Source organism: Syzygium oleosum, unplaced genomic scaffold (genome assembly GCF_021117445.2).
Source record: "Syzygium oleosum isolate NSW1041296 unplaced genomic scaffold, Sole_v2.1 Sole_v2.05, whole genome shotgun sequence".
Lineage (NCBI taxonomy): Eukaryota > Viridiplantae > Streptophyta > Magnoliopsida > Myrtales > Myrtaceae > Syzygium > Syzygium oleosum.
The window spans coordinates 6,264,398-6,373,765 of NW_026607489.1; the positions used below are offsets into that span (position 1 = coordinate 6,264,398).

A 109,368-nucleotide genomic window follows, 5' to 3' on the forward strand; every position below is an offset into this window, starting at 1 on the left:
GGCTCAAGTCAATGAGCCCACATCATATCTTAGCTTTTTCCTGTTTTTGTGACCTAGACCAGAAGGTCTTCTTCGACCATATTTCGGACTAGGTCCCGGGATCCGGCCCGGGTCCTGGATTTTAGTTCCAAAAGAAAAATATCATTTTGGTTTCAATATGAAAAAATATATATTTTTTCAAAAAAATTATTAAAAAATTAATTAATTTTTAAAAAATTTTAAAAAAAACATTTTGAAGATCTCTTTTTAAATTAGGAAAAACCTGTCAAAATTTTGTCCGAAAAATTGAATAAGCCTTTAGGGCTTTTGATTGCCTTTTCTTTCCTAGAAATGATGCTAGTTTGTTGTTTGCACATCTCAATTTTGATTATTACTCGATTGCGCACTTTCTATGTATCGATTGTTCCTTCTCTTAGCTTGGTTAGAAATAGAACCTTAGGGCTCACTAATGGTAAGACTACTGCATGAACACGTTAGGTGGTGATTGAATAAGGTTAGGTACCGAAAGGGTACTAGTTGGTTAATTAGTGTAATCAAGTCTCCGTCTCCATTGAATCTCTGGTTCGTAGAAGAAAAGCAACTCTCACACGCTTTACCTGGGTGTCTAATCTACTCACCAAAAACTGATTAGTGACGACTCCTAAATGAAATTGATTTGCATGTTAACAACTTAAACTTAAGTCGCGAATTGATATGAGCTTGGGAAAGCTCGAGCTAAGTTTAACTTAGTAATCCATTAGCCAAACCCCTTAGGCGGCGAAGCCAGTTCGGGAAGGTCGCGACAATCATGACCTAAATGAAATGCGACTGCAAACTATGTAAATGATTTTTTTGTTTAGAATCAATCCTTAATTTTTATACAATTAATGATTACATGGTAAAACCAAAATTTATGTGTCAACACCAGCGACCTACACCGGCCCCTTCGGGATAGGTGGCAGCGCCCCGTAGGTAAGGTCCACCATTCTTTTTTTTCCAATGTTGTTTTTTAAAGTAAAATTTGATCTTTTTTTAGTTTTTTAATTTAATTTAAATAAGATTTGAAGAAGAAAATAAAAAAAAAATGCCACGTAGGAGAGAGAAATTAATTTTAACATGCAAAACGTCAGCATTTTCTATTAAACAAATTGACAATGTTAACGGAAATGACTTAATTGCACTAATTTGACAAATTTTGGTACTTGACTGCATTTTTTAAAATTTTAAACTTAATTGCACTATCTTTAAGGTCATTTTCTTCAGTCGTTTTCTTAAGTTTCAAAATTTTGAATCGAAATCTTTCGACAACTTATGTGGAGGGTTAGGCGTGTCAATATAAGGGAGCATCATCAAAATAAAGAATAAGAATCTTTACACGAGAACGGAATGTTTTGTCATACTTGAGTTACATGAATTGAGCTAATTGAAATCATTGGAGTGTCCCACGTGAACTCGTGCCACGAAACATACGGAGACAATTATAAAAATCCTCTATAAGGAGTCTCGAAATCTCGGTTGGTAACATACGAGGTGGAACTTACACCATTCAGGGTACGGACATGTCTACATCATCATTTTTTTCTTAAAAGCATGTCAAAAAATTCGGCAATTCTATAATAAAATCGTAAAATGATGCTCCGTGATTTTACATCAGTTGTATTATATATAAATAAGAAATGCTTACATGTTATAGTAGGACTATTTAAAGTACAAGATTCTATTCAAATATAATAATAGTTGAACTTTATCGCTCATTGATGTTATCTGACGACAAATCACAAGAATATTACATTCATTTTTGTAAGGGTGACATCGAATTATCATAGTTTGGGGCATATGAATGAATCTTGACATGTTACATCGTTAATTGACAAAAGAAAAGGCATAAAATGAGTTTAAATCCAAAGTTTTTTCACCTAAGTATAATACAACATGTGTTTTATACATGTATAATCCGGTTCACTCCCAAAAAAACGAGTGATTTTCCATAAGTTCACCAAATGTGCGTGGGATGGAAGTTTCAATGAAAATCACCAATGTACGTGTATTTTATATGAAAGTACGAGTGCTTTACTAACAGAAGAAGGAACAAATATGGTGTTCCATTGGCTGCTCTTATGTTTGAGCTTTGCTAAATTTACCTGGTTAACGTGAACATAACAGTGGATAAGTAAATGAAACACACAAAAATGATTGGATGAATGTGGAATTATATCTAGCGCATTTTTGCACATGAACTAAACTGATGTAGTACCTATCATCCTTGTAAGAGAAATAATATAGAGAACTTGCTACACGTGCTGCAACTAAAAGAAAATGTCAATAAGGGAAGCATCCGGGATCAACTAGCTCTTCCAATTTTATGTCCTCCAATGTGCCTATCATGATCGAACTACGTACCGACATTGCTTGAGACACTTGATGCATGCTTGGACGATGCTCTGGTTTTGCACTTAAGCACGAAAGTGCCATCTTTACAATGAAAGCCACTCGCCCTAGCACGTCACCTTCTGGGTGTGGAATTCTTTGATCTAATACTTGTTTTAGAAGCCAACGTGAAGCTGTTGAATTGCTTGATGATGATGAAGATGTGGATGTGAGAGACGATATCAGATCGCCCGGATGTCTTCCCATGATTATTTCCATTGTCACCACTCCAAAGCTATAAACATCACACTTCTCCTTCACCTCCATCGTGTATGCGAGCTCTACATAGGCAAAACAATGATTAATTTTTCTATTTCGTATTAGTGCTATCTTTTTTGGCCAAATTCTTAGTAATGCTATTTAATTGGTTGATCTTGTTGAAGAAACTAACTTACCTGGAGCTGCATATCCGAAGGTACCTGCAAAGGAAGTCCAATTGGATGAATAAGGTTTTAGAATCTTAGCCGTGCCAAAATCAGAGACGTGAGCTTCGTATTCCTCATCCAGTAATATGTTCTTGCTCGATACATCTCGATGGATTATATGAGGAGAGCATTCATGGTGCATGTAGGACAAAGCATAAGCCACGCCTTTAATAACATTCACTCTCTTATTCCAATCAAATGTTGTTATCCTCTCTTCATTGTTCAGTACATCCTTCAAGCTGCCAAGTTCAAAGAACTCGTACAATAAAAATGAATGATGAGAACTTGAGCAAAAGCCATAGAGCTTGATGATATTCCGATGCCGAATTCCGGTCAAAGCATGAATCTCCCTTTCAAATGCTTTTCGACTATCCATTTCAACGTCCACTGCTTCCTTAAGTTTCTTTACAGCAACAATCTCACCTGTATACAACTGGGCCTTGTAAACACTCCCATGACCTCCCACACCGATGCAATATTTGGCATCAAACTCCTCCGTGGCTTCAATAATGCTCTCATAAACCATTCTTCCATCGAAGCTCAAGACTGCCCAGAGGTTTTCATTACTTCCATCATTCGAACTGGCCTCTATTTTGTTAACTCTTCGGCATACAATACTTGAAGCTCCCACAACAAGAAGCAAAGAAAGTAGGCAACCAAAAGTAGGAATCAAAATAAGCAGCAACTTTTTGTTTTTGTTCTTGCCTTCAGACATTTTTTCTATACAAGGGTTGAGACCCGCAATAATTCCACATAATCCTTTGTTCCCTCTCACAACTTCAATTGTAGCATTACGAAAGGCTGGAATTTTTGGTAAAGGACCCTCTAACTCATTATAAGATATGTCGATGGATGTCAAGCTCACCATATCATCAAAGGTCGACACAATAGAACCCGAGAGTTGATTGTGTGAGAGATTGAGTATTTGCAGTCTTTGCAATAGCCCAAGTTGTTCAGGTATTTCTCCCATAAGCAAATTTTGACCCAGATCGAGAACTTCAAGAGATGGCAGATTGCCGATCTCTACAGGAATACTCTTTTCAAGATTATTCCTGCTGAAATTTAAGAATCGAAGGTTGGAGCACTCCTCAAGTTGTGTAGGAATTGAACCACTCAAGTTGTTGCCTGCAACGTTGAGTTCTTGCAGACAGGACAATGCTCCAAGTTCTTGAGGGATGTTGCCTTCAAGATGATTGCGGTCTAACGAAAGCTCTAGCAGCAACTTCAATTTTCCTAGGTCTTTAGGAATTTCCCCAACAATATCATTTGAAGAGAGGTCGAGTATGTGCAGCTGATTTATATTTCCAAGCTGAGGTGGTATGGTGCCAGAGATTTTATTGTTGGAGATTTTCAAGCCCGTCAAATTTCTACATTCACCCAATGTCGATGGTAGCTCACCGTAAAGTTCATTGTTGCTCAACTCAAGGTAATCCAAGTTGGGGTACACGCCAAGAGCATCGGTTATATTTCCCTTGAGCGAGTTGTTTTGGAGCCTAACTCTATACAAACTTGAACAACTTCTCAAGCTTCTTGGGATGGGTCCAGTGAAGTGATTGTTTGATGCACTGAAATTCACAAGAGCTTGGCCACTACATATTTCTTGTGGCAACTTGCCAACAAAGCCGTTATCAGATAACTTTAGTACTGTGAGGGACATGAGATTATTTATCTCGATGGGAACAAAGCCCCCCAGATTGTTCACATTTAGACAAAGTCGAGTAAGCTTGCTTAAGTTTCCAATCTCTTTCGGAATAAAGCCTGATAACTCATTTTGGTCGAGGTGAAGAACATTCAAATTGCTCAAGTTCCCTATTGATGATGGGATAGGACCGAAAAGTTTATTGTTGGAAAGGGTAAGAACATTTAGATTGCTCAAGTTACCTATAGAGGACGGAATAAGACCCGACAACTCATTGTTGAAAAGGGCAAGAATATTCAAATTGCTCAAGTTCCCTATGAATGATGGAATAGGACCTGTTAAATCATTGATTTGCAATTGGGAACATGCGAGGGATCTCATTCCTCCAATTTCCGAAGGTATGGGGCCAGAAAGTTGGTTGTTGTGGAGATAAAGAAATGCCAAATTACTTAGATTTCCTAAAGTTGTAGGGATGGATCCATTGAGATAATTGTTTGATAAATTAAGTTGACTTAGTGACCCCAACATTCCTATTTCCTTCGGAATGGGCCCAACAAGTTGATTACCGCTAAGTATTACCTTCCACAAGCTGGTCATGTTTCCAATGGAAGAAGGAATTGGACCGGTAAAACTATTACCCCAAAGATCAAGAACTCGTAAAGATCGCAACGACCAGAGTCGAGTTGGAATGTTTCCCGAAAGGTTATTTAAAGAACAGTTAATAAGAGTGAGCTTGGAAAGATCACCAATGCTCGGAGGGATGTTCCCGAAGAGCCGGTTGTTGGCAAGCTTAAGGGTGACCAAGTTGGGCAAATGGGGGAAATTGAGATAGTGAAGTGTACCGTGTATGGCAGAATTCGAAAGGTTCAAGCTGGAGACACTCCCGAAAGGATCACAACCGACTCCGTGCCACGAACAAGGGTTGCTTCCATTCCACGAAGGTAAAGTATAGCGACTCTGGTTGTCTAGCTTAGACTTCCATGTTAGGAGTGCCTCCACTTCCCCATTTCTCGTGGGGTTACTAGCACCAGGAAGGGCCACTAGAGAAGAGCATCGAGATGAAGCAAGACAAGGCATTTCTTGCATGAGCATGAGAAGGACACAAGCGAGGAACAGCATTGAGAACTGCTTTTGAGATGAGGCCATAACAGGTTGTGTAGGTTGTTTGGGCAGGCTTTTCTTTGTTTCAAGGCGCACATGTGTTGAAATGGACCGAGCACGACGGAGACGTACTTATAGAAGAAAATGGGGACCATCAACTCAACAACCAAGCCTATATAATCATACGGTGACATCCCCTCCTTATTGCGAAAGTCTTCAGTTCCTCTGAAAAGACTTGTTACATAACGCCAAATGTCTAATACGAATTGAAAGAAACCATGTTAGGTAATGTACGAGATTGTTACGGAAGCTAAGCAATCGAACAATAAATTTGACACAACAAGAAAATACAAGAAAATAAATCGGACACTAAATTTACGTGTTTCAGTCGTAGTGACCTACGTCCACGGGAAAAGCAGCACGGAATTCCACTATAAATCAAACGATACAACGAAGATTATAACCACACTCGAGTCACTCAAATATTCACAGTGTTTCTCAAGCCTCAATTACACTCACTCAAACACTCACAGTATTTCTCAAGTCCCAATTACACTTAATAATCCACGCAGTGTTTAGCCCTAATAATTCCTCACGAAATAATTTCTCAATCTCATGAAGGAATTATACACAAATCTTATCACAAGATTTAATCGCTACAAACCCCTTAACTCTTGAATGCAATTTGCCGAAGAATGACTTCACTGTACGAAGACCCGCACTGCCACAGCCACGGAACATCAAGCACTCACATTAGCGGTGCTTCAGAGAATCTTCTTGTGGCAACCATAACACACCCTCTGTTCCAACGAAAGAAAGGAAGAACGGCCCATATTTATTCGTGGGTCTACACGGTCAACCTTTTCCTCTTGGAACAGAAGTCCAACACGGAAAGGAAACTTTTGGAAAAATACACTTTCCATTCTTGACCTTGACATATATATATATAAAATCCAAGTTGGAAACTTTGGTGAGGAAGAATATTTTCTTTCTTTCTGCTTTTATATTCCAACGCCAAACGAGAATTCTATATTTCCGTGTTAAAACGTCCACATATAATCAATTTTGGACTTTCCTTTAATAAATCTTGGGTCGGTTTTCGTTCAACGAACTCAAATTCGAGATATATTTTAATAGAGATAATGCTTACACCTATAAATGGTCACCGTCTTGTCTAATCACTCGAAATACTCCCACGTGGATGGAGCCAAGCCCCACTTGCTTGGCTGGTCATTGAGAGAAAATTTCAAATTTATATATTATCAAGGTTGCAGGACTTGCATTTGGACAATTAGACTTTAATGTGGGAATTGAAAGGTGAAGTGTGAAATCAGGGAAGAAGAAATTGGAGTCTTCTTGTTGGTTTTTGCGTGGAGGATAATCTAGTCGACCTCAAAATAAGTCAAGTCTTTCTTCCGTGTCGTTCTGATCACGTAATTGGACTTATCAAATCAACAATCAACAACAAAGGGGAATATACTTTACTAGTCCAGAGAAGTCACATCGCAACTTGTTTTGTCAATTTGTAAAGACTTATTGGTCATTTCGGGGCAAAGAACTGGGCACTTAGTGATGGTCAACAAGCCGGCCCAAACTAAACTAATCCAACTGCTTCGCCTCTAAAAAAAGCACTATTTTGCAGGAAATAGTCAAGAAGGTTTAGCTCTGTGGACTCAAATCTTGTAATTTAGAGGCCATTCTCTCCGGTAGATGAAGCACGGCACATAAAAGACTTGGACGGATTGTCATGCATTTGCAACTTGACGTTAATGGAGGAACGGTCTGGTATTGGGATAGTGCATGAACTTCGAAGGGAAAAGTTGGAAGATTGCTTTTTCTATCAAATCTCTAAAAGAGAGGGAAATCTCTCCAACCAAATTGCTTTTGATTGATCCCACTTTCCAATTGAGTACTCTGCAATAAGTTGAATTTATTATCTTCTCGATGTCTTACATAGAATGCCAAGCTCGTTTGGATCGTTGATTACGTCTGCTCCCCAATGGGTATGACTGAAAAAAGATGATACATAGGGTGACCTTCACTGAAAGGCTATCCCACTGGTTTTTTTTTAATTATTTTGGTCGAAAGAAAATTATATTTATTCGAAGCATAGCAAAGCTTATAATACTACAAAACAAAGCCAAATCCAGAAAATAAGGAGGAACAACAGAGCACCGACAGAGTTAAATACACAATCGTTAAGCAAAATAATCGACAGCTAATCATTGGATCTCGTATTATCATCAGTGATGAGCACACGCCGAAAAAAAAATTTCCAATTACTACGGTGTTGCCAGTTGGCGGTGCACACCTAGGTTGGGCTTCCTCTACATCATTGTCATACGGAGAAAATCAAAACAAATTGAATAAACACGGATTTAACTTTTGGAAGAGCAAATTTTCGTAATTCAACAAGATGCCAGAGCTTTTGTGATCACCATTAAAACTAGAGGTAGAAAACCTACACATGGACAAAGCATGGAGTATCAAATCCCCAAAAATATTATTAAACTCCCAAATCTGAATCGAAAGAGAATAACTCCTAGATCTAGAAATAGATTAGGAGAAAATAGCTCCTAGATTTAGATAAGAAGATAAGAAAAAATTAGAAAGAACAAGAAAATCAACAAGAGAGAGAGAGAGAGAGAGGGGGGGGGGGAGGGTGAGACTAGCTCAAACCCTCCCCCATGACTGAAGGTTGAAGAAATAAAATGATTTCACTGAAAAGCATAAGCTGTTGATTCATGGTAAGAATGCAAATTGATAATTTTAAGAGCATGAGCTGTTGATTCAATAAAATGATTTCAATTGACTCGACATGGAAATTAATTGACTGGATGAGCAGTGCGTCGTAGAGTGGATATCATACAAAAATAAGAGTATTTGTATCCATTCATCGAAAAAAATGTGCCCATGGTAAAGTCTTAAATTTATTGACCGTCATATGATATAAACAATTTTTTTATGTGATTTACCAACTTTTCTTTAATTAGCAACTAATTTGGATTACCAACTCTCGTATGACTTGCTTACTCACCTTTATTTGATTTTTATCTAAAAACTAATTTTTCTACGTTTAAGTTACCAACTAATTTTAGATTGGTAACTTTTATTTGAGCTAATTATCAACATTTGTTTTTTTTTTTACTTAAATTATTAGCTTCTCCTATCTTTGACAAAAATACACAAAACTTGTATTTAATATAACTTTCTTTACCAACACTTTAAGCTTAGCCACTATTATATGAATTACAAACATTAATTCGATGACTTATCAACTTTATTTCCAATTGATGACCCAATTGAAAAGTTAGTAAATTCGAAAAAAAAAAAGCCCAAACAAATGTTGGTATCTAACTCAAAAGGAGTTGGTAAAGGAGAACTAGTTGATAATCTAATAGAAGAAAAGTTAATAAATAACTTAAATTTAAATTAGTCATTTGATATATTACCTGTTAGTTTGGTAAAAGATAAGAAAATTGGTGATTAAAAGAACAATATATTTGGTAATTAATTCAAATGAGAATTGATAACCCCAAAGTAAATGGTAACTTAATCAAATAAAAGTTGGTACGCCATTCTTATTAAAATTAATAATTTCATTTTAAAAAAACTGCTAAATTTAAGGCATTGTGAACAAGTATGTAAAGGATAAAAAATTTGACATATTTAAGAAAAATCAAATAAATGCCAATGTAACTGAAGTGAAATTGCTAACTGAATACTACATTGAAGTTTAATGGCCAAAAAGTTGGCGAGTCACACTAATATGGGTTGATAGTCTCTAAAAAGAATTGATCAAAGTAAATGATTGTTAACTGAGGTAAACAAAATTGGTAGCATAATAATAAAGTTGATAGATTAAAAAAAAATTGATAAGTAACTCAATGAGAGTTGCAGCCGATAAGTAGTTGGTAATTTAACATGAAAAAAGTTGATAAATCACTCTAATACGAACCGGTAATTTCATATAAAAGTTGGTAGATTTGAATCAATTGTGAGTAATGCAAATAAAAGTTAATAAACTAGTAAAATGTTTATTAACTTGCAGCTATAAAAAGAATAGTAATTCCCTAAAATGGTCGGTAAGTTGCCAATAAATTATCGAAAAAAAACGTGTCATTTTTTTAACGAACAATTTTTTGACACTTACAAAAACTTACAGAAAATTATTAGCCCCGAAAAAATCCTGAATTTGGACATGGATGAATAGAATTCTCCCTTACTACTACTAAGTAGTACAGTCGTGTACACTGTACATCATTATTGCATAATATTAGAACTAACATCATATCTCATACCAAGTACCAACTGAAATTACACTGCACTCTTCAAATACAAATAGGACTTTTGAGTTAAGACAGACAAATGCGATTTGGGTAAAGATTGCAGACCTCCATGCTCCAACACTCCCTTCACGCCATAGAGGAACAAGAAAGCAACTATATTCATCCCTGCTCAAATTCACACCTCATCATGGCTTCGCTTCAAGTAGAACAGATGAGTACGGAGCGATATTGTATGTGCTTCCTATGCCCGGTACACCTTTCGAGACAAAGTCATCGGGCGCTTCGAGGTTCGTGTCTACCTGCACGATTTAGATGCGAGAGTGTCTAATTACGCTGCTAAACATACCGGTTCATCATTTTGAATTCTTCCAGACAACAAGCATCAAACGACACTGATAGTAGTACTAACATTGATGGTAATATAGTGATAGAACTGAACGGACTGCCCTTTTCATTTTACAAATTTTCATAGAAAGGGCAGCAAGAGGAAACCGCCCTTGTATACAATCATTTCCAAGTAAAGTGTATCAAATATATTAAATAAAGCGTATTGAGACACGGAGTGAACTGAAAGATCAGCACCTGCCCCCAAGCAATTCTCACTGAATCGATACTGCAATCTTTATTTTTAAAGACCTAACATTTCCCTCCAAAAAATTTTGTACTTATTGTGACTTCTGTAAATTCTCTCTGTTTTTTTTTTCCTGGAAGAAAGTTTACACTAGGCAGAGCATCAATGAGTCACAAAGGATGTGAAAATAAAGTTGATAGTATGGAGGCAGAGAAAATGAAAACTCACCACACGAAACCAGCACCTATTCTTTGGTGGAGGCGGTATTGCAACTTTGACGAAAAAGTCATGAGCATTAAAGGCTATATAGATGTCTCCTCCATTTTTATCGTGAAGCCTATAGGTAAATTGTCAGAAAGTGCAACTATAATTTAAAGTAAGACAAAAATGGAAATAAAAATTTCTTGTTGATATGCTTAAAACTGAATCCAAATATACGACATGGTCTGATACACGCATCTCCCCTGTTAACAAATGCCATCTAATTGTCTCCAAATACGTACATCACACTTCTTTAGGGAGAAAGATTAAAGTACCTGATTTCCCAATCTTTATCAGTCATTTTAATGCTAAATATGATAAGAAAAATAATGATGCATACGTGTGAATTTGAGTGTGTGTGTGTGTGTGTGTGTGAGAGAGAGAGAGAGAGAGAGAGAATTCTCAGGACATGATCTAACAAGCAACAGCAGTATTGATGCCCAAATGAAAAAAAAAATGAACATTGCCACAAAGTTTGTACCAAACATTGGTACGAAGCTACTTCCAAATTGAATTATTTCTTACGTGAATGCAAGAAACTTGCTTTCCTGATTGTCCCAATTGTCCTCATGCCAGGTCACATCAGTCTGCCAGCATTTAAGATCTCATGAACCTCGAGAAGGCAATAAAGTCCAAATAAATGGCAAAAATTTGCAAAAGAGAATAATTTACCGAACCTTACTTTGCTAAGAAAATCTTCATGACGAAACAGAGGATGTGTTTGCCGGAATTTTATCACCTCCGAGAAGAATCTGAATCGACTTTTCCTTCTCTCATCCAACTGCAAAGAACAAACTTAGTCCACCCTTTAATACCTTTGCCATAATCATGGAAAGTAAAAGTGCGAGTAAAAACTCACCTGTGTCCACAGAAAGTGGTTAAGAGCAGTATCATGTCCATAGCTGTTGTTATTTCCATAGCGTGAATGCCCATATTCATCTCCCATTAGCATCATTGGTGCTCCCTGAATTCATTTACCAGAACGAACATGAGAGGAGTTAATCCTACCCATACATAGTTCAAGACTGATGAAGAAAAACAGAATGATCGACAGCACTTGGCACAGGCATTATCCAAGATAAGACCTGTTCTTTTCCCTTTAGATTCACTCTTTTTCTTTTTCTTTTTTTCTCTGACATGAAAATTTATTGTCGAAAGATACAACCAAATGTATGCTCAGTGTTTATACCTGAGAAACCATAAGTGCCAAATGGAAGTTTTTCATTTGTCTGGAGCGCAAGGCCTTGACATTCACATCATCAGTTTCTCCTATTAAAAGAAGAGCAGAAAATAGACCCTACTTTATGAGAACTTTCTTACAGGATTTTCTGCTTGTATTTAACATTCTAACAAAGTTATTAGCAGAACACACAGCCAAGGCATCTACATAGCAATCAACAACATCATCACGAAAAAAGGAAACTCATAATCTTGAAGAATAACACGATCTGATTACAAAAGACACCATCACAAACTTCCCAACTTTTGATATCTCAAAAGCTTCACAGTATGACTAGCATGACAGTTTTGGAAAGCATATTATGGAAAGAGCAAGCGAAAAGTTTAACTTTCGCGCCTCACCTTCGAAACCACAGTTCCAACTGAAATTATCATTGCTTCCATCATTTCCACCTTCCCCATTAGCATCATTGTGCTGTAAAACCACCACTTAATGGGAAACTGTTGCTTCGTGTGTTATTTAAATATAAGCTCACGGCTGTTTACCTTAAAGTTATATGATACAAGATCATACAGTGTGAATCCATCATGTGCAATGACAAAATTGACACCATGATAGGGCTTGCGCTTATTGACCTGCAGAAGATAGGAAAAGTCACGTGAGGATCCATATTTACTTTCAGCCCAAATCAAGCATTAATAAGTACCTTGTAACATAAGTTCTTTTATGCCATTCTCAGCTCTTTGTTATGGTCTTCTTGTCCCGTTTCCTACTTTCAGTTACTAAGCCATTACATTTTCTCCTTACCTTTCTGCACTTATACATTTTTTATGTAGTAGATAGTTTTTTTCAATCAGATGTTTATTCATCTTAAGTACTTTTACCTTCTTGCTACATCAATAATTAGAGGAACAAATACACACAAATAACTCTCCGTTTCTTGTTCTCTGGAGCCATGCATTGAAATCAATTTTTTAGAAGGAATGCCTTTATTAGATTTTCATTGTAAACCAAGCTGAAAATGAAAATCAAGCCCTGTGTGTTCAAGATAGTTGAGCATTAGAGTAGCGGGTAAATTACAAAACCCGTTATCAGTGAATTAGGTGTCTTGTTATCAACAAAGGAGAAACTGAAATATGAAGCATCCAGCATAATAGATAGGACATGCCAAATATGATCGAGATTAGGATAATACTCTATATAAGTCAGCAGATCCAGCAAGTCGAGTGGCAAAACTCCCCTTCATACCAGGGTCACCCTATATCAAACAAGTTTGGAACAGAAACAGAAATCTCAACATCCCTATTAAGAAAAATCTTTAAGACAACCAACAAGATATGCACTATTCAGAAACAAAGTCTGCTTATGCATAATCACCAACCAAGGTATTATATGTGGAAGAAACAGCAATGCATAAGAGAAAGTTCTAACCTCTGAAATTATTTCAAAATTGGACCTTGGACATATAACAGTTCAAAGAACAGACACCCAAACCCACACCCACCAGTCTCTCCATGCATGCGCACACATAGAGGAAACTAAAAATATATCCAACTATCTAGAGTTACATCCACCAAATGTTCATTCTGTTCAGAACCCTTCCATGCAAAAAATCAATGTTAAAACACAAGTAGTATGCACAAAGAAAGCTAAGCACAATCTGTAATCTTCCTTAGGTGCTCGTCTGACTTATGGTTGTCTAAACTAGGAATAATATCGCGAACAAGCCCATGTGAAGCTAAGACAAACCATATTAACAACAGCTCATTATGAAAGTCAAGCATGAAATTAACTGCGGCACTCTATTAATATTTGATGACAGGAATGAGTTAGTTGTTCGACATAAATCCGCTGCACTTTCTACATTTTGGCAGTTTCTCCATTTTCCTTTTCCTTTTTCATCCCTGATGTACTCGAATATCAGAACAGGACTAGTAGAGTTTCTTCTGCTTTCTCACCTTGATAAATCGTCTTATATCATCACGATACTTTCCATTCCATTCAGCCCATCTGCATCAAAAATATCTCATGCATAAATGAAGCAAGATCTCTAGCTAATTGATACCCCTTCTTTTTTCCCTCCCTGACTGAGCTATTGCAGAATAGATGCTAGCATATAAATGTGCTCTATCCAAAAAAAACTACCATTGAATAAAATGCTGACTAAATTTTAGTAGATGCAAATCTTTTGAGGAATAGCTACCACTTTATCAGCGAGATAAGAAATAATCAATACCTGTCCCAGTTCGGGAACTTCCCAACAAGATAAAGGCCTCCACAATCCCATGGTTCAGCAATAATCTTACACCTTGATAATATAGCATCTTTTGCAATCGCCTAGATATTCAACAGTGATAAAATGAGAAACTTCAACACATTTTCAATCCACACTCTAGTAAATTAATGATTAAGCAACATATCTCCTGCATTTTTACCTTCCTTTCTGTACAAACAGATAAACTATAACAACATACAAAATAAACTCCAAAAAAAAAAAAGGAATTAAAAACGTTAAAGTTGAGTACACAACCATTTGTTTTTAAAAGAATAATTTCTTTTATGAATATGTGGTCTCTATATATATAGGGAAAGTACCAAAAACATACCTTACTTTTCATACCAATACCAGAAACATACCTCTATTTTACAAACTACAAATTTGCACCTTGTGACTTAACTGCAGTTTTAATCTAACCGAATGGGGTTATCAAACGGCCATTCCGCCCTTATATCTTAAACTCATCTTTCTTTTATTATTTCACCTCTCTCAGACCTACGATTCTTTTTTTCACATAAACTCTCCATCGGTGACGTGCTTGTTTCCGTGCCTTTCTCCTCTCGTACTCTTGGTCTCGCAAATCACCTCTCGCGGTCGCCTTCCCACTTTCTGATTTTAATGTCCATGGATTAAATTGAAGGCAAATAGAGGAGGAAAACAATCACCCTTTGGTAAGTTTTCATCCCCAATCTTGCAGCCGTAGGGCTCGCATAACAGCTTGTGTGTGAATTTGTTGTTTGAATTGAGTGAATAGATGTCTGAATAACTTGGATTAGGACACAGTGAATTTGATAACTTGGAAAGTGAGAAGATTATGCAAGTTAAAACATTCATTTTCCTTATACGTGAAGTGGAAAAATCTTGCGCAATTAAGTGACAAATGAAGGTACCCGGCTGCATATTGGAATATAATGCACAAAAGAAAAGGGCTATGTAAAAAGAACACAAATATTAGATGGCCAACATCTTTTTCAGAAGTCAAAAGGGAGAAATTCTAACTTAAGGATGAAGCAGTATGTTTGGAACCAAAATGGCAATTTGGTAAGTACCATGACTACATTAACCAGAGTTAACCACTATTAATTAACAGCAAGGTGAAAAGTGGGACCAAACAACAAAACACAAGGAGCAAACTTGTAGTTTTGAAAGTAGTGGTATGTTTTTGGTATTTTCCCTATATTTAAATACTCTAACATCTACGCTCCATGTTTTGACTCAGATAAGTTGCAAATTACCTATATAAACATCAGTTCTCAAGTATATATAATCTACTTGAACATAGATTACCCCTCCCAAACACAAAGAAAATGAGCAGAAATGGGCATCCAAGTGCAAATAGAAAAAATCAAGACAATAACCTTATCTGACCAAGTACTGTCATAGGTACTTACCCTAATTAGCGGAGGTGCATTAAGGAAAGAACCATCTGTTCCTCGACAAAGGACACTAGCGAGATCAAATCGGAATCCATCTACATGATACTCGGTAACCCTGGATTTTGATGTAAGACCACAAACAAAATCATTACAGGATTCCATGACACGAAGTCAAGTGGCAAGATTTGCTGCATGTGAAATTTAAAAGAGTATATGAAATTAAATCAGCCATACTCATGAGGATTGCTGGTGGATTACTTTAGGACTTTACACCCAACCAAAGGTCAAACTTCACAGATGGTAACAAATTTTAGGTCTGTAGATATTTCGAAAAATTTGTATGATAAATTTAACTCTGCATAGGGAGGGACTACAGTAAGTAAATATCATTGTTTAAACACAGTAACATTGATCCTTAAGCTTCTCAAGCTCTCGATATATATGTAGTTCATCATTGAGATGCATCACTGTCATTTCATATCAGCAAAAATATTTTAAAAAATCATACAGCAAAGGATAATATTTGAACTAGAGCATACATTAGCTCCTATACAAAGCCTAATCGTATATGTTCTCAGTTTCGGGAAATTAAACTCACCAATGCCTTAGGCTATCAAGAATTAGTTCCATGACCACAGGATGGTTGCAGTTTAACGTGTTTCCTGTAAATGAACAAAACTAATGCTACTGAGAACGTTAAAATGACGTTATGATAGGTACCAAAAGTCATAAAAGACAAGTTTGAATAGCCATTAAAACAAAATTACAGTGCTCCATGCAGATCAGAGAGAAATGAGAGACAAATACAATGTTGATGTCTTATTCTGACAGCCATAGACTTTGTATCTCCAGGTAAGATTCAAACTTCTAATCCACAAAGATGTACCATAAAATATCACCAAAAAAATATAGTAGCAGTTTGGCACCACATACAGTAGGGAACAATGCTTTCCCAGCACAAAGAAAAGCTGTTGAAAAAGAATATTCCCCAAATTCACATTTCTTTCATCTATTTCCATTTTTTATTGATAATTTCGTCTTCGACCGTCATTTATTCCAATTAACCAATTTAAAAAAATGTACTTAAGATACCTTACCAAAAAAAAAATGTACTGAAGACTCACCTGCAAAGTTATAGCTGAAAAGAGAGTTAGGACATCTAAACAAAAAGCTAGAATCAACCACACTGACAAGCATCAATTTGCTCCAAAAAAGTAACAACATCAACGAACTGCTGGGATTTCTTTGCAACAAATTTTGTGCAAAGCTACTCAAAATGTATGATCACGAACTAATAAGAAGCCCATCTTTTAGAGAGTATAAAGACACAGACCAAGTCAACCATTGAGCACTCCCCAGGAGGAGCCACGACCAGCAGAGATAATAAAATGCAGCAAGGAGCTTTTAGTTATAAATCCGGAAAAATTAAGCTGACACTACCCTCTGCATTGTAGGTAATGTCTAGTGGCCTGGACTAGCAAAGTGCACTTCTTGGCTCTTAAAGATTCACATCTTGTTTGGGATGGCATTTTGAATGTTACCCTGGACAATAACAGGTTGAGTACTCTTGTAAAAAGCTACGTCAGATCATCCCGAAAAAAGGTGGTAGAAGAAAAGAAACAACCACACTAAAGAATGTGATGGTCTGGAAGTTCCGTCATCAAATCAAAATAATTTCAAAAGGCACAGCGCACAAACAGCCTCTGCTCATGTGGAACTTCTACTTATACAACTGTTCAATCTGAAAAAGGTATCATGTAGAGTCTTTTTCTCCCTCTTTCTTACTCATCAACAAAACTCTTTGAACCATCTTAAATTTTGGATCTATTAGCAACTATGGCGAAATCGAGAAAGACAAGCTGCAGCACTGAAAAGTCAAATTTGCATCCGCAAATGAACAGTTCCAGCGAGAAATGCCATACACACAGACATAGAATTTAAGCTCGAAAGCAAGAGGGACATATAGCAAACATTTGTCCCCCTAGCAACTGGACTGAAGCAACGCAATTAAAAGGAAAAAAAAAACGAATCAATAAGGCTTATAAATTACCACAGCCAGAGAAGTTCAGCAAATGGCCGTTTGAATCCAGCATGTAATAAACCTGTCCACAAATAATGACAATTCTAAGGAACTGGTAAACATATGTTAGAAAACATTGTCTATGATGCTTAAAATTATACAGAAAAAAGTAATGACAAAAGGAAAAACCAATTGAACAACACAAATGTCAGGTCATCCTTAGGACTATGAGTATGGGCATTGATGTGATCACCACTTCCGGAGAACGCCCATCATCTCGTTCTTTCCTTGGCAATCAGTTGCAAAGAGCCTTGACGATATTCAGAGACATTTCTTTGAGAGAAATGTGAAAGATCGTTATTGTCATTGCTAAATCTATAGTTGATCCTGCTAAAGAGCCTCTTCCCAGTGGCTTCAAACATTTTTGGAAAGAATCATACGTAGAATTTTATGGTTTGCTTGAGTTATTTGCAAGCAAATTAGCACAGATCCACATGATGATATGTTAATTAATTGGCCCAAGTTCAATGGGAGCTTCACCAGTAAGGTATAACTGCAGAATTTTTTTTTTTCCTTATCAAACCCATCATCGCCTTAATCAAAAAAATGTCCTCCTACAACACTATGGCGTGATCTTTTTCCTCCTCTAGCTCGGAAAACTTCCCCCATCCCTTACAACACCAACATTCTCCGGGTATGGATGGATAAAAACTATGCCCACTTCTGAAGTCTCAAAAATTGACTGGCATAAATAAATTATTTTCAAGATTTTTTTTTGGTCAAATTTCTAGATTCAGTTGTTTGTAAATCGTCGAACTGCTGACAAATCATAATAACAAATGGCTGAGTATCAACCGTACCTGCAGCTGAAAAATTACAATTATTGCACAGCCATGTAAAAGCTTCAAGAGAATACGCATAATAATCACCTTATTATCAATCCCACGAAAAGAAGTTGTATAAGGATTTTTATCATCAGCCTCATTAGTGTGATTGTACACAACATCCAGAATGACCTGCAAAGATGATAGCGCAGATAGAAAGTCACTTAGATCTCCAAAAACCAAACAAAAAGAACAAATCAACAACCACCGAGAACATGCAATTCCGTACTTAGGCAAAAGGAGCATCATTTACCTCAATGCGAGCACCATGCAAAGCTTTGACCATTTCCTTGAACTCCCGAGAAGCATTAACAGGTCCTCCACCAGCACTAGCATAGCGACTCATGGGAGAGAAGAAATTTATGGTAGAGTATCCCCATGTATTAATCTTGGAAATTCATGCGTCATGAAACAGATCATTTCGTAAGTGACACAATTGTAAAGTAAGAACACAACGTTTCACAGACACTGAAGCATAATAGAACAGAAACTTTTGAAAGCAAAGGGAAACAATACATGGCAGCAAATGCAAACAGATGAAATCCCACCCAGGTTACATGGCAGCAAAGGAAGTTTGCTTCTCTGTGCTAAAACAAGCCTTGCTAGCTAACATCTGAAAAAAGACTTGGTCCAACGTTGGGGAAGTAGTATTTCAAAATTTTCCGGATGAAAAGATCATTTTTCTCCTCAGGGCAAGGAGGCAGAAAATAATAATCCCAGTTACCAAGGCAATTATCATGTCGCTATACTTACAAAAAATTTTACCAATCACAGCAATATCGCGGAAGAAACTAACACAAAGCTTACATGGCCCTAGCAGATATATGATGTGGCACTTTATCTACTGCCACAAATAACATACCTTTACCTGTAAAACCACATTACGCAAATACATTCTCTACAAATATGTGGATAGCATTAGTAGTAAAGTGACAACATCTTAAGAATAAGCTATCTTATACTTGAGATGCTGATGATGTAGTTTACTCATTATATACAAGAAAGTTATATTGCATGGATCAATTGGTTATTATATTACCATGTGATCTCTTGGATTTCTTCGCCTTTGAAACTCAAACTCATCGAACTCGAAAACGGCCAACAACTCCACCGTATTTACTCCAAGCTCCAAAAGATGGGGTATCTGTAGACACCACAAAAATATATAGTCAGAAAGACCATAGAAATGTCACGATGATACTTAACAAGTTCACCATTTAAAGTTCATACAAAGATATTGCTCGGGATATTTATAGGAGAGTGGTGAGATGAGAAGGAAACCTCAAACTACCCATTAAAAGTTACCTTTTAGAGGGAAAAAGAAGGCAGAAAGCCCCAAGTATTATCTGTGTCTTACTACACCAAATTGATAGCATACAAAAGCATAAAAACCATAGAAGCATTTAAAATTCCTTTTTTATAGTTTCAAGTACATGGCAATTCCTTAATAATTAATAGCAGAAATGAGTACAGTTGACAGCTCCAGCACGAATGTCATATTTCCAGCTCCATGTATTTGCTTATTTTGCTAACAACAAAAACAACAACCACCAACGTAGCCACAATAACTAATATCTGCAACGTTTTCAGGCTGTCATAACTGAAAAGCACATTACTGAAATTGGATCACAATTTTCATCCCAACACTTACCACTTCAAATTTGAACTACAAAACAGCAGTTTGCTTCAGTCTTTACCTTTTCAATAACTCCAAGATAGCTTCCACGTATATCAGAATCTAGCCCACTAGACTCGTCAGCTGTAAATGCACGAACATTCATTTCATATATAACAAGATCTTTCTGCAAGAAACAAGTATCAGAATAGGGATTGAGATGTAAAGTGATGGAGTAAACAACTGCTATAATTTTTAACATCTCCATCATCGATTATGATTAAATCTCCTACAGCAGCATAGAGACATGAGATGTTTTGAATCAGTTTATGCTCATTAACCGCAGGTTGTAAAGCATGATAGATGTAAGACAGAAGAAAGAAGATACAGTGTGAAAATAAACTTAAGGTGTCGGATGATTTATACTCACAACACCGTAGAAACAACCAATGTACCTCAGGTATATTAGGAAGCCGGTAGTCCTCTCCCCAATCGAAAGGCAAACTATCAAAGTCATAAGTTCCAAGAAATTTTGACAGCTTATGGCCGGTATCTCCGAAAAACCGACGACCTTCTATGAGTTTTGCATAAGGATCTATAAGCACAATATTGCGGCCAAATCGATGTCCTTTATTAAAACCTCGTGGACCATCCATGCGATAGCCATAAAGGACATTGCTCCGAGGCACACCCTGTACGAGTAATGTCAGCAGTTTGAAATTGTTTGGTACAGATAAAATGGAAAAAGCATCCAGTAACTAAGCACGATATCAGGTTCTTTTTTATGCAGCACAACCTAAAAACTTATGCCCGTAAATTATATGATATATGAACACAGCATTTTTCACCCAAGAAAAAAAAATATGGGAAAGTTCATAATTGTGCAGATACCCCCTCCGTTCATCTTCAGTTAGAAACCTTAACAGAAGATGATGTGAAATAAAATAAGATAGCCACATGATAATTCCGTTACAAAATCTTGACGTCTGCAAATGAATTGGATACACATACAAATGACACAGGAACTGAATTTCCAAAAGGGATGTTATATAAGTATGTCATTACCAAGATTGAAAATGCTTAAATTTTAGTACAAAAAGTCCAATTACATAGCCCCTAAGAACCCCATAATGGCAGAAGACAGAGACCAGAAGCTATGTACTCAAGTCAATGTACTGTAAAGAGAGAAACTTGAAAAGGTAGCATTGCAAGGACTACCTCAATGCATATATGCCAAATATCTCCGGTTTTGTTGTCATGAGGATCCAAATCTAGCTCAACAAGTTCCTGATCCACTCTGCCAGCCTCCCCACTGACAAGACCAACCAGAAGACTAAGTATGGCAAACCAATTATGACAGAATGAGAAACGATCACTCCTTAGGACATATTTAGACAAATGGCAATATCTAGTTCAGTCAGAAATTACAAAATTTGGGATTAGAGTTTCTTTCTTTCTTCCCTTTTGATAGAGAAGGAGAAGCAACACAATTGACCTCGCATCAAAACAAGACTAACTCTCTGAAGTTAAATAGAAAAAAAATTGTCTACTAGATAATAAATCAGCCTATAAAGAGATGAATCTGAAAGTTAAGGAGATTATATGCAACTATCAGGTCTAGCTATTGACAAAGAATATGCTAAGGAATTATGAGGCCTTACCCAAAGAGAAAAGCAAAATCGAAGGAAAAAGTTACCGAAAGTTGTTGACAGATCATGAAATGGAATTATCTTTCCAGTGATATATCTAAGAAAGCATATAGTCATAGAAAATGTTCAATTGCATGGGGAAGACGTAAATGCCTTCTCACTCACCTCTGGGGAAGTGATAGGCAAAGTGTTACTGCAGTTGAATTCTGTGAAAATATAGCAAAGTTGATTCCATTATCGACTTCCGATACCCCTAATGGAAATGCCTGGCCTGGAAAAACTCTGAATGGCGTTTGGGTTTCTGATACTTCTGGGGCATCTTCCTAAAAATCCAAGACCATGAATGTAGCAAATTACAATAAGCCACAAGAGAATGCATATAGCCATAGCAACCTAAATCGGAAAAAATTATAAACTCCAGATGTCAAAAGCTGATGCAGCCAACAAAATCATGGAAGATGATATTTGTTCCAACTTTGACGTTTCTACAACGCATCAATTCACAAATCATATAAGAGCCCTAAAGGATTAGGATTCTTCTCATAGGTAAATCCGTAATAATATATCTTTTAGGATTTGATTCTTATTAGGATTTTATCAAGTTTCTTATTTCTATTATGTTACTTGCTTAGAAGTTTTTTATTCCAACTGGGAGTAGAACTTTTAGAGAGTCTATCTCTCTTTTCAATAGAGTCAATGATTATTAAATTTTGCAAGTGCTTGCTTTGGGAGCGTGTGATGAAATTTTTTGCTTGATGTGATGCTTAAGAAACTCTAGGTGTGATGAGAGCTTTGGGTGTGAAGCCTAAAGATTTGCTCTTTGTCGTGGGACTGCATCAATTTTTGGTATCAGAGCCAAAGTTCATACCACAATGGTGAAAAACGCTAAGTTGAATTCCAAGGTTGGCGAATTGAAATCCTAGTTGGATGCTTTGCATGAAGATCATGAGAATGCAATCACCAGAATTGATGAGCGTTTCAAGCAACAAAATAACAAACTTGGGGAGTTATTAGAGCAAATGAAGAAGTTGTTTATCCTCCTAGCAGTCCAAACAATCTAAACAATTGTTGATCAAGATCATCTTGAGTCACAAGAATTCATGATTGAGGAGAAGAGCTCGAATACATGAGTTGGTTGATTGCATAGAGAAGATTGAGAATGTTGGTTTACTAAGCATAGAAGTCGACTCAAATCATGTGTGCTTCTGGAACGGAGAACAAGGCCATGTTGCTTATCATTGTACAACTACGGAGCATGTCAGGCAAAACAATTTCGAGGTGGCTGTGAAGATCATGCAAGCATAATTGAGGATATGGATTTCATGATACCATCCGAGTTTAATTATCACAAGGAGTTTGATCAGGAGTTTTTCTCAAAGCATGCTGTTATTGAACTTCTTCGAGCACGAGGGAAAAACTCTGTGGATGAAGCTGATGAATTAAATAGTTCAACACTTCTAAACTCGAGGATGAGTTTTCTGCAACCAGGGGAGAATGATGCAGCCAACAAAATCACGCAAGATGATATTTATTCCACTGTTGACGTTTCTACCAAGTTGTGGCAAAGATCATCCATTGCATCAATTTACAAATAAAATAAGAGTCCTAGGACAAGGATTCTTTCCATAGATAAATTAGTAGTATTTAATTTTTATTTCCATTTTATCAATTTTCTTATTTCTATTAAGTTTCTTGGTTAGAAGCTTCCTATTGCAACTGAGAGTAGAACTCGTAGAGAGTCTATTTATGTGGTTGTAATTCTTTCTTTTCACTGGAGTTGCTGATTATGTGCGACACAATTCTTCTCTTAGGTGTGATGCTTAAGAAACACTACGTCCGATGCTTAGGAAGCTTTCAGTGTGAAGCCTAAAGATTTATTCTTTGTTGCGGGACCCGTAGTCCTACATCAAAAGCTCTCTTAAATGAAAATTAGTTCTACACCTTCTATTTTTGGTAAACTGAAGTTATTTCATCGAAAAAGAATGAGTTCCAGATTAAAAACTCAAATGATATTCAGCCAAAAGCATGGGAAATACACCACCCACAAGTCAGATTGCCTACGTGGTCAGTAACATGTCTATCTATCAGATCGTTACGGCAAAATAAGGTAGAGGACATGTGGAGGGATAATTCATCGTAAAGCAACAACTAATTGCATGAGCATATACATCAGAAATTGGTAAAGTGCAGCACAAGAATGAATTGCTATCCATAAAAAAGTAAAACTAACTTGATCAATAGGAAGAAAGCTAAAGTAAGTACTTCAAGTTCCACAAGCTCTGCAATGTGGGAAGAAGTCCAGCAAATATTGTTTCTTGAAGCTATTCATAAGTATTATATGTTTCACTCAAGTTTTCAATTATACTGCGCAGAATAGAAATATCATCCCATAACAGAGCAATTCTTTGAAACTGGCAGGCTAAGTTTTAGTCTAGCCAAGAATAAAAAATGATGGCGCCTCCCACAACTTTCATTTACAACATGCAGCTAACAGAGTAAAAGAACTTCAAGCAAGTTCTTACAAAATTCATGGTATAAATATTTTTTTCCAGTAGCAGAACTCACATCAAATCCCAAGTAAGCTGAAAAATTCACAAAGCCTCCCAACTTTTATAATTATGTACATGTATTAACTTCAACAATAGCAACCTGGAAATGCAGGTAAAAGCTGCAGATTTGCGTAAGTCTAATGGATAATCACCTCAAGCACGCGTTCTTGAGCCTGACGCCCATAAACTTTAGTCTTTCCTCGACGTGCACCTTCCCTTGTCTGACCTATGCAAAATGTGCCATTACATACTTCCGAATGAGACACAGAACGGTAAATGTTAAACCAGAAAATGCATCTTAATAAAAAGACAAGAAATTTTGATGTATGCCTTTCTGGAGTGACTTCCCCCGCAGCCCCCGGATGAGCTTTTACTCAGTTTCAATCTGGTAAGACATCAAAAAAAATTAACGACAGATCGAGCACTAGAATTCAGGGTAGCACTGCTCACATTTTAGAAAACCCACACGCCTTCAGGCATATACTATGTGAATATGTATGTATAGACCATCACAGGACAATGTGAACATAGTGAAATTATTGCAAATACGATTTCTAACAACTGAGGAACTGTTGTTCACTTCAATTAATCCCATCAAAATGGACTACTTAAACAATGGAAAACTACCCTCCGATTACCGGAAGAAAGAAAACTCACAAGCATAAGGGGACTCATAACGCCAGAGTACCCATCAAGAACACGTCCAAATGATCAAGGACAAGCAAGTAAACATGAAAAGAAAGAGAAAGGGAGAGATGAATCACCCCATTTCAAGCCCGCGCGAAGCTCCAATGCCCGAACAAGAAGAGGAAGCCAAAGGAGCGAACTTGGTAGCGAAAGCAGAATCAGAATCGCAGAGACGTGGGCTATGCATTTTCAGCAGCTGCTGCGAATACAGAAAAGTTCCCATGAACGGAAAAGACGAGCGGAGGACCCACGACGGCGAGCAGAACCGAATCTGAAGGGTGGGGTATCGAGAAAAAGGAAGAAACCAGAGAAGTGGAACGAAAAGGCGATCTTTTTATGAGGCCAGCGAGGAGCAGGGAGGACTGTGAAAGTTGGGAAGGAGTCTTTTTGAAGTCTTTTTCTCTGGTTGAATTGGGGGATTCGAGAGACACTTCGAAGTGCGAAGCGGAGGGAGACAGGGGATGCTTCGGCTCGTCTGCCACGTGAACGATGAGCACGTTAGCTTCTCGGATATCCCATGAAGGAAACCACTGATACTATCATGGCATGCATCATCGTTCCGTCTTTCTTCTCTGCGGGACGAGAAAATATCCTGCGAAAGTCTTGTCCTTTTTTCCTTAAATCTTCTCCGCTTTTCCATCTGCTGTCGACTGCTGACGCGACCTTCCTTCCGCCAATCCAGCGCGTGCGTGCTGGGCACCGAGCAGCGCCACGTTGGGGGTTGGACGCGTGGGCAACCTGTAAGAACGTATAGTTCGACAATGCTGGCGAGGGGGGAGGCATCACTGGGACCTATGGCCGCCCCCCATGCGGAGAATTCGTGAACCGATTAAATTTTATCCACCGCATGATTCGTCAAATGAATATGTTCACATGATCTATGAGAAGTGTCGGAGCAACGGCCTCGAAGTTTTTCGATTCTCATCGATGTTTCCTCTCATTGTAGGTGTGGCTTGCTGATCAACTGGATGGTGGACCCACGCTAGATATCTCTCTCTTCTTTAAGATAAGATGGGAGCGGCGATGACCGTCAACAAGATCGTCTGTGGCTAATGATAGCTCGATCGCCATTCTTTCTCTCAATATGATTGGGGCTTCTTTTTCTTTTTTGTTTTTCATGTTGTGTGAGTCGATCGGTACAATCAACGCTCCGATGAAATAGTCCAAGGTTGCGCATGGCAACCATTCTGTGCCCAGAATCTGATTCTGGACAGAAATGATTCTTTTTTATTCTGTGTCCGGAAATAATTTCTAAGCATTTGAAAGGGTTTGGTAACTGCCTAAAATTTTTGTTCTTAAAATAGAAAAAGAACAGAAATGCGTTTGGTAACTATATAAAATTTCTTTTTATTAATAATATTTTAATAATATTTTGAATTTTTTAATATTTATTTCTTTTATTTCTCTTTTTTTTCTTTTTTTTTCTTTCTTTCCCCTTCCTTTCTTGGCCAGGGCCAGCGAGGGCATTGCGGCCCTCGCCGCCGCCCTTGCCGTCGCCACCCAGGTCCGTCGCCAACCCTAGCGAGGGCGAGGTCGGCCTCGCCTTGGCTGGGCGAGGCCGCGAGCCGCCTCGCCGGCGACCGATGAGGGCCGAGACGCCCTCGCCGGCCAACGGCGAGGGCCGCGACGACCTCGCCGGCCCTAGCCTATGGCCGGTCACCGGCGGCTGGTGGCCGGCGGGTGGCGAGGCCGAAGAACAACAACAACCAAAAAAAGAAAAAAACCAAGAAGAATCAGTTCTGAAAAAATTGTTCCAGAATCAAGAAGCTACTTTTTTTTTAATTCTTGATTCTGTTCCAAAACTGATTCTAGACATAATTTTTTGCAAAATTGTGCCCGGGCACAAAAAATTTAGCAAACGGATTTCTGTTCCCAAACTGATTCTGAGAACAAAAGAACAGAATCAATCACTATTTAGCAAGTTGCCAAATAGGTCCTAAGTTAACAACTTTATTCATCTTTAATGGAAAAAACCATAATTTGATGTGCAGTTTAATCAATTTAGGGGTAGATTGATCATGGCTATGTGGTTCCTTGGTTTTTGTGCATCTTTCGTTTTCCTCCTCTCTGGGACTTTTGTGCTAATTGAGAAATGATTGGCTGCGTACTGGCATCAGCATTTGGCAGGGTCAGACATGAGGAGAACTATACCACTGGAGTGGCAATATGGAGGCAGAGTGAGTATTCCATGACCAAAGTTGGTATGCTTTGAACCTTTCAAAATACACCAAATTGACTTAATATTAAATCACTGTATTTTTCAAATAATCAATTCGTTTCTATTTCAACTCTTTGAAAAGAAAGCAAAAGGTGCTCCTTTCCATACTTAATAAATGAACTTTTTCTGGTGAAGTCATTAGTATATGGTTACATCTGATAAGTTATGTGTGTTGATGGTGCCAATCGATTGGGCCCATTAATTCCATTCACAGCCAAAACATTCCTTCTTGCAGATGCCTTCAATGCTGTTGAACAGTGAGTACCATATCCCATTCGTTTGTGTTTTATTTGCTTCTACATATTAATGTGGAGAGAAAATACAGCTGGGTTTAAAGTACAAAGCAAACCAAACCAATCCTTTGAGAGAGAGAGAGATTTTGCTAGCTACATCTCAAATTTCAGAGTCAACCGCATTGGCAAAGCCAAAACCCACGTCGAAATTTCGTATGTCCGGTACCTTCGCCAAGGCCAAAAAGAAGAGACATTTGAATTGACAGATTCCAAACCAGAAGACATAAAAGCCACACTTGAAACATGATTGTTCTTTTTTAATCCCCAAATGTCAATCGTGTATATCTTACGGCACGTTTTTCCTTTGGGATTCTTTCTTCCTCATTCAGGTGATTGTCCAGATTTTGGTGCTACATGCAATCTGAGGCTCGTAATTCACGTAAGTTATGAAATTTTTGTATGTCTCACAATAGAAAAATGCAAATTGAATCTTCCTTCCAGCTCGCAAAATATCACCAGAAGGACACCAGCGCCACCAGATATACACATGCTTAGAACCAAACCATCACTGCGACCTGCATGAACAGCCCCAAGATACTATCAGAGCTAAAGCTGAATAGGTAGCCAAAAATGCTTAAGGAGGAAAAATATGTTCAACTGTTGGCAGCGGCTTAGACACAAGCAATTCACCAACAGACACTTGAGATATCCTGATTGATGAGATTTAAAGGGGAGGACAAATTAAGATGGGAAAATGGAGATCCCATTCCAGTCCACACTAAGCAGGAGGTCACTAAGAACTTCTCTGGGTTGCTCGAAGAAAACATTCATTGATTTGAAAAGCATTTAATGAGCCCCGAAAGTCCTTCCCAAGCACAAAGCAAGTTTCATTCCAGATCTTTTTTCAATCAGAAAAGTAGACTGCAAACTAAGATCCTCATCCTCGACAGTGAATAGTCTGCAACTTCTATTATTCACTAGGTAAATTGAAAGGAGTTCTCGAATATCGAAGCAAGGACTACGAACAGGATAGATAAAACAATCCATCTCATCCCTGACCATTTTTTCTAAAGCAAAGGTGCAAACCCAGTCAAAAGTAAGAGACTTCAGATTATGGAAACAGGAAGGGGAATCACCTAAATCAATGAAAAAGCTGCATTATTCCTTATGTATCATGTAAAGTACATAGATAGTGACTTAGCAAATGAGATCGACTAGTAGAAGCTAAATGCATTAAACGAACTAGAATATAAACAATAAAGTAAATCTCTATCTTTACCTTGCACTCTGTCGAGCTTAAAAGTAGACGGCCAGCCTTAAAAACAGCCAGAGTAACCGTGGTATGAGGGACATCAAAATCATATCTTCTTAGAATTTGGCACAATACTCTTCATCAAATGTCATCCGAGCTAGAACACAGGAGAAAGCTATTTAATTGCAAAAGCTGCAGAGGCAGCTGAGGCCTCTGCTATCAGTGATATTGGTTGGCGAGCTTGCAAGCAAGCACCGATATCAAAGGGGTGCAACTCAGAACCATCGAAAAGGAGATTTACACCAGGAAGTATTACTTCTCTGCCATCAGCTTCATCCAGTTCAGCCTTCATTGCAGTTGTTGAAGCCGCTTCTTCATCAGGCCTTATGGCTGCTTCACAAACGGGGGCTAGAGCATATGATCTGCAGATTTATCCAAAAAATTGACATTAGACATTGTCGTATCTATTAAAGCAAAGCATGGTCACTCTCGCTTCTATGATTGCAAAAGCACACTAGCACGTGAATGGAGCACATACAAATGTGCAAATGATTCCTTCACAAAAAAACCCATGCACTAACTTCTCCATACTTCGTTTATAACACCTCACGTTCTACATGTAAGCACATAAGCGGCATCCTATAGAACATGTCTCTAGGTCCATGCAATAGGTATGCCATCCGCAAAGATAAATATGGTAATAGAAAAAGATATGGATCTGATTTACAGGGATTTTCCTGTTTCATCAAGAGAAAATAATTTCAATATTTAATCATGTAAGGCAATCGCATTCAGCTTTAAACTTGTATCCAAGCAATAAAATACAAGTGCAGAAAGCACAGGCACTGCCTAAACAGTACCTCCCCTATCAAATTCCACCATTACCAAATCGTCCAGCATCCAACTCAGGCAAACGAACACCTGGATGTTCTACATGAAAAGGAAAATTTCTATCCACAAAGCTCTAAAAACTCATGGTCCATTCCAAACACTAGGAACAACTTTTAATGCAGCACAAGCCACGTTCCCATCTGGCATCTAGCTTAAGCAAACTTTCGAGGATTGTAGAATCCTTTATATTTTACTTACAGCATCATATCTAAGCAAACAGCTCCATGTTTACATTGCCAAAAGCAATCAGCCAATGCAATAAGCAACAGCATTCTAGTGGTTAAAGATTCATCCAGTATCATCATCGATATCCTCTCACCCTCAAGTTATTTCAAAACAGGTAGGATCAGGTACACATATTTCTCTTACCTTGTAAATTTTAATTAGCAACAAAAGCATGCTCAGCATCAAATGCACACACCTTTAACGGAACCATATGGAATTTGTAGAAAATATTGTACAGAAATATAATCAAATGACATAAGATAATATACCGCCAACCACACTTCATGAAGAAGGATTTGATAATATCCTTGTTATCGTTACTTATCTATTGAAAAGAGTATGTTTTTGTCGATAGCATCTTAGCCTCACCGAAAGCTCTCTCAATTAACTCCATAGTGAACAGAACATGCAAATCAGAATGAGAAAAAAATGCAGAGAAGAATTTGAAGCACACTTTGTACAAGTTGAATCAATTAATCCTAAGCAAGAGTATCTGCAAGAATAACCCATGTAACTTCCTCAAATTCAAAATATTTATCATTTGAAGAGGAGACTCCCGAAAAGATATTTGCAATCCTTTATAAAATAGTATTTTCCTCCAATGGGAGGATAAAGTTTACATGTGTAGGCACTTTTTCTTCATCAATAATACCTGTGAAGCTACTGAATTCATATTAGTAATCACTACTAGCACAGATACGATCATGGCCTGATCAATGTACATTAATAATAAAGTTTATCAAATTGATTGCTACAAAATATACACAAAAGTCCTCCCACGCATGAAAGCGGGAATTTAAGCAACTCAAGGCTAGTAAGGAAGTCTAGAATACTAGAAGGCTTGATGGTTCAGCAGGCCAAACTGAGGATTCTCGAATATTTTGTCCACACCTTCTCAAAACGGAAACTATCCGTTCTATTGGGTGTAAAGAGCTATTGAGATATCACACAGATAGCATTCCAACCCCGCATGGAAATTTATGCAGTCATAAATCATTTGGAAAAAAAGGAATTGATGCTGGAGACTGACACAACGTATCAAAGCATGTCTCACATGTAAAGACAGTAAAGTAAGATTTACAAAGACAGACCTAAGAATGCTGCCATCAAAGCTCAGGACTTCAGTGCGGCAACGCTGTCTGTTAGCAAGTTTCAATCTCTGACGCTCACTTGAGGCACCAGAAATCGGTGAAGAAGGATCCACTAGTGGATTCCACCTTCCACTAGCATAGGTTATTAGTTGTCGAGATTTCTCCTTAGATTGCTCTTTCTGATACAGAAGTTTAGCAGCTGGACCTGTTGCTTGGTACTCTGCACAGACATCACGCAGCTTTTTCCTTAACCCTTGCATTGCATCATGATGCTCTGTAAGTGAATCTGTTTGAAGAACTTGAGATGAGACCACTCTTTTACATATAAGGTTGCATAGTTTTGGACTGAAAAGTGGAATGCCAAATTCCACACTCAAAGGGACCCATTCATACTTCTCGTCATCAGGAGAAAAGCAGTCCGAGTCTCTTTCTTTAAAAAGTCTTAACAGACGGATATAACCAATCATTCCCAACTCTATCTTGTTTGCAAGAACATTCAACAAAGAGTTCAATTTTGAACTCTCTCCTGCAGATAGCCCCAATTCTTCACCAATAAAAGCAACTGAACCATCAAAGTTTCTCAACGGCAAAGGGACATCCATAGTGATGATTCTACCGGATTTATCAAGGTCACACCTACTTAATGATTGGACCAATACAGCCGAATACTTGAGAAGTGAATTCAAGCAGTGTAAAAGTACACTTCCTTTAACTAGATTTCCCTCAAACTTGCCTCCAAGACCTCCTACAGTAGAGCCATCCCAGGACCATATGAGTGCTTTCTCACAACCAGCCAGTGGTGCAGGAAGCAAGCGTAGACACTGCCCTTTCATCAGAACAACAGATAAAGGGCCACTAGCCACAGTTGAGTACAGCACCAATTTCATCCAAGGTGTCAATGATGAATAAGAGGGAGGACCAAAATGAATCGGACCTGATGGTCCAGGAAGAACTGAAGAAAATGGAAGAGGAACCATGGATACAACAACATCATAGTCACGAAGAAACAGTCGATCCAAAGTGGCTGGTGCAAGAGAAGCCAAGCTTTCACAGCGCAGAATATCCACACGATACTTCTTTAACCTCTTTGAAGTGTTTCTTCCTGTGTCTAATGCTTCATCTGGTGTCAACTTGTCATCATTTTGGATAGTTGTCTCCAAAATAGCAACCTCATTCACATAGTTACCGTCTTCTGATATATTGATGGACGACATCTCTTCTGATATACTATTGGGCTCTGCAATAGGAGAATGGTCCTGGGGGATTTCAGATTTCATGGAATCATCCAAATTTAGCCCATTCTCAATTGTGTATGCTTGCCCTGGATTGTCATTCAAAGAGATCTCAACCACAAGAGAACTAGCCACTTCCTTGCTTGGACCAATATTGCCCATCTTACTGCAGACTTCATCCAGACTTGGACTGGTAGCAACACCCCCTGATTGCAGACATTCAAGAACACAGCGGAGGCTGAAGGCATGATTTGCAAATTCCTGCAGTTCTCCTTCAAATTTAGTTCCTTCCAAAGTACTTAGATCCTTGCAGAGATCAGCAATGCTAGCATGACCCAACTTTCCCGCTTCATATAATGTCACGGCATGAGATTTCAAACCTGATCATACAATTCAAGCAAGGACGCAACTATGAGAGAATGACAAACGCAAGGACATCGAAAGAATAATCAACACGAGTAAAAGAATTCCAAGAATTGGCAAACGGAATTCATAATGGACTAAAAGGAAAAAAGTTGACTAAAATAAGTCTTGAGGGTGGGGCCATTTCCACCCCATATGTGACTAAAGCACTCCATTTTCACTAAAGAGACAGATTTGCCCTTAATCATTCATTTTGAAAATAAAGTGACGGAACCTAAATTAATTCACTTTCCTTTGTTTTTATTTTTTGAAATTTTATTACAATGGGATCTAGTTGGCATAATTAAGAATAGCACGTGTTTTCTTTCTTTCTAATTTCTAAGTGGGTAAAACCATGCATACGTTGAACAACGCAATTTCCAAGAAGCTTAGTTGTTTCCATGTTGTCAAGCAAATTTATAAATTAATTGTCAACAAAAATACAGAAAAATTTAAAAACAAGCAACTTTTTAACACAATTATATTAACTTTTATTTTTGTTTTACATATCACTCACAAAATTCTTTCTTATCGATTGTTTTTTACAGACACATAATGGGATCACCTGATGAAACAACAAAAAAAGCCCTCTTAAAAGATTTGCCAAATTGAAACCACAATTACATATCCCAATGCGAAAATTTAAGAGATGAAAAATTTAATCAAAGTTGTCCATAATCTAAGAAAAGATTGTAACTAATACTTAAATTCCATTCAGTTTGGATTGATCATTAATGGAATATTTACAACAAAAGAAATCAAGGTGCCTCAACGTGCATTACTCTTGAAAATCATTGCTTTCAATGTATTTCTAGATGTTCATATAACTTCTAACATGCTCTATGTAAAAGTTTGTCACAGACGGTAGAATATAAATCACCAATTCTTTGATATAGTAAATTAAAACACTTAATTTTTTTATGATTAATTAAATAACAAATTCACCATAAAAGAGAGACGAGAATGGACACATTGCGATAAGAGCAATGATGAAGAAGATACTACTTTTTTTATGTTCTAAACAGCAATAAGTTAAAATTTGAAAGAAACCCATAATAGGAAATAACTAGATTGTAGGACACTGCAAATAGGTGGATTTAATCATGTTGGGGGTGGAAATAGCACCCCTCTTTGTTTGTCAAATTGCCATTCTCTTATCTGTGCTCCTAGAAATAAGACATTGGACTAAAAATCTAACAATATTATATCTATGCACCTAAAAGGTACAACAATTAATAGCTAGAGTAGATTAAACCGCTTGGCCAATGAAATTCATCATGTAGACCTCATGGATATAGTACACTATGAACCGCAAGAGTTCCTGTTTTTCACTAGTGGACGTCATGTTTAATTCAATTCCAGTAAAGTTGCATATTGCTACTTTCCCAAGTGCAAGTCTACTTCCCAGCAATGTAGAAAAATTCTTTAATGAACGTCAGTTCAGGTAAATGCCAGCACTTTGTAAGCAGTAACAGTTTTTCTAAATAAATCAGTGACAGTCAAGTACTAAGAGAATATGTGTTTGCAGTACCAGCTTCTGGTTCATAAAAAGGTTGCACGGCTTTATTTTTTTCTTAAGCCAGATATTTGGGTTAACAAAACAAACTCAATTTAGCTCAACCAGACAAAACTTACTGTATAAAATTTAACTGAGCTCCTGCTTAGTGAATGATAGATTTGGTTTTGGTTATATGATGAGTCTTGATGTGAATGCTATCCTCAACCTACTGGACTCCTAATCTTGTAATGATTTAATGGGTCAGTACCCCCTGGGGCCTCTTACGAATTATATTTTACTGACAAGAAAAGTGTTTTGCTCCTTTCGATATGCATTCGATGCAGGGAGAACAAGTAGACAGATAGGAGGAGGAGAAATTGTGCATTCAGCTGGACACTTTAAACTTCTCTTGAAACATGACCTGTGCTTTTGCATAAGCTCATGAAGCTTTGATTGGTAAGTGACTTCTGTTTGGCCTCATAATGATATAGCATTTGAAAGCAGTATTTCGAAATTGGTGCCGTCAGAATTTAAGTAAAAGAGGAATCTTATATAGGAAGAAACATATGCCGTGTATCTCATGGGCTTAAGAGAGTGTCTGGGCAATAGCTACCATAATATTTACATTTGAAGCACAAAAGAGGGTGTTTGGGCAATTGCTACCATATTATTTTGGGAAAATGACACAAACAGTCCCTAAACTTTGGCTTACTGTGCAATTTGGTCCCTGAACTTTTAATTTGTTCAATATAGTCCCTGAACTTTAACCTAATGTTCAATGTGGTCCCTGAACTTTTAATTTGTTCAATATGGTCCTTCGACTTTTGGTACATGTTCAATTTAGTCCCTGAACTATATAAAATGTTCAATGTAGTCCCTGAACTTGAATTAATTGAAGGACTACATTGAACATTTTCATATAATTCAGGGACTAAATTGAACATGTACCAAAAATCTAGGGACCACATTGAACATTAGACCAAAGTTCAGGGACTACATTGAACAAATTAAAAGTGCAAGGACCAAATTGCACATTAGACCAAAGTTCAGGAACTGTGTGTCATTATCTCTATTACTTTTCACATTAAAGCACAAGTCCAGCACCATACAAACCTAACTTCTAGCCTTTTAGCTGTTTCTACGTTTTTTTTCTAGCTGTTAGGCCATAGTTAGCACTCTGTTGAGTAAGAAAACATAAGCCAAATGAAGGCTGGAGTCTTTTGCTCCTACTCAAGTAGCAACACAGGGGAAGCTAGTGTTTCAATTTGCTTCCACCACCAAAATTACTCTAAGATGCCATTTCAACCTCTTTCACTGACAACTCCTTCAACATCAATTTTGGAGCTAAACGCGAATCAAGAGTACAAAGCAAAGAAATTTTACATTCCTAGAAGATAAAAAGTTTTAAGAATTAGAAGTTCAAAGATACCTGGTGAAACAGATCCCATCATAAGGTAAGAGGTGATGTTAGCATCAACCACAAAAGCCACACAAACGTGGCCACTAGCTGGCCTATTGTATTCTGACCCTGAGACATCACCTTGTTGAGCAGCATCACTGTCTCCAAACATGTTTTCTGCGCCAATACTAGCATGCAAAGCATCTTCTTCACTCAATATGTTTCTTGGAGTTCCTGGAATGCTTGCCTCCTGAAGAACAGAGGCCGGATCAATCACTTTTATTGCCCATCCCAGACGACAAGCAAAAGAAGCAGCAGCCTGAAGCTGGAAAAGGTCAGCTTGTAACGTTGTGGCCAGTTCAGCAACCGTGGCATTCTCACTTGAGACCACAAAAACAGCGTAAAGCAACCTAGCAGACATCAAGATGAGATCTCATTAAAACTATTAAAGCAATAATTCAAGAAAGAACAAAGCCAAGAACCGCTGGCTTACTCCTCAATAGGGTCCTCGTACGACTGTTCCCTGTTGGAAACAAAACCTTCAAGCCTAGAAACTGGCATGCTCAAATGTTAACAACTGGAGGCACAGACATGATAATCAAACAGGCAAATTTAAAAGCAACAAAGAGCAATAAAGCCTAAAATGTAGTCACATTATAAGAGGTTATAAAAAATCACTATTGAAGAATTATCCTACATCGATTGACAATGAGTCCTAAATGCTCTTTATATTCATGCGGTCTCACTTCACCTAATAGCTTAAGCTTTTGGGTTGAACTTTCTAACATGGTATCAAAGCCAATGCTATCCCTTTCGCGAATGTGCATGGTAAAAATTCCATGTGAATGTGCGATGTCAAAATTTCACGTGCTGCTAGTAATCTGGCTTGCACATGAGTAGGGTTGTTGAAGAATTATCCCACATCGATTGACAACGGGTCATAAATGCTCTTTATATTCATGTGGTCTCCCTCTACCTAATAGCTTAAGTTTTTGGGTTGGACTTTCTAACAATCACTTTCTCGAGAGTTATAGCTTCAGGAAAATGTCTAAAGTCTATGCATGCCTTCAAACACAGGAATCATTAGATAATTGAGGTTCAAAGACACTATAAGATCCTTCACCCCAAAAAAAAAAAAAAGACACTATAAGATCCCGTATGGGAACAAATCATGGAATCAACTCTCTCAATATATGATGGATAGACAAGCACTGAAGTCCGAAAGGAGAATAAAACGCAAAATTACCTTTGAAACGATCATCAGGGTAAACTGGGGCATCAAAGTAAACTAGTCCCCGCCTATATAAACCCTTTATAATGTCCGGATCAAACAAAATATACGCATTTGCTTCTTCCTTGCAGATTTTATCGATCGTTGCCGTTTCTTCTTCTGAGAGTTTCTGAAGGGAAGTGCGTTCACAACTCATCAGCTCAAGAGCAAGATACGGATTAGTAGTAAATACAGGAACCACATCTTGCACCATTAAGGCTAAGTAAATAGATTGAGCGTCCAATCCAAAGCAAAAACTGTCTTTAACCACTCTCATGCTGAACAAACACAAAAAAAAAAAATGGAAGGATTACTAGATTTCATACCTTAAATTCCTCAAGGGTGAAGTTTACTAAACAAACTCCCCACCATGGTTCAATGGTAAAATCCACAGGTTGTGTAGGCAACATTTCTTTTGCAATGGACTTGTTCAGCTTCCACATAATTTTCTGGAAAGTTCAAAACAGACAAATAATAACTAGAATGGCTACTTTAGTTAATCGTCAGAATATGTTTGTGCAGCTTAGCAATAGCCAAAGAGAGACGACTTTTGAGAAAATCAATGACTCTAAGGCCCCTTCAAAACAGAATATAAGAATCCATCAGCAGCTAGAAACATAAGTTTTCCAGTGATACTACTTATGCAATAGTCCTTAGACAAACGAATGGCCTAGATATTGAATAAGTATCACAAACATGTCCCATACACAACCGGTTCCTAAATAGAGCAGATGGTCAAGATTGAATTTCACTGTACCACAGACAGTTAATGCAAAAACAAAGTAAGACTTGTGTAAAGTGACATCCGGCAATGCATAACATCTGCCCATAAAGAAGAGAACACGTGAACTAATACTGAGACAAAAAGAGGCAAACTACGAAGAAAACACACAATGTCATTACTTTCAAATAGTGAGCAAAAATCTATATTCCAGATTTAGGAAAATTACATGTGAGTATTCTTATCTAATTCAAAGTTTCAGGTCATTCACTCCGATACTGTAAAAGGGCAGATTCCCAATACTCCAAAAGGTTGGAATCCCGATAAGTTTGACTACCTTACGTGTTTCAAGCTGAAGTAGTAAAATCATACAGACATCATGGCCACACTTTTAATTCTTATAACATGGTGAGGCAGAGCACGAGGAAGAATATGGTGGCAAATGGTCTCCTAATATTTTCATATAGTTTATTCCAACCAAGTACTCTAAAGAAAGTGCACATGCTATCCGGTACCTTGGATCTGCACTTGTTCATAATATCGATAAATTCATTTCTCCCTATTCCTGTTAGTCGCAAGGCATCCGCAGCACTAAAATTTGGAATGCTGTCATAAGGTTGCTCTACAATCAAAATGAAACAATAAAACATGTGTCTGTCAGCTTCTCAACATCTTGCAGTTAAGCATGTTTAGATAATCATATGCAGAATCTTTTGGGAAAACCAGATCATAAGATCATATCCATTACACTATCTGGTGGAGCAACAGCAACCCCTATCAGACAAATACTCAGTCAATTACTGTTTTTGTGATTTTTTTTTCACCAACCACAGAATTAGAAATGACAACTGGCAGTTGTAAGTTCAAGGTCATCCAATAGACATCATAGGCCTCAACTTATTAGCTATATTAGCACAGAAAAAGTTTCAACGCCACATTTTTTGCTTCTCACTTCAGAATCTCAAAAAGGAAATACAAAATTACCATTCTTCATGACCTCAAATATCATGTCGCAGTAATATCTGAAAGGTGATATCCTCATGACACGGCAAACATACTCTGCTAGGTGGTAGGGAAACAGCTGCACAGCATAAATCAACCGGTGAATGGTGTTAGTGCTGACCGTACGTAAAGTAAGTGTATCGCAGGTGTATCGATACTGTTCAAAAATTTCCAATGTCAAATGCAAAGAAACCTGGCCAATTACAAAAGATTGTCATAATCAACGTCACTAGAACTGACATGTTATTGCCAGGGTGAAAGGAGACAATAATTATACACGCTAAGATAATTATAGTCATGTAACCTCCAAATCTATATTGAACGACAGTTCTTTTAAAAATTTATGAAGCAAGAACATCTGATACCAGCCCAGCTCACAGTTCCTTTTAAGACCATAAAACATGACCATGATATCTAAATCAAAGAGATCCATAAAAATCCATAATGACACTCACTGCCAAGTTCCTTCGCAGGTACCGCATCATGTCTTCATAATACTCGCTTTCTTTGCAAACTTTACGAGCAAAGCAGGTATTCCACTGCAGCCTTTTCTTTATGCAATGTTCGATAATCCTACAAGAGTAAGAACATGGGAAGACGCGTCAATATGCAGGAAGGTTCATGTAAGTAACACACAAACTTCAAATCATCGAAAAGGGATCAGACAATTGGAAGGGAGGCGTCATTATCAAGGAACCAAACAATGATCAAATTGTTGCCCTTCTTTTAAAACCCTTTACAGTCATCTGGTTCAATCTGCTTCATTCGCAAAACCAATTTTTTTCAGCAGCTTCATGTGCCCTTAGCCGCCATTATGATCAGATCCCTCCAATAAGGATCAGAACGAGCCGAGAACTACGGGGGGGAAAAGACCGTTACTTTACCGACACTGACCTTCGGTGCCATTCTTCTTTAGAAGAGAGAGTGGCTTGGAGTCGTTTAGGGAGGCTCTCCCAGGGGCACTCCTCCTTGATCGCTTTCAAGATCAGCTGCTCCTCGACCGTGGCGGGCACCCGCTGCATTGTCCCCCGCTTCCTGGAAAAACCAACAACCGCCGCATCACCTTTCACAGAACCATTCAACAAGGCCAACACGTAGCCACATCCCACGCCACCGACCCAGCAAAATCGGGAACAAACCCAGACAAAAGAAACGCGGGCTGCATCAAGATAGCGCCGCTTCTCAGGAGAAGGTTTAGAAATGCGAGCTCGCGCTACACTAATGCAGCCGGACGTGCATCATCATCGTCGCAAGTCACAACCAGAGGGGCTCGAATGCGGGAAAAGAAGCCGGAAACTGCGAAAGAACTGGGACACACGTACCTGGGAGCTGCTGCGTTCGGTCAGATCGAGGAAAGGTTCGGACTTTGGAATTGCCTGAGCAACTTCTGGGAGATCGGAGATCTGGTCCGGAGGATGATGAGGAGACGAGCTCGATGAATTGTAAAATTCAGTGCATGATGATCCTGCTCGTCGTGACAAAGGCTTGACTCATTCCCGTAACTGTAAGATTTTCAGATTAATTTGGTTCCAGCAAAGCCCGTTAATCAGACCCGACCCGACCCGAGGTCCACTCCCGTTCGGGGCCCTTCATAAAATTCGGGTGAAGACCAGACACCATTTGGGCCCGTCTCGTCTAAGGTGCCTTCGTTTCGCAAAAAATGAGTGATTTGAAAAATAAAATTTCGAAAAATGATTGCTTTTGTCATTCAGAAAAATTAGTCGACGAACTATGTTTTCATTATAACTAATTATTCCTAGACGATGAAACAGTTTTCCATTTTTCTATTTTTATAAACAATACAAACGATTATTTTTTAAATTACTCATTTTTCATGAATTCACGATGAAATTGAAACAAGAATAAGGCCCAAGGATTACTTCGGTTTTGCAATTTGACCTTTGGCATGACCTTTAGAATTTTTCCTTTTTCTCCTTTAATAATGGAGTGTTGAGACCTATTGAGATAAACCCGAATGTGATACTGCAAAGTTTTTACATAACTTTAATTTCTGGTCCCAAGGCAAGCATCAATTTTTATAATAAGAACACTATGAGTATCATAATTTTCATATAATGCTCATTATGACTTTTTTTTCGCTCATTTGAGTGTTATATCGATGTAAAATCGTTCACTTGAGTGTTTATTCCGTCAATTCGTCTAACGTGGCTTTTTTCAAATTATATTTTGAATCCGACATGGCTTTTATAAGAAATTGAAGTCTGACGTGGAAAATTCTTCATCTAACGGGGCAAGAGCTACAAAACAACCACGTTTTTGGGGAAGACTTGACTCTCTCTCTCTCTCTATATCTCACTCCTTCCTTCATGAAATCGTAGAGAGAGTGTGAGAGAATCTATTTTAGAGTTAGGGTTCTTCATCAACGGATGGCACGAACCCTCTTCCCCTCCCTCGTTTGCTCTGAGAAACCCAATCGGTTTTGATAAATTTTGCCCCCGATTTCAGCATGAGGGTTCTTCACCGACTTTTTCAACTCCGGAGAAGTTTGCCCCGATTCATTATATTAGATTAGAGTTCTTCAAATAGATCTCCAAACAACGTCATTGACAAAATGCCGATGGCACTCGAGTAAATGATTATTAGAAGATGTGGCACTTAAACGAGCCGAAAAAAAAATTATAACACTCAAATGGGCACCATGCGAAAGTTATGATACTTATGGCGTTCTTATTCATTTGCGTTGCTTCACCTAGTTAACCACTTTAGGTCTTTATTCTGAACTTGAAAAATCTAATCTAAAGATAGCACAACCACCGGTGCATCTGAAATTGTTGAAAGCCAATTCGTTTCGGACAAAGTTTATCTTTCTTGTGGTTGCATTTTGTCCGTGCTCTCGAACACTTTATAGTAATAATTTTACGCACATGAATCATAGGATGCCTTAGGGGAGAAAACAGAAAACTATGGCAAAGAAGATGGCCACTGAGATATTATTATTGTTGGAAGATCTCTAGAATTTTGCATGAATAAGAAAATAGATTATGGAGCAAGAACATGAGTTTCGAACCATCCTTCACGATTTTTTTTTTTTTTATGACCGAGGATCCGCCCGTACGGCCCCACTGGCTGACAGCCGGATAGAACCAACAGCGACTATACCTCGGGGGAGCTAGCCCAAGACCCCACCACCAGGGCCCCCCACTTAAGACGCTAGCGATCGGAGATTTGAACCCCTCACCTCTGCGATGAGGAAGAGGAGCCAAACCAACGCAGCCACCCACCGGTGGGTAAATCCTTCACAATTTGATCTATATAGAACTAGAAAAAAGATATTTCCATACTTTCATAGATCATTTCTCTAGATGATTTATGTGTATATATTGTCAAAAAGAGATGCATACGCTAGATTTTTCAGAATTTACATTTGAAGCGCAATAAAATGCCGAAAATTTTAAATAGTACGATCGATTCTTGATACTTGTTACAAATCGTGGCTTTTGTGTTAGATCCTTCCGATGAGGAAATATTCAACACCGTCCTTTTCGTTTGTAATCGCAGGGCACAAGCGCAAAAAGCTCGGCCTCTTGAAGGCCATGGTACACTCTTTGAGGTCTAGACCTGAGCATGTCCTAAAATTACTTCGCCTGAACTTTGGGACTTTAAAATTCGGGGGTATTCCCACAAGAGAAGAAAAAAAAACTTTCTCTTCAATTAGGGAGGTTAAGTGTGACGGCACTGGCACGTTAAAATAAGAAACGTAGTCCTAAAAGCCCTCTAGGTGTATGCACCTAGATAGGTAGGGTAGCCCTAGTCGAAAATTTCAATTTCTCCTGCTTTTGTGTGGTACCCTTGGTAACCACCACAAAAAATTCAAGGCTGGCCCACCACCACCAAGCTTGGTCTCTTGAAGGCTATCTGTAAGGACCTCGGCCCCATCACGCTTCTGCCGCGCCACTCCTTGCGTAATATTATCCGTTTTGGACACTAAGTCCTCGTACATGCGGTCGGGAGTTGGCTCTGATACCATTTGTAAGGACCTCGGCCCCACCACGCTTCCGCTGCGCCACTCCTTGTGTAATATTGTTCGCTTTGGACACTAAGTCATCACGGTTTTAAAACGCGTTACACAAGAATTAGGGGCCAAGCCTTATAAACTCACCAAGATCTCACTTCCTAAGCAATGTGGGACAAGAGCAATGCAATCCCCTCGCCATCCGCGAAATCCGGGTCGTTACACCATCGAACGGTCTTTAGGTCACATGCGCCGGTTAAATACAGATTATGTACATGGCTCGGACTTAGAGAAATTTATGTGAATGAACTCCAGTTCCTGAATTGACCGAGCCAATAGCGTCGACTCAAGGGTTCTACATGTTTTTTTTTTCGATTGTTCCGCTCTCCCCGTTGGCCTTTAGATTTGACTTTGGTATTCAATGCGCATCAAGACGACGTCCTCTCTAACATGTAAATAGACGAAGAAATCCCAAATCATGCCGTCTATATGCATTCGAATTCGGCCATTCAAATTCTCTAATCTCGATGCTCGACGTCTTCAGGCATAACGACAAAGGCAATGATAATATAACAAACACTATAAGAACACAACCAACCAATGAAAACCCTTTTTTTGTCTAGGATTCCTAAGGAACGTGAGAAATCGCCCGGAAAAGTATTAAACCTATTAAATTGATATCAATTTAGTCATAAAATATTTTGATCTAGTGTCAATTTAGTCATTCCAATTAATTTTGGCCGGATATTGATGACATAGACCCCAGCCGGCCTACTCGCTGACGTAAATAATTTTTAATAATATTTTAATATTTTTTCGAATTTTATTTATTTATTTATTTATTTATTTTCCTTTTCTTTTGTTTTTTGCCCATTCTTTTCCTTCTTCCTTCAATCGGTTGCTGAGGTTCGGCAACCGACTAGAGTCCAAGATCAGCGAGGTCGACCTTGCCGGCCTCTGGTGAGCCTCCCCGACCACTGGCGAGGCTCGCCACCGGATCTGGCGAGTGAGCGAGTTCGAACCGCGTCCAAACATGGTGAGGGCTCAAGCCGCGCTTGTCGCGATCTCACACGCTTAGCGCGAGGCCGCCCTCACCAACCCTAGCCTCTGGGTGGTCGCCGAGGTCCGACGACTAGCCGGAGGAAGGGAAAGAAAATTTTGAATTCGTACAAATCATGTCGCAGAACACAGAAGAGTTGGATGTATATCCAATGAAAAACCCTTGTTTTGTCTAAGGTTCCTTCCTGAAGAAGATGGAAATGATTTTAAATTGGTACAAATCATGCGACAGATCACAGAATATTCTCATTTATCGACTTAAGCTAACAGGACACCTCGTGCAGTGACTTTCTTGCCGTTCAAGTCTACGAATAATAAAATATATAAATATATAAATAAATAAAAGGGTCTATAAAATAAACAATAGTGATTCGATTTAAACACGCGTGGGACGTACTTCCATAATGTCCTTATTTTGATAATTTCAGGTTTTCGTTGATATTTTATAGTTAATTCACTACGAAAAGTAAAAGTCGAGATAACAGCCACGCTTTTAATTAAAAAAAACACAATTCTCAAATGGGTTTTATTTTTTTATGATTACAATTGTTCCTCTATTATTTATTTATATATTTTCATGGAGCGACTATTCGTGTAAAAAGAATACGGCATAGGTTGATTCGAGAAAATGAATAAAAAAAAAAAGCAATACCTCCAGTAATGCCAAAACAATGGCCTTTGTATTTTTAATTCTAGTAGCTGCATTTATTCCATAAGATTAGGTAAAATATTTTCTTTTCAGCATTTCGGCATTGCTTGTGTTAAAGTACTTTTTTTTTTCAGAACTCGTGTTAAAATACTTGAATAGTACAAAAGATTATAAAAACTAATTAATAGAATTATTTGTCGGATCGAACATCATTAATAGACTCCTATTAGGCGGAGAATATTGGTAATTTTTTTTGTTAAATATTTCTCATCGCAGCATCTCACGAACAAACATTTTTTTATAAATCGATTTTTTCAAAACCGGTCATTTCAACCTTCGCGAGTACTTAATAGACTACTTCACCCCGTGGAGTAAAAAAGACGGATCTGTGCATGTATCGCACCACGACACGGGCCGATCCCGTCCTACTAAGAACAAGCAAATCGATATTTGAGCCCCTCACTAAACCTTCCACTCATATCTTATACGATCCACGCATAGCGCTTCATAGACCCCAAGTCTTATTCGGTCCGAATGAAATTTCTCATTTAAAAAAAAAAAAAACCATACATTCATACGTACGTATGCCGGCAAATAAAATATATGTCATGCAAACATTCCGAATAAAAAAATATTTCCAAAACAAATACTCTCGAAAAACGCAAATCTCGATCTGCTTACTGCTTACTTGTAAAGTTTTTCTTTCTACACCGACTAAATGAAAAAAAAAATAATTAAATAAATATTTATTTTATTTTCCTTCGCAGGAAGCACCGCCGCTCCCGTGCGTTTGATTTCGTCCACGGTGTCCCCGCCATCCCCCGCGATTTTCCACGCCGCCGCCCCTTCCCCGCAGAAAGTTCACGATCCATTCTACACTTCATCACCCAATCTTCGCCACCGGGCCCCCATCTCAGCCGTACCGCGCGACACGTGGACTCCATCGCAGCCGCACGTCGGGTCCTCGGCCAACTTTTCAAACCCCCCTCACTCCTCGGGAGGAACCCGTCAAAAAGGCAAGATTTTTGAGAAGCGCCAAAGAAGCTCGCATGAACTATCATGGAAGTAACCCCCGCAACAGGAACGGACAACCACCAACCTCCCTCGACACCTCCTTTATATTGCGACGCCACGACTTGGAGAGGAAAGGGGGCTGCGAGAATGGCGAACGCGAGGGCGTCGAGGGAGGCGGCAGCCTGGCGGTGCGGGAAGCACCCGAAGCACCGGCAGTCGACCGGCGTGTGCTCGCTCTGCTTGACCAAGAAGCTCTCCCGGCTGTCCAGCGGCGATTACCTACGCGGCTCGGCCGGCGCGAACCGGCGGTACTCCTGCTCCACGTCGCCGTCGTCCTCGTCCTCCCTGTCGTCCTACCACTCGTCCTCCGGGTCGTCCTCGTGCGCGAGCCCGGTCGTCCACCACCGCCACGGCCGGTTCGCCCACGAGGCGAGGTCCGGGCCGGTGTCGATGCTCTTCGGGGGCAAGGGCGTGCTCAAGAAGAGCCGGTCCGCCGCCTTCGCGCCGAAGACGGGGCCCGGCGGGGATCGCGCCAAGGGAGAGAGGAGCAAAGGCGGGTTTTGGTCCAAGCTGATCCCCGCGAGGAGGAAGAGGAATGATGGAGCAGAAGGTGGTGGTGACATGATGCGCTTGAAGCACTCCTCGACGCTGAGGGAGAGGGTGGCCGTGTAATATATAAGGTTCATATCGATTGGTGCATGAAGCATTTTCATGAATTTTTTTTCTTTTAATTTTTCTTCTTAGAAATTGATTAAGATTTGTAGATCTACACGAGGAGAAAGGAAAGGAGGGATGGTTATACCAAAAGGGGAAAACCAATGCACACACCCAAATAAAGGGAGGTTTTCCCTTGTTGATTGTAAATTAATTAGGTTGTATTACTGCTTAATTGAAGGAATTTTAATTAGCAGAAGACCTTTACCAAATTGCTTTGTGCTGATTAATTCGTTCTGATGATTTTTCTGGGCACTGGTTTTGTCATTATTTGTTTGTTGAACAAGGAAGAAGATGTTGGATACAGGGAATCAAGGGATTTAATTAATCTGAGAGTACATTTGCTCGCCCCATAATTATGGGTAAATCATTGTCAAATATGTCGTAATTAAAAAATAATAATATTACAATTGACTAAGATCAAGAATACATTTCGGTTTTATTGACTCTTCGGTTGCCATGATAATCTTACCTACATGAACTATCGACAATTACATTTCATTAGACAAGTAAATTTCACTTAATAATGTCACGACAATAAATCGTTTCGGCTTAAAAATAGTCAGATCGCTCAGTTTTACTAATCGTTTAAGATACATTTGTTTTAAACAAGTACGACGTAACATGTATGTTTAGGCAAAAACAGATCAAGGCGAGGCTGGCGATAGTCGCCACCCCCCCAATCGAGGGATTTAATTAATCTGAGAGTACATTTGCTCGCCCTGTAATTATGGGTAAATCATTGTCAAATCTATCGTAATTAAAAGATAATAATTTACAATTGACTAAGATTGATAATATGGTTCGATTTTATTGGCCCTTCGGTTGATGTAATAATCTTACCTACGTGAACTATCGGCAATTACATTTTATTAGACAAGTAAATTTCACTTAATAATGTCGCGACAATAAATCGTTTTAGCTTAAAAACAGTCAGATCGCTCATATTTTACTAATCATTTAAGATACGTTTGTTTTCAAACAAGTACGACGTAGCATGTATGTTTAGGCAAAAATCGACCAAGGTGAGGCTGGTGATGGTCGCCAACCCCCAGGCCACTTGCCGCTTACTATAACTTTTCTCAAAATGCACGCTACAATCCATAAGATTTCATATTGTATGCATCGCCCCGGCTCCTCTAAGCTCAGGTCTCGCAAATTTCTCTTATCTCGGCATCCCCTGATCAAGTTAGGTTTCCACACTCGCTAGTGATTCTAGACCCGCGTCGTATCTATCGCCTTATCAACCTATATATAATATGAGAGCGCTTCAAGACATAATGCCAGGATCTCTTAAACAAAATAGGGCTAGTACAGCAGACAGCACGGACCGGTGGGGAACAATATCCGACTCTGTGGGGCAAACAAGCTGTAAGCAGCCCGAAGCCAAGCTGGAGATGAGCGTCCACGACCCGTCCGAGAAACTTCTTCAGGTCATTACATTCAAACTGCAAGCCGTCTTCTGTGGGTTAGATGAGACATGCCTCCTCCTAAGTTTCGTGGTCGGGGTCGTGGTCGCAGCTCGTGCGGAGAGAAAGAGAGACTTGCTGGTAGTCGTACGTCAACTCGGAACGCTGCAGTGTTGCCCCGGTTCGCGGCAGTTTCCTTGGGGGCTTTTTCTGCAGTTCTTCCATCAATCAGTCGTCGAGGACAAGTTGGATAAGAACTTCAAGATCTCGTTCAACGGTTGCCTGAGAACCAAGTATTCTCCGCGGGTTATCATAATCATCACATGGCGAGACGTGCGCGCTTTTTGCAGTAAAGGTGGTGAAAAGTATTTTTCCTTGTGATGGAAAAAGATGAAAGGAGGCTAAGTGAAGAGGAAGTGGGGAACCAAAGGAAAAGTCAAATACCATCTACTCTTGCTCGCCCGGGTATTGGTAAAATTATCTCTTATCTTAGTCTCCGTTTGTTTCACGAAAAATAAATAATTTAATAAATATTTTCCTAAATATTATCGTTCGTGTCACTTGAAGTAATTAGTAGATAATTTTTTTCATTATCGGCAATAATTCATATTTAAAAATTTTCTTAGACGATAAATTTTTTTTAATTCATCTATTTTTATAAGCGATCCTTTTTTAGGAAAATATTATCCAAATCATTCATTTTCTGCGAAACAAACGTATCCTTAGACTTTATTTGTTTCGAGAGAAATGAATGATTTCAAAAATATTTTAAAAAAAAACGATTGCTTGCATTGCTTACAAAAAATGAATGAACGAGATATATTTTCGTTGTCAACGTTTTATGAAAAAAAATTTCCACTGACTAGTTATTTCGATCGATACAATTGATCGTTTTTTGAAAAATATTTTCGAAATAATCATTTTTTTCATGAAACGAATGGGGCTAGACTTCAAACTCCGGGGCAGGAAAAGAATCAATTCCATTATCCACGGATATGTTCTTAAATATATCTTCACAAGTATTTATTCTCCTCTATAAGATAAATGTCGATAATTTATATCAGGTACGTTGTTGTGGATGACGTTATCTATTGATTATGAAAAAAATACCAATTAAAACATTTACCAGGTTATTCATACAAAAGGCGGTCCATAGGCTAAACTTTAGGAAAAAAATTTAAAAAATAAGAGTTTAAATATTACTGGCTTCTTCGCAACTTCAATTCTATTTTTACTATAAAGTATGTGGATTTCCTTATGCAGTGCCATATCCTTTAAGGCTCCGTTCGTTTGGCGGAAAATATTCTCCTTTTGGAAAATATTATCCCGGAAGTCATTTTCCTGGAAAATGTTTTCCCGGAACATAATTTTCTGGTGTTCGGCGACCAATATGAAAAAGTTTCGGAAAATATTTTTCGCCGGCGGCCGGCCGGCGGCGGCGGCGGGCGGCGTTCGGCATCCCGGCGGCCGGTGGCGGCGGCCGGCGTCCGGCGGCGGCGGCCGGCGGCGTGCGCGGGCGGCGGCGGCGGCGGCGGGTCGGCGATCGGGCGACCGCGGCGCCCGGCGACCTTAGTGAAGAAGAAGAAGAAGAAGCTCGGAAAATGATTTCCGCTTTTGAAGAAGCGGAAGTCATTTTCCATAGATTTATGCTATTTTGTGAAGGGGAAGGAAAATATTTTCCCATAGAAAACGTTTTCCGCCCCCCGAACACCGGAAAACCCGGAAAATATTTTCCGGGAGAATATTTTCTGCCAAACGAACGGAGCCTAAATGTATTTTTCTGCTGCTATTTTTTATCAGCTAAGCCGCAAACTTAAAATCTCGTAACCATAGCTTTTGATCCAAAATTTCATTTAATAATTGAAAATTTTATAAAGTTAAAGACAAAAATCTCGACCCTTTAATTAATTATTTTTAGTAGGACATAAGTCTCTATTATTAATTTATTAGCAACTTTCGAGGGGGGCCGGGCGTCCCTACTTGCCTCCCCCCTTTCTCCGTAGCTGTCGAGGTCCATCCACATCCACAGACAAGGGGGGGCCAAATGACTAACTTTTTTGGTGTCTCTTCACCTAGGAAACTTTACAAAATGAATTTAAGAAATTGACATTATCTTTTTTGGTGCATTTATTTCGCGAAAAACGAATAATTTGAAAAACATTTTTCGTAGAAATGATCGCTTGTTTCACTTACAGAAATAAATGAATGAATGAGAAATATTTTCACCGTTTAAGAAAATTTTTAGACATAAATTATTGGCGATAATAAAAACATTTTTTGTTGACTACTATTATTTGAAGAGATACAAGCACAAAACAAACGGACCCTTCAACACCATATTTGACTCAAAAATCAAAACAAAATTGTAAATTTAGATTGCTGATCGAGTAAGATCAAATATTGTTTTCCATTTTCATACTCTTCATTCTTCAACAGCCATCAATGGATTAAGGTATGTCCAATACTTTTATCTCCCTGAATCGTATGTTTTCTAGATAAGTTTTTTTGTTTTTAAATTTTCAGTTAATTTTATACCCTTTGATTCATTTTGCAATCACGGTATGTCCACTAGATACTCTATTTTGATTGAATACTCCACTTTAGTGATCTTTTCTTCTTCTTCTTTTTTGAATTTTTTACTGATATTATTGAGTTGACTTCATTTGAAATACCCATTCCTAACAAAATGTAGCTAAAACATTAGCTGCATCATAGTAGAAATTTTGCCTCCCTCGCCCACTCCAAATTCCTGGTTCTCATTGTTGACAAACTATTCGACCAAAATAAAAATAAAAAATATTAGTTAACAAACTACCGTTATAGTCTCACAAGTAGATGAGATTTTATTATTATTATTATTATTCATGTGTTGACTTATTTTTTAGGGAAATGTGGGTTGCTTAGTGGGGGCCAATTCCAAAAAAAACCCTCAACTTTATACTTTGTCCCAATTATATCCTGAACTTTTTTTTGTCTCAAGAAAAACCACAAACTTTTATCCAAGTCTCAAATCTACCCAACCGTTACAAATCCGTCCATCTAACGGAAGGAAAAAAAAAAAAACAGAGAACCGGGAAGGAGCGGTGGCCAAGCCTTCGCCGGTGGCCGCCGCCACAGCCGCCGGGAAGGAGCGGCGGCCCTCGCCTGGGCCTTCCCGAGGGCCAGCGACCCTTGCCGAGCCTCGGGCGGGCGTGCGGCCCCGATCACGGGCGAGGGTCGCGCCCTCCCCCATATCGGGGGCCGCACGCCCTCGCCGGCGACTCGCCGGGGTCGGCGAGGTCGCCGGCCCTCGGGAAGGCCCGGCTCGGCCGGCGACCCTCGCCAGAGCGGGCGAGTCGCCGCGAGGGCGTGCGGCCCGATCTGGGGGGGGGAACGACCCTCGCCCCAAATCGGGGGCTGCACGCCCTCGCTGGCGACTCGCCCGGGGCCGGCGAGGGTCGTCGGCCCTCGGGAAGGGCCAGGCGAGGGCAGCCGCTCCTTCCCGGCGGTTGTGGCGGTGGCCACCGGCGAAGGCTTGGCCGCCGCTCCTTCCCGGTTCTCTGTTTTTTTTTTTTTTTTTCTTTCTGACGTTAAATGGACGGATTTGTAACGGTTGGGTAGATTTGGGACTTGGATAAAAGTTTGTGGTTTTTCTTGAGACAAAAAAAAGTTCAGGATATAATTGGGACAAACAATAAAGTTGAGGGTTTTTTTTGGAATTGGGCCTGCTTAGTGGCATTTTGGTTCATTTCCCCTAAACCCTTTAGCTGAAAACAAGGATGGAGGTGCAAAGTTACATTTTCGGAATGCAGGTTTACTATTCATTGCACTATTCATCGACTGTTTCATCTTCCCCAAGTAACAGGTTCGTAGGCCGATGACTGCCGCCTAAGGTCGGGCCGGCAACCAGAACTGGCCTTTGGCGGTTGGCTAGCTAGCAGCCGTTTCGGGCCGCCGGTGGCTGAGCTTCACCCCAAACTTTTTTTTTTTAAATATTAGCAAAAGTCCTTTATAAAATATAGTTTTTACTAAACGGTATTTAGGTCAAAGTTGCTTTCAAATGTGATTTTAAAATATATTTTACCAAACACTACTTGTATTTCGGAAAACCCCTTTAACCCAAAGGCCTTTGCATTTTGCCAAAGGCATTCCTCCAAAGTCGAACCAAATGGGCCCTAATTCATCTGGAATAAACAACGTGAGATTTTCTTACTGTGTATTGCTGCGCTAAACTGGGATTATTACTTAAACCTACGAGTCAGCAACACGAAACACTTCGTTTTCCCAGCACAATATAAATGAAGGGCAGGTGTTTCTCTCTTCTTCTTCTTTTTCCACTTCTTGGTTGGTGATGAGGGGCACTGGTTAGGCTTACATTGTTGTCTACCAATTTTGAGGTTCACAACTTGGTTTGAAATCCGACTTAAAAAAGTGGCAATTATTCATAATTGAAAGAGTTCAGGTGATAATTGTATTGGATTTCTTGACTTAATATCCAAGTTTGAATCGCTGCACTTGCACTTTCTGCTGGGGAGCACAACTTTGGGTGCTCCGATAACTAGAGACTATAACACCTAATAAAGATCTGTTGGGTAATGACCAGATGCCCTATTGGCGGTTGCCTAATCTTTGAGGGCCATTGCTCATTGTCTTAGGTCCGTTTGCACATGTAAAATTATTGGACCTCGAGGCCCAATAAAATTCAGTCTATGAGCATGGAACTCCATAAGATCCATTCCATGTGGAAAATCTTGTGTTCGGTGTGTTTGGTTCAGCTTCTCTGAAAGACTTCAGGTGTCCAAATGCACTCGTGCCAAAGCCGAGGTGTTTGGTAACATAATCCAAAGGTCTTTGAGATAAAGTTAGTAAATCTAAAATTCATTAATTCAATGCAATTCCCATTCAGTATTTGTATTTGAGCATTTTCATAATGCTATTTTGGGGGTTAATGAGCTTTAGTTTCGTCCAAATTTGTCATCATTGATATTTTTGTATTCTTGTTATCCCCTCACCCAACTGTTCATCATCTCTCTTTGAACCAAATGCACCTCTTGTGGCTCCAAATTCTGGTCGACGCGTGCCCAAAGTGATCGACGGTTGAAGATCGACCGTCACGAGTTTCTCAAGCGGGATCTAGAGGGCTGAGGGTCACTAAGGTCGTGCGACCCTCAGCATTGCCTTGCTTGAGATTGTGTGACCTTAGCGTCGCCTTGCCAAGCCTCTTCAACGGCTCAACCCTCGTCGCTTCCGATCGCTTCCACCGGGTTTTGCTTCCATGCGGGTCGAGCCTCTCCATTCTCCCTTTCCTGTTCTTTTTTATTTTTAAAAAAATTGCTTTTCATAAAACTCGTATTTGTCTACCAAATGATATTTGCATTTAGTGAAAAACCACAGAAAAACGGAAGTGTCGGTGACGGTAACTTTCTCAAATTTGTACTCGTGATTTCCTGAATGTTTTAGCAAGTGGACCGTTTCCCGCAAAAGGATCAGAAAACAAGCAATGATGGACCAAAACAAAAGGCACAATAATGACAGCCACCTCCCAACCAGAGCAAGGTGAGTAACAGAAGGATCCGTTGCAAGTCAATTTTATCTTAAAACGTCGTCGCACGTGAAAATAAAATTCAGAGATCATATTACATATTAGGTCAAGATTTATGAACCGTTATTATCATTTACCTAATCTCGGATATAAATGTCAAACACATGAATTTGACTTACTAAAGTCCATCCACGGATTTTATAATTCATCGTGGATCATCTCATTGGATAAAATTTCATTTTTTCAAGAACTAAAAAAAAAAAGCCTAATTTGCAAAAAACAAAAAAACACATAAAAAATGAATTCCGCAGCCGACCATCCCCGCTCAGCACACACTCCCATACACAAACTCAATCTCTCTCTCTCTCTCTCTCTCTCCAGACCTCCGACCTGCATCAATGGCGGAGCTCAGCTGTTGAAACCTCCTCCGTAGCTCCTCCCCGTCTTCGGTTTCTCTCTCGGGCTCGGCGGAGCAAGGAGGGGGAGAGAGGGGTAATGCAGAAGCTGGGGCGGAGGGCGCTGGTGGCGCTCCGCCGCCTCCTGACCGCCGCCATATGCGCGATCGCCCTCCTGGCTCTCCTCTCCGCCCACCTCCGCGCCTTCCCTTTCTCCTGCCTCCCCAGGATCGCCGACTCCCGCAAGCTCCCAACGGTAATGCCGCCGCCGCCTGCTTCTCCGCGTCATTGATCCTCGCTCGTTTCCGCTTCGCCGCCTCGGCCCGCGGGTTCTCCGGTTCGATGAGAATTTCGTGTCTGGACTTTCGAGCCGATCGGGGCCTTCTCTTTTTGATGATTTGCTTCCATTCCATTCCATTCCTCTTTTTTTTTTTTTGGCGATCCCGTTGCTTAATTGGATGGAAAGTCTTCTGGGCTCGGCTGTTTATTTTTAGGGTCGATAATCATGGGCGATGTTGACTGGGTTTGGATTAGGTTTGCCGCGCATTATTTTGGACACTAAGATTAGGATGTTGACTTGATTGAGAAAGTTGCTTACTGGGTTTGTTCTTAGCAAATTTGATGTTGACTGTTGAATGTGTCGTTTTTGGGATGGCAATGTTTGGTTTCAGTCACTGATCTTTATCCTTTTTGTCTTCCCCGAAACTTTTAGCAGTATGAAATGAAGTACCAGAGGCAGGGCACCGAGCAGAGCTGGACGCAAGAGCTCGTGCCCCCCCATTTTTCGAAACCTCCGGCTTCTTCTCGCAAGGTTCTTTCCATCCCTATCAATCCAAATTTGCTTGTCTGATCCATTTGCTTGTCAGAGCATAAATTTTAAAATGGGTTGATATTTATGGTATGGGAAAGTATGCATCATTAGTGAGCTTATAACTTAAATCATGATCATATCGAGTTGATAATTTAAATTTTACAATTTCTATCTAGTGTATTCAATCTGACACTTTAGATCAGTAATGATGCGAAGCAGTCATGCGCCTTTCATAATTCACTCCCTTGGACTTGACAGTTAGATGGCGCAAACAGGAGTTCACAATCTGTCAAGCTCTGGAAACCCCCTCCGAATCGTAATTTCGTGCCGTGTACAGAACCCGGTCTAGACTATACACGTGAGTTGGCATTTTTATTAATATTTCGTTTTGGTAAATGCACATTGCCAACACACTTAATTTCCTATTTTCATCTGTTTAGCTCCTGGAGGTTCGCGAGGTTATCTTCTAGTTAGTACGAATGGCGGACTTAACCAGATGCGAGCTGGGGTATGTCTTTTCGTTCCCTTCCTTACCTTCTTGTAATTTATGTAAACTGAAGCTGTAATTATCTTTGGTGAGTTGTGAAAAGCAGATAATATGTGTGAGTGAATGTGATGTCTGGCAATGTCTCTTGATGCTAAAATGTGATGAATAAGCGGGGATTACTCTACTAGTTATCTACCTCCCTTCATGTACAGAATGATTTTCCCCCTCAATCTATGTACATTAATAGCTGTGGAGGCAATTTTAAAAGTTTTATAACTACCATTCTTTTCAGTTATTGAAACTTTGTCAATTTACCTTATTCATTGGCTTGTGTTTTGGTGACAATGACATGAAGTTCAAGTTAGTGAGTGCCTTTTGATCTATTACATCAGATTTTTATCTTCTTTTTTGGGGAAGTCTTGCCCCTCCATTATTCATTGTTATTCTGAGTATAGAAGCATTGTTTACACCACAGTTTATAGATCTAATTGATTGGAGTTGCTGAAGATTTGAATTGAGTGCCTTTTGATCTGTTACATGAGATTTTTTATCTTCTTTTTTTTAGGAGTCCTACCGCATCAACTATTCATCGTTATTCTGAGTATAGAAGCATTGCATACACCACAGGCTATAGATCTAATTGATTGGAAGTGCAAAGATTTGAATTGTTAATCCGGCAGTATAGTTTTTTAATCAGCCAAAATGCTCAAACAATGGATTGTTATGACACTTGGTTCATGACCCTTTATCTAAACAATTGACCTCTTATCTAAAGAACGGCTCATACTCGTGGAATGCAGATATGTGACATGGTTGCTGTGGCTCGTATTATTAGTGCCACTCTAGTGATTCCGGAACTTGATAAAAGGTCATTTTGGCAGGATACAAGGTAATTTTCTTTATCTGAAAAAGATTCCAACTCTTTTCCTTCAGAAGTAACGTTTGAACTGTTCAGGCAGCAAACGAAAATTTTCTAAGTTTGTTATATGTTAATTGCAGCAACTTCTCTGATGTTTTTGATGAAGATTATTTCATTAATGCTCTGGCTAATGACGTGAGAGTTATAAGAAAGCTCCCCGAAGAACTAGCAACAGTGGCAAGGGCAGTGAAGTATTTCAGAAGCTGGTCTGGTATGGATTATTACCAGAATGAGATAGCTAGCATGTGGGACGAGCACAAAGTATGTTTTGAATAAAGATTATTGCATTTTTCTTTTTAAACGTTTTCCATAAAGATCATTCTTATTATCTTTGTTAGTTCAGATAAATTAGTTAGTTCAAAGGCTCTTATTCCTCACAACTTTAATAGGTTATTCGAGCTGCCAAATCTGATTCTCGTCTGGCAAATAACAATCTACCACCTGACATTCAAAAGCTGCGTTGCCGTGCTTGTTATGGTGCCCTTCGTTTTGCACCTAAAATTGAAGCGATGGGTAAAGTAAGATATGCATCTGCCTGCTAATATTATTTCCAGAAATGCTACATCCTTGTATCTCTAATGATGATTATGAATGCTGTTACTCCCCCTTGCTGTAGTTATTGGTTGATCGGATGAGAGCTCATGGTCCTTACATCGCTCTTCACTTACGTTATGAGAAGGACATGCTTGCTTTTAGCGGATGCACACATGACTTATCTGAATCCGAAGCAGATGAGCTCAAGTTGATCAGGTCTGAAATCATATGCTAAATTTTGACTTCCTTCTGCATCCAGCTAACGACTCTTCTTCCAAGATATCATTGTCTTTCTCCTTATTTTCAAAAATGCTATTGATTATGACAATTAACAGAGAGAATACTTCGCACTGGAAAGTGAAGGAGATTGATCCTGTGGAGCAAAGATCTAGAGGATATTGCCCACTTACTCCGAAGGAGGTTGGTATTTTTCTCGCTGCCCTGGGATATCCACCAAACACACCTATATACATTGCTGCTGGGGAGATATATGGAGGTGATTCTCGTATGGCTGGTCTGAGAGCCCGCTATCCCATGTTAATGAGAAAGGTAATCACCTGGCTTAGCAATTTGATGCCTCTGCTATTTCTTACTTTTAGTTGACTCAATATTCTCTCTGTAATATGGTTGTTACAGAAGAGCGAATATCGCTTCTTCGATAAAGCGTCACTTCTGGTCTACTCTTTTTTTTTTTTGGTCAAACACTTCTGGTCTACTCTGAGAATAGTAATTTTTGTGTTTCTTGAACAAGTTCAAAATGAACCAATGAAAAGTTAGAGTATGGTGATGAGGACATTTATAGTATTAGTGTGGACCAGAAGCAGTGTAAACCATATCTAACTGTACAGACATGCTTCAAACTTTCAACTCTGATTGCTTGCACACTCCATACAAACCACTGATCATTAGTTGGGCAACTTGATCATATGTATGATACATCAAAAAAGTTAGTGTCAGTTCTCCTGGCATTGTAGTTGGAACTTACTGTCATGATACTTTACAAAGGTATGGCAAGAATGACACTAAGCTGATTTTGGTTTTCATGGCAAGTGCACTGTCTTTGTTTTGTTTCTGCTCTTTGTAAAATTGGGTTTTCCAACTTAACTTGGTGGTTCCCTCAAAGTTTTAGTATGATTTTTTATTCAGTTACTGCTCAAATCACCCAAAAAGTTGGAAATTAGAAAAAACCAGTGGGCAATCCAAAAGCTTGAATAGTCTACTGGCAACAATTGTTTAGCTGTGTCGTGGCATGTAATTGTTACTGTATGAGGGTTTCACATGATTAACTCAATGTCAATGCAGGAGTTTTTGGCTTCGGAGGAGGAACTTCAGCCTTTTATGAATCATGCTTCTCAAATGGCCGCTCTTGATTACATTGTTTCAGTTGAGAGTGATGTTTTTATTCCGTCATACTCTGGAAATATGGCAAGGGCAGTTGAAGGTCATCGACGCTTTCTCGGACATAAGAAGACCATTTCTCCTGATAGGCAAGTTAGCTTGTTCTCTAATCACTTTTTTATTCTGATATTTGACTTGAGTAATTGATTGAAGTGCATTTAAATGTGGGGTTTTCTGACTCATCTTTTGATACATCAGGAAAACTCTTGTTCGTCTCTTTGATAAAATCGAGCGCGAACCCTTGAAGGGAGGGAAAAAGTTATCAAACCGAATCATTGAACTGCATAAAAGAAGGTGAGCTTGGAGTCTTTTCAACAATTGCTTATGTATTGTTACTTGTTAGACTTTTTGACATTAACTTAAGATGCAAGATCGAGTCAATACATAAATTCTTAGAAGAGTTTCCTTCCGAAAAATTGGCTTGCTGATTCCCAAAATTTTTGTTAGTGGTTCTTGTCCTCATCCCATGTATGATCTCCCCTAGTGAAGACTAAGAATTACTGCAAGCGCTTGAACAGATGCTTCATGCCTATTTATATGCGGGTGTCTTGCCTGTTATCATAGATTGCTTTTTTATACATTTTTGTTGCTTTTACCACAAAAGATTGATTTTGGGCTTTTAAGAGAATCAATGTGATTTTGTAAATGAACTTGATGCCACCTACTACTCATAATTAACTTCTTTTGAGGCTGGTTGCCCGCAATTATGAATGGAAGATGTTTCATTGATTTTACAGACTTGCAAACGATAACCATTTCGGAGACTTTACCTTAATGGATTTCTTCTCATCTGCTAAGTTCGGTGTAGAATTAGACATGGTATTTTCTGCTTGTTTCAGGCAAGGATCTCCGAGGAAGAGGAAAGGGCCGATTGCTGGAACGAAGGGCACGGACAGGTTTCGGTCAGAAGAGCCCTTTTATGTTAACCCTTTGCCCGATTGTTTATGTCATAGGGAATCACCAACCTCGAATACCTCACAAATCAGTTAACAACATAGGTTGCAGAAGAACGGCATTCAAGAATAGTTCCCTTTCACAGAGGCACACATGATTGGTTGCTGTATTTCGAGCGTATTGATATCGCTGATGCCTCAATGGGAGGGACGCGGAGCATGTATATTTGAGGTTAGTATATGTCGGCAGGGCAGTTCATTGGATGTACATGGAGAAAACATTTTGCCGGGTGAGGGGAGCTGGGGATAGTGAAAAGAAAAGGAGTGCATATCATGGACGAGTTGGTCGATTTATTAGTATAGTAAGTAGGTTATTTTTTAGGAAAACAGTGTTGACTCGCTGCTTTCAACTGTACGAGAAACATTTCGGACATGTAGATTTTCGAATCGGAAGGAAATAGAAGAGTGTGCCATACTTCCACCCATCCTCCTTTCTGAAACTTTCCAGACATCGTGCGAGGTCTTCTCTGCTTGTGGAAGTGCGAGTTTCCATGAAGCCGAACGTTAACAAGATATAAAGTAGCGTATGTATTGTATGACTCCCGTTCACCAAAGTTGCAAGATGGTTTCTATTTATTTCTTTTGCGTTTCTTTGCACGCAAACAAGGTCATCCTATACATATGCCGTTTGCATCTGCTACAAATGGAAAATTTTCCTTCGCCAGCTTTTATGCCTTGGACAATTATTTGCTGCATGATCTTTTTCTTCTTCCTTTTTCAGGACTTATGCTGCTTCTACGCTCATCTAGCGTGCTTGTATGGTGAAATTTATTTTACAATTGGGATGTTTTCCAATTTCTTCCAAATTAGAGGGAAGCATCAGTGCGGTGAGATCAGCTTGTCAACTAGGAGGTATAAGGCAGACAGTAGATTTTGCTTCGAACTTCTGAAGCTGGTACGTTGCTATCAAATAACAATATCACCTCTCGCGCAAGGAGTACCATCTAGTTTTTCGTATGAGATTATTCAAGCCGAGCCATCAGGGTCGATAAATGGGCAAGCAACCACCTAATTTTAGACTGCATCATGGCTGAACAAGACTAACTTGCATCGCCAGAGAGAACCTCCCAAACAGGAAGAATGCCACGAGGACCGCCACCTGACTCCAATTTGAATTGACAAACTCGCACTATAGACACCAATTATTCCAGGTTAAGAGAAAGGTCGACAGAGTCAGCGAAACTGCAAAGGAAGATATAACTTTCACGAAAGCACCTAACCACCAACTGATTCGATAACTCACCAGTATCTTTTTATTCAGCTGGTGTAACAGCAAATAATTTTATCTTTCAACACTATAAATTGAATTGTCGCACGGCAGGCAACCATACGTCTATAAACTGACAAGCTCATCCTTTGTGGTGATAAGCAATAGTTACTTATGAGTAACAAAATTCTTTGTTAGACCTTGAACTGGTTGCAACAGGCATGAAAACTTTATTAACTCATTTTCTTAACTCGAGAGTTCATCTCGCTCAACAAATCTGCCACGGTGACGCAGAAAACTAGGAGAGAACAACAAAGGCCATGGACTTTAATGATGTTGGCAACTTTTCGAGCGTGGCCCATCTACAGAGGGCCAGGAAAGGTGCCATTCTCCCTTTGCTCATTCCATCTATCAACCTGGAACCAGGAAAAAAATATAGTAAGCTCTCAAGCAAAAGTATTACCAGTAAACTCCAAATAGAACAAACAATTGCATGATTAAAAGTAACTAGCTCCTTAAGACAAGAATTACAAGTAATTGAATAGTAATCAGACACCTAATCTACAACTCAACCAACTTTGAGCATCACATAGAGTAGGAGTCCTGCTGGGTCTACCAAAGACTAAAAGACACGAAACAAGGTCTTCTAAGCGCCATATCGGTGGACATTTAGTAAGTTTTCAGTAGAATGAGTTCCATGTGTACCATGCATCTGTGACTAAGACTCATTTAATATAAAGCAGTATTGACATTTAAAGTCATGTACAATTTTTTCATAGTTTTAAGAATAAAAATAATTTGTATTTGGGAAAACTTAACATAAGTAACACTTGCTTCTTTTTTCTAAAAGAAATGCCCCAAATGCCACCCGAGCAAAACACGGCCATGCTAACGGAAATCGCCTAGTGTCCCCATAGACTCCTACCTGTCACACAGGATGCATTCTGGAAATTTTTAACTCAACTACTGCAGAGACAACTCAGACCTACCACCAATAGATAAGCAGGTGAAAACAGCCTTTAAGTTGCCATAGGCGGTGGTCTATTGACACTGTACTCAAGTGCAGATCGAGGGTGCATTTGGGAATGATTTTCAAAGCAGTTTTGAGCACCCAAAGATCCTTGAATAAAAGTTTTAGTGTTTGATAAAAACTCTTCAAAAAATTTTGGCTCAAAGCTGTCTTGAAAATGCTCAAAGCTCAAACCACGACTAAATCTGCCACCCTGGCATATAGCAGGCCAGGCTTCTGATGAAAGTGAGATCTACTTTCCCTATCAAACAACATCCCTCCTGCACGTTCAAAGCTATCTTTTCACTATGGTATCGAACTCGCCAGTTCAACCAAATACCAGTCAGCACCAGTCTGGTCAGTATCCTTTGGAGGTCAATACAGGTGAAGAACCGGGTTAGAATCCAGTTCAAACCTGTCAAACCAGCATAAGGTTTCGTTTTGATTGGCCTCCAAAAATTAATTTTCCTCAGTAACAGTACAGAGATTCAAACCCTTGCTGTGGTGGACCATTGCTCGCATGCTTATCCATCAGTGCTGAAAGCGGTTCTTATTAAAATGAGCAAACAAGTTACTTAATGTAAAACTATCATTACCGTCTCGGCGTCTCTAGTAGTGAAGCTTAGGCAGAAAGACTCGAACACACTACCTCAAATGCCTTTCAGGCATGCTCTTGCCATCTTGGCTGGGTTTCTAATTTGTCATCCATGTGTATTACTTTATATATATAATAACTATTTTTACAAGTCAATTAAAATCAAACAGGATTCAACTGGTTGAAATAGTTGAACTGCACACCAGTGAGCAATCCAATCTGGTTGCTAATACAGCTTTGAAAAAATTGGTTTAGTCTGAAAGCATGAGATAAAGAACCAACAGTGACAAATGAGGATGCAATACTACCTGGAAATTGGATACGAGATAGTCAAAACTCTAAAATTACATAATTAGGAAACACATAATTACAAGGAAAAGAATTTGTGCTGAGAAAAGGCGTTAATTTTACATACCCATTCACCAGGGCAAAGAGCACGATAGTACTTGGCGAACTTTTGACAATCTTGGGCATCCTCACCTTTGGCAGCAATGCAGCTGAAATTTCCAAAATAAAATAGACCGGAGTAACTGGATATGAGAAAAACAAGAAAAAACCAACAAAACTTGAGAACCAACAGCAAGTCTCCCATACCGATGATACTCAATGTATCGGGTAAAGCAATGTCTTGTTTGATTTGTGGTTGGGAAACGGAAATCTGCAGGTGCAGTCTCAATCTGGAAAAACAAAAGAGAAATCAATAAGACAGTCTGACCCCATGCCATATGCTCACCAGCAAATAAAGTAACATATACGGAGAACTCACCTTTATCTCTGGCGCTTCTTCAGCGGCCTCCTCACTGCTTGAATTTTCCTCTTCATTTCCTTCGTTGCTTTCCTCAGCAGCAGGAGCACTTTCAGCACTAGCAACTGCAGAAACCTCTTGAGTGTTGTCTGCAGAAGCATCAGGAACAGTGGCACTGCTGGTTTCTTCGGTAGCTGAAGTTTCAGCACCTACAGCAGCAGAATTGTCCTTCCCCTCAGCTTTCTCACTGACAGCTTCTTCAGAAGCAGCATTCACCGGTTTTTCAGGTTCGGGGACATTATCGGGTTTCGCAACGACATCCAGCTTCTCTACTTTCTCCAATAAATATTGCTGCAAACAATATCTAATTTGTAAGCTAAAGAAACATAATAATAAAGAAAACTCTCAATCATGGAGAAGAAGATGCTAATATTCTTAAATTGACAACAAGAACACAAAAAGTAATGTGGCTGCCTTTGTAAGCAGGCACGTAGGACAGAAGTACTTGAGCACCATGATTACAAGCTAAGCTTCCAGAACAAAATATGGGAAGTTTTCTATTTGGCTGCTCAAGAACAAAATGGTTGTCTGTAACAAAATATGAAGATGTCCGTGTTTGAGAGATAGATGAAAAGTCTTTTAAACTTTGTTCAGATCCTTAGCCAGGAAAGCTTAATCATAAGTCTCTTCAATCTTCACCTTTTTTTGGACAATTGAATGGACATTCAACAAAACAAAAGAGTGACACAACAAAGAAATAACATAAGTGTCACAATATATATTAATTACTATATTCAAAGAACTGAGAAAAAAACCACAATCAATGAGTATTCTGGAAACGTCTAATACTAGTGCCTTGTATTAGCCACATGATCCATCCCTTTGCCGGCTACTCTAAGTATACATCCATTATTCGTCTGATATTTGACCAAAAGCCCAAGCATGATACTATCTAGAGTATGTAAGCTAGTACTCCTACTCAGTTTGGCTCATTATGTTGACCATCCGATTGGAAACAAATCTCAGTCTACCATTTAGTCAGGATGTAGTGCTGGTGGTAAGGGGTTGTGACCATATAGGAGAGGCGATATGGAACAAAGAGGTAGCGGTAGTGATGGTGGTTGTATGGAGGAGGCAGTACCAAAAGTTGAGTCGAAGGTAGTAGTGATGCTATGGAGGTTAAAACGGTAAGATGATGGTGGTGAAATAGTTGAGGTAGTTTTGCAAATAGTACTAATGCACGATCTTTGCTTCAGACAGATTTCCTTAAAACTGTACCACATAATTATTGTATCAAATTTTGATAGGCTTGTTTCTCCATAATCAGCAATGTAATCGATAGATGAAGTCCATTCTCCTACTTTTGGGCCCAGCAGGTTTGAAGGTAACCAAGGTGGTGGGTGGTGATAGTTGCACAATCCTTTGTTGTATTTGAGTATTAGTAAGTAGAGGGAAAAGTGCACTAGAAATTCCAAATCTTTTGTACGGCACTCAGTTTAGCGCAATAACTTTCTGATCGCTCATTTAAGTTCCTCAACTTTCAAATTTCATTCATTTAAGCTACATCAACCACTTGCTTGCAGAAAAAGCTTACGTGGCATTATTTCAAAAAACCATGTAGGCGAGATTTTAACATCAAATAGTGCCACGTGTTCCGCAATCCAAGTCGCGGAGTAACATAATGGACGAAATTTTAAAGTTAAGGAACTTCAATGAGCGACTGAAAAGTTGTGGCACCAAATTGAGTGCACGGTGGAAGATTTGAAAATTCTAGTGTACTTTTTCCGTGGTAAAAGTAGCCATGGAAAGTAGAACTGATAATGGTGAAGAGTCATTGATACAAATAAAGAAGCGACGATGTAGGAGGACTAATATGGCAACTTGCCACAAAGGATGGAGGAGGAGATGGTGACTATGACGGTTGTACACAGGTGCTAGCTAGTAATGTCTTGAAAAATGGAATCTCAATAGGTCTAGCTACGTAATCCAATTCCATACTTTGGGAGGAAGCTTGTTCCCCCACTACATGATTTTGGAGATCACATTCCTTAAGTAAATGAGCCCTGGGTAATACAATTCCAAGATGAATTTTCTTGTAAAATATGGGAGTACTAATTCACGGAATCTCATGTCCGGAGTAATACAATTCTGTTGTGAACCAAAGATGCCCCAAAACCTAACAACACCTGAAATGGTACCGTTGCAACCAGCCTTCGCTTCTATCTTGATGGTGTAATCACTGTGGTGAACCACTGATGTCTATCTAAGACATCCTAAAACAACGCACTAATGTCCTTGCTCTCTAAACTAATCTAACTGATAGTAGTTAATAGTTGGAGAAAACCATATGGTCTAGCTATATCTACAAGGAACTATTTGCCGCTAAAATGCCGACTAAGATTCCAAAATCTCGCCGTACTATCACAAAAGGTAAAGAAACTTCAGAGTTGCCTAAGACATTATTATGCTAGGAATCTTCACAAGACAATGATCTTCTCAGAATCAGATAGTCTTATAAATTGAATACAGTTTAGTCTTGCTGAAAGAAAATTTCGCGAACGTAAACTTGACCTCAAGGCATACGGATTGAATTTCCTAAACCATCTATGCTTTTACATAATTGTCTTTCGCAATTCTTAGGATCCTACAATGTGCAGCTCATGAAGTGTATATTTGAGGGACACAGCGAGTCAACAACTGATGGCAAGCATCCCAATCTGAATAACCTCAGCTTTGCTAACTGAGCAAGTAAGCACGCTTCCAATGCATAAAATCCGCAACGAGCAACGAATCGAAAAAAACGCATTCTCATGAGCAGCTGCCGAGTGCCTCGAAGAATTGCAGGTTCTTTCCCTCCCCTAGCTAAACAATGACGAAAGTTTCTCCAGTCACCCTCAAATTATGGAGCAAATCTAGCAACCCAAACCAAAATAAAAATATCGAATCTCGTTCCATCCGACCGAGACAACAGAAACCCATATCGGTACTGGACCTCAGGAAGCACAAAGTTCGATGCTTTCGCCATCATCGCGTTTCTCGCATTTCCAGTTCGATCAGATCGATCAAAGAGCGGAAACCAGAAGGAGCTAGAAATTCTAGCTTCGAAGCCAAGCAAGATCCACGCTTTCAGGAGGAGATCGATGAGCTTACCTCGGCCAAGGTCGAGGTCTTCTCGCCGCCCTGAGCTTCCGCCATTGGAGGGGGAGAGATAGAGAGATAGAGATGCGGTGCGATGCGATGGTGTGTGTGTGTTCTCAGAGCGGCGGCCCAAAGAGCAGAAACAGTGAATCCGCGAGTAAAGGAGTGAAACCAATGGAGGTTTCGAGGAATTGGGTTAGGTTTTGGAGGACCCCCGGGTGGACGGGTGTGTCTGTGCTACCGACTGCGAGTGGTCAAGAGGGCGGAAAGGCTGACCGGGACTGGCCAATGAAGGTCTACCACGTGGCGGTTTCTGATTTGCCGAGACTGGGGCTCCCGATGACCCGCGGGGGAGATGAGATGGCAGTAGGAGAAGCTGGTGTTGAATGGACCGGGCCACCGGGGCAATCGCAGGAGGAGGGATTCGCCCAACTGGCCCATTTCTGTCGTTTTAGTAAACTCCTTGAGGAACGCAATGGTTGTGTTTGGTTCGGCTTCAGGGTAAAACCTTTGACGAAAATGTAAAGGATTTTAGGCTCTATTTTGTTTAGTGAAAAATACGATATTTTTGGAAAATATCTTCAAGAAATCATTTAATATATTTCAGTATTTGGCTGAAATCTGAAAATGAACAGAAAAATATTTTGCGGAGGATAACCCTCCCGTTTCCCCTCCTGATGACTTTGACAAGATCTCTTTCTCCCTTTCGATATGAAAAATCTGATTTGATTTTTCTAAATAAACATATATTATTTGAGCGCTAGGAACTTGCGCATGGACAGCCGGGGAATCAGGTATGGGCATTAGAGTCTCGGGTTCTGCCTTGATGGACCTGGGTCGGATTGGGTTTGCCGGGTATAGGGGCACGGGCACCTAGGGCCCAAGCCTAGGTGTTGGGGATTCAATCTCGGGTATTGGGATCCCGCACTCAGCCTTTCTGGGTCTCGATAGACCTAGGCGCAAGTGCCGAGGGCTTAGGTACGAGCATCGGGGTCCTGGGTTCAACCTCGATGGACTCAAGCGCGGGTACCGGGGATCCGAGCATTAGCACTGGTGTCACGAGCTTGGCCTCAATGGACCCAGGCTCGAGCGCAAGATACCTGTTCCTGGATGCTGAGGGCTTGGGAATCAACGTTGGGGTTTTTGTGCCCAAATATAGAGTTTCGGGTCAAACATTGATACCTAATCATATTTTCGAAAATGATTTTCGAAGTATAGATTTGCCGTTGATTCATTTTTCTAAGCAAACTAAACGCCAGAAAATGTATTCGCGAAAAATATTTTCTAATAAACAAACGGAGCCAGATGAGAGGGGTTTTCCAAAATGCAAATAGTGTTTTGTAAAGTGTAATTGAAAAACACATTGGGAAACAATTTAATTTAAATGCCATTTAAAAAAAAAACTACACTTTGTAAAGAATTTTGGTTAGTTTTTTATTTTTATTTTAAAATTCACAAATCTTTCTGGCGAAACTCAGCCACCGTCGGCTGGATCTTGCCGCCTGTAAACCACACCTAAGGTCGCACTACCCTAGGTGACCATCACCTAGGTTCCGACGACCCCCTGCGATGCTGCCTTAGGTCGAGCGAGGCTAGCCGGTGCCAGACTCGCTTGCTGGCAAACAATTCTAGCCTTGCCGACGGCCAGCCGACCGCCTGAACCCTTGCTAGTGAGGTTGCACGAGGTGGGCATACTTACGGAATTATGAAAGTTGAGCTAAGGCAAAGTTGGAAAAAATGTATTTGCATTCCAAAAATGCTCAAAGCTAAAGCATCTTTGGATCAGCAATGGGCTAAAAGCCTTTAGGGCCCGTTTGGTTCGGCTTTTCAAATGCAATTTGGAGAAATGTAAATACCTTTAGGTGAAAGCCACTTGGGGAAATGCAAGTGGTGTTTGGTAAAAAAAAATTTGTGAAGCTACTTTGATCTAAGTAGTGTTTGGTAAATTTTTTTTTTGCAAAGGGCTTTGGCAATTTTTATTCTTAATATTCCGATTTTGCCCCTATTACTATTCATCTTCTTGGGCGGCGAGGGTGGCCGGCGAGGGCGGATCTGGCCGGCGAAGGCCCGGCGAGGGGCCGACGAGGTCGCCTGACCGAGGCGACGGCCGCCTGGGGTCTCGGGCGACCGCCAGTGTGCCGTCGCTGGGTCGGCGGTCGCTGGAGTCGCGCGCTCGCTCGGGTCGCGCGACCTCGGAGCGACGGTCGCCTAGGTCGCGCGACCCAGCGTGCGCGACCCGGGCGACCGTCGCCGAGGTCGCGTGACCCGAGCGAGCGCCGCGGGTCGCGCGACTCCAGGCGACCGCCGATCCAGCGACGGCGGCGCTGAGGCGGTCGCCCGACCCAGGTGGCCGTCGCCCGGGTCGAGCGACCTCGCGGCCAGATCCGCCCTCGCCGGCCCTTCGCCGACCACCCTCGCCGGCCACGTGAAGAAGATGAACAGTGACAGGACAAAACCGGAAAATTGAAATTTGAGTGAGGGCAATTTGGGAAGAAAAAATAGGCTTCAGCATTCCACAAATGCCGAAAGCCCAAAGCTGGTCCGGACCAGCTTTGGGCTTTCAGCATTCCAATGGCATTCCAAATGCCGGCTTTCGGCTTTCCGAACTCGGAAAGCCGAACCAAACGGTTCAGCATTTTGGGAAGGGGCTTTCGAGGCCGAAAGCCCCTTCCCAAAGCTGAACCAAACGGGGCCTTAGTGATTTTTGAAAATGCAATTGCATCTTCCCAAAACTTTCCAAAATATTTGCCAAATGGTATTTGTATTTGCCCATAGACATTGGGAAAGTGTTCCCAAACGCAACCAATGAACTTGGCTTTATGCATTGACGTGATGTATTCGATCAACTGCAATGTCTGCACACCACGCACTTCAACCCAAAGATTCTCTCTATTTCCGACCAAAACAAACCCATTTTTATTTTGAATTTTGACGCCATAAATTATCTCTTGGCTGACTTATCAAAGTGTTACAGATACACGGTATAATTAACTGACGACGAACAGCGCCGGCGGAAGAGGAGGGAGAGGTTTGGTCATAAAGTTTTTGTGTGCACGACCTTTTTTTTTTCCGGATATACGGAGCATTTTGGTAAATTTTGGGTAAATAATCTAATGGGACCCTTGTCATTATTTGATTGTTGAAGTGTCGAACATTACACGATGTACAACAATAAATATCGAAATCGAATGCACGAATCGATCGTATGTGTTACATGTGGAAATGATTTCATTCGACATCGCCGTGACGAATGAAAGTGGCAAACTATCTATCCATCCATATGATGCAGCGGAGGCTTTTCCCATGAAGCAGCAAATCCAGAGCCTGGTTGATGTCCTGGAAGCTCACCTCCTGCGTTATGAAGTCATCCAAGTTGAGCTCCTGCTTCAGAAAACAGCCAATGCCATCATTCTTCTGTGAGATATCTCGGCAGCATCCAAAGAACGTGCGAAAACCAAACGGATTGAGCGTTGCGTACGGAAGAACATGACGCGGTGAAAGCGAGAGATTAACCTGATCCAGGTACTTCTGAGCGAGGAGAGGGAGGTCGGATTTGGGTTTCAGGCCGCCGAAGAAGGAGCCGATCACCGTCCGGCCTTTCATGATCTCGTAGGAGCCCAGGCTCAGCGGTGCCCCTCGCATCTCCACCCCGAGTATTACCGTCTTACCTCCGCCCTGTTCACCTCCATAACCACAAATCCATTAGCTACTCATGCATCGCACTCATTGCATGTTTTCACAAAATCATTGCGCAACACCCTAGTTTTAGCTTCTTTTCTTATTGTAGCCACTGCAATTGCAGAACATGAAATGCTGCACAACACTTTTTTTTATAACCATCCGTCTCACACTCAAAAAGAAGTACAAGGATATATTAAATATGGCTTTCATGCTCTTTCTGAATCGCGATTAGCTCTGTTCAACAAGCCGGTTATATCTCGGGGTCCCAAAACAAGAGAAAATGAGAGGAGAAGAAGAAGAAGAAAAACCTCTCGGCTGCTGTTGAAGGCGTCCGCCATCACTGAAGCCAATCCGACGCATTCGAAGCTGTAATCTGCACCCCCATCCGTTATTTCTTTGATCATCTGATCACGACGACTTAATTCGCATTAGAATTTCAAGTACATTGATTTCTATCATGTTTATTCTCCGTATGTGTAAGAACGATGAAGACTCCAAAGATTGCCACCAACCTCACTGATTGGCTTCTCTCCACAAGCCTCAGGGTTGACAAAATCGGTGATCCCGAACTTCTTTCCTGTCATTAACCCCCCCAAAAAATCAATGGGTTTGTTCATTTTTCATAAATTAATGCATCAAGAGAATAGATGAAGCCTGACATAGTTCAAATTAGTTTACCCTTTATAAATAAATTTCTAGGCATCATTAACTAATAGACAGAAGAAGCACTAGCAAAAGCTTGACCTATTTCGAACTTGTCAGGATTCAAGTCCACTCCTACGATCTTCGAAGCTCCTCTCAGCCTTGCGCCTTCTGCTACCTACAATATTGAAGAATCCGTGAGAAATGGTACTTGGGATGTTCTTTCATGCACTCAATTGAGATTCATAAAATAAAAAGAGAGAGAGAGAGAGAGAGAGAGAGAAATGTTGCCTCTAACACAAGCAAAAATGCTAGCTGGGACAAACCGTTATTGGCTGTTATATATGAATCGAGAAGGAAAATATATGCACGCGTTAATGTTGGGGCTATAAGCAAGTACTTCGGTGAGCAAGCGATGGTTCCCACATGCCTGAATTTAGGAAAATATTGTTCACTTTGTATGCGCGGCTGGATGCATAACATAAGGGAAGTGCACGTTGGTGACACATTAGTTGCGATGGGGAGTCACCTACGAGCATAGAAGAGCGTGGTACCGCTGCCCCTCTCTAAGTAAAGGTAAAGTCTCTCGTTCATATGAATGGTTGAAAATGGAAAGAAGTGGAAAAGGGTCAAAGGCGGTTGCTAGCATTGAAGAGAGCCGTCATCGACGAGAAAGTGAGCATTCGGACTTGGCGAATGAGCTCTTGCGGCGGGAGAGGAAAGCGGGGCAGGCAAAATAAGCATTCCAGTGGCTGATAGTTGAGCACAGGGTGGATAAAACATGGATAGCCATGCCTTATCATCCAAAGGGATTAGAAGGAGGAAGGGCGTTATGCGGCTTCTTTTAGAGCGCACGCGTATGATGGTGAGCAGCAAGCTGGCGGTTAATCTCCATGATTTCGACAAAAAGTATCAACTTAGGTCTGCAGCCATATAACTTGGGGGTGGGTGGAAATGGACAAGGGACAAAAAAAGAACACGAGAAGAAGGGAGCAGATATGAGCGATTACCGCAAGTCCCACCACTCCAAGACCAAAGATGACGACGGAGGAGCCTTGTTCTATGTCGGCCACCTTCCATGCACCTCCTACTCCTGCAAAAATCAGAATTCCGTGGCGATCAATTCATCTTCAATGGACTCCAAACTCGGGACGTCGACAGGCACATCAAGGAAGAACTCACCCGTGGAGACACCGCAGCTGAGGAGGCAGGCCCGGTCGACGGGGATGGGGGAGCTGATCTTGACAACGTGAACCACGTCCACCACCGTGTACTCCGTGAAGCTGGACACTCCCAAGAAGTGATGTAAGGCCTCCCCATCCTTTGCCCCGCTAAACCTGCCGGTCCCGTCCCTCTGCATCCCTAGACTGGGAGGCCGGTTCGCGAAAACGGAGCAGCTGTTGCTCTTGGCGGACTTGCAATCTCTGCACTTCTCGCAGTTGGGAGAGAACACAGGCAACACCGTGTCCCCTGCCTTCACCTCCTCCACCTTCTCACCCACACTCTCAACCACCCTTCAATTGTTTTCAGCACTCGAATCATCACTCATCACGAAAAGCGAAGGCACTCCATGTTAATCACACGAACCTAAACACCTTCATCTTTCACCCCACTCTCATTTCCAGAAACCTGGTTAATTTTGATTCAGATTCGCTAAAACGTTGGCTATTTTCTTGCTCTTTTTTCTTACTAATTACGGGATTGATATAACTATCCTTTTGCCGCTGAGACAATAATGCATAAAGACTTTAATTTGGTACACCCGTCTAAGAAAAAACAAAAGGGTATCTCTCCATTTCGCATTAAATTGGCGATATGTGATATCTACAACAATTTTTCGAACACTTCCCATATTTAATACAACTTATTTAAACTATTTCTTGTGATAAATCCATGTGACCAGCTATAACATGTCCCCATATTAATAAATTATCAAATTTAAGATTAAGAGTCTCTCTCTCTCTCTCTTCCCGTGGGAAGGGATAAAAAGCGACAATCAAGTGCTAAAACAGAGGAAAAACAGAAGGGAAAAAGAAGGCAACAGTATATGATTCTGATCAAATTAACAAGATGCAAACAGCTAGTGAAGGCGTGGAGGGTGACGCAAAGAAGAGATCAGATTCGTACCCAACGGCTTCGTGACCCAAGATCCTCGGGAAAACAGCAAGTGGACCCTGAACAAAACAAGGCAGCACATTACACCATCGTCATCTTGAAGTTCATATCTTGTTAATACCTTCTACTCGAATACAAATATAGTTTCCAGAATATAATGATGCGCATTACCGAATCCATCTTCCAAAAAGTGACGTCGGTGTGGCAAATGGAGGTGCAGATGATCTTGATGCGAACCTCCCATGCCTTCGGCGGGTCCACCTGTATCTCCTCCATCACCAGTGGCTCTCCTGCTCTTCTGCATACTGCAGCTGCTCGTTTTTTTTTTTTTAACCCAAAAAGGACAAGATTTTAACCATTCCAGCACAAAGGTACGATAATCGAAGTAAAGAAAAGAAAGAAACACGTAAAAATTTGTGTGAAGAATGCGTACCTCTGCATTTTATGGGTTTTCCTGCGGTTTCTGATGCGTTGGTCTCCATGGGCGATGAAGTTGGAAGATGAACCCCTCCTGTTCTGGCTGGTTGAGGTCGGTGGAGGAAGATGAGACGACAACCACTTCATTGATTCTTATTCCCCAATATTTTAAACTTTCCTTGTTCTGAATTATTTGTGGTTTGTGTTGGTGTTTAGACAGAGAGCATTAGGAAAAGCAAAGTCGACTGTTACAGGAGCCAGCAGACGTTGGTCCGCGATCACATCTTGGTGGTGGTCAATTTGATCTGTCGTCGTTCTGGTGGAATGTTAGCCCTGCACTCACCATCACATTTGCGGAGCTTTATGATTATTTTTCATGTCAAAACCACAAACGATCCTAACTGCTACAACTACTTGATTATAATAATAACAAGAATAATACCAATAACAACAACTACTACATCTAAATTATGGGAAGTCTCTTCTTATTCCCAGAATAGTGGAAGAACAAGCGTGACTCGCGCCGATTCTTTTTTGAACCCTTTTCTTAAAACGTGATCATAACCGTGAAACGTTTCATCTAGATGTTGATCTGTTTATCATACTGTAGCTCTCTTTTATATAAACCATCTTCACACATTAGATTTCTAGTTGGATCTGCCATCTAGTACTATACTAGCTACTTGACTTGTGCTTCGCTAAGGCCGTCGGATGGGTGGATCGGATCGAAAATGATTCGATCCAAATTGATCCATTTGACTTGTTTCGATCTATTTACATGCAATACAGATTTAATGACCATACCCGACCTGACCCAACATATAATACTAAAATACAACCATATTTAAGATAACCTATGAAAACCCATACCTACTTATTAAACTCTTTTTAAACTCTCCATGTGTATGTGTTAGTTTGAAAAAAAAAAAGAAAATTAGGTGAGACTTAAAACTTTTAAAAAGTGCAATCAAGTCCTAAAATTTATCAAATTGGTGCAATCGAACCATTCCATTAACTTCATCCAACATTGCTGAGAGAAAGATGTTGAGTGGTTTTTTTTAAATATTTTGTCTTTCCTACGTGGCTAAAACGATGTTGTTTTGCTCCAAATCTGATTTGTAATACCAATTTTATTTAAATTAGATTTAAAAATAAGCCAAATTAAAGAAAAAAAGGGTTGAGACCAGGTAGGGAGGGTCGCCAAGCCTCGACCAGTAGGTAGCTCGCCAATGGTGGCCCTTACCTATGGTTGCCTATGGTCAGCGAGGGTCGTTGAGCCCTGGCCAGTGGCCGGCGAGGGTCAGCGAGGGTTGCCGGCCACTGGCCGGGGCTCAATGACCCTCATTGGCCAACCTCCACCCTTGTCGGCGGGGTAGCGATGGCGAGGACCGTGCAAGCCCTTGCCGCCTGGAACCATTTTTTTCAAATTTAATTTAGCTTATTTTAATTTTAATTTAAATAAAATTTGTATTAAAACTTATATTTAGACCAAAACGACTTCATTTTATCCTTATGTTTCATGTTTTAGCCACATCATCGCCACGTAGGAGAGAGAAAATAATAATAAAAAGTCGCGTTAATATTTTCCGTTAGCTAAGTTGGACATAGTTATTGAATGACTCGATTGCACTAATTTGACAAGCTGTAGGACTTGATTGCACTTTTTGTAAGTTTTAGGATTCAGTTGCACTTTCATGACAAGTTTTTAAAAAAAAATTAACACAATAAAAATGTTAGTACTAACTCATTTCGTGTTAGTAAACCCTAATAGCTAAAAAGCAATAAGTAGCTTGAGTGTTGGGGATTCCCGCTCGGATACCAGGATCCCGCGCTCGGCCTTTTTGGACTTGGGCCTGAGTGCTGGAGCATCGGGCATGGGCACTAGGGTTTTGGGCCTAGCCTTAATAGACTCGGGCATGGGTGTCAAGGGCTTGGGTACGAGCATCGAGGTCGTGGGCTCGGCCTCGATGGATTCGGGCGCGAGCGCCGGGGATTTAAGCACTAGCACTGGGCTCACGACCCCGGCCTTGATGGACCTAGGCCCGGGCGCCAGAGACATGATCTTGGACATTGGGAACCGGCGTTGGGGTTTTCGTGTCCAAGCATAGAGTTTCGGGTCGAGCATTGATATCTAGTAATATTTTGAAAATCATGTTCCTAAATTTAAGCAACAATTTACCGTTGACTACGAAAATATTTTCCGTTAACTCATTTTTCTAAGCAAACCAAATGTCGGAAAAATATTTTCCATTTTCTGTGAAACAAACGAAGCTAAATGAAAGGGTTTTTTGAAAATGCAAATATTGTTTGGAAAGTGTTAATTTAAAAATAAATTGGGAAGCAACTTCAACTTAAATGTCGTTTGGAAAAAAACTATACTTTGTAAAGAACTTTTGGTTCTTTTTTTCAAAATTCCAAACCTTTCTAGCAAAACTCCGTTGCCGCTAGCAAGATCTAGCTGTTGGCCAGCCTCACCTAAGGTCGCGTGACCCTAGGTGACCATCGCTTAGGTTTTGGTGACCCCCTCAACACCACTTGAGGTTGACAACCTCAGGCAAGGCTAGTCAGCGCCGAATCGACTTGCTGACAGCTAGCCACTTAAACTCTCGCCGATGAGGTTGCGTGGGGTGGGGACATTTTCGAAATTATGAAAGTTGAGTGAAAACAAAGTTGGAAGGAAAAAAATGTATTTGCATTCTGAAAATGCTCAAAGTTCAAATTACCTTTAAACCCGCATTGGTCTAAAGGCGTTTAGTGGCTTATGGAAATGCAATTGCATCTTTTCATATCTCTCCAAAAAAATTGCCAAACAGTAGCTACATTTGTCCAAGAGGTTTTGGAGGCCCAAGGTCCTTGGGAAAGTATTCTCAAACACACCTTATGACTTGTTTTTATGCATCAATTCCCCGATTGATGTGATGTATTCAATCAATTGCATTGTCACCATACTAAGCACACCAACGCAATTTTCTCTCTATGTCCGGCATAGAAAAACCCATTTTTATTTTGAATTTTGACACCATCGGTTATCTCATGGCCTAACTTATCAAAGTGTTACAGATACATGGTACAATCGATTGACAAGTGAGGTGAGAATAGAACCGGCGGCTCCGAACAAGTCTGGCGGAAGAGGAGGGAGAGGTTTGGTCATGAGGTTTTTGTGTGCACGACTTTTTTTCGAATATACAGAGCATTTTGGTAAATTTTTTGTTAAATAACCGATCGCGACCCTTGTCATTATTTGATTGTTGATGTGTCCACCATTACACAATGTATGAATACAGCAATAAATATGAAAATTGAATGCACGAATCAAATAGTGTCTCGACATCGCCGTGACCAATGAAAGGGGCAAACTATCTATCCATCCATATGATGCAGCGGAGGCTTTTCCCTTGAAGCAGCAAATCCAAAGCCTGGTTGATGTCCTGGAAGCTCACCTCCTGCGTTATGAAGTCATCCAAATTGAGCTCCTGCTTCAGAAAACAGGCAATGCCATCATGCTTCTGTGAGATATCTCAGCAGCATCCAAAGAACGGGCGAAAACCAACACAGATCGAGTGTCACGGAAGAACATGACGCAGTGAAAGCGAGATATCAACCTGATCCAGGTACTTCTGAGCGAGAAGAGGGAGGTCAGATTTGGGTTTCAGACCACCGAAGAGGGAGCCCACCACGGTCCGGCCTCTCAGGATATCGTAGGAACCCAGGCACAGCGGCGCCCCCCGCATCTCCACCCCCAGTATCACCGTCTTCCCTCCGCCCTATTCACCTCCATAACCACAGATTCATTAGCTACTCATGCATCGCATTCATTGCGCATTTTCACAAAATCAATGCCCATAACTGTAGTTGTAGCTTCTTTTTCTGTATTGTATCCACTGCAGTTATAGAACATGAAATGCTGCACAACCCTTTTTCAACGTTGCACACCCTCTTGGGAATCTTTGGCCAACTTGGCCTCCCGAAGCTAAATCTACAGTTACCTCATTAAAGATTCCGAACGTGCAAAATTTTTCAGAAAAGTCAACGATGGGCGTCACTCAATTGAGAAGCACGTTCAATTTTGTTACTTCATGTCCTTGTGATTCAAACCCTTTTTTTTTTATGACCATCCGTCTTGCACTCAGAAAAAAGTATAACGATATATTAAATATGGTTTTCATGCTCTTTCTGAATCATGATTAGCCTGTTCAAACAAGCCATCTACAAAATGAGCGAGCGCACCAGTTATATTCCGTGGTCTAATAAGAATGGGAGGAAATGAGGAAAGAAGAGAAAAAACCTCTCGGCTGCTATTGAAGGCGTCCGTCATCACCGAAGCCAATCCGATGCATTCGAAGCTGTAATCTGCACCCCCATCCGTTATTTCTTTAATCACCTTCATCATGACGAGTTAATTTGCATTAGAATTTCAAGCAACCCATTAGTGATGGTGAATCCATGTTGCACATTGATCTCTTCATGTTTATTCTCCATTTGTATAAGAACAATGAAGACTCCGAAGATTGCCACCAACCTCACTGATTGGCTTCTCCCCACAAGCCTCATGGTTGACGAAATCGGTGACCCCAAACTTCTTTGCTGTCATAAACCCCCCAAAAAATCAATGGGCATGTTTATTTTTCCTAAATTAATGCATCAAGAGAATAGATGAAGCCTGACATAATTCGAATGAGTTTACCCTTTGTAAAATAAATCTCTAGGTATCATTAATCAATAAAGAGAGACGCTAGCTAAAGCTCGACCTATTTCGAACTTGTCAGGATTCAAGTCCACTCCTATGATCTTCGAAGCTCCTCTCAGCCTTGCGCCTTCTGCTACCTATGACACTCAGAAATCCGTGAGAGATGAAACTTTGAGATGTTCTTTTCTTGCGCACAAACGTGATTAATAAAATGGAAAAAGAGAGCAATATTTGCCTCCGACGCGAGCAAAATGCTAACCTTCCAATACCATTATTGACCATCAGATATGGAACGCGAAGGAAAATATATGCGTGTGCTTATGTTAGGGCTATAGGCAAGTACTTGGGTGAACTGTAGAAAACCGTGTGCCCGAACTTGCGAAAATATTGTTCAATTTTCTTATAGTATCATTGTCAATCTCCATGATTTCAACATAAAGCATGAACTTAGGTCTCAAGCCATATAACTTGGTTATGGTGGAGATGGACAAGGGACAGAAGAGAAGCACAAAAAGATGAGAGCAGAATTGAGAGATTACCGCAAGTCCCACCACTCCAAGACCAAAGATGACGACGGAGGAGCCTTGTTCTATGTCGGCCACCTTCCATGCACCTCCTACTCCTGCAAATCGGAATTCCGTGGCGATCGATTCATCTTAATGGACTCCAAACTCGGGACATCAACAGGCACATTAAGGAAGAACTCGCCTGTGGAGACACCGCAGCTGAGGAGGCAGGCTCTGTCGACGGGGATGGGGGAGCTGATCCTGACGACGTGAGCCACGTCCACCACCGTGTACTCCGTGAAGCTGGACACTCCCAAGAAGTGATGTATGGCCTCCCCATCCTTCACCCCACTAAACCTGCCGGTCCACTACTTTCTTTAATGATCCATAGGTGACATCCACCGCGCGTGAAACCAGGGCGAAAAATGACGACTCGATCGGGAATTGAAACGGGAGAAAAGAGGGAGCGAGAGAAGAGAAGAAAGAAGACCTGGTGGTTTCGTCCCTCGGCATTCCGAAACTGAGAGGCCGGTTCCCGAAAATGGAGCAAGTGTTGCGTTTGGGGGACTCACAATCTCTGCACTTCTCGCAGTTGGAACGAAACACAGGCAACACCATGTCCCCTGCCTTCACCTCCTCCACCTTCTCACCCACGCTCTCCACCACCCTTCATCAAATGTTTTTCAACACTCAATTCGTCATTTACCACAGCAGTGAATGAACGCCATGTTAATCAAACGAACCAAAACCACCTTCATCCTCCACCCCACTTTCATCTCCAAGAAACCTGGTTGATTTCGATTCGGCTCGCTAAAATGTGGCTAGTTTCTTGCTCTCTTCTTTTCTACTAATTACGGGATCGATCGAACTATCCCTTTTTTGCCAGGACGATAATACATAAAGACTTTAATTCGGTACGCCCGTCTAAGAAAAAAGAAAAGGGTATCTCCATTTCGCATTAAATTCGCGATATGTGCTATCTACGACTTTTTGAACACGTCCCATATTTAATTCAACTTATTTAAACTATTTCTTGTGATAAATCCATTGACCAGCTATAACATGTCCCCATATCAATAAATAATCAAAATCAAGACTTTACTTTCTCTGTCTCTGTCTCTCTCTCTCTCTCTCTGGAAAGGGAGAAAAAGCGACAGCAAGTGCTAAAACAGAGGAAAAACAGAAGGGAAAAAGAAGGCAACAGTTTATGATTCTGATCAAATTAGCAAGATGCAAACAGCTAGTGAAGACGTCAAGGGTGACGCAAAGAAGAGATCGGTTTCGTACCCAACGGCTTCGTGACCCAAGATCCTCGGGAAAACAGCAAGTGGACCCTGAACAAAACAAGGCAGCACATTATACCATCGTCGACTTGAAGGTCATATCTTGTTAATGCCTTCTAATCCAATACAAGCATAGTTTCCACAATAAAATGGTTCGCATTACCGAGTCCATCTTCCAAAAAGTGACGTCGGTGTGGCAAATGGAGGTGCAGACGATCTTGATGCGAACCTCCCATGCCTTCGGCGGGTCCACCTGTATCTCCTCCATCACCAGTGGCTCTCCTGCTTTTCTGCATACTGCCGCTACACGTTGGTTTTTTTTTACCCAGAAGAAAAAAGGGAAGATTTTAACCATTCCAGCACATCACGGGTACGATAATCGAAGTAAAGAAAAGAAAAAAACGAAAATATGTGTGTGAAGAATGCCAACCTCTGCATTTTATGGGTTTTCCTGCGGTTCCTGAGGCGTTGGTCTCCATGGATGATGATGAAGTTGTAAGATGAACCCCTGCTCTGGCTGGTTGACCCCGGTTGAGGAAGATGATGAGTCGACACCCACTTCCTCTATTCTTTTTCCCAGATATTTCAAGCTTTTCTTGTTCTGAATTGTTGTGTTAGTATTTAGACAGAGTGCATTAGAAAGAGCCAAGTCAACTGTAACAGGAGCCAGCAGAGATTGGCTCTGCCCTCGCCATCAAACTTGTGTAGCTTTTTGCACATTTTTCATGCTAAAACCAGAAAGGATACTGAATACAACAACTTGATTATAATAACAGCAGCAGCAGCAGCAGCAGCAAAAACAACTACTGCTACTCCATCTAAACCATGGAAAGTGTAAAATATGGGTTATAAAAAATAATAATAAAAAAAGGAAAATGGTTGAAATGTCAAAGGAAGCAACAGTGATGCTGGGTCTCATTTTAGGAAGCCGAGAGCACGCACAAATAGAGAAGAAAAGAGAGGAAAGGAAAGAGGAAGAAGAAAAAAAAGGGAAAAGAGAATAGGGTTTTGCCAATCTTATTCGATTTCGTAACGCAATGCTCGGTAAGCACTCGCACCTCTCGTTCATCCAATCGGAAAAGTTTTCCGGGTTAGGGCTCATATTTCGGAGTTATGTGTTATTCGAGCGGCAAAGTCCGATTTTTGAGTCGTTGAGCTATGAATATATATAGAATTGGTAGTTTACAGTGTTGTGGGGCCGTGGGATTTTACGGAACTCAATTTGGACTTACGGTTTGCTGGATATGAATTTTTGAAGTTGAGCGCACGTAGTGAACAGTGCGCGACCAGCGGCTTCTAGGCCGATTTTCGTCTGTTTTTGGCTTGATTTTAGGACCGCCAAGCTGGGGTTCTTTTAGTGCTCTGATTGGGCTTTCTTTTGATTATAAGCTCGCTTGGAACGGAGTTTAGTGGAGAAAGTTATGGCGCAATCAAGTTTCGCGCTCAAGCTTCGCGTTGCGGACGGTTTTGGAAAATCGATTTAGACAAGCGATTTGAGGGCGTCTTTTAGTCGTTATGTTAGCATCTAAGCCTAGTTTAGCCGAGTCATAGTTGAGGTAGCATTTTACTCGGTTTTTGATACCGTTTTTCGATTAATTGTTAGGTATTCGAGTGTATCGGCTCGAGTAACTACTATAAGTTGGTTTTTCGGCTTTTCCAGGTAAGTGGTACTATTTCTTCTTTGAATTTGTAAGCTTGTATTTAGAAAATGATATGCTATGGATATCTTATCATATGAGAAATAGCATTTTGGTTGCATAAAACTGGATCGAGCATTTACTGCCATTTTGTATATTTGAAATGTAATATTATCTTTGATTTCGACTTGAATTTTTTGAATGTAAATAGGTTTGTGAAACCTTTTGAGAAAGACTAATGAGGAGTTCTTCACTTTGAATGTGGCTTTGGAAGGATTATATACTGGTTTGCGAAATGATTTATGAAATGGTTTCTGGATTTGGTTTTGTGGATTGTGGATGATATCGTTGTGGATAAGTATTTGATGCTCAGTGTCTCTGTGAACCCAATGAGGGGTTGTGGGTATGTGCATATTAGTCTAGGATATCTTTGTCCTACCGACTTATAGTAGGTGGAGACCTTGCCAAGGGGGAATCTTGGTCGCCTTTCATGGGGCATTATTCGTGATCATAGTTAGATTTCATAACATGAGATTAGCCAATGGAATGAACCATTGGCATGTATTTTTTGACGAGATTGACCAGTGGAATGGACCATTGGTTTCTTCTTTGATATTGTTGATTGAAACAAACTTTTCTATTGTGAAAATGTTACGTTAAAGTAGAATATAACGTATTTTGACCTTGAAGTTTGTCATATGCTGGAATTGGGTTAATTGAGCTTTCGTTTGGTCTTATAACTGTGTGCATAGTGGATGCTCGATCTACTTAGAAGAAATGTATTATTCACTGAGCCGTGGTAGCTCATTCCTCTCATCTTACTTATTTTCCAGGTTCTTCAGTGAGCAGCAAGTAAGGTACAAGAGTTTTGGTAGCGGGGAGGACTTTTTGTTAGTAGGAACTTTTTTGGATGAGTTTTACATAATCATGGAGCTTAAGTGTTAGCTTGTTGCTGGTTATGTATATAGCCTTTTGATGGATTGTAGATAACTCTGATATTGTAACAAGATAAACTCTTATCATATATATGTGGATGCATATATTTTGATATCAGGTGAGCTTTAATTATGTTTAGGCTGCGTCCTTTGGTGAAAGGATGGCCGTGTCATGCTTTTGTTCTTGTTGAGTTAGGGGCGTGACAGAAAGTCTCTGGAAAAACAAGCAGCGGATTCTTTTTCAAACTCTTTTCTTAAACGTGATCATAATTGTGAATCATTTTGTCTAGACTTCTATCCGTCTATCAATTTGCAGCTCTCTTTTTATAGACCATCTTTACACATTAGATTTCGAGTTGGATCTGCCGTCGAGTGATGTACTAGCTACTTTGATGCGTGCTTCGCGCTCAGGCATATCTTTTCCTTAGTTTTGAAATTTTAAGATTGTTAGGAGAAGTAATGTGAGGAGCTGAGGTTACTGAATTATAGTAGGGTTAATACCACCAAAAACCCTAAACTGGTACATCTATGATAAATTTACCCCGAACTATTTTTTTGACCACAAAAAATCCCGAACTGGTATACCTGTGACAATATTATCTCGAACTAATTTTTTGACCACCAAAAACCCCAAACTGGTACACTTGTGACAATTTTACCCCGAACTAATTTTTTGACCACAAAAAACCCCAAACTGGTACACCTGTGACAAATTTACCCTCCGTTAGTTTTCGTTAAATTTTACTGTTAAATTGTTAAATTTGATGACACGTGGTAGTTGACGGGCGTACTAGTTTGGGGTTTTACCCCTCTATTTGTCACAAGTTTATCAATTTGTGACTTTTTGTGATATTAATCCAATTTACTGGACACTAACAAAGGATAAATTTGTGACAAATGTACCGGTTTAGGGTTTTTAATGGTCAAAAAATTAGTTTGGGATAAAATTATTACAGGTGTACCAGTTTGGGATTTTTGGTGGTTAAAAAATTAGTTCGGTGTAAAATTGTCACAAGTGTATCAGTGTGGGGTTTTTTGTGGTCAAAAAAATAGTTCGGGGTAAATTTATCACAGGTGTACCAGTTTGGGGTTTTTGGTGGTCAAAAAATTAGTTCGGGGTAAAATTATCACAGGTGTGCCAGCTTGGGGTTTTTCGTAGTATTAACCCATTATAGTATTTTTTTTTTGGTAAGGACCCCATTATAGTATTCGTATCTTCTATAATGTATTATAATGTTAGCGCGTCTAAGATTAAGAAGAACGTCAAAATTTGATGCTTCGCACATCATAGAAATATAGCAAACAAGTAAATTCCGACTGAAGTTTTCCTAAAGATAATATCAACCTAAGAAAGCAAAAAAATAAGTGCAGAAAATGAAATCTGGAACATTTTTTTGTTATTAATGAATTTTACTTCGAATCAATTGGCTCAAGTTCTGTCTTTCTAGTATATTGCACGGAGGATTTTTTTTTTTTATATTTACAATACTTTCGTTTTATGTATTTTTTGACTTGTAAATTAACAAAAACTTTGAAGCTTTAGAATGGCAAAACAAATTATATCTTTGATAATATATCTGAAAAGTCTTTTCTTTTTTTTTTCTCATATTTCGAAATTTGAACTCAATAAGAAATAGTGGTTCGGAAATGACTAATCAATAAGCTAATACGTATTGGTCAAATGCGGACCACATGACAAGGCCATGCCAACTTATCGGTTCGATTCCTGCGTCGATTTGATCCTCCTTCTACTGTTAGTCCCAATTCGGCAAGTTTTTATGTGCATCGTGTGCTCGAAGCCTCCTCTGGTCATCAAAGGATAGGATTCGGTTGGGAAATATCTACAGCTTCGAGTTCTATTTCGACACGATGACTCTGTAGGTCCTCTCTCGGGGTAAATTCATGGCCGGAAAAGGACTCGGTTCGCAAGGACCGGATTGATCGTGACTATTAATCAAACGAGCGATGATTGTGATTGCATTCGGTCCGAACCCGAATCTCTACTTTGAAAGCAGTTTCTTGTGACAATTAATATGAATGCGACACGAGATGACTAGGGTTCTTCAAAGAGCCATATCTACCGGATCGTAGAACACAAGATTGAAGTCCTATTTAGGCTCCATTTGCTTTGTGGATAACGAATGATTTGGAATAATATTTTCCTAAACATGATCGCTCATATCGCCCAGTTAATTATTTGAAGCGATATGATGGACGAGCTCTCTCTAACTCTCTCGTTCCGAGCTAAACAAATGCATGAAAAGAAATCAATTTCCTTATGAGCCATCACGACCGTATCGCTCCAAATGCTCTTGATAGAATAAAGCGCAGCACTTGTTAATTAGAACAATTGCAAAATTGATTATTCAAATAATCAAATTGCGTGGGTTGATTAATTATTTGCCCCCACATGCTTCTCGTTTGTAATTATTTATTGGTGTTATTAATGTGTGGATTTATTTTTCTTCTCACCTAAGCTATTTTCGGATTTTCTTCCTTACTTTATCCTAAATATGATTAATCAAATTATAAATGTTGGTAGCGTGCACGCTAACATTAACCACCTTCTAGGACTTGAGCCATCCAATCAACATCCTAACCTACTTAGTTCGTGGGATTATCTGCTTTGATCTGTTCCATGCCGAATCTCGCGGATTTTGTTCGCTTTGGCGTGAGCGTGACCGCGGTCAGGCAAACACTTTCTCGAAAAATCGCCCATCTTTATAGTGCTTTCATTCGAGTGCACGTTTGATACCAGAGCTCTTATGGGTTATTTCAATTTCATGTATTTAATCCATCGACTCTCTTCTTCTTCTTCTTGATGTATGGCCTGCTTTATCTGTCAATAACCGCACCTTTGTTGTTGAATTTCTCTTTGATTGATTAATTGGGTGTATTCCGAATCCTCATCACCGGCTTATTTGTCAACTTTTTTCACTGTCTTCCCAAAATAAAAAATAAAAAATAAAAAACCAAACTCTCTGCCTTGATCAAGATCATAATGCACAATAAGTTGGATTATAACTTATAATTTGCCATATGCGCACAAGTGATTAGCGAGAGGGTTGGATTGGACTTCAAACAACTCAATTCAACATTTCTAATATCCGATGAAATGGTCCACTCACTTTTATGCCAATCAATTACCTCGTCAACTCGTAGAAAATTATAAGCTGGTAAGAGTGTCGGTCATCCCCCGACGACGAACGTCAAGTTCAAGGTACTATACCTGTGTATTCTATAGGGTCGCTCTCAAGGACACGAATTTGCGAGTTTCGATAGCTACCCGCGCGATGCGCACGAAACGGGAACTACACCACTAAACAGCAAGTTTAGTCGAGAACCAAAGATCCCCCAGTTGACTAAACAGATTTACAGGCCCCATCGTGGTCAAAACGCCATTGCGGTCGACATGTTCGTACCGAACGCCTTTTGTTTTCCTTGCTAGGGTCATAAGAAACATGTTTGGCTAAGTTCTGTCACCGTCTTTTGAACCTGAAAAATGTTGCCGAGAAGGTTGACTTTTACAACATTAGTCCTGGCCAACGGCATTGTTGACTGGGACCAGGGTATTCCAATCCTTGTGTCTTGATGACCCAATTTTTGGCGACGAGCTTTCACCAGGATGTGCATTGACTAGGGCTCTAACGAGAACTCCAAGAATCCTAGGGTTGCTGCATTGATTTCCTTCTCTTCTTCTTCTTCCCTGGAACAGACAATTTCATTAGGCGCGCACTGCACGCAAAGCCGCTAGCCCTACCCTACAAATCCAACGGAATGCGAGCATTATTGAGCGCTTACATTTGCGGAGCCAAATCTTGACATTTCCATCTTTCAATCGATTCAAAAATTGCGAGAATTAATTCAAGTATCCGCCCTCAATTTGTATGTCCCATATTAGCTGCTAGGACACTTGACGTGGCTACTGATGTGGACGCGTAGGATATACACGTTAGCAAGACGAAACGATGGTGTTTCTTGCCACGAAAGAACGACGCCGTGCTTCTTGCTGGTCGGAAAACTTGACGGTGAGTGTTTTTGTCCATCAAAGTGAAAGTTCATGCATTTTTTTTAAATCGCCTGAAAATGGGGATATCTTTATCGCGTCGATGTCGGTTCGTGTGTTCTTTTTTTGGAGATTTGGCAAACTTACGAGGAATTTCATCACCGTATAAATCCAAACTCGTGTGTATGATAACCCATGAATATACTGGCCAAGCCATGTTGCCTTTTAACTTTTCAACTAAATCAATTCGTCTAGTTCGAGACTTTTCTCACGGTTCAAGAGAAATATAGATCAAAACTTTTTTTTTTTGTCTGTCCTACTCTAACGCTTAACTTACTCTCAGACTTTTGCCCTGCCTCTTTATAAAGCGTGGGAGTCGAAACTCAAAGTTGTACTTATGTAACATATTTACCTTTCCGCCACGTGCACGACTGCACGTGTATGTTGTCGCTCGGTCTTAACAGCATCAAGCTTGCTTGAGCACCTCAAGTCTGAGGCTCGAGCTTGAGGTCATCAAGCTCAATCGAGATTTAGGAGTCACTGAGTTTGGCAGCCGAGAGAGAGAGAGAGAGAGAGAGAGAGAGAGAGAGAGAGAGAGAGAGAGAGAGAGAGAGAGAGAGAGAGAGAGAGGGGCTTCAAGGAGGATGCTGTCGGCAATGAGGCGGTGGCACGACCTAAGGTTGCTGCGAGGTGGGCGATGGAGGTGGAGATCAAGAGGAGTGGTTGCCGATCAGGTTTTTATGGTGGGCGGGTCTGCAATAGCCGGAGAGATAAACTTGGAAGGAAATTGACAATTTGGTGAATAGCACCGGAACAACACACGACCTTGCAATTTGAAATGAAATCACAAAAGTGATAATGCAAAAATTGCAAAAGAAGTTGTGGAAAAGATAATTCTTATGATTTCCCTCCATAATGTTCTTTTCGTGTTCTCTTCATTTCCCAACTTATTTATAGCAAAGTACGAATGTCCTTCTATATTCGATGGATTAACCTACCAAAAAAATGTCATATGCACAACCAATAAGTGCAAAAAAGTATCATATGTAGGGGTGAGCATAGTTCACGGTAGAACCTAGAACCAACGAATCATACTGGTGGGAACATGTCCAGTTCTAGGGTATGTAGAATAAGTTCCAAGTTTCATAAATTGGGGAACCTGTTTTGACAGGTAGGTTTCACGTTTCAGGTAATTGGAACTTTTTTCTTGATCTATATTTTCGCGTGATCTTGTGGTATTTTATGCCGTCCGATAATGAGTGTATAATTAAAATCATTAGTATGAGCTTCCAATTTATGATCGAGACTTTTACTTTGTTATTATTTCCTATTCTTCGAGTGTATAAATATAAGTGGTGATTATTAAATGTGATGATTCGTTACCGTTCTTCAATTAATAATACTAGGTAGACCCTGGAAGTTGTAACATGATAGATTAGAGTAAGTTTTAGGTTTCAAAAAATGAGAAATCTATTTTAATAGATAGGTTCCAGGTGGAACTTATACAAAACCTGCTGAAACCTGGAACCGCCTATATATGAAGCAATTAAGTCAAATACACCCTTACAACGAAGTATTTTGAGTATCAAGAGCAAATCTAAGGCCCCTTTTGATATCTAAGAATTTTCCAAGTTTCCTTCCTCTCTTTTCCAGGGCATTTATTGTTCGGCCGAAAATGGAGAAACCATCTTGATGTTTTTCCAAGGAGCAAATTGGGCTTACTTTGGAAACGTCCCAAAAAGAGAAATTTGATGGGGGCATGGTGCCCGTTGAGAGTTCCAGGGTGAAAAAGATTAAGCAGGGGTTAATGATGGCTTTGACTGGTCAAACACATACTAATCATTTTGTGTGTGTGGGGTCACCCTGCCGTGAACAGCCAATTTTCCCCAAGAAGAGAACAGAGCATCTGACAGTTGTTTTGTTAACGTAAATCTTCCACAAAGTTAACGTTTGTTCTTCATCCAGAAACCCTTCTTCCGTAGATAAAGCCATTCAACCCTATCCTTATTCCCGTGCCTTTTTTTGAATACTATTCTGTTATTGCTGTCGTCGTCGTCGTCATCGTCTTCACTTTCCTCTGACAGTCATCTTTGTCCTCTGCCACCACATCTCAGAAGGTATCAAGAATATGAAAACGAAGCCATGACTTGAGCTTCCACTCACCGTCAGGGAGAGAGAGAGAGAGAGGTAGAGGGTGTCATCCTTTTCTTGTTTTCATCTTCTTTTTACATGATAATCTGATCACTGAGATCTAGAGAGAGAGAGAGAGAGAGAGAGATGGACAAAAGCTGTCATTCGTCCAGTGACTCCACCACCAGTAGCAGCAGCTCCTCCGCAATCGCCGCCGCCGCCACAAACGTCAGCGACAGTTATCTAAAGCACCTCAACAGACTCTCCCACAAGGTCTCCAAACCCACCACCAAGAGAACCTCCTCTGACCACGGCCGCGACCACCCTCCGCCCCCGCCGCCGCAGCAGCCGCAGCCGCCGGTGTACAACATCAGCAAGGATGAGTTCCGGGAGGTCGTCCAGAAGCTCACCGGCTCCCCCGCCCACGACAGGTTCTCCTCGCCGCCGCCTATCCAGCCCCCGAAGCCCCCGAGCTCCCGCCTCCAGAGAATCCGCCCTCCGCCTCTGGCCCACCTCGGCAGCCGCCCGCCACCGCCGCTGCTCAACAGCGTTGCCCCAGAGAAGTTGCATCCGGTTGACCCGGACACCCAAATCGCGGCCGCCGCCGCCGGTGCAAACCCTGGGGCGGACAGCGGGTTCAATCCAATGGCGCCGTTGGTATCGCCCCCGTCGCCACTGCCACCGTTTCCAGCATTCAACTTGCCTGCTGAATCGCCAGTCTCGGCCTACATGCGGTACCTCCAGAGGTCGGCGTTGGACGCCGGCTCGAAACCTGACCAGTTTTCTGGATTCTTGCCTTTATCCCCACTTGTTTCGCCGTGGTGGAGCAACGTAGCTCCGCCACCGTCTCAGCCGCAGCCGCCGCTGCAGCAGATTGTGTCGGCACAGCAGGGGATCCTACCTCCTCCGTCCATGTCGCCTCAGCCGCCGCTGTTTCAGCTTCCGTCGTCACCCCTGCCTTTCGGGTTCTTAAACTCGCCGCGGTCGCCGTACGCTCTACTTTCGCCAGGCCTGCTGTTTTCGCCTATGTCGGGACAATTGGGGTGTCCTCAGTTCCCGCTCTCGCCGACGCCGGTGCCGAGCCCTAAACACAGAGGGCTTTAATTGATTGAGAGGTATGTGTTTTTGCAGGTAAGTTTTAAGGACAAGAAAGGATAATTATTTTGGTCTAGTCTTGGTGTTCCTGGTTCTTGTACATTTTTGGAGGATACAAAGGTGGTTCAGATCAATGGTGGGGGAGTGCAAAGTTTTTCACTGTTCATCAAGTATAGAATGCTTATGTAAATAGGTGCCAAAAGACAATTTGGTCTGGCTTAAAATCATTATACATGTCATGTTCTTTGTAGTTGTTAGATTTGTCCATGTTGTTGATCTCTTATTCTTCTATGGATTGAACTTATTTGTGCTTTGATTATGTTCGGTCTGGTTTGGTCTGGTTTATGCCTTTGCCTCATGAGTCATGACAGTACCGTCGGCTATGAAGAGCTCTATTAACTAGTTGTGACAATACATGGACTTCCAGATATTTTAACGTTGGAGGAAGGCTGAGTTGTTGCTGTCTATGTAGGATTGTTCATGTTAGCCTTTCTAATGTTGGAACTGTGCTTATATGCTTGTATGCATTAGGACATTCCAATAAGGCGCGTTTGAATGTTAGGACATTCCAATAAGGCGCGTTTGAATGTTAGGACATTCAGAATGCAAGCAAACTTTAAGGAAATTCGCAAAATGCAAAGCCTAAGGATCTTCGCGTTCATTTCCATCGGCATATTACGCACTTGGCCTAGATTGTCGCCACAATTCGCGTAAATGCATTTATGTTACGAAGCTCCTTGCTTTGCCAGCACCCAACAACTCAGCGCTCGATCACGGAACAGGCCCTATCGTGCTCTTTCTACACGCCAGTTAAGTGTAAGGTCTTATGGCATAAAACTTGAATCTCTTTGTATCATCTCAATTCCTACCAATGTCCTCCTAAGTCTGCCTTATCTTTCAACTTCAAGTTTGAAATAATATCTTCTTTGCTGAGTGTCAGTCTATAATGAAAGCGTCCTTTCACCTTTCTTGGTTCCTGTCCACATCCTCTTAGGTCTACCTTACCCTTTGAACCGGCACTACCACCCACCACAGATTATTATCTTCTCCATCATGAGTTAAGCTCGCTTTCAAAGTAATAACAATTAATACTTAAGAAGAGCCCTCGACCGGGTGTGTGTTCATCTCATCTTTGGACGTTCAACAGAGCAAATGATCTTGGTTGAGAGCCAGACGGCCTTGACCCGCACTACGGCTCAGGGATCCTCTCACCGACCGGGTCTAGACAAGAATTTGCGGCAATGCTAGATCGGTTTATGGGAACTTATTTGCGTGATGACACGACAAAAACTAAATGGGCCTCAAACAAGCGAGATTCTTGTAAACATCTATACAAAGTTTGTCATATAGCTTTGAGATACATCTAATAAATCAATTTAGGCTGTAATTTCGCGCACTAATCGTCTTAACACCAAAGCCATTTATCATGGTTTGTTTGAGCAATGGAATGCAACTCATGAAATGGTACGATTTTCCGATGCAAAAACTACCAAGCGATGCAACCCTTGTTCAAATTGAATGCTGGTACATACCCGCTTGTTTAAGATCTTGTTAAGATCCTATAGCTAAGATCGCATCAAGTAGGAAAAGATCATGGGTTTTCAACGCATAAACAAGAGACGGAGACGAATACATACACGGCACGGAAACTAATAAACCACGAGGCTTACCCTAACCATATTGTCAACACAGAGTTTGGCTGAAAGTGTGGACAAAATTGAAGATAAAGTTAAGGGCCAGGACGGCAGCTCATGACTTGGAAGAAGCTTCAAGTAGTTAGAAGTTAGATAACCATATGATTGATATCTTACTAATTGTATATGCGATAATTAGGTGGAGTGGGACAGTGGAACCATAAAATGATCTACCGTCACCTTGGATATAGATTGATAAGGATTTTGATCGATAGATTCAGTCTTTCCCTAATTTTTTTTCGTGTTATTAGTTATATGAGAAATGTCTTTGGTGGGTCTTCATCATCTCTATGCTATGTCTGTCTGAAGCCAATTGCTATCATGGAACGATGTACGATGGCTCTTTTTGGGTAAATCAATCTTTAGAGCATATGTACCTCGACTCGGACATAGAATAGCTGCTTAATTTTTCGAGGCACCACGGACATTATACATCAATTTTTGCGCGTCTAATGCATCGGTGGATTTGGGAGAGGATATAAAAAGTCCTAAACTGTATACATTTGCTCCACGCATTCTCCGGACATTGACATACACACCATTCTCAATTTTAGTGACCCGGGGTTTCTTCAATTCTCTTTGGAAGCCATCGCACGGCTTTCTTACCGAAAGATACGATCATCTGTCTTCACCGAATCTCGGTACTTCAATCATTTGATCCCTATTGGAACTACCACTCCTTTTATTCTCTTTAAAACACTCCTCTACTCAAACATTATCGAACCACTTGTTCAGTCAACTCACACGATCATCCCCTGGTGTCATCAACCTTTCACAGAACAACTATTGCCAAGTACCCTTCTAACACAGCCAAAAAATAACTACCAGACCCCAGATAAATCAGTCAAGCCCATCAGCTAAGAGAGAGCATAGGCCATCATGAAAGCAGAAACAATCTGGAATGGACACGGAGGACTTTTATCGTGTTCAATTGAGATATTGAAGCATTAGGAATCCAAGAGAAATAAGAGTCATTTGGAAATACATAAGACTTCGATAAGACAAGCGACACCAGAATTCTGTTACAGAGAGACAATGAACCTAGCACCCAGAATTGCACATGAATCAGTAGCCAGCAATCTTTCCCCAGTTAAAAACAGATAAGAGGACAACTTCTATATTGATATTGATGAGAGCAGCTGAGGCATCACTATTGCTCATCAGGCTTCCCTGATTCTTTGATCTCATCCGCTCCATCATCCTGAGACATACAAACAGAGAATGTCATATACAAACAGTTGAACCATTGGAAAAAGCTTTGCATATCTCATATCCCGCATGTAAATTGCATCATATTCGTCAAAAGACATAGATGAGTACCTGCATGTCGGATGTCCACAAGGTGAGGTTGTCTCTGAGAAGCTGCATGATCAAAGTGCTGTCTTTGTAGGATTCCTCACCAAGAGTGTCCAACTCAGCAATTGCTTCATCAAAGGCCTGCAAAAGAGAGAGGATATATGCATAAACAAAAGGGACATCATACATGGATTGGAACCAAACCCTATAAGCCAGGCTTTAGCAGAATTAAAGCGTCATGGCTCGTTACAACATTAAACATCCGGTTAAACTCCATCACTCCATCATCTTCGTAATTTACATAGGTTTCAAGATAAGAAACTTCATTACAGATCCAGGGCTTTAAAGAAAAAAATGAATTGGCACTTTAAAGACTCAAGATAGTGCAAGGAATACAAACATAGATCGCAATTTCTTACTTGTTTGGCGAGACCACAAGCACGGTCGGGAGAATTGAGAATCTCATAGTAGAAAACAGAGAAGTTCAAAGCCAGCCCAAGCCGAATTGGGTGAGTAGGAGCCAGTTCTGCATTCGCAATATCCTGGAAACAAGCCATAGCATTACGCCAAGCACGACAAGATAAGATAACGGGCAACAGATCCTATCGATGTGTAGTAAATTGGGTCAGGGAACATTTGAACTTGAGAAGTTTCTAAGTCCGTTCATACTGAGAGCAGCCTAAGTGGCATTTAATTTGCTAGTTATGCATCTTGTAATTCGTATGAACAGGTAATTGTACTCTCTCCCTCTCTCTCTCTCTCTCTGAGAAACTGCAGTTAGCTTGCTATATATTTCCATGTCCATCAAACGAAACGCGCACAAATATTAAAGACAGAACAAAAGGGTACGTCATAGGGGGAACAATCTTTCCTTACTCATCTCACAGAAGAACGACGGTAACCTCCTCTTTCCGAATTGAATGTGTACGCATCAGTTCCATCAAAGGTAGTCAGAAGTATCTCAAGATCTAAGAAGATAACCATGAAGCTATACCGATATCTTGCACATATTACAGAGACAATGGAAAGTCCGAATAGCAATAGTTCGAAGCAGTAAACCTACATTTTTCCCTACAACAAATCATCTCTCGAAAGGTAGGTAAGACGCAATCAACTAAAATTTTCGCACGCAAATTACACATCAAACAAGCCAATCAGGTCCAAGCACCTTACGCCTACCAGATCCAGACTAGTATAATCAAATCTAAGCCCGGAGTTTCCAACACAACCAAAATGCATCGTGAATCGACGGCGCGAAGGAAGAGGACGAGCGCGAGCCGCGCAAGGGACTAACCTGAGCGGCCTTGTAGGCGGTGAGGGTGCTCTCGGCGGCCTCCTTGCGCTCGCCGCCGGTCTTGAACTCGGCCAGGTACCGGTGGTAATCCCCCTTCATCTTGAGGTAGAACACCTTGGAGTCGCCGACGGAGGCGGAGGGGATGAGGCGGGAGTCGAGGAGGCCGAGGATGCCGTCGCAGATCTTGGAGAGCTCGGCCTCGATCTTGGCGCGGTAGTCGCGGATGGCGGCGACGTGGTCCTCGTTGCCGCGGCTCTCCTCCTTCTGCTCGATGGAGGAGATGATCCGCCAGGAGGCGCGGCGGGCGCCGATGACGTTCTTGTAGGCGACGGAGAGGAGGTTGCGCTCCTCGACGGTGAGCTCGTCGGAGGCGTCGGCGGCGGCGGAGACCTTCTCCATGAACTCCACCATCTCCTCGTAGCGCTCGGCCTGCTCGGCCAGCTTCGCCATGTAGACGTACTCCTCGCGCGGCGACGACGGCGGCGGCGGCGCTGCGGCGGCGGCGGGGGGGGCGGCCATCGGACTCGGATTCGAAATTCGTCGGGTTAGAGAGAGAGAGAGAGAGAGAGAGAGAGAGAGACAGGGACAGAGAGGCTAGAGGAGGACAGGGAGGGGCGATAATAACGTGCGGGGGAAGATGGAAGGAGAACCGTCGGATTGGGGGGGCGGGATGGAAGGAGAGCCGTCGGATTTTCGGGGGGGGGGGGGGGATTGGAGTTTGTTTTGTTGGGCTGGTGGGGGATGGTGCTGAGCTGGCGAGCACGGGAGGTGGGGCCCGCGGTGGGGAAGCGTGCGTTGTTTGTTTGACTTTGAAAAAGTGTTCTTTCTTCCTTTCTTTTCTTTTCTTTTCTTTTCTTTTTTTTTTTGGTTGAAAATTCGGAGAGATTTTTTTTGGATTTTGATTGGGCGGTTTGCAATTTTCCGCACGACATGAATTGGGGGGGGGGGGGGGGGGGGGGCTCCTTAGTTAAGTGGGGGAATCCACACGCAACCATATTAATAAGAGGTGTGCAGAGAAATCTATAACCGTTCGGACTACTCGGAATTGGGCCGGGCCGATGAGTACTGGCCCGGTTCCCAGTTTCTGGTTTCAAGCGTGAAACCGCCTACCGGGACCAAATATATTTAGTCGGTAGTTCCCAATTCGAAGGAGGGAACCGCCCACCCGGACCATTCTCATCCCTACATATTATTGGATTCTTTTTTCTGTCTAAGTTCATCCTCCGACAGTTCTGTTGATACAATCAAATCCTTTCGAGATTGATCGTCGCTCGCGCTTAAAATAGAGAGCTTTCGATGTGTCCCTGCATATGGGTTCCGAGGCATCGCCTTGTTGCCTTCACCTGATGCATGAAGAAACAAAGAGAGGATACGGCGGTTGAAGCGCGTCGCGATCAGAGAATCGTTCGATGGCGGAGCAAAAAATGGCAATAGATGTGCTTGTGTCATATACCGTGATTCTCTCGTACTCTTGTATCATCATGAGTAGAGCTTGGTGGTGGGGTGAAGAGTGAGTTATGAATATGAGATGATACAACTGGTTTGTAGAAAATGGCATCACGGAGGTTTGTGCTAGGAGCTCTGAAGGCGAGGTTGGTTTCCCGTGCACAAACTGGCCGGGAGTTGATGTCACTTTCCCAATAAGGCCGCGACGGGACAAAACCAGTTTGATGTGCTTAAAGTTATCTGCGTGTCTCACTCAAGAGACTGTATGCCCGAGTTAAGTTGGGCGTGGTAAGATCCGATACGAGAATGCTATTTACTGTATTGTTTTCTGAAACAACTATAGACGAAAAGCTGGCCTTGTGTTATCGGCTCGCCAGGCCTCGCACGAGCTATTCCGTGGCCAAGGAACTGCCGGCCCGTAACACTTGCTCAAGGGAAAGAAGAAGGTGAAAAGAAGGGAGAAAAAGCGAAGACGCACGGTCCATTTAAGTTGATTCGGGTGCCATCCATTCAAGACCGATAAAATCGAAGCTCCATTTACCCTCAACCGTAAGGAAGATCCCAATTTCCCCGTTTGATTTCGAGAAATTTCTTATGCAATGATAATCTCAATTTGAATTTCTTTTTTGTTCCGCGGTCGTTCGGACGCACGTCGGAGCTAAACGCTTTTATGTCCTCACTAGAGCAATGGACATCGCAATCCCCACCCAAGATAGTACTAGTTAATTGAAAACAAAAAAAAAAGAGAAAGAAATCAGAGAACCTAATTCTGATCTAGAAGGAACATAAAGAGCTTATTGTAGTTTATTACAAGGAAGGAAGGATGGAGACCATACTTTAGAGCTTCATGGTGGCAAATTTATTCCTTAGAAAAGAGGGCATACCGGGCCACAAAAGTCAAGGGTTGATCAATGTCAATTTACAGAAAAAGATGAGCAAATATGATGACCGCTGAACCCTTTTTGTCAGCCACTTTATTCCTACTTATCCCAACCATGGTAGGACTTCTTGATCCGTTGTTTTGTAAAACTACAATGTGAATCATTACGTTCGTATAGAAACTCCATGAAAATGAATGATTGTGATGTGGGGTCCCGTCGATGTGCGCAGATTCTTTCTCCACGGCGTCGATCCCCGCCCGCCCACCTGAACGTCATCATCAGAACCGCCACGTTCACCCGACCCCGGAGGGTGAGTCCGTGCTTCACCACAAGGAGCGCGAAACGCAAGCTGGGTCGAGCCAAGGAGGGAGGAGAGTGCCCGAGAGGTAGCCATCGAGGCTAAGGCCGATGACGGAGCTGATGGGTCATCGGAGGCAGGCGATGTTCTTGATGATTTGGGCTCTTTATGAACACTACGAACATTTGATTCGACATAAAATCTATCATACGAGCAATGAAATATCTGGCAAATAGCATCTGTTGGAAAGCTGCAAAAAGTTAAAAAAAAAGTGCCCTTTTCCAGTTTGGATTGTAAAAAGAAAATTCAACAAAATCGAGGATGGTTGAAAGGGTGCCAAAGAATTTGATCATAGAACGTAATGCGCACTACCAGAAAAATGGGTCTTCACTTTTTGTAGTGGTCTTTACGCGTTTGACCGAAAAGGAGTGACCTTGCTTTTGTATTGTGGATTGGTCGTTCTTCTTTAATGATGAACATGTTCATGTCACGTACCGGCCGGAAAAGAAGAAGACATATTCATCATGTCGCCTCCTTCTGCCTTAGATGATTACCGATACACCACACCAGAGCTGAGAGAGAGCTGGGCACTTGAGACAGATTCTTAACTCTAATCCTCAACAGATGACCAAAACAGAGGACAGAGCAGCTTCCTTCTTTCTAGGGCTAGGGCTGATGATCAGGAGTCCAAAAGCTGTAACGAAGTAGGAGACCTCGGCCTCGTACGCAAGCAACAATGAAGACGCTGCTTTTGCTGCGATGTGCGTGCATCCGGCGCATATGAGCTTTTGAATCATGCGAAACTCATTGAAATCATCTGTCAAGATGCTGTCCAACACAAATGCATCCAGTACCCTTTAAAATCCTTTGTTTGTCTCTCACTCTAATAAGTAATAGCAACTCTATGCCCATTAAACAACAAAAAATCTCAAGTAATAGCCGTCATAATTAGAAACGCCGCTAATATTTTGAATTGTATGTTGGGCTAGGACTATGAGCTCTAGGCCTAACTGCAAACCGACTCCTCAACACCTAAAGAACTGGAATATCTTCCATTGAAGACCTTAAGACAGGTTCTCTTCAGACTTCTTGTCAGCGTCAACAGCAAGACAACTAGAGCACAAGAAAGGGCCGTGCCATCGAAATTACAGCCACACTAGCCTGCGATTGTTCCTCTGTAAGATAACTTTTAAATCTAAAACTATCATAGCTCGACCTTTAGTGGAGATTGGCACTTAAAGACATGCAGAGAAGCAACACTAAAAGTTGGAGAAAACATCATAGAAAGGGGGTTTTGGCAGTAAGGCGATTTGCTTCACTGAGTTTTAATACAGTTTCCTCTTGGCATGACAGTGATTGAATGCTGAAGGAGCTAAAGTCGAGCGGTCATTCATTCACCTCAAAAGGAAGGGGGTTTGCGTGTTAAAAGCTTTGATTTCTTGGATTTGGAACATGGCTTGTATAATCGCATCATGAAGTTCTTTTTACTTACGAAAGCTTGATTCCATCTGCCTTGGCTGGTGTTCTATTCATGGATTTTTTCCTGATAAGGTTCTTTTCCTTGGTGCCTTTTTGTCTATAAGACTCCTACTAGTGTTTTTTCTCTGGTACATGGGTTTATATTTTCAATAAACAGGGAAGTGTATCTTGGCACTGGTTCGTTTGACCTAATCCTTGTATTCCAAAGCATTACTTTCTTGCTTAGCCTTGTGTTGTTAATTGACTTTTCGACTGAGGACTGGTTGGTCAGATGGATGCTTCATATTTTGAGCTTCGATTAGTTGTTTGCTATAAAAGAAAGAAAGCTGCATACTTTTTCAATGTCCTTTTGGCCACTGATATTTGGCCAAGGTTGCTGGGTGCATGCACTTTGTCCAGGTCTGTTGGTATTTGGCTTTCTGAGTTTGATTAGGAAATTCACCACTATAAAGGGAAGTCTTTACATCACGTAAGATGAGCGGAGCACGAGTTTCTCGTTCAATTAGAATGGTCATGAAGAAAGATATCTTTTGCAGAAAATCAAAATGCGCTGATGGTACTTTCAATGTAGATCCTTCTTATATCCTGGAGCACGCGAATGAAGAGATTCAGCAAAATAAGTTCTGATTCTTCAAGCTTATCTCACTTAAGGTCCTCTCTTGAGATATATCTCAGCATCTTTTTTAAGTTTTATTCAGCATATAAACGTATACATCAACAAATGGTGGATTATTCTACAGAGGCCTAGGAAGTGGAGAACTCGTCCTCCTTTCCAAAGACATTCTGCAATAATGAAAGCAAGCTCAAGGGATTGAGAGGCATTGAGCCTACGGTCACAGCGGGTGCCGTAATGCGAACTCAGGTTGTCAAATGTCACGGTTTCGCGAGCCACCAATGCACTCTGTCACGTTCTGACCAGTCATCTCTAAACGTCCGCCTCCTGGGGTGGCTACCTTCTTCTTGCTCATGCACATCGAAGAAGGCTCTCACTTCAGCCTATACAAGCAATAAACCAGTGTTACGACGAAGGAAGGCTAGAAGTAGTCTGTTTCCTAAGCTGCTAATTTGTCCAGGATAGATGCTGCAACTGCTAGTCCAGCTCAAACTAAGTTACAATTGATCAAAAGTCGCTAATTTGCATTCATAAAAGAAAAAAAAGCACAGTCGGAAGTTTAGTGAGCTTTAAGATGTGGAAATGACGAGGTAACGTTGACATGAGGGTGGGTGCTGGGCTAAAACGATTGGCAGGCCGCAGACACGTGAGAGCACCCACCAGCCATGAAAATTTCTCGTTCAAGTCAGTGGACACATGTTTTCAGGATTCTATTCTCGCCTCTACCGTGTCCTTCAGTTTTCTTACCTATCCCACTGAATCGGTCTCGCTACTCAGCTTCTTGCTGACATGAACTTAAAAACTACATGTCACGAGCATAAAAAACTTAACCCTGGAACTTCTTACAAGATGCATAGACTATGAAAATTTCTTACAAACTGTCTCACATCTTTTGGAAGAGATTTGTTAGAAACATACGATTTACGGGGAGATACAGACGGATAACTATATTTCAAAGGAAAGTGAAAGAGAGTTCAAATAGGCGACCTCGTGCACCAGCAGGTAAAAAGGTTGAGGCAGTAATGGTGGTCCAGTCAGGAGAAATGTAGAGAGATCTGCTCATCAGACGATGTTCTTTTGTAATCCACTAAGAAAGCAGCAGCTTTTACCATCAAGTCCTTTCTCCAGTTGGTAGTTGAGTATGAACTCGTCCAGCATGCCCAACAATTCCTCTAGTTTTCTCGTCATCATCCTTGTAGGGAAGGGGGGAATTATAAAGTCCAAACAGAGTTTATCAACCTTCTCGACGAGATGAATTCGAGCATGACTTGTCGTGACTAATCAATTTCTCGAAAATCCATAGAATACCCAACACTGACACTAGTCAACCAATTCACGGGTGCTCGGGAAATCAAGTTGCAACTTCCAAATTACAATGCATCCAAATTCCTGATTGCCCCCACCCAAAATTACTCAATGAGAAAGGAAGAAAAAAGGCTGGGCTTGCGAATCTTCCCATCAATAATTGTACTTGCATTTTGATCTGTAAAAGGGTGTGCATTGGGAATTATTTGCCTGGATCCGGATTCGGATCCAATGGACCACTGACACGATGTCGCAAGTGGGCCCACCTTTGGACATGCTTGATATTTTGGCATTTTGAACTGTGCGCATGCTTTTAATTCACTCGACCCTGTTTCTTTCCCCCTGCTGGATGATCCACGAGTGCACTACCAGGAGGCAACGTGTGTTCCTGTTTGTTCTTGGGGAGAAAGGGGGACCATCCATTGACTTCTTAAATCACATGTCAAGGCAAAAGCAAAAAGTTCTCAAATATTTTTGAGACAGCATATCTAATAGCGATGTAGTTTGGGGCAGCAGAAGATTGGTTTGGTAGCGATGACTTGTGAATGAAAATGATGAAGGTATGCATTGTGTTAGGAGCTGAACAAGATGGGCTCCGTTTTCATCGGTTGCAAATTGTTCTGAGTAGCTTGAGTACTGAATCAAGTTGATGTCGAGTCTGATGTATTCGAACCGCGCAGCTTGAGCCACTCACAGGCCTTGTTAGTAACTATTTACTTTGGGCATTTGTGTTGGAGCTGCTCGAGTTCGTCATCCTAACAAAGGTGGCTAGGTTGGTCATGTTGAAAATCACCAAGTGAATAGTGATGGCAGCTGCGGCGAGTGATTGATAGTGGCGGCGGTCGATGAGTGACGAGAGTTTAGTGATCATTGATTGCAGCACTGTTGGATCAACAATATAATGGTAGTCAGGCCAGTACGAACAAACATAGACCCGCGCGGACCAGGGTCGATTTTAAAGAATAAAATCTAACGTCCTTCGTGATAGCTGGTAGCTACTAGATATTGGCAATGGCGAAGATCTATAGCTCAATATACTCGGACAACTTCAATGTCCTTCAATCTCTGTAAATCCTAAACTATTGCTGTTGCATCCACTAGTCTAAGCGAAAAGTAAATAAGAGCAGACAAGGTATTGTACTTCATCAATCACACCGTTACGGCAAAGAAATCCAAGAACCGATGATGCCTGCCTTAAACTTTTCTCCGTGTTCCTCTTTTTCTTATAGTTTTTTTATGCTGAGATTTAAACAGAGCACGTGCCGCACCAGGTTCAAGATTGGATTATCTTATCTCTTGAGCGGCCAAACACAAAAATCTTGTCTTAACACGCTCTATGAACTGCAAGATTGCAGGATCCCAAGTCATGAATCACATGTATATCATGTGACTTCAGAGCCAAGTTGTGTATGCAATACATCAAAGGACAAAGAAGACGCTCGTCTGCTCATCAACCATGAACAGGAACATCTTGAAAGAACATTATCTGCGAAAATTTAGGTTAGTAGAGACGAGAGATTGTCCCAACCAACTCCTCTGTCTCAGGTGAATTATGGCTAATCATCTGCTCTGGTACCAATTGGATGGGATCTAGTCCCCAGTCTCAGCTATAGACAAACTTGCATACTTAAGAAATGGAACTCCTATGCTCTGGGTTTTCACATTCAGTTGAATAATCAACAGCTTGGTAAGCTCTTGAACTTAAAGAGGACAGATCAAGCACAGGGGGGATGCACATCCGCATTACAAGTTCGGCGAAAAAGTCACATCAACAAAGACTAGTGTAAGGACTCAATGCACTTGTCTAGTCCCACTAGTCCCCCAGCAACCTATGCTATTGAGTCATATCTGAAAGTTCAGCTATATAGGGTTCGCGCGCCCTGGAATAAACAGACCATAAACCATTCTCATACTCAATGAACCATTTGAGGGTGTCGAGTGAATTCATGGAGACGGTGAGAAATATGGGGAAACAGTTACGCGGAAAATCAAAACGTGGAGAAATCTATTCTACATTTAAAAACGGATTGAGAGTCTCTGAATGTTTTTTCCTACTCGTTAAATACCAATATGAAACTACAAATAGCATCTTGGAGAATGGTTATAGCAAACACAGCGACTCAATAAGTACACTAAGCACACCATCAGTTGCTCACTATCGAAAATAGGGCACTACAAAAGCTTGCACACTCATTGATAACCAAACATAGGGGAATGATTTTCAAATTTACTTCTGCTCTGGCAGGCCGAGTCATAAGATCGAACCCTTGGGTCAGCAATGACATCGGACATAGGCTAGGTATTCATTCCTATTTCATATTCATTCCAGAAGGAAATACATACCAGTTTGCAGAAGCATGTACATACATCGTAGATGGATCATGTAGCAGTACTAAGAGCATATCGATAATGCAGTAAACAACAAATACGAAAAGGGGTTCATACATATAAACATAAGATCAAGGAGATGGGGGCCAACCATAAAGTCCTGCATCTTCAATTCCTTCATAGAACCTCAGCTCAAGGTCTTCCAACCTCCCTTCATCGTCCCACATCTCATCCAAGCTCTCGTTGTCATAGTAATCTCCAACTTCTCCGGCCACAAATTCCCATGCCAAATACTCGGAGAAATCAGAAAAATCGGAGTAATCCTCCCACTCATTCCTCTCGTACTCGTCCACAACATCAGGCCCCAGAACCTTCAATTTGGGATACCTTTCTTTGAGGAACTTCTCATCGAGTTCTGCATGGTGGCAACCCCGCAAATCTAGAAATTCTAGCTCCGGACAATTATATATAATCTCGAGAACGCTCTGGGTGCTCACGAGGTGGTAAGACATCTCGAGGCGTCTGAGCTTGGACATGGTGAAGGCGATGGCATGAGCCTCGTCATCCAATGAGGACTTGCCAGCAGTATCTACTGGATGCATGTTCCGGCACAAACCAAGAAGCATTTTGCAGTTCTTCCCAATGGCTTCGAGGGCATGAGCACCAATCCTGTTGCAGTAGCTTAGGTCCAAGAAACTCAGCGTGGAAAGCCTTCCTGCTATGCTTTCTACTATTGGATCTGTTATTTCGCTACGAGGCAATCGCATCGTGTGGACCGAACCAGCACTAGCAACATCAACAAGGAAAAGAAAGGACACGTTACAATTCATGAACTCTAGCTATTGATCACAAGTTCTTCAATATAAGTTCATCCTGAATTTCTTATCATAAAAGGGGACATAAAAAATGCTTTCCTTTAGCGATGTTTGATGCGGGATTTACTTTGAAATCATCTAAATCCCCAAAGTGCATCATCATTTAATGCGACTGCAACGGTAGTCTTTGATGTAGGACTTAGGAAAATGGAAGTATGCTATAAATTAGGATTAAGCATCGCCGTAGTTTTCCCTATCTAGAACAGCAACCCATCTGTTCCTAGATCTTCTTTTCACGTACCAGTAAAGTCTGAATAAGGATGATTCGTAGACTACAGAATAAAGGATTGGTTTTGCTTACTGATCAGCGATAAATGAGAAAATTCCATCATCATGGAGACCGGTGCCTGACACACTGAGCTTTCTGAGCGATCCCGCGCTTCTCGTGATTAGCATCTGGAGCATACGATCGATGTCGCGAGGAAAGCAACATTCCTTACTCCAATCGTCAATGTCTATCTCTTGCCAGCAATAAGGTCCAACCACCGCCTTTCCCCAAGATTTGCACACTCTAGGAATCACGGTCAGTATCTCATAGAGAGACAGATTCTTAAAGATTAATCCCAATGCGTCGGGTATTAATTCGTCCCATCGCCGATAATCACTTGCCTCCTCCATCTATCCTGGACCCTACATCATGAACGGATTGCAAGAAGCACCTCAAAATTGAGTCTTTCACAACAATACGCGAAAATGCACACACAAAGTTCAACCTTCAAATTCAAGAAATGGCAACATAAGGGCAGAAGCAAATGAACAGCACAGAGATTCCATAACTTCGCTCATTCATCAGAAGGGAATAGGGGAAAACAGGACAGAGACAGAGTTTAACAAACACAAAAGATTTACAAAAAAAAGGGTGAACAATTCCAGTGTGGGAGTGAAACTTTCTTAAAAGGGATTTCACTCGCTCACTCGCTCAAATCACAACTAGAACAACTAAAGAAGAACAAGCATGTGCATCTGCAAACATCTCAGTCAAATTCTCGACCGAACGACAGAAAAAAAGAATGGAGCCTGAAAATTTGAGCGACAACCCGATGAGATCAGGAACTTGAAAAATAATCGAGCTTTGATAATTGAAACAAGTGATTTAGCCAAAATTAGCAGTTATCGGAATACAGAACTTTGAAAAGCAAGCTAATTGCAATAGAGTCTGTAACGCAGCAAGAAATGAGAACCTACTGCAAGAGACGAAGGAAATAAAATACTCCACAACAACTCTCCCCCGGGATCTCCTTGCTTTTAGCGGCCAGAGAGAGAGGGAGAAGCCAAAAGAATTTCAAAAAAAAAAAAAATCCAGACTTTACATTCTCAGCTGAAAATCAAGAAGCTGGAAGCTACACTTCAGCTGAGGGGCGGAAACTTCCCAGTTGGGAAGAGAACGTCCGTGCTCGACAAACCAAACCCAAATGAGAACTACCACCATTTTCTTTTGCTCTGCCCAAGGTTTCTCGGTGGGCAGAGCATGAGCAGAGAGAGGGGAAGGGACAAAGAGAGGATAAAAAGAAAAGAGAGAGCAACTTTACACGAGCATGAGTAAAGATAAGTTGTACCCAAGAAGGAGTGAGATCTCCCTTCGAATTGCCTGAGTTCTTTTTTTTCTCTGGGTTTTCTGCCAAAAAAGCCCGCCGGTTTATCCGCCACAGAAGCAGAGGAAGAGTAAGAGAGAGAGAGGGAGAAAGGGAGGGAGGGAGGGAGAGAGAGAGAGAGAGGAGGGGATGTTTGCCTACCTACCGAAAAAGCTTTCGCTACAACCACCAGCAAACAAGCAGAAGAACAAGAGTAACAACAAGAGAGTGAGTGAGACAGAGAGAGAAAGAGAGAACAGAAAAGTAGAGGGGGAGATATCAACAAGACTTTTTGTGAAAAGTGAAAGTGGGGGGGGGGAGGATGTTGCTGTACCCCCGAACGCAATAGGAGGAGGAGGACAAAAATGGACAGGTCTTATTATGGAGAGAGTCGAGAACTGTCGAACCTGGTATTTAAGACAGCTTTAAATGCAAGTTGGTGGCGTGCAAGCTTAACCAGAGAGAGAGAGAGAGAGAGAGGTAGGTCAAACTCCAATCCAGGTTTCAAGAATAAAAGAATCTTTAAGGAAAAGGAAAGCGAGAGAGCGCAGAAAGGGCTTGAAGAATTCGAGGGTTAATAATTACCTCGTGGGAAGAAGAAGAAGAACTCAACCGTGGTGGTAATGGGGAAGGCTGTTCTTCTTCATCGCTCGACTCTGTCCGAAGATTTCGCGGCTCATTTCTTGCTGCTCCTTTTCTCTCTCTCTCTTTTTCTTTTACGGCGTAATTTGCGAAGGATTTACAGGATGGAGTCTGCGTTTGCGGATTTGGAATGACCAGGTCTCGACGGTGACCGTTCACCCGAGAAATGAGCAAGTTTCGATGCGATTGCGTGTGCGCGTGGGCGGCAGTGGGATGGAAACACGAGGACCGAGTAACGCAAAGCTCCGTCCCGAAGTCACGAGACCAAAGGAAGTTCTCAAAGGGGAAAAGAGAACAGCATGGTGCCTCAGTGTCGCGGTTCCCCTTCTTCCCCCATGTGCGCGTCCCCTTCACGTTTTGGTCTTTTGAGTACAGACATTTTCATGTGTCATAGGTAAATCTCTCATTATATATATATATATATATATATATATATATATATATATATATATATATATGACCACAAGGGTCGGTAGTGTATAAATATGGATCGATTTTGGACTGTGTGGAACACTTGATATATAGCCCTAAGATTTTTCATGAGGCTCGACGCGACGCGAGGCTCTCTCTCTCTCGAGCCCTTCCGACCGAGGCCTCTCTTCAAAACGAAATGTCCCGAAAATATGCTCGTGAATATCATTATTCTTTTAACGTGAGACTACTTCAAAGGACTACCATCCGTGCGACGTGATTACTTATTCGCTAGTGGTAGACGGGTTGTTGTGTGGAGGCCATGCTTACGATTGGCAAGTCATGTCTCTCTTCTCTGTGGATGCTAACTCTTTTCGTGGGATTTGAGGTTCCTCTTTCATTCACGTGTTAGCATGCGATTACAATTTTGGTGCTGTCATATTTCACCTATCAGATGGGAATCATATCAGAGAAGCCATGTTTTCCTCCAACCAGTCTTTTGATCGGTGGGTTGACGTCCATAAAGTATAATGCACCAATCAGAGTTAGGTTAGAATACTAAAGTCCATCAAGAGGCTAGACTCGATCTATCTTTCCGGCTTTCGCTCTAGGATGGGGAAACGTATAACACTATCAGATTTGCATTGTGGAAACCGAATGCTCTCCTCCCTAGAAAGGAACTTAGCATCGAGCTGTTGTAAACGAGCGAACATTGACTTTTGAGAGAAAAAATACCAGCAATTTGGGAATTCTAATCTCAAATCACACTATCCAAACATTTGATAACCTTCCGACCAAAAAAAAAAAAAACATTTGATAACCTTAACATCCAGGATTATGAACACAAAGCATGCTAGCAAGTCTAAGATTGGGACCAACCTCGGAGTCACAGATTTCCATGGTTATCATTGTCAGCGACTGGTGGAGCTGGCACACCTCAAACACAACTACCTGCCTTCGCGCTGTCCACTTATCAACTACTTTCCCCTCAGCTGCAAAGAGAAACTGCCATTGCCAATCATACCATACGACTTCCTGTACATCTACTCTGTTATCATGTCAGAGACTCAAAATTTAATCCGATGAACAACTTAATCAACATAACCAAACCGTGCATTTAATTAACCAAGTAGCCGTAAAGAGAATAAACTAGGATCAGCTCAACCAAACTACCAGTGATATCTTCAGATTATGGAACAGCAGGCAGCACCAGCAGACAAGCACACGTCTACTCCCTGGGAAAAAAGAAACCAAAAACAGTTAAAAAGCCCCGGTTGACACTCTTCAGTCTTAAGCATATGAAAAATCCCACGCCTACTGACATAACCAACAGAACATAATTACAATAGTTTGTTGCTAGTATGTAGATCATATAAGACTTAAGCACATTATGAAAATGAACACTTTTTGAGGTACTGACAGAAAAGCACTTTCATTTCTACAAAAAGTTCCTATGCCTTGAAAAAATCATCAAACTAGAGAATTGCCTTGGTAGTCAAAGTCGAGGAAATTAGGAATCCATGCAACCAAAGGAAATGCATGCTCAAGACAAATCAATGCACCTTTTCAACTACTCTCTTTAAGCTGCCATGCTAGGTTCTATATCCACTTGTTCATTTCCAGTGTCAATTAAATTGAACTGGCAAAAGAAACAAAAAATTGAGTGCACGGTTTCTACACCAGTAGCAAAGAGCTGGATGTTATTGCACCTACAGTAGACATTATGAAAGCAGCATAGGTCTTATAAATAGCACAGCTACACGTAAATGATAGAATTGATGCTTTTTTTTTGGTCGTAGGGATTTGATACTTTACCGTGGGCTTTTTGGTGCTTGTCTTATAATCAGGTGTTAAATTGAAAAGGAGCAGCTTAAACATAACAGGGACGTTTAATGGAAAACTAGATGAGACACTAGTAAGCAAAACAAACTCAAAGAAATTGCGCACAATTGAAATCGGGACCCGAAGTAAAAGACAATCTTTAAAATCCAAAATTGGTAGTAGCTCAATTAAAGACTTAAACCAATTAGATTTCGATTTCTGAAAGACACTACGTTAAAATTCTAATTCCAAGTAAGACCCTGATTTCGACCAAAAAAAAAAGTGAGACCCTGATCGTTCGTAGTTACTAGATTTTCTATCTAAGAATCTCAACAACCCCATGGGTTTTAATTCAAACCAAAATGATAAACTCGTGTTCAGATTGATCAGCTACTTGGGTAAAGACCAGACATGATCATATCTCAAAAAGGTTGATAGCTATTTCAAACCACGGCAGAAACCATGCACCTGGAACAAGGCTTAGAAATCTTTAATGCATGTGATGAATTGTCATTGAATGCCAAAAAGAATAATCAACGGTCAGATACAAAGTCTGCTTCATGTTAAAGTAAAAAATGCTCGACAAACATATGGTCCTCCTGAAACGGATGCAATTGCATTGTATCTTATCTATTCAACTTAAATATCCACAACTGAAAAACGGAATGTGATAGCAAAATATTTCGTGCCAGACTCTGTACTAGCAGGACAGCAGATATCTATATAGCCACATAAATTGGATTCTTCTAGTAAAAGTACAGCTGTACAGATAAATATTAATTAGTTTAGGAAGAAGGCAAGTAAAGGAAGTGAGAAGTGCAGATTCAACAAAAAATTGTGTAGAAGCCCTTCATGAGAGTTCCCGGCATACACATGCATACAGGATAGTTTTTCAACTTTAGTCACATATCACAAGGCCAAAAATCAAATCATTTTTGCGGCATTTCGCGCTTTTATCTTTAATCAGTGTATAGAAATAAAAATAACTTGATCTCATATGATCAGGTGAAGTAGCAAGCGTAACAGAGTAAAGTGCTGCACCCTAGATGGTAAAGTCCAATACCCAAAATCACTAGCTTATGCTGTGACTCAAGTAGCACAGGACCCAAGATTCCCATGTGAATGCATCACTATGGTGCAAGACATTGACGAACATTACAATTAACAGGATCAATTACCGTTTGTAGCATAACCAAAAAAATCACAAATCACCATTTTAATCCGGAAATACCTACCACCCGTTAAATGACGTTTGAACCGAGATGGCAAGCTAACTTTTGTGAGATGTGCAGTAAATATGCTCTGTTCAAATGGTGAACAGACGTGTCACCTATGCATATCAAATGATTACTGGAACATAATTATATAAAGACCAGCTAAAACATCAATAAATACCAACACCACATCCTCCAGTAGAAGTTAAAACTTTCAACCAAGAATATTCTCCTATCATACAAATACCCATGTACTAATTTCGCCACAGTGAAAGAGTATATCACCATAGAATGGAACAGGGACAAAATCAGTACCACTTAATGAGCCAGCCAAACAGAAAATGCTGCATAATGGGGACCTTTTCCAAGACCTCTGCCTTGTACATCTTCAGCAACCCACTATTCACCTTGTTCCAATTAGGCACTCCACTGATATCATCCAACAGCGGTGAATGCTCAGCAAACAATCCCTTCTTCACCTTCCTAATAAATGCGATGCAAGAGAAATACATATACTCATTGGAGAAGTTCTCCAATATGTCTTCATTGTGAATTGACTTGGGCTTCATATACTTATGGCCAATCAGCTGCGATGACCCAAATATGAAAGGCAAGAAATGATAATCATCAAGACCCCAAACCCCATGTGAACCCGCAGGCTCCAAAGAGTACACCAACTGCAATTTCCTCATCAACTCTAGATACTTCACAAAAACCCTGGCCACTACAGCTGGGTAATCTTCTTCCTTAATAACTCCTATCCTCGCTAAGCAATACAACCACGCAGCAAAATTGGTCTCATGCCCAGTGCCATAATCAATGCGACTTGAATTACCAAAACTATCAGTAAAATAAGGTACAATCTCGACCGTCGCAGATCGCAGATCGTCAGGAAGAAATGCAAGCATCAAGGACTCACTAGTTTCTTCCAAACGCTCATGCCAACTCCTGTACGAGACATTACCGTAACGCGCGGCTTGCTGGACCGGAGGAATTTCCTCGATCCAGCGAGCCAGGGTCTCGAGAATCGACACGATCGCGGACACAGTGGACGATTCGTGGCACGAGTCCGAGATCTTGCGGCCCCGAATCGACTCGGAGAGAGCGACGACGAAGCCAAGGAAGTTCTTGGAGGCGTCGGAGTCGTGGAACCGGCGGAGATCGTCCGGAGACTGGATCCTCTTGACCGGGACTTGGAACCGATAAGGCGGAGAGACGATCGGGACCTTCTGCGACTGAGGCACGGGCGCTAGGATGATCGCCTGCTGCTGAGAGTACAGGGATTCCGGCGACAGGTTGACGGCGGGGGCGCGGATGGGGCGGTAGGCCGGCGGCGGGGAGACGCCGGAGAAGGAGGGCGGGGGGGAAGGGTAAGCGGTGGGGCCGCCGCATCTGGCGCAGGTGGCGGCGGAGTGCGCGTCGCCGGCGCCGGAGCCGGCGCAGCTGGTGGAGGTAGGCGCTTGGGGAGAGCTTGGGGAGCGGCAGTCGCCGTGAGATTCCATCGGAAGGCGGAGACGGAAACCGGGAAGGCGGAACGCGGTGGTTTATCGATTTTCGAAGACGGAGGAGGAGGAAAAAAAAAGAAATTTGTAGGCGTTTCGAAGACGCGAACGGTGGGGATTTCGCCAGCGTGAGCTTTTCGTGAACGTGAACGGCGGTGATTTAACAATGGAGAACGACTGAGGGCGTTGGATGGTCCTACTTTGGTTGATGAGTTCCGACTAAGCGACGGTCGTGATGCTCGGCTTATGCTTGGGCCTAATTGACGACATAGGACGAAAGTCCAACTCGAGATTCGTCTGGGCTTATTTCGATGTTTCGAGGCCCATTGATTTTGGTTTGTGATTTAGATTATCAGAGATATTGGTAAAATATCCACTTTTAGTCTTCGTCCTTGAACTTTCGCATATTTCCAATGACGTCCTTAAATATTTAATTTATCTAATTAAGCCCTTGAAATTGCGTAGCAATTTTCTCCAAAGTCGCTTGATTGGAGCTAATGTGTCTCTGGAGATGGTAAGAATTTTGTTTTAAAAACCTCGAATTTTCAATGCTCATGTTGAGAAATCCCATCACGCGTGATTTGATTGTGGCATTCGAGTTTAAAGTCTTTAGTCCATGCATCGGCTGGGAATGATTGGTTTCAGGATGAATAGGTTTCAAACCTGTAAC

The 109,368-nt window shown here is 40.9% G+C and overlaps 12 protein-coding genes across 23 annotated transcripts; 3 read left to right on the forward strand and 9 right to left on the reverse strand.

Annotated features, from left to right (window-relative positions):
- Nucleotides 1–2,169: 2,169 nt before the first annotated feature.
- LOC115676358 (MDIS1-interacting receptor like kinase 2-like) lies at nt 2,170–5,807 on the reverse strand. The gene is made up of 2 exons (XM_030599250.2): nt 2,802–5,807; nt 2,170–2,687 (listed from the first exon to the last, which is right to left on the reverse strand). The coding sequence occupies exons 1-2, from the start codon at nt 5,614–5,616 to the stop codon at nt 2,299–2,301; spliced, it is 3,204 nt and encodes a 1,067-aa protein (XP_030455110.1). The 5' UTR covers nt 5,617–5,807; the 3' UTR covers nt 2,170–2,298.
- A 3,958-nt stretch (nt 5,808–9,765) lies between these two features.
- LOC115676346 (isoamylase 3, chloroplastic) lies at nt 9,766–25,493 on the reverse strand. Of its 2 annotated transcripts, XM_030599230.2 has the most exons (24): nt 25,008–25,493; nt 24,574–24,628; nt 24,396–24,464; nt 21,860–22,017; nt 21,264–21,357; nt 20,501–20,737; nt 20,128–20,232; nt 19,470–19,574; nt 18,684–18,818; nt 18,476–18,562; nt 17,577–17,628; nt 16,125–16,188; nt 15,542–15,641; nt 14,109–14,209; nt 13,831–13,882; nt 13,068–13,130; nt 12,418–12,507; nt 12,274–12,346; nt 11,882–11,961; nt 11,552–11,656; nt 11,375–11,473; nt 11,218–11,279; nt 10,660–10,768; nt 9,766–10,159 (listed from the first exon to the last, which is right to left on the reverse strand). In XM_030599230.2, the coding sequence occupies exons 1-24, from the start codon at nt 25,151–25,153 to the stop codon at nt 10,046–10,048; spliced, it is 2,355 nt and encodes a 784-aa protein (XP_030455090.1). In that variant the 5' UTR covers nt 25,154–25,493; the 3' UTR covers nt 9,766–10,045. The 2 variants fall into 2 exon arrangements, with proteins under 2 accessions (XP_030455090.1, XP_056167532.1); XM_056311557.1 differs by lacking the exon at nt 9,766–10,159 and having other exon boundaries at nt 11,174–11,279.
- Nucleotides 25,494–27,608: 2,115 nt separating this feature from the next.
- On the reverse strand, nt 27,609–39,857 carry LOC115676345 (uncharacterized). 2 transcript variants are annotated; one of them, XM_030599228.2, is made up of 12 exons: nt 39,687–39,857; nt 39,259–39,399; nt 38,820–38,937; nt 38,347–38,443; nt 37,878–37,984; nt 36,968–37,090; nt 36,618–36,771; nt 35,865–35,925; nt 35,402–35,781; nt 30,841–32,452; nt 28,661–29,055; nt 27,609–27,956 (listed from the first exon to the last, which is right to left on the reverse strand). In XM_030599228.2, the coding sequence occupies exons 2-11, from the start codon at nt 39,384–39,386 to the stop codon at nt 28,809–28,811; spliced, it is 3,027 nt and encodes a 1,008-aa protein (XP_030455088.1). In that variant the 5' UTR covers nt 39,387–39,399; nt 39,687–39,857; the 3' UTR covers nt 27,609–27,956; nt 28,661–28,808. The 2 variants fall into 2 exon arrangements, with proteins under 2 accessions (XP_030455088.1, XP_056167496.1); XM_056311521.1 differs by lacking the exon at nt 39,687–39,857 and adding an exon at nt 39,504–39,671.
- Nucleotides 39,858–45,089: 5,232 nt separating this feature from the next.
- Nucleotides 45,090–45,985, forward strand: LOC115676320 (uncharacterized). The gene has a single exon (XM_030599201.2). It carries the CDS (start codon nt 45,105–45,107, stop codon nt 45,729–45,731), a length of 627 nt encoding a protein of 208 aa, XP_030455061.1. The 5' UTR covers nt 45,090–45,104; the 3' UTR covers nt 45,732–45,985.
- Nucleotides 45,986–53,040: 7,055 nt separating this feature from the next.
- LOC115676471 (O-fucosyltransferase 7-like) lies at nt 53,041–58,625 on the forward strand. Of its 3 annotated transcripts, none has more exons than XM_030599411.2 (12): nt 53,041–53,354; nt 53,811–53,909; nt 54,168–54,267; nt 54,350–54,417; nt 55,197–55,285; nt 55,396–55,576; nt 55,705–55,833; nt 55,932–56,065; nt 56,185–56,398; nt 57,152–57,336; nt 57,446–57,541; nt 58,087–58,625. In XM_030599411.2, the coding sequence occupies exons 1-12, from the start codon at nt 53,199–53,201 to the stop codon at nt 58,235–58,237; spliced, it is 1,602 nt and encodes a 533-aa protein (XP_030455271.1). In that variant the 5' UTR covers nt 53,041–53,198; the 3' UTR covers nt 58,238–58,625. The 3 variants fall into 3 exon arrangements, with proteins under 3 accessions (XP_030455271.1, XP_030455272.1, XP_056167506.1); XM_030599412.2 differs by having other exon boundaries at nt 53,814–53,909; XM_056311531.1 differs by lacking the exon at nt 53,811–53,909.
- Nucleotides 58,626–59,430: 805 nt separating this feature from the next.
- LOC115676521 (cytochrome c oxidase subunit 6b-1-like) lies at nt 59,431–65,068 on the reverse strand. The gene is made up of 5 exons (XM_030599470.2): nt 64,907–65,068; nt 61,778–62,107; nt 61,606–61,688; nt 61,427–61,508; nt 59,431–59,823 (listed from the first exon to the last, which is right to left on the reverse strand). The coding sequence occupies exons 1-5, from the start codon at nt 64,949–64,951 to the stop codon at nt 59,770–59,772; spliced, it is 594 nt and encodes a 197-aa protein (XP_030455330.1). The 5' UTR covers nt 64,952–65,068; the 3' UTR covers nt 59,431–59,769.
- Nucleotides 65,069–68,058: 2,990 nt separating this feature from the next.
- LOC115676517 (alcohol dehydrogenase-like 2) lies at nt 68,059–71,927 on the reverse strand. 2 transcript variants are annotated; one of them, XM_030599464.2, is made up of 10 exons: nt 71,766–71,927; nt 71,504–71,643; nt 71,345–71,391; nt 70,400–70,731; nt 70,228–70,310; nt 69,320–69,395; nt 69,088–69,152; nt 68,884–68,979; nt 68,408–68,569; nt 68,059–68,275 (listed from the first exon to the last, which is right to left on the reverse strand). In XM_030599464.2, the coding sequence occupies exons 1-10, from the start codon at nt 71,812–71,814 to the stop codon at nt 68,159–68,161; spliced, it is 1,167 nt and encodes a 388-aa protein (XP_030455324.1). In that variant the 5' UTR covers nt 71,815–71,927; the 3' UTR covers nt 68,059–68,158. The 2 variants fall into 2 exon arrangements, with proteins under 2 accessions (XP_030455324.1, XP_030455325.1); XM_030599465.2 differs by lacking the exon at nt 68,059–68,275 and having other exon boundaries at nt 68,442–68,577.
- Nucleotides 71,928–75,013: 3,086 nt separating this feature from the next.
- LOC115676518 (alcohol dehydrogenase-like 2) lies at nt 75,014–78,797 on the reverse strand. Of its 2 annotated transcripts, XM_030599466.2 has the most exons (11): nt 78,656–78,719; nt 78,389–78,528; nt 78,230–78,276; nt 77,433–77,609; nt 77,145–77,299; nt 76,976–77,058; nt 76,498–76,573; nt 76,269–76,333; nt 76,035–76,130; nt 75,352–75,513; nt 75,014–75,222 (listed from the first exon to the last, which is right to left on the reverse strand). In XM_030599466.2, exons 1-11 carry the CDS (start codon nt 78,702–78,704, stop codon nt 75,106–75,108), a joined length of 1,167 nt encoding a protein of 388 aa, XP_030455326.1. In that variant the 5' UTR covers nt 78,705–78,719; the 3' UTR covers nt 75,014–75,105. The 2 variants fall into 2 exon arrangements, with proteins under 2 accessions (XP_030455326.1, XP_056167773.1); XM_056311798.1 differs by lacking the exon at nt 75,014–75,222 and having other exon boundaries at nt 75,362–75,521; nt 78,656–78,797.
- Nucleotides 78,798–86,733: 7,936 nt separating this feature from the next.
- On the forward strand, nt 86,734–88,341 carry LOC115676519 (VQ motif-containing protein 9-like). The gene has a single exon (XM_056311587.1). The coding sequence runs from the start codon at nt 87,081–87,083 to the stop codon at nt 88,035–88,037; it is 957 nt and encodes a 318-aa protein (XP_056167562.1). The 5' UTR covers nt 86,734–87,080; the 3' UTR covers nt 88,038–88,341.
- Nucleotides 88,342–90,638: 2,297 nt separating this feature from the next.
- Nucleotides 90,639–92,888, reverse strand: LOC115676520 (14-3-3-like protein). Its single transcript, XM_030599469.2, has 4 exons — nt 92,313–92,888; nt 91,438–91,560; nt 91,043–91,159; nt 90,639–90,923 (listed from the first exon to the last, which is right to left on the reverse strand). The coding sequence occupies exons 1-4, from the start codon at nt 92,829–92,831 to the stop codon at nt 90,873–90,875; spliced, it is 810 nt and encodes a 269-aa protein (XP_030455329.1). The 5' UTR covers nt 92,832–92,888; the 3' UTR covers nt 90,639–90,872.
- A 7,732-nt stretch (nt 92,889–100,620) lies between these two features.
- On the reverse strand, nt 100,621–105,346 carry LOC115676352 (F-box protein FBW2). Of its 6 annotated transcripts, XM_056311279.1 has the most exons (4): nt 103,271–103,350; nt 103,094–103,152; nt 101,839–102,167; nt 100,621–101,448 (listed from the first exon to the last, which is right to left on the reverse strand). In XM_056311279.1, exons 3-4 carry the CDS (start codon nt 102,153–102,155, stop codon nt 100,794–100,796), a joined length of 972 nt encoding a protein of 323 aa, XP_056167254.1. In that variant the 5' UTR covers nt 102,156–102,167; nt 103,094–103,152; nt 103,271–103,350; the 3' UTR covers nt 100,621–100,793. The 6 variants fall into 6 exon arrangements, with proteins under 6 accessions (XP_056167254.1, XP_056167255.1, XP_030455100.1 ...); XM_056311280.1 differs by lacking the exons at nt 103,094–103,152; nt 103,271–103,350 and adding an exon at nt 105,041–105,346; XM_030599240.2 differs by having other exon boundaries at nt 103,094–103,407.
- On the reverse strand, nt 105,335–108,760 carry LOC115676351 (uncharacterized). Its single transcript, XM_030599238.2, has 2 exons — nt 107,512–108,760; nt 105,335–105,396 (listed from the first exon to the last, which is right to left on the reverse strand). Exons 1-2 carry the CDS (start codon nt 108,696–108,698, stop codon nt 105,390–105,392), a joined length of 1,194 nt encoding a protein of 397 aa, XP_030455098.1. The 5' UTR covers nt 108,699–108,760; the 3' UTR covers nt 105,335–105,389.
- Between the last annotated feature and the right edge of the window lie 608 nt (nt 108,761–109,368).

Coding starts and splice junctions, on each gene's coding strand:
- LOC115676519 (XM_056311587.1), top strand. CDS start 87,081: ATGGACAAAAGCTGTCATTCGTCCAGTGACTCCACCACCAGTAGCAGC.
- LOC115676517 (XM_030599464.2), bottom strand. CDS start 71,814: ATGGAGACCAACGCATCAGAAACCGCAGGAAAACCCATAAAATGCAGA. Junction 71,392..71,503: donor CTTTTTGGAAGATGGATTCG/GTAATGCGCATC, acceptor TGTTTTGTTCAG/GGTCCACTTGCTGTTTTCCC. Junction 70,732..71,344: donor TTGGGTCACGAAGCCGTTGG/GTACGAATCTGA, acceptor AAACAATTGAAG/GGTGGTTGAGAGTGTGGGTG.
- LOC115676351 (XM_030599238.2), bottom strand. CDS start 108,698: ATGGAATCTCACGGCGACTGCCGCTCCCCAAGCTCTCCCCAAGCGCCT.
- LOC115676471 (XM_030599411.2), top strand. CDS start 53,199: ATGCAGAAGCTGGGGCGGAGGGCGCTGGTGGCGCTCCGCCGCCTCCTG. Junction 54,268..54,349: donor ACCCGGTCTAGACTATACAC/GTGAGTTGGCAT, acceptor TCATCTGTTTAG/CTCCTGGAGGTTCGCGAGGT. Junction 55,286..55,395: donor TCATTTTGGCAGGATACAAG/GTAATTTTCTTT, acceptor TGTTAATTGCAG/CAACTTCTCTGATGTTTTTG.
- LOC115676521 (XM_030599470.2), bottom strand. CDS start 64,951: ATGGCGGAAGCTCAGGGCGGCGAGAAGACCTCGACCTTGGCCGAG. Junction 61,509..61,605: donor CGATACATTGAGTATCATCG/GTATGGGAGACT, acceptor TGGAAATTTCAG/CTGCATTGCTGCCAAAGGTG. Junction 59,824..61,426: donor CTCTTTGCCCTGGTGAATGG/GTATGTAAAATT, acceptor TCCTGGTTCCAG/GTTGATAGATGGAATGAGCA.
- LOC115676352 (XM_056311280.1), bottom strand. CDS start 102,155: ATGGAGGAGGCAAGTGATTATCGGCGATGGGACGAATTAATACCCGAC. Junction 101,449..101,838: donor TTCTCATTTATCGCTGATCA/GTAAGCAAAACC, acceptor TGATGTTGCTAG/TGCTGGTTCGGTCCACACGA.
- LOC115676346 (XM_030599230.2), bottom strand. CDS start 25,153: ATGGGAACTTTTCTGTATTCGCAGCAGCTGCTGAAAATGCATAGCCCA. Junction 18,563..18,683: donor TGCATGGTGCTCGCATTGAG/GTAAATGATGCT, acceptor TCATCTTTGCAG/GTCATTCTGGATGTTGTGTA. Junction 11,962..12,273: donor TTGGAACTGTGGTTTCGAAG/GTGAGGCGCGAA, acceptor TTCTTTTAATAG/GAGAAACTGATGATGTGAAT.
- LOC115676518 (XM_030599466.2), bottom strand. CDS start 78,704: ATGGAGACCAACGCCTCAGGAACCGCAGGAAAACCCATAAAATGCAGA. Junction 77,610..78,229: donor TTGGGTCACGAAGCCGTTGG/GTACGAAACCGA, acceptor CATTTGATGAAG/GGTGGTGGAGAGCGTGGGTG. Junction 76,131..76,268: donor GGGAGAAGCCAATCAGTGAG/GTTGGTGGCAAT, acceptor GTCATGATGAAG/GTGATTAAAGAAATAACGGA.
- LOC115676520 (XM_030599469.2), bottom strand. CDS start 92,831: ATGGCCGCCCCCCCCGCCGCCGCCGCAGCGCCGCCGCCGCCGTCGTCG. Junction 91,561..92,312: donor CCGCCTACAAGGCCGCTCAG/GTTAGTCCCTTG, acceptor GCTTGTTTCCAG/GATATTGCGAATGCAGAACT. Junction 90,924..91,042: donor TGTGGACATCCGACATGCAG/GTACTCATCTAT, acceptor TGTATGTCTCAG/GATGATGGAGCGGATGAGAT.
- LOC115676358 (XM_030599250.2), bottom strand. CDS start 5,616: ATGGCCTCATCTCAAAAGCAGTTCTCAATGCTGTTCCTCGCTTGTGTC. Junction 2,688..2,801: donor CTTCGGATATGCAGCTCCAG/GTAAGTTAGTTT, acceptor TTGCCTATGTAG/AGCTCGCATACACGATGGAG.
- LOC115676345 (XM_056311521.1), bottom strand. CDS start 39,529: ATGCAGCCCGCGTTTCTTTTGTCTGG. Junction 37,985..38,346: donor ATTTGAGGTCATGAAGAATG/GTAATTTTGTAT, acceptor TTTTGATTGTAG/AGCAACCTTATGACAGCATT. Junction 29,056..30,840: donor TTTGATGGCAGCATTCTTAG/GTCTGTCTTTGT, acceptor ATAAATCTGCAG/ATCATATGCTCTAGCCCCCG.
- LOC115676320 (XM_030599201.2), top strand. CDS start 45,105: ATGGAAGTAACCCCCGCAACAGGAACGGACAACCACCAACCTCCCTCG.